The 144,179-nt window shown below is 31.7% G+C and overlaps 10 protein-coding genes and 2 pseudogenes across 11 annotated transcripts; 9 read left to right on the top strand and 3 right to left on the bottom strand.

Annotated features, from left to right (window-relative positions):
• Positions 1-2,253: 2,253 nt before the first annotated feature.
• LOC130812568 (peroxidase 57-like) lies at positions 2,254-4,306 on the bottom strand. Its single transcript, XM_057678080.1, has 4 exons — positions 4,017-4,306; positions 3,721-3,900; positions 2,873-3,038; positions 2,254-2,786 (listed from the first exon to the last, which is right to left on the bottom strand). Exons 1-4 carry the CDS (start codon positions 4,236-4,238, stop codon positions 2,374-2,376), a joined length of 981 nt encoding a protein of 326 aa, XP_057534063.1. The 5' UTR covers positions 4,239-4,306; the 3' UTR covers positions 2,254-2,373.
• Positions 4,307-7,390: 3,084 nt separating this feature from the next.
• Positions 7,391-9,825, bottom strand: LOC130812567 (peroxidase 57-like). Its single transcript, XM_057678079.1, has 4 exons — positions 9,592-9,825; positions 9,270-9,449; positions 8,712-8,877; positions 7,391-7,965 (listed from the first exon to the last, which is right to left on the bottom strand). Exons 1-4 carry the CDS (start codon positions 9,823-9,825, stop codon positions 7,556-7,558), a joined length of 990 nt encoding a protein of 329 aa, XP_057534062.1. The 3' UTR covers positions 7,391-7,555.
• Positions 9,826-26,377: 16,552 nt separating this feature from the next.
• LOC130812566 (peroxidase 57-like) lies at positions 26,378-27,954 on the top strand. The gene is made up of 4 exons (XM_057678078.1): positions 26,378-26,657; positions 26,756-26,935; positions 27,076-27,241; positions 27,339-27,954. The coding sequence occupies exons 1-4, from the start codon at positions 26,421-26,423 to the stop codon at positions 27,749-27,751; spliced, it is 996 nt and encodes a 331-aa protein (XP_057534061.1). The 5' UTR covers positions 26,378-26,420; the 3' UTR covers positions 27,752-27,954.
• Positions 27,955-31,587: 3,633 nt separating this feature from the next.
• LOC130813537 (peroxidase 57-like) lies at positions 31,588-32,848 on the top strand. Its single transcript, XM_057679374.1, has 4 exons — positions 31,588-31,824; positions 31,907-32,086; positions 32,173-32,338; positions 32,439-32,848. Exons 1-4 carry the CDS (start codon positions 31,588-31,590, stop codon positions 32,846-32,848), a joined length of 993 nt encoding a protein of 330 aa, XP_057535357.1.
• Positions 32,849-33,573: 725 nt separating this feature from the next.
• Positions 33,574-37,596, top strand: LOC130813535 (peroxidase 57-like; annotated as a pseudogene).
• A 2,251-nt stretch (positions 37,597-39,847) lies between these two features.
• On the top strand, positions 39,848-41,323 carry LOC130812565 (peroxidase 57-like). The gene is made up of 4 exons (XM_057678077.1): positions 39,848-40,123; positions 40,222-40,401; positions 40,542-40,707; positions 40,805-41,323. Exons 1-4 carry the CDS (start codon positions 39,887-39,889, stop codon positions 41,212-41,214), a joined length of 993 nt encoding a protein of 330 aa, XP_057534060.1. The 5' UTR covers positions 39,848-39,886; the 3' UTR covers positions 41,215-41,323.
• A 304-nt stretch (positions 41,324-41,627) lies between these two features.
• On the bottom strand, positions 41,628-63,947 carry LOC130812564 (lipoyl synthase, chloroplastic-like; annotated as a pseudogene).
• A 1,228-nt stretch (positions 63,948-65,175) lies between these two features.
• LOC130812563 (protein NETWORKED 4B-like) lies at positions 65,176-71,523 on the top strand. Of its 2 annotated transcripts, none has more exons than XM_057678075.1 (4): positions 65,176-65,484; positions 67,430-67,510; positions 68,164-68,272; positions 69,390-71,523. In XM_057678075.1, exons 2-4 carry the CDS (start codon positions 67,496-67,498, stop codon positions 71,018-71,020), a joined length of 1,755 nt encoding a protein of 584 aa, XP_057534058.1. In that variant the 5' UTR covers positions 65,176-65,484; positions 67,430-67,495; the 3' UTR covers positions 71,021-71,523. The 2 variants fall into 2 exon arrangements, with proteins under 2 accessions (XP_057534058.1, XP_057534057.1); XM_057678074.1 differs by having other exon boundaries at positions 67,418-67,510.
• Positions 71,524-73,939: 2,416 nt separating this feature from the next.
• LOC130812562 (trans-cinnamate 4-monooxygenase-like) lies at positions 73,940-82,581 on the top strand. Its single transcript, XM_057678073.1, has 3 exons — positions 73,940-74,833; positions 80,028-80,161; positions 80,903-82,581. The coding sequence occupies exons 1-3, from the start codon at positions 74,043-74,045 to the stop codon at positions 81,496-81,498; spliced, it is 1,521 nt and encodes a 506-aa protein (XP_057534056.1). The 5' UTR covers positions 73,940-74,042; the 3' UTR covers positions 81,499-82,581.
• A 17,409-nt stretch (positions 82,582-99,990) lies between these two features.
• Positions 99,991-106,216, top strand: LOC130812560 (trans-cinnamate 4-monooxygenase). Its single transcript, XM_057678072.1, has 3 exons — positions 99,991-101,034; positions 104,102-104,235; positions 105,460-106,216. Exons 1-3 carry the CDS (start codon positions 100,250-100,252, stop codon positions 106,053-106,055), a joined length of 1,515 nt encoding a protein of 504 aa, XP_057534055.1. The 5' UTR covers positions 99,991-100,249; the 3' UTR covers positions 106,056-106,216.
• Positions 106,217-113,803: 7,587 nt separating this feature from the next.
• Positions 113,804-127,947, top strand: LOC130812559 (B3 domain-containing transcription repressor VAL1-like). Its single transcript, XM_057678071.1, has 13 exons — positions 113,804-114,210; positions 114,410-114,555; positions 115,826-115,907; positions 115,999-116,100; positions 116,838-117,490; positions 117,728-117,824; positions 117,929-118,103; positions 119,003-119,079; positions 119,160-119,582; positions 119,852-119,901; positions 120,561-120,674; positions 120,768-120,835; positions 126,850-127,947. Exons 2-13 carry the CDS (start codon positions 114,443-114,445, stop codon positions 127,614-127,616), a joined length of 2,721 nt encoding a protein of 906 aa, XP_057534054.1. The 5' UTR covers positions 113,804-114,210; positions 114,410-114,442; the 3' UTR covers positions 127,617-127,947.
• Positions 127,948-131,278: 3,331 nt separating this feature from the next.
• LOC130812558 (transcription factor RF2b-like) lies at positions 131,279-135,194 on the top strand. Its single transcript, XM_057678070.1, has 4 exons — positions 131,279-132,034; positions 132,941-133,073; positions 133,436-133,520; positions 133,674-135,194. Exons 1-4 carry the CDS (start codon positions 131,487-131,489, stop codon positions 134,027-134,029), a joined length of 1,122 nt encoding a protein of 373 aa, XP_057534053.1. The 5' UTR covers positions 131,279-131,486; the 3' UTR covers positions 134,030-135,194.
• The last annotated feature ends 8,985 nt before the right edge of the window (positions 135,195-144,179 follow it).

Below are 144,179 nucleotides of genomic sequence, written 5' to 3'. Positions count from 1 at the left end.
TCATAGTATTATTAAAATTTTACCGCTTTTTTTCTATTATTAACAGGGAAACTTTTGATATATGACTGATATTTAGAAAAACAATAAACTCATTAAAATATATAATATTTTTTTTATTGATAACTATATTTGATGACCTATTGAAATACTATGTTTCCTTATATAAACAAAAAAAATGATATACATGTAAATTTTATTTTAACAAAAATTATTAATCATGATCATATAATGAATAAGCTAACTAATTTGGCTATTTTTTCAACTAAATCCTCCCACATATTTATCATAGTTGAAGACTTTTTAAATTTTATTTGTCTCAATTATCAACAATTACTATGAGTATATGTTTTAATATTGTATAATAAAATATTTATTCACTTTGATAATGATAATATCATAACATCAATCGATAATCAATAATTATCAATAAAATATACTAAAGAAGAACAACTTGAGACACGTGTCACACCATCACTAAAAATTTTATCCGCCTTTTTTTCTATTATTTCCATGGTAAGTTTTGATATTTGACTAATATTTAAGGAAATAATTAACTCATTAAAATATGTAATATTTATTGATTGACTATAACTATATGTGATGACCTATTGAAATACTATATTTCTTTATATAAACCAAAAAAAATACACATGTAAATCTTTATTTTAACTTTGATAATAAATTATCATCATATTATATAATAAATGAGCTAACTAATTTGGCTATTTTTTAAACTAAATCCTCCCACCTATCTATCATAGTTGAAGACTTTTTAAATTTTATTTGTCATAATTATCAATAATTACTGTAAGTGTATGTTTTAATATTGTGTATAATAAAATATGTATTCACTTTGATAATGATAATATAATAAATAATACAAACCTTTAATAGTTAAGTTTATGTTGTAAATGAATTAATTTTATAAAATAATATCATTATTCATATTAGTAAATATTTATAGTATTCGTGTTTTACACGGAAATCTATTGAATGTAAGGAAAAAACATTAGAAGAATCCTTACTTTTACTTCCTATAATCATATTTATGTGAATGCTATTGTATTTTAGGGAAAAGAAGATGATAGATGAAAAATATGAATGGAGGAAGAAGAACATGGATGAAAAAGGAAAATCCTTACTTTTATGTCTTACAATCCTGAGCTTGAGGTAGCCATTGTCAAGGCAAAGAAGATGGATGGTGGAAGAAAAAGATGAATGAAAATGGTGAACTACTATATTTTAAGGAAATAAGATAAGGGTAAAAAGAAAATTTTTCAATTTAACGTAAAACCAAATATTTTTTGGCATTAATGTTACGGTAGCTTAAATTCCAAAAGTACAATGTTATTTTATGAAATTTTTTTTAAGATTTACAACTAATGGTCTTTCCCAAAAGTTCGTTGCTATCATATATTATATAACTTAATTATTTTATTGATTAATAAATTTGATGGAGGAAAAGTAGGGATCATAAAGATTAAAAAATATTTAAAGAAAGCTAGTGAAAAAAAATAGGGACCACAACAAATAAGCAAATATTTTTATAAAGTTAATGAAAAATATGTGGATAGCATAATTAAGGAATATAAATATATATAAATTTATTAAAAGATATGTGAGGATCATAAGCATTATTAAAATGAAGATGGACAAGATTATTTTTGTCTAAAATTTGTAATATAAATAAAAATATTATTTATGATAACAAAAAATAGAATATTTTAAAATGACAAATAAAAACTGCTTTAAAGAATAAAGGAGGTAGTAATGAGTATAAAGACTATAGTGTTGAAAATATGTTAAAATTATAATTTTTATTATTAAGAATCACAAACTTTCTCCTTTCTTAAAACTATACCTCCTGATTATTCATGTACCTTTAATTATTCTAAATCTAATACTAAAAAGGTCTCGCTGAATAACAATCCTTAACACTTCCAGTCTCGCTAGAGTTTAAATTGCAAAACAACAAAAAGAGCACAAAACCCATTTCTCTTTCCGTTTGCGTGCATATAATAAACTAATGCATGTATTTCCATGCAGGACCCCCAAAAGAAAAAGATGCAAAACTATAGTACAAAGAAAAGTAGGAAAAATATATAAAATAAATGATAATTTTAAAAAAAACATATTTAAAAAGACACTCATAATCAATGTATGATTGAGATATTAATAATTGCAGAAATTTTTAATCTATTACTGTAATTTGTAAATTACCATATAAAAGACAAAACTAATATCAATAAATTAAACGAAATTAAAAAAAAATAAATTAAAATCATAAAATCTTCATTCAATGAAATTCATTCACACAAGAGTGGTTTGCCGGTATTACAAATTATATTTCTTTATTTAGACTACCTCAATTGTCTAATTAACAGAACCACAGGTTTTGCGGATCTCCCCATGGCAGCCTGTGAGAACTCCTATTCTAGCCATCTTGACCATGGCTGGGCCGAATAGGTCGAGAAAATGGGTAGGATTATAGGCTAAGCCTTTAACTAAACCTCTAGTTAGAGGACTTAACGCCATGTTTTGATCTATTTCTAATATGCCATTGTATGATAGAATTTGCTTATAGTAATCATTGTCAATTTTGAAATGACTGTTTGGTGTTTGGTCAAGGAATGTTTCATTGTCCGTTTGAGTATTTATTGGACACGTCTTTCGCAAGAGTTGGAGTAGGGATTGATTGATGGTTTGATCAGGTTTGCCGGTGTTGTGAAAGTTGTACAAACGTTTTTTGAATGAATGGCAGTGTGCAGTTCCAACAGTATGTCCACCTGTATAATTTTGAAAATTTAGCTAAAAACTTAAAAAAATTTAAAATTTTCCTTATTGGTTAATATTGCATGACTTAAGTGATTACCTAGAAGAACAACAAAATCATCCTTGTTGAGTCCTTTTTTAGCAAACAATTCAATGGCTTTAGGTATTGGCATTTCTGGTGGTGGAATATTTGCTTGTGCTTCACTTTTAAGTGATATACGTCCATCTCTTCTTCCTGTTTCTACATCATACCATTTTCCTCCTGCCTGAATGAATATCAAGCAAGATATTCATATCTATGATTATAAGTTTGTGATGAGATTAAAAAAAAGTGAGTGGGATCATTGCACAAAAGAAAAATATATAATGCAAAATAAATGACAAAAATTTAAATAAAATAAGTGCAATTTTATAGACAACTAAGGATCTATTGATGAAATGTCCACATATGATCCTACATCGGTAATTTAGTGAGATTTAATATGTGAACTTGGTGGACTACTCTTATCATTAGGTTGTATAAAGGAACATCATCAAATTTGTATGTAGTCAACTCTCTTCATATGCATACAGAATGCGTGCCATTACACACGAGCTAGTTGATATGCGTGGGCTTGTAGACACAATCTCATGACAATTTGTAATGGTATCAGAGCCATGTTTTTGGAGGCTCTCACATGTTCATAGAAAAATGCGCGGGTTTGGAAGTGAGAGAGAGTTTTGAGGAAATATCGATGTACAAGTGATCCCACATTAGAGATATAGAGATATTCACCAGCATATAAACTTGATGGGCTATTTCTTTTAGTACCATATGGTTTTGGGAAGGAACACCATCAAATTTGTGTAGTACTTAACTCTTCTTTATGTGGACTTGTTCACATGAACCCACTGATGGAGACTCGTTGTTATCTAAAATTTTAAAGCATATAATTAAATAACTCTTACCAAAGCAATCGAAGCTCTAGCACCTATAACAAGGACATCAGCACAAGAGACAACTCCTGGGCATTCTTTCTCAACTGCTATCTTGATGTCATTAACAGTTTTGATGCCACCAAGTCCTTGATTTATTGGTGCTTTTTGCTCGGCATTTTCTCCGTCAAGTAATATCGATGCATCACAACCCTTCAATATAATTGAAACACTAACGTTATTACTTCAAATAGTTATAATATCAATAATTTCAACAATATGAGTCTTAGAGATCAAATAATAAGATATACTAAAATGCATGTACGTACCCTAACAAAACAATCATGAAACGATAGACGAACAAGATCGGATACGGTGTCTGGATCACTTGCAATCTTTTGCTGAACTACATCATAAATAACTTTTTCAACATTTTTTTCTCCACACTTACCATGATAAAATCCTACCTTGAGTTGTCCATAACAATGGCCAACTTGGGAAAATAGAATGACCCCAATAACCAAGATTAAAAAAATCAAAACTCCTCTCATTTTCTCTCTAACTATATTCAAAATTTTACTACAGAACCTTAAATAGCTTAATAATGAGTTTGGCAATGTATGATGAAAATTAGTGAACAAACTTACCTTATTTATAGACAGGGCCATATGTAAACTTATCCAACATTTTAAACTGATAGAATTTAATTAACAAGTTATATCTCTAAAAATGCTAAAAAGTGTATTGGTTAAGTTGATTAAGAAATTGTTAAATGGCAGTCAAGGTTATTAGGATCGGGATTCTACCTAGGATCTTTAAGGGGGTAGTATCGAAATCGGTAGAATTGGATCGTAGGATCGTGTGATCCTACAAATATGCATTAATGTGCTTTGGATTACTGATTATTAATTATATTTGTTCACTTTCTAAGGTGTAAGTAAAAACTTATTTGACTCATCTATTAAGTTTTGAAAGCAAAAATACTTTTAACAATCATTTTTAAACTGCAAATCAAGAAATACATAAATTTTATAAAGGTATTGATATTATTATTATAAATATATATTCATACGTAACTGAAATATGTATTATATAAAAATATATTACGATTGAAACTACCCATGTAGGATCGGATCGTAGGATCGAAAAATCATGTTATGATCCTACCACCTAAATTCTTGAGCTTTGTAGGATCACACGATTCTACCAAATAAAGATTCTACCTACGATCCGAATCGTTCACCTATTTTTGAATCGTAAGATCATAGAATTGTAGATTAGAATCGAGATTCTAATAAGTATGATGACCACATTGTCTCAAATTAAAGCATTATTATCAGCATTTTTTAAACACAATACTTAACATATATTGACATTATTTGATTTTATTTTGTATCTGTATCTTTTTATAGATAAGTTTGGCCAATAAAATTTTTATAGATAAGTTTGGCCAATAAAATTTTGATAGTATGTTTGGTAGAATCTTTCTTAATGAGTGGTTAATATTAATCATTCTATTGCTAATTAAAAAGCTGTCGGCTATGACTTTTCTTAATGTACTTACCATGTTAATTATTATTATAAGACGTTACAGCCATCTTACAAAAATGCCAATTTGATTAACCCGAGTATGTTAGGCGCTTCGATGTACAAAAAAGTTGGTTTTGAATAAAGGAAATAAGATATGATCTTGTATTGTCTTTTTCTTGATGATTCAATTTGATAGATGATTGCTACATAACTACTATATGTTTCGTTATGAAATTTCTTTTCATTTAATTAATGATGTAAATATTAATTTGTACTTTATGAACACGAAATGTTAACTACACGATACGTTAATTATGAGTGGATAGAAAAAAAATAAATTTTTAATATGAAGGAAAATAATAAATTTTCGAATGAAAGGAAAAGGAAAAAAACTTAATAATACTAAAAAAATAATGTAAAGTAAGTTCGGAAAATTCAAAAGAAAAAATGAGTTATTTATGACAATACAAATTTTCGTCTTTGTTACTCAAATAAGTTATTTTTATGTCGGAACTACATTTCATTTATACCTTAAGACTGTGTTTTCGAACAAGTAATTTATTGCAAATTTTAGATTTCAATGAAGAACTAATTGAGAATGAAAACATGGTTCTTAAATTGTGAGTTGGAATTCAATTTTAGCGCATTTAGTGTTGGTTTAATTATTTAGGATGATGAAAGTCAAGATTAGTTTTGATTTGTCAAGTCTATTTTGTTAAGTTAGTCAAGATTAATTCAAGTTTTAGTTAGTTAATTAATATAAGTTCGATCATAATATCTTTTTGTTCAATCAACGTTTTTCTAAGTTATACAGAATCTTATATGGAGAAAAATAAATCAATGTTATAATTTAAATATCCGAATATTTACGAGAGATTTCAGGAAGTTCTTTAAAAGTTCAAAATCAGACTCACAAAAAATTATTCAGGAATTATTCACAAGTTTAAATTCAAATTGTGTCTACTGGGTGTAATGATCCGTTTGGAAAACTTGGTACCATTTTGACGTGTAAGATTTCATTTTTTTTTAAACTAAAATTACGAATTATAAATACATAATAATTCATTGATAAAATGTCATACGATATCTACAATAGAGTAACATTCGATCAAATACATAATAATTTTAATCAAAAAAATTCTATATAGAAAAAGTCACGACCATTATAAAGGAGATTTAACATTGAAGCATTGCCTCTATCATGTTGGTTTTTGATATGCCTCCTCTAAGAGAGTCTTTTGATCTTGTATGCCTTAAAATAGAATATGTTTAATACTATTGATAGTATTAGCATAATTAATGCTCGTAGTAACATTATATATATACCTTTTTACCATCGAATTGATATCAAAACTCTAAATTGAACTCTCACCATGAGAGATTTAAACCAAATAATTGGGTAGATCTTATCCAATAATTAGATATAATAACTTTATAATATAAAAATAATGAATTTTATTCATAACTAAAAACAAAAAAAATAAAAAAATAAAAAAAATGAGGGCTTATCAGTTACCATCAACCATAAAATTGTAGCTCCAAAGTTAACAATAAAGGTCAGAGTTTTTTTTTTAGAGAAAAAAGGCGAGAAAAGAAAGGGAACTAGGGTTTTTATTTTACATTTTTGAGTTACTTAACCAATCCTTTGAGGTTTAAACTTTGTTTGTGAATTGTTAGAGTATATAATATATCCTGGAGTTTCAATTATCAACTTAAGTTAGCTTTTGGTTGAGATGTTCCTTAACATGGTATCAGATCCCGCGTGACTAGAGGTCACGGGTTCAATTCTCAACCACCCCTCATTTAATGTGGAATATTCAACGTATGTGAGCATTCACACTTCTAGCCTAATGGGATCTCATGTGAGAGGGCATGTTAGAGTATATAGCATATTTTAAAGCCTCAACCATCAACTAAAACTTTTGTTTGATATAGTTCCTTGACACGAATGATGAAAAAAGTCAAAATGGAAACTATTTGTATATTGTGCTAGAACAAATTTATCCTTTTTGTAAATTTAAATAAATAGAGGAAATATAGTGTAAAAGTACTTAAATGTCAATTGATAGAGTATAACCAAATGATTAGTACTTGCAATTATTTCATTTCATATATGCATAGCTAGAAGCCTAGAAGGGCTCCTTAATTCGCTTGTAAGGTGCAATTCAAGCATGAAAGTTTTATTCATTTAAGGTGAAAAACACCTCATATGAGAACATGTTTAAGAACATGCCCAATATTACAATCATACAAATTATTATTTATTATTGTAATTACCGTAAATAAAATGAAAATTAATGCTTATTGATAGTATTTAATTAGCACTTTAAATATATGATCAATTAACAGAATTACAAGATTTTCTAATCTCCCCTTGGTTTCCAGTGAGAACCCCAATCCGAGACATCTTGACCATAGCCTTACCAAATTGGCTTTCAAATATAGGAAAATGAGCTAGCCCCTTAACTAAGAGTTTAGTCAAAGGACTTGAGGCCAAGTTTTGATCGATCTTCAATGTGCCATTGTTAGCTAGAATTTGCTTGTAGTAGGCATTATCGATCTTGAATTGGCTGTTTGGGGTTTGATCAAGGAATACTTCTCTGTCTGTTTGATCGTTAAGGGGACATGTGTTTCGCAAGAGTTCGAGTAAAGATGCACTTATGCTTGGGTCGGGTTGCTGTGTATTTTGGAAATTGTATAGACGATTTTTAAACGAACGACAATGTGCAGTTCCAACAGTATGTCCACCTTTTCAAATAAAATAAATAAATTAATGTTACAAATATGTTGTAATAGTATTTTCACAAATGGATTCAGAGAAAATAATTAACTTATAGTTAATAAATAATAAGACAATTAACAAGTATATTAAAGAAATAAGAAGATGAAATTTAAATAGAATGAATTCGTGTCGAAGCCACATGATATTGGCCCGGCCCCATGTCGGAAATGCAATTTTGTTTTTGTGATTTTGGCTTTGTCCCCTCTCTCTCTCTCTCTCTCTCTATATATATATATATATATATATATATATATATATATATATATATATATATATATAATCAAATAAGAAATATTTTAAAATATGAAGGATGAGAAGAATTTTTTATTGATTTTATTTTGTTATTATATGTACAAAAAAGGATGCTATGTTATAAAGTAAGAACATTCTAAAAATTTATATCATAGCTACTTTTCTGTGTAACATAGTTACTTTTATAATTATGTATTTTTGGTTTAATCGTGATCATAAATTTTTTATTTTAGGGAAATCAAGGGTGTAGAGTCTTTTACCTTTTTCATTTTCAACACCTTTTTTATTGGATTTCTCCCATATATATATATATATATATATATATATATATATATATATATATATATATATATATATATATATATATATATATATATATATATATATATATATATAAGAAATATATAAATTTATATATTTTGGCTTAATTTTTTTGTGTTTGGTTTTGATTGTCACAAACCTAAGAGAACAACCATATCACTGATGGTGAGGCCTTTTTGAGCAAATAAAATAATGGAAGCTGGAATGGATATATTTGGCGGAGGAAGGTTTGCATTTGCTTCAGTATCGATAGAAACACGTCCATCTCTTCTTCCCGTTTCTACGTCGTACCATTTTCCACCTGCCTGCATGCACCATAACAAAGCAAAGCCCTTTATGAGTCTACCATGATACATAATATATATACTATTAATTTTCTTATAATATATTAATGAAAAATGATGGAATTTAATTAATAAGTAAAGTTATAGATGTTCACTTTTGGACATGTATCACCAATTTTCTATTTTATTTTAAAAAAGCATTTAGTATGTATATTATTTTATTCCTTTGGATGCAATATAATCAAAGAGCTCTCACATACTTTGATATTTCAAATTAAAAAAAGATAAGAAGTATTAAAAAATTACTCCATATTAGTCAAAAATTGAATTATCGTTCTGATTAACAATAACAAAATTACTAAATTGTTAAAAAAGAGATCAAATAGTAATTCGATATAATTTCATTTATTTACCAGAAAAATGGAATCTCTAGCACCTATAACAAGGACATCGGCACAAGAGACTATTCCAGGGCAAACTTTTTCAACTGCATCCTTAATATCATTAAGGATATCAAGTCCTCCAATACCTTCATTCGCTGGTGCTTTTTGTTCGGTATTAGGTCCATCGAGAAATATAGATGCATCACATCCCTATTATATTGAATCAAATTAAATGGTTGCATATTTAATTCATTAATTAATCAATAGAACGAATTAGTCAAATTGATCATCAATATAGTTTATTTATAAGAATAGCAATCCACGTCTTTCATGCAGCAATACTAGTACGTACCCTAACAAAGCAGTCATGAAATGACAAACGAACAAGGTCAGACACAGTATCCGGTTCTTGGGCAAATTTTTGTTGAACAACATTGAAAATCAATTTTTCAATGTCAGTTGGCCCACACTTACCTTGGTAAAATCCTTGTTTAAGTTGTCCATAACAATGGCCAACTTGGGTTATCAATATTATTATGGAACTAACAAAAAGGATTGAAGAGCCAGGAAGCCAAGCTCCTTTCATTTTATATATATATATATATATGAATAACTTGCTATTATTATTTTTATACAAAATAAATCTTCTTTTTAAGTTTAGAAAGATATGATGAATACAAGTGATCACACATTTTGTTATTTATAGTGAAGCTAAAGCTAAGTTAGGACTTAGAAAGAATTACTCTTTTTAGGGAACTCATTGAATTAAAATCATTTATTTCGGATGACTTTTTGAACCCAAGTTGGCGAAATAGCATGTTGAATAAAAAGCATGCACTTCCACTATGTTCGGATGAGAATTTTGATGGAAAACGAAGAGAGATGAACGAAGAAAATCATAAGAAAAACTTTTCATATATTGTCCAAACAAAAAAAAGTGTATCATTTTAAATCTCACCCATTTCAATTCCGATCCTTCAACTTTAAAAAGTGCAAATCAATCAGTGCATGAAACTGTATGACTTAGTTGACCTAGCTAAAGGGCTGTATGTATTAAGTGGTAAAAATAACAATAATTTGCCGTTTAAATTTTTAAGATATGCATTAGGTAATTTTATATGGTAATGAAAGTTTGATCATATAAAAGTTTTTTTCTTCACAATTTTTCATTAACAAATTAATTAATACAACATGTTTAAATGGTAATACATGAAAATGAATTTTGTGAAGAAAAATTAAATTGCTAAAAAAATATAACCATAATCATTAAACTTATTAAGAGATATTTTAATTATTATTATTATATTATTACTTCTATTTAGTATCGATTATCATACGAGCCATAAAAATAGTAGCTTAACATTTGGTATATGGGTGGAGATTAACTATCGGTGATAATATTAGAAAATTTAGAATATTTAAGCAGTTAAATAATATAGAATAATCTAGTTACTTAAAAATATAAAGCAAAGAGTAAACTAAAAACGTTTTGAATGTCGGTGAATGTGCATTATACAAGTTTAAATGTGGGAAACATGTTCACTTGGAGTGGGGAGCCATAAACGAAACTCCTCCAAATATATATATATATATATATATATATATATATATATATATATATATATATATATATATATATATATATATATATATATATATATATATATATATATATATATATATATATATATATATATATATATATATATATATATATATATATATATATATATATATATATATATAAAGGATAAACATGGGCTTTCACCGAATACAATAGTTAGACAACAATATGAGTATTCTCACAAGACATGACTAAGACAACAATAGTATTAAATAGTAGAAATAATAATAAAAATTTAGTGTAAATTTGGTGTGAAAATCTTTTAACAAATTTATGGTTATGTTTTTAATACTTTAATCATTTTATTTTATTCACAAAAATCATTTCAATATATTATCGTTTGGAGAGATTGTGATAATGAAAAGTTATGAAAAAAAAATTTATTTATTGTTAACTTTTTTATTACCATGAGAATGACATGTTACATTTTATGAAAATTACAATTACAAATTATTTTTATTACCATCATTTAATACCAACAATTAAAGCGTTTGGTAAGTGTAATAATAGTTATGTGAAGCAAGTGTCAAGTAAAATATTGTTGTACAAATCTTGTTGTAAATCGATCATTAGTAATTTGTCTAATACAATTTGGCTCCATTACATATTTAATTTGTGTGCCAAAATTTCTATCATTAACCGTATCATGTCTTAATTTTACTAATCGCTCTCAAATATTTGAAGTGAGACTTTCCTAGTATGCGGTGATAAATACATATTTACTTAAAAAAATAAGAAGTGGATAAGATTTAAACTTGTGACCTTATCTTATATTGACTTTTTATATATTATATTAAAAAATCAAGTGAAGTAGTCATAGTTTATGCTGATAATTAAAAACTGAGGTATTTTATATGTTCTACTAGTTTAATAAGAGGTATTGTAAAAATAGTTAAAAATAAGGATTTGAAAATGACCTCTCAAATCTTAACATTCTCAAATTTTATATTAATGCTTTTATAATTGAAATCTATAACTTAATATGAAATACTTATTTTCAAACGCAATATTGATAACACCCTTATACTCAACTTGAGCACTTGATCAATATAAAGTTGCTTGCCGTTTAGAAAACCGAAAAAGAATATTGTGATCAATTAAATAGTTAGAAGCAAACTACTCAAATCAGTTGAAGGAAAATATTACTTCGTACTTAAAAAATATTGAACATCATTGCCCCGGCCTAGAGTGAAAGTGTGAAAGTCAATGGTTAAGCATTGTAAGTAATGCATGGTGATTTATATTTGCAAGCATGCAGTGTCCTCGTGCATAATTAATCATGGCTTGTTGTGTGATGCAAAATGAACTGAATTTAGTGACGGAATTCAATTAATTTATTAATTATTATGGTCAACGTAATACAAAAACAACGATATAAATAAACAATTCATGAATTCGTCATTTTAAACTTTTTCTGTTTTATAATAGTTGCTACATTTTAATAGTAATACTATTCATCTTCAATCTTGTTTCGGTAAATCCGACTCATGCACAAGAAATAATGTAATCATATAGTAGAATCTTGTTTTATTCTTCTTAAATCCTAATTTTTTAATATGAGAGTAATTTTCATGATTTTGTGTTTAGTCAAAATATAGATATTTAGTGTATAAATATACATTAAATTATGTGTAAAAAGAATTATGGCAAGTATTGGGTAACAGAGAAAGCAAAGTATTATCAAAACGCCATTATTGTCTCTATTTGATTTAGCGTAGCTCATTATGTTTTAAAAACATAATTACAACAATTTACTTAAAAACTATATTTTTATTTTTATTTTTTCGGATTGTAGAGTAGCTGAGAGAAATAATAAAGAATTAATTGAAATTTGATTTCGGAATTTTGTATGACAAAAATTATATTTGCTCCAATTTTAATAAAATATAATACTTTCTTTAAAGCTATATTTTAATTGAAGAAAATTGAAGGGAAAAAAGAAAAGAAAAGAAGGAAAGCAAAATAGAGGAACATTATATTCTTTCCTTCACTTGATTGATATATGTTGAGTCTTAGACATGATATTCAACCATCTCTCACTCATTACCAATATACCTAGTCTTAAATTAGTCTTTGACATTATAATTTTATTGATAATAAAAATTAAAATATAGATTATTTATTATATGGTTGTGATAACATTTATTTACTTCTATTTTCATAAAATTTGCTTTATTTTTTTTAATCTGCATCATGAATTTCGCTATTCTTATTTTTTGTTAGATTCATATTTTATGTTTAATTCTATTTTATAAGTAATTTTTTCATCCAATCAACACATTTTTCAGATTTCCTTATAAATTATATATATATATATATATATATATATATATATATATATATATATATATATATATATATATATATATATATATATATATATATATATTTTATTCTTTCCTTAATCCACACAAAATTTATATTTGGGTTAATTTTTTGTCACGGAAAGAGTAGAACATAAATCTTGAGATGAAAACAATCTTTTAAGAAATTAATGGTTATGAATAGACCTGGGAAAACGGTCGGTCGGTCGGGTTTTGGGTCGGATTAATTTCGGTCGGGTCATTTTCGGGTCGAGTCAGTTTCGGATCAAGTCAGTTTCAGGTCGGATCACTCTGGGTTTCGGGTCGGTTCAGATTGATCCAACGGGTTACCATAAAACATTAGAATATCCAATCGACTAATTCAACATTAAAAAAAATCATTAAAATGTCTAAAAAAATCATTAGAGAAATTACATGTACGATTTTCAAAAAATAGTTGGTATGTCAGGTTCATTTAAGTGCAAGAAAAATAGGGGAATTAATACTTATTTTGAAAGACTTGTAAGATACGCGCTTTATAAAAGTTATTTTGTTTATTATAATTGTAACGTAAGATAAAAATGACGTTAAAATTATCTTCACAATTTTCATGTTGGAAAGATATACAACTAACTAAGTACTTATTTCGTCTTATAAGATACGCATTTTATAATTTAGGGTAGCGACATTCGTTTTTTGAAAAGCTCATTCAAACGTGCGAAACGTTCGTATAAATTATATTGATTTGCTTACTGAAATGTAGAAGAATTAAAAGCTCATTTGACTGATTTAACAAGATACATGTATTCAATTAAGATGATTATAACGTCCAGTTTTTAAAGAAAAATAATTACGATGGCTAAAAAGACGTTAAATACGTGTTTTTTGATATCTATTGATGAGTTTTAGGGTTCAAGTGATATACTCAATATGTTGAGATACTTTGAAAACTAAAATTTTATTTGAAATGAATTCTAACATTGAAATTACTCTAAAAATTGATATTATATCTGTCAAAACGGGTCGGTTTCCGGTCGAGTCATTTTCGGTCGGGTAATTATCGGGTCGGTCATGTTTCGGATTAAGTCGCTTTCGGGTTTTGTCGGGTCCCGAGTTCATTTTCGGGTCGGATCAAATTTTCCCAGGTCTAGTTATGAAGCTCCAAAATGTACTATAAAGTCTGGAAACCAGCTTATAGCTAGTAGGTCAACCCATGTTCCATCAAAGCTAAGAATTTTCATCGTGATGTTATCTTTTACCCGTTCTCAAAGGGTGTTATTATTATTCATCGCCTACCCTTTTTATTTTATTGCTACCCCCTAACGAAATTATAAATTTGCCTTTAAACTTTAAAAAATTACGAATTTGTCACTGGACTTAAAACTTGTTTAACAAATGTAAATCGCACTTAATAACACTATTATCACTTAATAACATTATTATCACGACTCTATATATATTGAATTTTCAGAGGCGTCCTTGTAGGATATACGAATTCAAACACGGTACTATCTCTCTAAAAACTCTCTAAAAACACTACGTTAACTTAAACAAGCTAAAACTGTAGATCGAACAACAATGGCATACCAAAACGAGCATGATAAAGATTCGGTAAGTAATTAATCGATTCGAAATTTTTCAAAAAAAAAAAATTCCAGAAATTCCAGTCGCACAAAATGCACTACCAAACCTAGGTAGAGTCGCACAAAAAGTGCGACTGGACCTAGGCTGAGTCGCACAAAAAGTGCGATTGTACCTAGGTCCAGTCGCACTTTTTGTGCGACTGGTATTGAAATTTTTTTTTTTTAAAATTTTGAATTATAAAATTTCTTTTGTTTAATTAATTTATTTTTAAGTTATTGTTATTTAATAAATGTTGTAATAAATTATTTAATTTTAATATATTATTATGTTATTATAATGTTATTATAATAATTAGTGTTGAATTTAAATAATTCAAAAATTTTTTTTTAAAAAGTAATAATAATAATAATACCAGTCGCACAAAAAGTGCGACTGTACCTAGGTCGAGTCGCACAAAAAGTGGGACTGGACCTAGGTACAGTCGCACTTTTTGTGCGACTGGTTTTTATTTTTATTTATTTGGTTTTTTTTTTTTGAACTTCGAATTAAAAAATTTCTTTTGTTTAAATAATTAGTTTTGAATTTAAATAATTTATTTAAATGTTTAATTATTTTTTTGAAAAATTAATTCTTTTTATTTATTATAATTATTTTTTAAGTTATTATTATTTATTAAATATTATAGTAAATTATTTTATTTACTCATATATTTATATATTTTTTTGTGTATACTTAACTTATTTATTTATGTTATTTTAATTTATTATATTTATATATGTATTTTATTTACTAAAATTTTTTTATTTCATATTTTTGTGTTGATGTTGTTAATATATTGAAATTTGAATTATTAAACTAATTGATATTGTTAATATATTAAATAGTTTAATCTTTTAATTATTATGAATAAATTTATATTTGCAGAACTTTGAAAACTTAGGAGATAATGTAGATTATTCTGATAGATTTGTTACCGATTGAGAATTTGATTCTGTAGATGATTTACATGCTTGGGCTGATGCGATCGAACTAACAATTGGTTTTCAATTTACACGTGCTTCGTATAAACAAAAGGAAGGACGTTCTAGAGTGAGTTTGTACTTAAGATGTCACCGTTACGGTAATATAAGGGGTGATTTACATAACTTGGACAATGCTGCCCGACCTGGTTCCAAAAGTAGGGCTTGTGGGTGTAAATTTATGATTATAGGAAGTAGTTGTAAAACAGGGGAAAGACCTTAGACGGTAAGAGTGTTTCCTGGTGAAAAAGAAAGACATAACCACCCGTTCTTGATGTACAGAGATGATCAAGTAAGAGTAAATAGGATGACTGTCAATATTAGGTAGCACATACGAGATCTCAGTGCAACTGGCTTGTAACCAGCGTTTATAATGACTTCAATTAGAAGGAATTTTCCTGGTTTTTTTGCTAGTATGAATCAAATTTACAATGTAAGACATCAATAAGGAGAGAAGAGATGGATGGTAGGACTCCTCTTCAACACTGTCTATATATGGCCACAGAGCATAATTATGTAGTCTGGACAAACTTAGATAGTGAGGGGCAGTTGAGTAGATTATTGATTGCGAATCCAACATCTATGCAGATGATACGTTCGTGGCCCCATGTTGTGTTGATAGACACAACGTACAAAACGAATAAGCAAAAGTGGTCCCTTTGCGAAATCATTGGAATGACGCCAACCAATCACAACTTCTTGGTTGCATTCTGTTTGATGCAAGATGAGGCGGCTGTGTCTTATTCTTGAGTGTTGGAGAGGTTGAGGGATATTTACGGAAGAGGTTAGACACCTACCGTAATCGTAACGGATCGGAATGAGGGTTTGTCTGCAACTATTCGTGTTGTCTTTCCAGGTAAACAGGTTTTGATGATTAATTATTGTCGATCTTTATACTATATATATATATATATATATATATATATATATATATATATATATATATATATATATATATATATATATATATATATATATATATATATATATATATATATATATCAATTAATTTTAAATTTCTATTTAATGCAGATATACGACATTTATTATGCGTATGGCATATTGGCAACGACGTGGAGAACATGATCGACAAATTGTGCGGCGGCAAGAGAAATCAACAGGGGCAGATATTCAGGCAAACAAAATGGAACCCCTTGGTTAACAGTCTGACGATCCCTGAATTTGCCTTGGAACAATTGATGATAGAGCATAACCGGATGTTAAACTTGGGGAGTCACGTTTTTGACAAATGCGGTTGTGTCATTCAAAGAACCTACGGATTACCCTGCGCGTGTTACTGTTACTTGTCAATTAGGTCTAATGGTGCTTTGTACTTGGACGATATACATTCATTTTGGAAAACGTTAAAGTACTTAGAGGCAGAAGAACATGCCAACGAAGAAGTACGGCACGCAAACGCCGATGATAAAGAGTACTTTCAATCGTTGGTGGATGAAGTTTTAAAAGCCGACCCCTCAGTTGTACGACGCATGTCTCAAGTACTTACACCCTGATGATGCGGATATACCTGAGCCACAAGTAAGTCCATCGAGGAGGGGAAGACCTACGACAAGCAAAACCCTCAGGAGAAATAAAAGTGCGTTCGAATACAGTACATCATCCTCAAGGGTCGCGGATCCAGATCTTCTTCACGCGGGAGATCTAGTGGTAGATCTAGGAACCGATCAAACCAATCGTCAGTTGGAATTAACTTCAGTTTGAACTTATCTGGTACCCGTATTTCCTTTTCTATAATCATATATGTTTTAGATCAATTAAATGATATTAATATACTGTTATTAATATACTTCGAGCAAGGACCAGGTATGCATATTGAAAGTCCTTTTACAGACAAGTTTAATGTTTCATTTCATTTATAGGCTTTTAATGCGTACTTATTTCGATCTTCTGGTGCCCCATCTGTTGTCAAGAGCAGTGTATGCATATTTTTTTTATCTGTGTTTCTATGATCGTCTTTGGGGGCTGAATTCTGATGTTTGTTCAATGCAGATCAGAATTTTTGTTCAATGCATCATTGGTTCGAGTGTTTGGGGGCTGAATTCTGAAGTGTTGATGTTTGTTCAATGCTGCTGGTTCGAGCCTACAACTGCTGACAATCCAATTTGTGTGAAAACAGCTGTTGGTTTGAGTCTACAGCTGCTGATGATATTGCTGCTGCTGGTTCGAGTCTACGGCTGATGATATTGCTGCTATTGTCCCCCAATTAGTTCTTTTGATGCTGCTTGTCTTGATACACTTGGTCGTTTAATGCTGTTTGCCTATTGCTTTGTCTTGTTTATTTACTTGGCTAGTTTTTTGTCTTGTAGTCGATGTATAAGCCTTTTGAATGTATAGCTTCTTTTGCCGTTTACGGCTTTTTTGAGTTGGTTTCTTCGTTTACTTAGTATAAACCTTATTCTGGTAATAGAAAAATCTTTTTGCAAAATAATAATAATAATAATAATAATAATAATAATAATAATAATAATAATAATAATAATAATGTTAATTTCCCACCAAAATTAACAAAAAATGTTAATTATGCTTATTAGCAATGCTTATTTGTGTGTGAAAACAAGAGCACAACAATTGACTATGAAATCATTTAGCCTCGCTTATTTCAATAGGATAGTTTTTCAACACCTATAAGCGTGGCTAAAGGTACTACCAGCCACCCGTAAAAGCATGACAATGAGCAATTCTAGCCATGCTTATTAAGCGTGCCCAGAATTTACCCACACAAGCAGAGACCTTGCTTTTTTAAGTGTGGCTAAATCCATTAGCCTTACATATATGCATGCCTAAATGCATTTTTAAGCGTAGGTAGCTGCAACTTTTTTTGTAGTAATTATATTTAATTTTGAATTGTTTAGTCTAAATTTATATCATACTTTTTAAAATGCAAATTGAACCAAACAAATTACATTTCACCAATTCAAATTGAATCGATTTAACCGAAAATTCAATTTATACGGAATTTTCAATTTACAACGAAAATCTAAAGTGACTAAAATTCTGAAAATCAAAATAGGAGTATGTGATAACATAGAATTGTCAAATATCAACAAGCAAGCTATTAAGTTATAAACAAAAAAATTACGTAAACATTTGATTTATAAAGAATGTCATCGAATTTAAATTGATTTCTCATCAAAATATATAGAGCATGAATTAAATCATTATAACCAAACAAGAGCAAAAGTATGAAATCCCAAGATCAAAAATCAAACACATGCTCATGTATTAAGGCATCCGAAAATCTCAATAGCCAATCAATATCCAAGTTACTAACATCACATTTACTTACAACCCTAAGTCAAGGCGTCCCAACAATAGCAAAAGAGAGTGTAGAAGATGAGTGAAAACAGAGCAAGAACAAGAGACTCAACAAACATGTGTTTATGAGGCATATAATGATACCTCCCCTCAAAAAATGGTTACTTTCATCAACAAACTCAACAATACATTAATGACTAACCACACACACTTGAGAACAAGCTCTCAAGATAGTGATTTCATTCAACAATGGATATCACCCTTAATGTGATATTTCCTCTGGATTTTAATAGTTGCTACAGAAAAGCAACTACTGTCCATCGCCTGAATTTATTTGGTATATATTTCTCCACATATAATGTAAAACATAGTCAAGTGAAATCTTGTTTGATTCGCCTTAATGCATATTTTCATAATATTAACTTTTTGAATTTTTTATCATATGAAATAAAATATATTAAAGATTAAATTTGTGCATTTGATAGCGTGAAAAATAGTAGTGTAGTAACTATTAAAACTAGAGGAAATACAATGAAGAAGAAAGCTCTTATGGTAGTCTAAGCGTAGGTCTCTCTAGTGTATTAACCTCAGTCTCTTGATATTCTATACCTAATTTGAGGCCATATATATAGTCCCTTATGTTTAGAATAACCCTAGGATAAGTTAGGACTTAATCCTCAAGCATTCGGCCCACTAACAGAATCTGCATATAGCTATACTGACCTGACCGCTCGAGCAAGCGGGTAGTATGCTCAGACGAGCGCCTAGGTCAGACTCCTCACTGTGATTTGTTGCCTTGTGCTTCGTTCGATCATCCTTCCCCTTATGCCTTGTCTTGTTCAAGGCATATAACGCAAGACCCTTCTTGAGTGCTCCTTTGCCTTCATCAAGGCACCTCAAATGCACTCCCTTGGTCACTCCATCAAGTGATTCAAACCTTATCTCTTCTTCTTCCATTGCACTCCTAACATCACTCTCAAGTGTGCAAGATAGAGCATGATTAATTAAGTAATTCAAACTTTATTTCTTCATCTCCATAAAATTTGGGACTTGGCACAACAGAATTGCTTACTCGAACGAGCAACAAAAGTTCTCCAACGAGCTCCCAAAGCTCGAAAGAGCACTCTGTTGCTCTAACAAGCATAATTAGTATAGGCATTCATTTTGTATGTTTTAATAAGCAATTGAACACGTAACATAAAAGCTTATTGTCCCATTAAATTTGTAATATTTTTAAGATATATCCATTTCAACAAATTCTATACAACAATTGACCATACAAAATATACTAGCACAATTACTTTAAATATTAGCCATCATGCTTCATGCACCAATGACGGCTTCAAAATTTTCAAAAATGAAGATTAGGCCTAAATATACAACTGTCCATACTCATATCAGAAAAATACCCCAGTGTAGATTTTATATATTTACATCTTGACATAATTTTCGCGTTGACATAAGAAGACCAATTTCCTCGCGTTCTTGCCTATAAGAAATAATCATTAGAGTATATAATATATCTTATAATCTCTTCAAGGGTCTGACTAGGGATAGGTGTAGTTGAAGGCGTCATATTTATATTTTAGATTATTGATGTCCTCATAGGTTCTTGTCATCCCGCCCCTCCTATTCTTTTATTAGTCTTCTTGTCTGTTAGGGTTTAATTTTTCCCACTTGTATTTCTTTTATTCAATAGCATAAGTTTATATACCACTTGTTATAAACATATTTGGGCCTAACCTATACAAAAGCCCAAACATAAACATTCAATAATATACAAGGCCTAACACCCCCCTCAAGTTGGAGCATGCAAATCACAAATGCCCAACTTGCCAAGTAAATACGTAAACCGTTTCTTCCCCAAGGCCTTAGTAAACAAGTCCGCAAGTTGTTCCTTCGTGTGAACATGACGAGTATGAATAATGCCTTCTTGAATCGCGTCGCGCACATAATGACAATCAATTTCAATATGCTTCGTGCGTTCATGAAACACGGGATTCTGAGCGATATATAATGCCGATTGACTGTCACAAAAGAGACTCATAGCGTTAGGATGTGCCACGCCTAAAGCATTTAACAACGACTTTAGCCACTTCATTTCAGCGGTGATGGCCGCCATAGAACGATATTCGGCCTCTGCGGAAGAACGAGAGACAGTATGTTGTTTCTTGGTCTTCCATGAAATCGGCGAAGCACCAAGAAATACTAACCAACCTGTCAAGGAGCGTCTAGTCAGAGGACAGCTTGCCCAATCCGAATCACACCATCCTGTCAAATGCAAATCACAATCCGCACTCAACAATATACCTTGGCCTGGACATCCTTTTAAATACCGTACACAACGAAGAGCTGCTTCCCAATGTTGTCGTCGAGGATGCTGCATAAACTGAGCCAAAATATGTACCGTATATGCCAAATCGGGTCTAGTAAAGGACAAGTAAATCAATCTACCCACAAGCCGACGATATATCTCTGGATCCTGCAACAAATCGCCGTTTGCAGTAGCTAAAGAATGATTCTGTTCAATAGGAAACCCTGCTGGACAAGCCCCTAGTAAACCTGATTCTGCGATAATATCAAGAGTATATTTTCTCTGACACAAGAAAGTACCTTCATTGCTCCGGGCAACCTCGATCCCCAAAAAATATTTCAATAAACCCAGATCTTTCATATGAAAACAATCACTCAAATACTTCTTAAAATCAGAGATAGCAGTAGTTACATTCCCAGAAATTATCAAATCATCCACATAAACGAGAATGCTAAGTTGCAGAGAGCCGGTAGAAAGTGTAAAAAGAGAATAATCCGAATAGGACTGGATAAAACCATACCTCTTTAAAGCAGAGGCAAGCTTAGCAAACCAACAGCGCGGAGCTTGCCGTAAGCCATAAAGGGACTTACGCAAACGACATACAAGACTCGGATTCGAACTATGAAAGCCAGGAGGAGGTTTCATGTATACTTCTTCATCAAGATCGCCATGTAAAAAAGCATTATGAACATCCATATGATGAAGTTCCCAATTCTTGGCAGCAGCAACGGCAAGAAAAACTCGAACAGTCACCATCTTAGCTACAGGAACAAATGTCTCTGTGTAATCGAGACCCTCAATCTGATGATTCCCAAAAATCACAAGACGAGCCTTTAACCGTTCCACAGTGCCGTCAGAGTTGTGCTTGATTTTATAGACCCATTTACACCCCAAAGCTTTCTTCCCGGGGGGTAAATATTGCATTTCCCATGTGTGATTGTCTTCCAAAGCGGAGATTTCTTGTTGCATAGCCGTTTTCCAACCTTCGTGCTGCATCGCCTCCTTGAAATTACGGGGTTCCACCGCCGCATCAATAGCTGCAATAAAACTACGGTGTCCCATAGAAAAATTATTACAATTCACATAATGCGCTAAAGGATAAGGAGTACCTGAGGAGTTTGAAGTAGAGGATGAACTCGTAGATGGACTCTAGGTAGAAACTGTGTGTGCGACATAATCACGATGCCACCCTGGAGGACGTCGAGGACGGCTACCACGCTCAAGAGCCGGAAGAACCGTGCTATCATTATCCGGCAAGCTGTCAACAACCTCCACAGGAGATCCGTGGTCTGTAGCAGTGGACGCGTGGGGGCTGTGATCAGCTGGAATGGCCGCGGCTGGGCTGTGGTCTGCTGTACCAGCCACGGCATGGCTGTGGTCCTGGCTGCCGTGAGTAAGAGAGGTCATTCCTACCTCTAAAACATTGTCTAAATCTTCCAAGAAATCATTCACCCTAATATTATTCTCATGACCTTCTTCAATAACCGAATGAGACTTATTATCATTAGAATTAGTGGCAAAAGGAAATTCATTTTCATGAAACTCGACATCCCTAGACACAAAAATCTCACCCGATTCCAAATCATAGACTTTCCAACCTTTTTTAGCATGAGGATACCCAACAAACACACATTTTCGACTTCGTGATGCAAATTTATCCCCCTTAGATTTTTGATTATGCGCAAAACACAAACAACCAAATACACGCATCTCATCAAAAGTAGGTGGAGTCCCAAATAAAATTTCATAGGGTGTCTTATTATCCAATAATCTAGATGGTGTCCGATTAATCAAGTAAACCGCCCCAAGAACACACTCACCCCAAAACCCAATAGGTAGATTGCCCTAAAACCTTAATGCTCGACCAACATTCAAAATGTGTTGGTGTTTCCTCTCAACCCGCCCATTTTGTTGAGGAGTCCCAACACAAGAAGTTTGAAAGATAATGCCAATGTGATCGAAATAGGGAATCATGCGTTTAAACTCCGTGCCATTATCACTTCTCACATATTTAACAATTGCATCAAATTGGGTTTTAATCATAGCAAAAAATTTGCAAAAACAAGAATAAACTTCTGTTTTATCAGTCAATAAATAAACCCAGACAGCACGAGAGTAATCATCAACAAGAGTCAAAAAATAGTATGCACCACAAGTAGACGGTGTTTGATACGGACCCCATAAATCACAATGAATCAATTCAAAAATACGACTAGCTCTACTAGCACTATTTGGAAAAGACGCCCGACTTTGTTTTGCTTGAGGAAAAATTTCACAAGCTTTATTCAGAAATTTAGGACTAGTACTATCACTAATAGCAAGAACTAACTTGATTACTTTGTCCGATGGATGTCCCAGTCTCCGATGCCACAATTCGAACGTAGAGATCTCCGGGCTTCGAACCGCACACACTATAGGAACCCGCCGGAAAAAGTAGAGTCCATCTATCCGTTCACCTCCTCCAATCAGGCTCCCCGAAAGTTGGTCCTGTATAGCACATAAATAGTCAGTGAATCGTACATAACATTTCGAATCATCAATCATTTTCGACACCGAAATTAAATTGCAGTTTAATTGTGGAACAAATAAAACATTATCAAGAATGATTCTATCCGATAGTTGGACGCGACCCTCCTTTGTGGCGAAAGCCTGTGTACCATCGGGAAGACCCACAGGACAAGGTGAAATTGGTGTGACATCCATCAAACATAATTCAGATCCAGTTACATGGTGAGAAGCTCCCGTGTCAATTATTCAAGGCAAAGACAAAAACTCACCAAGTAGCTTGTCTTGTTGAGTTTTATTAAACAGATTTAATAGCATAGTAACATGTTCAGGTTGAAGATCATTAATTGATGAAAGCGGATGAGTGGCATCAATAGAAGCAGTAGAAGATGAAGCAGGAACAGGCCCACCCCCCACTGCGTGAGCACGAATCGAAGCAGATTTAGTAGAAGGATGGACAGCAGATTTAGGCGGCAGCAGGTTCCAATCAAAGGCAGCAGCAGCAGACTTAGGCGGAGCAGCAGGTTTCGAGGCAGTAGAAGCTTGAGGGCCATATTTGTCGAGCCACCACTCCGGGTAGCCATGTAAGAGAAAACAGCCAGCGTTATCGTGGCCACGCCGTTGACAGTGAGAGCAGAAAAGCTTCGACTTATCACGGCGTATGGTGGAGCTCTTGAAGCGATCCGAAGTAACAGCAAAGACATGAACATCATCACGATCAGTGTTGCCCTTGCTATGAGAGATACCACGAGAGCGTTCTTCCTGTAAAAACGCTTGGTATGCTCTGTCCAAAGTGACAGGGGGTTTTTGGGACAATAAATTAGTTCGAACAACAGAATAGCAGTCGTCATCAATACCGATCAAAAACTGGTGTAAAACCTCTTCGTCCTTGTCCGACTGATACTTCGCGGCAACCGAACAAGTACACTTGCCGCACTCGCAACCATGTAGCGGCTTGAGTCTAGCAAGATCATCATAGTAACTCATTAGTTGCGTATAATACTCGTGGACAGACATGGACTTCGATTGACGGCAATTAGTAATCGAAGCCCGAAGTTGTTGAAGACGAGGACCGCTAGCAACACAGTACCGCTTCTCCAAGAAATCCCACAATTTCTTTGCTTCCTCAAAATATGGAATAGCAGCAGATATTTTAGAATCAATTGATCGTAAAAGCCAAGACACAATCATAGAGTTAACGGTTTCCCAATCTAAAATTTTCTTCTCGTCCAATGGCATAACGATTGTTCTATCAACGAACCCAAATTTCCGTCGAGATTTTAGAGACAACATAATTGCCCTAGACCAAGCAATATAATTATCGCCCTTGAAAATCACGTGAGTGATAAGATTTCCGGGTTGATCGCCGGCACCGAGGTAGTAAGGAGATGAAGGATCAATCTTTGTTTCATCACCCATGAGTAATAGAATGAATTGTAAGTAATAAAAGAGTAGAAGGCGAGCACAAAAAAGGTAGAAAAGCAAAGCAGTAGAACAAGAATGGAAGAAGCAGTGCAGTATAGCAATGGAAGAAGGAGAAAAGAAAAAAAAAATCAGTTTTTAGGGTTTTTAGGGTTTGAAGGCTGTGATACCATGTTAGGGTTTAATTTTTCCCACTTGTATTTCTTTTATTCAATAGCATAAGTTTATATACCACTTGTTATAAACATATTTGGGCCTAACCTATACAAAAGCCCAAACATAAACATTCAATAATATACAAGGCCTAACATTGTCCCCTTTTATTCTGTAGATTGGTCTACTTATTTTCTTTTATAGGTTTTTTCTCCCATGTAGCTACATCTTTATATCTTTCTCGGTCGGGGGACTCCTTTGGCCGCGCTCTCCTCCATGAGTATGAATTTCCGCCATCCTTCCCTCCTCAGACCCTGTCCATAGTTTTTCTATGAACGGGATATAGTGGGTTGATTGATGATGATGATGAATATATCTTATAACCTCAACTATCAATTAAAATCTTAATCTAATGATTGACGTCCTAGAATATGTTATATACTTTAATATATACTTCCTCTATTTTCTTTTACTTGCACCCAAGGACACTTTCACACGCCCCAATGCATTAATTCAATCATTAATATCTTTAATTATGCACATTAAATAATTATAAAAAACCAAAATTAATAAAATTTTCATTGAGACGATTCTAACAAAATCTCAGATCTCAATAACTATGTTTTAATCTATAGATTAACGACAATGTGAAAATTAAATGACATTAATAAATAGTGTCAAATTATCCTTAGGTGCAACCAAAAACAAACTCTTCAAACCAAACCACCAAAAGTAAACTATATATGACAGCGTCAAAAAACAAACGAATTTGAGTTAGCTGAGAGCACGTCTTCAATTGGACATTTCAATCCTACTCCTCACTTCTCAACGTGAGCTCCAGTAAGCAAGTATATTCCAATCAAAAGAGCTTAATTCATGATTCAAAATCAGCTATAAATACCCAAACATATCATTAGTTTCTTCACACAACAAAAAAAACACACAACTATTAAATAATAACTTAGAATAACTAAGGTGGAAATGGCAAGGGGAAAGTCATCGACAGTAGGTCTAGCCCTTGGGCTCCTTTTGATGACCCTGGTCGGGGAGTGTTATGGTCAGTGTAGTGACAAGTTCAAGGTGGGTTACTACGAAGGAAAGTGTGGCAAATACGATGTTGAAGCCGTTGTTTTCCACGTTGTTAAGAAGTATTACCTTCAAGATCCGGACACTATTGCTGATCTTATCCGTTTGAATTTTCATGACTGCTTTGTTAGGGTAAGTCCTTATATTCATTATCATTATTAGTGTATGTAATGTCAAATTAAGTAAATGGGACATTTTGATAAATATTGTGTTGATTGCAACTTGAATAGGGATGCGATGCTTCAATTATGATCGAAGGTGAAGGAACAGAGAAGACTGCATCTCCAAATCTCAGCGTTGCTGGTTATGATATTGTTGAGGAGATTAAGGTTTATCTTGATCAATATTGCCCAGGAGTTGTCTCTTGTGCTGACATTATTGTCTTAGCGGCTAGAGCTGCTACATTTTTTGTACGTCTTAAAAATAAATAAATAAGTTTAGTACAATATGTTCTTCTCGTTAAGTCTCAAGGTTTTCTAAATGTCTTTTACAATTAGAAAATTTGGAAAATGATAGTTTTCTTTATATTACTTTTCAACTTAATTTATAGGGTGGAGCATATTGGTACAACGTAGAAACCGGAAGAAAAGACGGTAATGTTTCACTAGCAATTGATGCCGAACAAGGACTTCCTAGTCCAAGAATCCCAGTCAGTGCTGCTATCCAATTGTTTTCTGGTTATGGATTAGACACCCCCGATTTTGTTTACCTTTTAGGTAAATAACATACTATTCTCTAGATATATAACATTAACATGCATGCATAAACTTTGTCTAAACATGAAAACTTTGGTGTGTATTTATATTATTACAGGTTGTCACACTGTTGGAACTGCACATTGTGATAAATTCGAAGACCGTCTATACAACTTTCAAAACAGTGGAAAGCCAGACCCCGCCATGTCCCCAAAGTTGCTCTACTCTCTTCAAAAGAAGTGCCCTCGCGGTGCCAATTCTAACAACCAAGACTTCCTTGACCAAACTAAGGGAAGCGAATTCAAAATGGACAATGGTTTCTTCAAAAGAATTTTGGAAGGCGAAGGTCTTCTTCAAGTTGATCAAGAATTGGCTTATCATCCAGAGACTAGACCCATTGTTGTTAGGGCAGCTGAAGATGAGAAAGTATTCCTCGCTAAGATTGGTCCAGCTATGCGTAAAATGGGTTTGATTGGAGTTATAACCGAAGGAAAGAATAGAGTTGGAACATGCAAAAAGGTTAACTACTAAGATATGAGCATAACTCATCAAAAATAGCCAGAGTCAATTTGATTTAATACCTAAATTACTTTATTTTTACCTCGTTGTATTTTTTGAATTTTTCTTTTTTCTTTGCCATGTTCTTCCCTCGTTGGGAATTGACTATTGTATGTTAAAGGCTCTGGCAAGCTAACATGTTATTATTTCAAGTTGTGAGATTAATATATTACATATATGGTTTAATTAATATCTTTATTATCTCTTTACTTTTCGAATTATTTTGTGTTTCTGAAGTATTTGCTCCCTTTCTAATGTTTTCTCATTTAGAATATTCTATTTTGAAGAGATAAATTTGGCTAAAGTTTTTGAGATATACATAGAAAATAAAATATATTCAAGTGGGATTTCGTTAGATCGTCTTAAATATATACTTTTATTATATATTTTTTTTAATTTGTAAGATGTGTATTTAGAGATATTAAAACTTAAAATTTATTTTAAAAATTGGGTAAAAAGTAAACGAGAACATTATAAAAGAACTGAGGAAGTAAGATGCACCACCTTAGCTTAATAAGGATATTTTGAAATCTTAAATTAAAGCAAATTCATTTTTTTTTACTGAAGTTTACTATAAATATATGCCAAAATAAAAGGTGAATTTTCTAAAATGAATATTTAATTCAATGATAAAGACTAAAAGTCATGCAATCTATATAAAAATGATATTTCTAATCATGGATCATTGTTAATATAAGATTTGACACACTTAATCATACCTTTTAAATATAGCTTACTCGGATAGAAACTCGTACAATGCACGAATTTTTTAATATGTTAATATTTTATGAAATTTTAGATTGCAAACAATAATTCACCAAGTCTAACAATATAAATGATTGATTTTAATAATCAATTAATTGAATTTTATGTCATTTTAGTTTTAAATAACAATTGATGGAAAAAGGGGTTATTATGTACTTCAAGTAATTTCCTAAAGTGTTGTTTAATGTTATACACAGTGTAATTTTGCAGTATAATTTTCTAAATTGTGTAATTCCAATTATAACATTTATTCTGTAGTATAATTTCTACGCGGTGTAATTCCAGAATTTTATCAGACAATAAATAATGTTCTACACAGTACATTATATATTTCTCATTATAATTTTTTAAACAGTGCATTTATATACAACTGTGTAATTGGAATAATTGTAATTTATTGCATCAATTAATTTATGAGTTTTTCTGAAAATATAAATTTGTAAATATGATAAATGTAAAACATGCAAATCAGTAAAATTTCATTAATTCTAATCAATGAAAAAAAGACGAATGACATGCTTACAATTAAACTTTCTTTTTGTTATTAAAGAGTAAAATTAGTAGAATGTATAATTGATACAATTTTATTAGAGAGACTCTTGATCTAGTAAATTCATTCCTGTATAACTCAAAACGCCAATACACACCAACTCTTAATTAAATAGACAAGATACGGGCAAGAATACATTCTCTCCCTATAATTTAGAAAATTAATTTTTTTTTATATAGGGTACATTGAGAAAAAAAAAAAAAAAAGCTATGTAAGATTCGATCCTAAGAAAACCTTACCTAAAAAATACGATACTTACTACAACAAGATTTAATTTTCTATTTACAAAATTGTAATGCAATAGTTGTCATACTTCGTGAAAGATCTCTAATTTGCATGAACGTCATTTTTTATTGAATTGTAATACTCATCGATTCTAAGTAGTGGCGGATTTAATTATACTACATTATTTCATAAAGTCAATACAAGACTTTTACTAATTTGTAAAGTCTCTGGATGCAGCTATTTTTGTAAGAGATCATCTCATAAAGAGACGACTTTAAAATAAAAAGCTTATATTTGTTTTCTCTTTAATTAGTATTAATTGGGTTATTTAGCCAATATATCTAATACATTTTTCGGAGATATGCCTCTCACAATAATGATAACTCACCAACAGCAGTTAAAAAAAATTTAAAAAAAGTAGTATAAAAAAGGAGGAGTTGCATGAGTTAGTAGAGGCAAGAGCATACATTTGATGAAATTAGTATTCAATTATCCACCAAGTCTAGCTTCGAAAAGATGAGATGAGATATTGTAAATGTTATGTTATTGAAAAGATGAGATGAGGTGCATTCATGTGTGACTTTTGGGATGACATCCCATGAATGTGTTAATGTGGGTGTATTAAGTTAAGTTTTGATGATTGATGGTGATTAAGTATGGATTAATAAGGTAATGAAGTGTAAGAGTTATGGGACGTAATGAAGAAGTGGAAAGGTTGATTCAAGATGCTCTAAAATGTAAAGTCGAGCAACCTGTCAGAAGCTCTCTGAAGTGCCGCTCGACCAGGCTGCTCGACCGAGCGAGCCATATAGTAGGTCGAGCGGACAGACAGAATGCTCCAGAATGCAGCTGATGCTCGCTCGACCGAGCGAGCTCTCTGATCCGGTCGAGCGGATCCTCTGATGTGCATGGGATGCTGATTTTCGACCTTTCAAGTTCTTAAAATTATTTCATATTATTCATTACCCTATATTAATATTGTATTCAAGAGAGCTATTGATATTCTTGTATCTAGTACTATATATAGAGCTCTCATACTCACATCGTAATTAATCCACAAATACACCCCAAGCCAAACACTAGCCTATATCTCTTCTCTATTGTAATTCTCCATATTTGAGAGTTCTTTGAGCTCCTTTTGATTATATAAGAAATACTACACACCGGAGGACGTAGCCTTAGTTGGGTGAACCTCGTTAAATCTTTGTGTCATTTTATTGCATTATTTTCTCCTACAAACATCGATATCGTTGATAGCGTAATTTGTTTGTCACAAAACCTCATACACTCGATCTTGGTGATATTGGAGTTTGAAACACATTGTTCGAACTCTAATACATCGTCGTTTTCAGTCCCTTGAAAATTAGAGAAAAAACTCATGAAAAATAATGGTAAATACATGTGAAAGAAAACCAATAAAAAAATTTACCAAAATGCAAATTTGGGAAGAAAGTTCTTACTTTATCATGATTAAATATGACTTCTCAAATGAAACAAAGAGGGATATTTTCTAGGTAATTGTCTTTTAAGTTACGTATTATTCTTGTGTAATTTTTTTAAATTAGGTATTTATAATATAATTTATGGCATAAAAATAGAGGACATAGTGAAATTCTTTGTCGAAGAAACCCATTAAAATATGTAATTTTAAATAGTAGCTTAAGTTTTTAGGTTGTTGGCGGTTCAATTTAAGTTTGAGCAATTAGGAGTTGCGAAACAAAGAGAAAAGGTTAACAATTCACTCATAAAATATAATTATTTTTAAAAGGGCCATAATATAAATTACGCCAAAGGCCCCAAAATAATCAAGATCGACTCTGATTATTTTTTCTACCACATAAAAAAGTAAAAAACTCAGATTATCACGTGAAATTTTCTAAATAATAATTTCATTCATTTGTACATCGATATGTTCATTTAAGAATAAAAAAAGAAATCATTTAAAAAAATGACTCTTCAAAAAATGATCATTCATAGAGAATATGCAGCCAATTAGCCAACATATACCGAGTCCAGTAACGGTTATTATTGTTCTTAATAAGCAATGCAAGTTGATGCAAAAAGAAAATAAGACCAATTAGTGTATTACCAAAAAGTACTTCTACGCATCTAAGTCCACTCCTCTTTGAACGTGTGCACCACAAACATCAATACAACATTCAAAAGTCATCTTCACAAAGCTATAAATACCCCAAGAATTCATTAATCTCTTCACAGAACAAAAAATAACATTACAAATTAAATTAGCTAAAAGCCTAAAAGGAGCAAAATGGCAAGGGGAAAGTCATCGATCGTAGGTCTAGCCCTTGGGCTTCTTTTGATGACCCTGATCGGGGAGTGCTATGGTCAGTGTAGTGACAAATTTAAGGTGGGTTACTACGAAGGTAAATGTGGCAAATACGATGTTGAAGCCGTTGTTTTCCACGTTGTTAAGAAATATTACCTTCAAGATCCTGATACTGTTGCTGATCTTATTCGTTTGAATTTTCACGACTGCTTTGTTAGGGTAAGCTCTTACATCTTATACCTCATTAGTACATCAAATTAAGTCATACAAAATGGGATTCTAATGATTGCAACTTGAATAGGGATGTGATGCTTCAATTATGATCGAAGGTGAAGGGACAGAGAAGACTGCATCTCCAAATCTCAGCGTTGCTGGTTATGGTATTGTTGAGGAGATCAAGGTTTATCTTGATCAATATTGCCCAGGAGTTGTCTCTTGTGCTGACATTATTGTCTTAGCGGCTAGAGCTGCTACATTTTTGGTACGTGTTAAGAATAAATAAATAAGTTTAGCACAATGCTAATCTTGTAATTGTTTTCTTCATATAATTTTCAACTTAATTCATAGGGTGGAGCATATTGGTACAACGTAGAAACCGGAAGAAAAGACGGTAATGTTTCACTAGCAATTGATGCCGAACAAGGGCTCCCAAGTCCAAGAATTCCCGTCAGTACTGCTATCCAATTGTTTGCCAGTTATGGATTGGACACCCCTGATTTTGTTTATCTTTTAGGTAAATACTATTTCATTCTCTAGATGTATATATCATTAACATGCATGCATAATCCTTGTCAAAACATGAAAACTTTGGTACGTGTGTATTTATATAACAGGTTGCCACACTGTTGGAACTGCACATTGTGATAAATTCGAAGACCGTTTATATAACTTTCAAAACAGTGGAAAGCCAGACCCGGCCATGTCCCCCAAGTTGCTCTACTCTCTTCAAAAGAAGTGCCCTCGCGGTGCCAATTCTAACAACCAAGACTTCCTTGACCAAACTAAGGGAAGTGAATTCAAAATGGACAATAGTTTCTTCAAAAGAATTTTGGAAGGCGAAGGTCTTCTTCAAGTTGATCAGGAACTGGCTTATCATCCAGAGACAAGACCCATTGTTGTTAGGGCAGCTGAAGATGAGAAGGTATTCCTTGCTAAAATTGGTCCAGCTATGCGAAAAATGGGTTTAATTGGAGTTAAAACTGAAGGAAATAATAGAGTTGGAACATGCAAGAAGGCCTATTAAAAACATTTTTATTATTTTTAATGTGAATGATGCCAATTGGTCACTGTTATTTATTTCTTGTATTTTTTTTAAAATATGTTTGTCCTTGAGGTTTCCATGACGAGGTTTTTTTCCATAAAATGATTCAATGTAATTTTGAATTTTAATCAAAATGAAATTTCTATTTTGTTTTATATTCAATATCAGAAGAATTAACCTTTAAAGCAAAAATGATGTAAAGTTAAAGCCTTTAAAAAATAATGCAAATTTTGAACCTTAAAAAGCAGAAGCGAGAAAATTCTTACCTTTAGAATTAATTTTTCCTATAATGAATTATTAATCAAATTTACCAAATGTCCGTGGTCAAAAATCTACTCTAACAAATCACAGTTTAAAAAATAAATAATTAGTAGACATCACATGTAAACAATTAAGGGTGCAAGTTACGAAAAGCCCTTAACGGATTAAACTAAACCCCGGAGCATGGTTTAGCAGATTTTACCCTTGTAATGAAGATATTTGGCTATTACCAAAGTAACTCCAATCATGCACTATTTTTCAAGATGAGAGGTGAATCGATAACATGCCTCATGATCTACATAGATGACTAGATTATCACAGCTAATGATGACGAAGAGATACAGTTATTGAAGGAAAAAATTTTTAGTTAATTTGAGATGAAAGATTTTGAAAAATTGAAGTACTTTTTGGGAATCGAAGTACGTAGGTAAAGGGGGGATTTTTATATGCCAAAAGAAATATGTTTTAAACTTACTAGTAAAGACAGGGATGTTGGAGTGCGAACCAGTAGAAACATCAATAGTGGTAAACCAATTACCTACAAAATATTAAAGGAGGGAAGGCAGCCAATCGTGAGCAATACTTGAAGCTAGAAGAAAAACTAATCTACCTCACACATACTTGTTCGGACATTGTCTTTGCAGATGGGATTATAAGCAGATTTATGCATCAACCTCAAACACACCATATAGAAGCAACAACTAGAATCCTAAGGTACCCCAAAGGCACGCCTAGAAGGGGAACACTATTCCAAAAAACTAGACATCTAAGTTTACAAGCCTACACAAACGCGTAATTGGAAGGAGAGATGGAAGAAAGTCAACATCATGATACTTTACTTTTGTGGGAGAAAATCTAGTGACAAGGAGAAGCAAGAAACATAAGGTGGTTGCAATATCTAGTGTTGAACCCAAATTTTTAGCTATAACAAAGGAGATCACTGATGTACTATGGATCAGAAAGCTACTTACAGAACTTGAATTCCAACTTAACAGAAATTGTGAACTAAATTGTGATAACAAAGCAGCAATAACATATCAACAAAATTTGACTAGCACTTCATAAAAGAGAAAGTTAAAGCAAAGATAATCCATATTCCATTTGTTCGATTTAAAGAAAAACTTTTTGATTTCCTAACCAAAGCTGTAGGATCAAAACAATTTCAATATACTCTTCGCAAATTGGGCATTCAAGATCCCACTACCCAACTTGAGGGGGAGTGAAGAAAAAAATAATCAGAATACTATAATTATGTACATTACCATAAATTAGAACATTTAGGAGATAATTTAGGGATTGATATATTGTAAATATGGTAGTATTTTTCCTTTATATTCAGAGCATTATAAATAGAAATTAAATTGAATCAATACAAAAAAAAAAAAAAAAAACTAAAATCAAGATTTATTTAACTCTTCAGTTGGTTGCATATAATTGTGCTTGTAACTGTCATTGACTTTATCGACTTCAAAATATGTCTCACATTAGTTAAGACATGTTTAAAAAACAAAACTACATGTTCAGCTTATGTTGAACACAATTCCATATAGCTTAAGTTTAGTAGTTACATTTATATAATTAATTACTTCGATCGATTTCATGTTTATAATAGTGAATCCTAAGAGATTGTGCAGTATTTTATTCTTAGCTTAACTTCTCTCACAACCATAAGGTTTCTTTTAATAAATTTTGTTATTTTCTCCAATAGGTGAAAATTGAAGAGATTACTTAATATATATAATAGTTGTTCTAGTAGAACTTTTTATTACTCCTTCAATAGTAATTATATATATTTTTCTCTTTTTTAGGTGGATTTTGTTTTTACGCTGTCTTTTTGTATGTTATTTGTTATTTCTTTGAGTAAACATGCTTTCACTTTAATAAATTTTGTTATATATTAGTTTTAGTTAAAAAATTGAAAAAATGTATAAACGTGTTATTTTTTTCCTATTTTATCTGGGAATAGACTATGTGATGCTTTTTGTCTATTAAGGGTTACTCTTTGTTTTAAATATGCTTTTGTTACTAGTTTCTCTATTGTTGTTACGTTGTTGTTATTGAGAAAATTGTTTCACAAAGTGTTGATCCATTAGAATCTACTGCAAAAGGTTCTGATTCATTAATGATGGATCCCTGAATGGTTATATCCTTTTTTATTTTGATTTGATAACTAGTATTTTTTTTAAAAAAAATTTACAACTATGTGTTATTTTCTAATTTAAACAAGTTTCTTCTTCATTACCTGATGTTTAATTTAGATTCAAGTTCATTTCTGTTGATGGTACGCCTACCCTATTAACCATGACCGTTTTGGACATTTTTAAAGCCCTGATTGAATTCAAATAATCTATAAAAATTACTAATGAAGAAACAGGAGTGACATGTGTCAGTCTCTCAACGAAAGTTTTCTCGCTAATTGTTATATTGACACGGTAGGTGACATAGTAGTGAAAATCTTTTTTTAATATAACGTGCATAAGAAGATTTAGTAAGCAGTATTATTTCCAAAGTATTTAACTTGGTGAAAGAGACTAACTTAGCAAGGGGAAAGTCATCGACCGTAGGTCTAGCCCTTGGGCTTCTTTTGATGACCCTGATCGGGAAGTGCTATGGTCAGTGCAGTGACAAATTTAAGGTGGGTTACTACGAAGGTAAATGTGGAAAATACGATGTTGAAGTCGTTGTTTTCTACGTTGTTAAGAAGTATTACCTTCAAGATCCTGATATCGTTGCTAATCTCAACTGTTTGAATTTCCATGACTGCTTTGTTAGGGTAAGCTCTTATATTTTATACCTCATTAGTACATGAAATTAAGTCATACAAAATGGGAATTAATGATTGTAACCTGAATAGGGATGTGATGCTTCAATTATGATCGAAGGTGAAGGGACAGAGAAGACTGCATCTCCAAATCTCAGCTTTGCTGGTTATGGTATTGTTGAGGAGATCAAGGTTTATGTTGATCAATATTGCCCAGGAGTTGTCTCTTGTGCTGACATTATTGTCTTAGCGGCTAGAGCTGCTACATTTTTGGTACGTGTTAAGAATAAATAAATAAGTTTAGCACAATGCTCTTGTAATTGTTTTCTTCATATAATTTTCAACTTAATTCATAGGGTGGAACATATTGGTACAACGTAGAAACCGGAAGAAAAGACGGTAATGTTTCACTAGCAATTGATGCCGAAAAAGGGCTCCCAAGTCCAAGAATTCCCGTCAGTACTGCTATCCAATTGTTTGCCAGTTATGGATTGGACACCCCTGATTTTGTTTATCTTTTAGGTAAGTACTATTTCATTCTCTAGATGTATATATCATTAACATGCATGCATAATCCTTGTCAAAACATGAAAACTTTGATACATGTGTATTTATATAACAGGTTGCCACACTGTTGGAACTGCACATTTTGATAAATTCGAAGACCGTTTATATAACTTTCAAAACAGTGGAAAGCCAGACCCGGCCATGTCCCCCAAGTTGCTCTACTCTCTTCAAAAGAAATGCCCTCGCGGTGCCAATTCTAACAACCAAGACTTCCTTGACCAAACTAAGGGAAGCGATTCAAAATGGACAATGGTTTCTTCAAAAGAATTTTGGAAGGCGAAGGTCTTATTCAAGTTGATCAAGAATTGGCTTTTCATCCAGAGACTAGACCCATTGTTGTTAGGACAGCTGAAGATGAGAAGGTATTCCTCGCTAAAATTGGTCCTACTATGCGCAAAATGGGTTTCATTGGAGTTAAAACTGAAGGAAAGAATAGAGTTGGAACATGTAATAAGGCCTATTAAAAATATTTTTATTATTTTTTTTATTGTGAATGATGCCAATTGTTCACTGCTATTAATTTTACCTTTTTTTGTATTTTTCTTTTAAAATGTTTGTCCTTGAAGTTTAGAGGACAAGTTCATTATTATTTTTCTATAATGATTCAATGTAATTTTAATTTCAATCAAAATGAAATTTCTATTTTGTTCTATAACTTAATATCAAAAGAACTAACATTCAAAGAGAAAATGATATAAAGTTTAAACTTTTAAAAGATAATGCAAAAGTTAAAACTTTAAAAGTCAAAGCGACAAAATTTATACCTTTAGAATTAATTTTTACCATAACAAATGATAAAGCAAACTTAGCAAATGTCCATGGTCTAAATCTACTCTAACAAATCACAATTCAAAAGATAAATATTTAGCTGACATCACATGTAAACAATTAAGGGTGCAAGTTACAAAAGCCCTTTATGGCTTAAGAGCAATCCTCTCGAGCGTGGTTTGGCAGATTTACACTTGCAATGAAGATATTTAGCTACTATAAAAGTAACTCCGATCATACACTATTTCTCAAGCGAAGAGGCGAATTGATAACATGCCTTATTATCTATGTAGATGAGATGAAAGATCTCGAAAAACTGAAGTATTTTCTGGGAATCAAAGTACTTAGGTCAAAGGGGATATTTATACGCTAGAAGAAACATGTTTTAGACTTACTAGCAAAGACTGAGATGTTGGAATGCAAACCAGCAGAAACACTAATAGTGGTAAACCATGGCCTACAAACTTTTGAAGAAAGGGAGGCAGCCAACCATGAGAAATACCAAAAGCTAGTAGGGAAACTAATCTACCTCCCATATACTCGTCCGGACATTTCCTATTATATGGAGTGGGGATAGTGAGTAGATTTATGCATCAACATCAAACCCACCATATGGAAGTAATAACTAGAATCCTAATGTACCTCAAAGTCATGCCTGGAAGGGGAATAGTATTCTGAAAAAATGGACGCCAAAGCTTACTAGCCTACATGAATGCAGCAGGAGATAGAGGATGGAAGAAAGTCAACATCAGAATACTTTACTCTAGTGAGAGGAAATCTAGTAACATGGAGAATCAAGAAATAGAAGGTGGCTGCATTATCCGATGTTGAGGCCAAATTACGAGGTATAACGTAGGAAATCTCTGAAGTATTGTGGATCAGAAGGCTACTCACAGAACTTGAGTTCCATCAGAACAACAGTTCTGAACTAAACTGTGATAACAAAGCATCAATAAATATATCAGAGAACCTAGTGCAACATTATAGGACTAAACATGTTGAAGTTGATCGACATTTCATAAAGGAGAAACATGAAGCAAAGATAATCCATATTCCATTTGTTCAATCTAAATAACAACTTGCTGATATCATAACCAAAGCTGTAGGATCAAAACGATTTCAAAATATACTACGCAAGTTGAGTATTCGAGATCTTGCTACCCAACTTGAGGGTGAGTGAAGGAAAGAATAATCAGAATACTTCAATTATGTACATTCCATAAATCAAAACATTTAGGAGATAATTTAGGGATTGATATATTGTAAATATGGTAGTATATTTCCTTTATATTCAGAGCAATGTAAACAAAAATTAAATTGATTAAATACCAAAAAACACTAAAATTAAGAGTTGTCAATTGGTTGCTTTTAACTGTCGTTGAATTTATTAAATTATGTCTTCCACTAGGACATGTTCAAAGAACAAAACTATATGATCAACTTATGCTAAGCACACTTTCAAATAGCTTAAGTTTAGTATTTACATTTATTTAACTATTTACTTCATTCGATTTCATGTTTTTAATAATGATTCCTAAGAAATTTTGTAGTGTTTTTATTCATAGCTTAACTCCTCACGCAACCACAAGATTTCTTTCAATAATTTGGTTATTTTTTCTAGTAGGTGGAAATTGAAGAGACTACTCTAATAGTTGTTCGGGTAGAACTTGTTATTGCTCCTTCAATAATAATTATATATTTTGTCTCTTTTTTTAGCTGAATTTTGTTTTTATACAGTCTTTTTTGTATGTTATTTGTTTTTTCCTTAAGTAAACAGGCTTTCTCTTTTCTACGTTACCTAATGTTGATTTAGGTTCAAGTTCATTTCTATTGATGGCACCTACACTACTAACACATATAATCTTATATTTGTCCCTTCTACATGTGTTAAAAAATTACAAGAAATATGTTACTTTTGTTGTCAGATTATATTTTGCATCTAAAGAGCAACGAAACACATGATCGACAAAACTTTTATGTATGTATCACACTTAATTATATATAAAATAAGAGATTTTCTAACCTCATACATAAAAAATTAATTCTCTCTTTATCCTTGTCTATAGAGATTTTCTATATTCTAATCCCGAATCAATAAACCAAAAAACTTAATTAATATAAATTAAAAAGTTATACTGAAGACAAAGTATTAGTTAAGGCCAAAACCATTTTTAAAACCATAATATAATGCAAAGAATATGGAAAATGTCCCAACCAAATTTGTGGACTACTACATTGTAAATTAATTAGTAATCATATATAATCTACACTATGGTAAAGTAAAAGCATAGATTTCGATTTTATATTTCCAAAAGACCTTTCAATCTAATACTTCCATTCATTTATTCATTGATAAATGTTGATTTAAAGAGAAAAAAGAAAAAAGAAAAATGACTCTTCAAAGATTGATCATTCATAAAGATTAAGCAGCCAATAAACCAATACATACCAAGTTATTGTTCTTGATCAGCAATGCAAGTTGATCCAATATGAAAATAAAACCAATTAGTGGTTTACCAGAATTCATTTGAACGTGTGCGCCATGACTAACATACAAAAGTCAACCGAGTTAGCTATAAATACCCCAAGTATTCATTAGTCTCTTCACAAAACAAAAAAATACATTACTAATTATATTAGCTAAAAGCCTAAAAGGAGCAAAAATGGCAAGGGGAAAGTCATCGACAATAGGTCTAGCCCTTGGGCTCCTTTTGATGACCCTGGTCGGGGAGTGTTATGGTCAGTGTAGTGACAAGTTCAAGGTGGGTTACTACGAAGGAAAGTGTGGCAAATACGATGTTGAAGCCGTTGTTTTCCACGTTGTTAAGAAGTATTACCTTCAAGATCCGGACACTGTTGCTGATCTTATCCGTTTGAATTTTCATGACTGCTTTGTTAGGGTAAGTCCTTATATTCATTATCATTATTAGTGTATGTAATGTCAAATTAAGTAAATGGGACATTTTGATAAATATTGTGTTGATTGCAACTTGAATAGGGATGCGATGCTTCAATTATGATCGAAGGTGAAGGAACAGAGAAGACTGCATCTCCAAATCTCAGCGTTGCAGGTTATGATATTGTTGAGGAGATTAAGGTTTATCTTGATCAATATTGCCCAGGAGTTGTCTCTTGTGCTGACATTATTGTCTTAGCGGCTAGAGCTGCTACATTTTTGGTACGTCTTAAAAATAAATAAATAAGTTTAGCACAATATGTTCTTCTCGTTAAGTCTCAAGGTTTTCTAAATGTCTTTTACAATTAGAAAATTTGAAAAATGATAGTTTTCTTTATATTACTTTTCAACTTAATTTATAGGGTGGAGCATATTGGTACAACGTAGAAACCGGAAGAAAAGACGGTAATGTTTCATTAGCAATTGATGCCGAACAAGGACTTCCTAGTCCAAGAATCCCAGTCAGTGCTGCTATCCAATTGTTTTCTAGTTATGGATTAGACACCCCCGATTTTGTTTACCTTTTAGGTAAATAACATACTATTCTCTAGATATATAACATTAACATGCATGCATAAACTTTGTCTAAACATGAAAACTTTGGTGTGTATTTATATTATTACAGGTTGTCACACTGTTGGAACTGCACATTGTGACAAATTCGAAGACCGTCTATACAACTTTCAAAACAGTGGAAAGCCAGACCCCGCCATGTCCCCAAAGTTGCTCTACTCTCTTCAAAAGAAGTGCCCTCGCGGTGCCAATTCTAACAACCAAGACTTCCTCGACCAAACTAAGGGAAGCGAATTCAAAATGGACAATGGTTTCTTCAAAAGAATTTTAGAAGGCGAAGGTCTTCTTCAAGTTGATCAAGAATTGGCTTATCATCCAGAGACTAGACCCATTGTTGTTAGGGCAGCTGAAGATGAGAAAGTATTCCTCGCTAAGATTGGTCCAGCTATGCGTAAAATGGGTTTGATTGGAGTTATAACCGAAGGAAAGAATAGAGTTGGAACATGCAAGAAGGGCTACTAAGCACGTCATTATTATTTTTAATCTGAATGATGCCAATTGCTCACTTTTATTAAATTTTTTTTCTTGTGTTTTTATTTTTGAAAATTGTTTTTCCTTAAAGTTTCTATAACGAGTTTATTTTTGTTTTTTTATAATGATTCAATGTAATTTTAATTTCAATCAAAATGAAATTTCTATTGTGTTCTATAAATCAAAAATACAAAGAATTGACATTAATAGCTAAAGTTGAAAATTTTAAAAGATAAAGCAAAGATTAAATCTTAAAAGCGGAAGCGAAAAAGTTCATACCTTTAGAATCAATTTTTCCAATAACAAAAAATGCCCATGGTCGAACTTCTACTCTAAAAAGTCACATTTTAAAAAATGATAAGTAGTAGACACTCGATTATTCTAGTGTTTTAGAGTTTAGGCATTTCAATGTGGACTTTATTTTTCATTTGAATTCTAGGTAACAAATTTTCACAAAAAATAACCATATAAATCTCTACTTTATCTCTACTCTTTTTTCTTTTTTAATTCATACTTTATTAACTTTTACATCTATCTTTAAGGATTACAATGATCTAACTAATACAAAGATATTAACTTCTTAGTTTTTGTGAAAAGCACTTTTGTAGCAACCAAAACAAAACTGGAATAAGTATTGCAAGACTATAGTGTTGTATCACTATTCAGTATGACTACTTTAAATAAATATTATTCTCCCCTATTTTAATTAATTGTTGTATTTGACTTTTGTATATTTGTTGATGTATTATTTCAATTCTAATATCTGTAATTATACTTGGTTAACAATTATATAAAATTAATATTAATAAAATTTATAGTGAGATGAATCAAACAAAATTCTACCTGACAATATATTAACCTGAAGTAGATTAATAATAAAATACAAACTAAAAGTAATCGATGCTAAACAAATAAATGAGGCTTTTGAACGAGATATGGGTTAGTATAATTTTTCTGCTCCGAGAGTCTAGTGCTGTAAAAGACATTTATGTCAAAATTTGACTGTTTATGGGTTGATTCCACTTTTTATACTTCATGTGAGCTATATAAGTTCGAGCTCGAATTGGCTCTACCTGATTCTTTCACCATACTCTGCACAAAGAGCTCTCCAGCTCGGTATGATGAACGCACCTAAAACATCGAAAAGGAAGTCGAGATTAACATACTGCACTTATAATACCCATATAACAAGACCCCAAAAAACTAAAGTACTAAGCAAATAATAAAAAAAAATGGTTTCAAAAGCTCAAAAAACTAGCTTAAACACTGCAATTTTTAAATTAACAGCCCACTAAAACAAGGACATCACTCGAATGAAGCAGGGTAATGTGCTTACGAGAGGCCCACTAGCAACGTAACGGAAACCTATAGCTTCTCCACAGAAAGCAAACTTTTCAGGCGTGACGTAATCTTTCACTGTGAGATACAGTGGTGTCGGTTGCAAGAGTAAAACCAACATAAGTTCTAGATTGAAAGGAAAAACAGATGATATGGCATGAATGTCTAGGATGAACAAAATGCGATGCCTTTACATGAACCCCCGCCCTCTTTCTCCTCTCCCAAAGCAGAAAAAGAAAGTAAAAGACTGGATATCGAACAAGGGGGTTTGAAATTATAGTTGATTTGAAACACAAATCCAATTAAATAATGGAAAAAGTATAGGCATTTCACCTGTAGATACTGTCCAAGTGTCAGAATATCAACATCAATGGCCCGAAGATCAGTCATGGCTTCTTTTAATTCTTCATCAGTTTCCCCAAGTCCTAACATGATAGATGTTTTAGTAGTCATTCCTTCCTTGCTAGTTTTTGCATGCTTCAGTACGGACAAGCTCTGTTCATACCTGTGTCAATGACGAATCACTACATCAACAAATTTATACAAGTATCTTGGACAAAGAAACTTAAAATACCAATTCCAACATAAAATATATCAGCCAATATTTCTCGAGTGTGTTTAGACAAATAAAAGAATAAAGAGAAGGGAAGGGTAGGATATGTGAGGGAAGAGTAATGCCTTCCAAATCTCACCATAGTTGGAGAAAATTGTGTCAGAATAATATATAAAAGAATTCATCACTCCATTTCACTCCCAAGCAATTTGCTTCCTCATTTGTTATCCAAATGAAGGAAAATAAGCCCTCCAGTTCCCCTCCCTTCCTACCTCTCCATTTCCTATAATCCAAACAAGTGTAATGATTGAGGATGGGGATCAGTAGAAAATAACATAAGACTGCAGAAAAATAGATACAAAAGAAGAAGAGAGAATAGAGGTTGAATGCTTGTCTATATTGTAAGCAGTGTGCCCAGCCTCAACTCTTAGAGTAGTTAATAACCAACTTAGTCCCCTTTCTTCCTTCTGTTGTAGGTGAGACATAAGGCTGGCTTGACTGCTACTTGGGTTGGGCCTCCATCATTATTTGAATTTATTACAATAAGCTTCACTAGTACTGTGACGGTATCTTGAAAACAAAGTCCTTTTAACGGCCTGTTTGGTAGGTGGTAATAAACGAGTAATGGGAATGAAAAACTAGTGTAATTTTGGTTGAAAAAACTCTTGGCTACCTTGATGGTAATGCTTGTACAACTTCAATTATCTCATTTTCTTTATAAAATTCATTCCAATGCATTACCATTGGGAGAGATGGTATTAGGTGGTAATGGAAATTTGTAAACAAAAAAACTCTTTTGTGATCAAAGTTTCATTACCATGGGAATGACATGAAACTTTTGATTGAATTTTACACTATAAATCATTCCCATTACCACCATTTAATACCACTAACCAAACGGGCCATTAGAGTATATAGTCAAAAAGGTTGCCAAGAGGAATAGTGAAATCACAAGAAAAAAGTAGTAGTCAGGGAGCTTAAGGTCTTTTTTTCAAGGTACTTGTTTCATCTAACTTAGATCTCTTTATCTTGGACATGAATGTTTGTTGTTATCCCACACAAACTCCACACAACTAAAACCTCTCTAACCGCTTGTTTTCTTTTGACCATCATATAAAGATCTTTCTCTCCTCTGGAGTTCAACTTATTGTTTGCCTCTTCGTAAATTTTAATTTTCGTCTAGAGCTTATTTTATCTTGGTTTTCGTTTTCAAGTAATTTGTAGGGCTGTAAAAACGGGTTAAAAGGTCGGAAACAGGTCGGTCAAAAACAGGTTCGGTAAAAAACGGTCGGTCAAAAGCAGGTCGTATAAGTCTTTCGGTACCGGTCGGTATCGGTCGGTTTATTCGGTATCCGGTCGAATCCGGTTTTTTTCCTTGGCGGGTGTCGGTCGGTATGGGTCCGGTATTTATCGGTCCGGTCATTACCGGAAACAGGTCACATTCGGTCGGTCAAAAACGGTTTTTTGCAGGTCGTAATCGGTATACAGATCATAACCGGGCGGTCAAAATCGGTAATCGGTCGGTCACAATCGATATGCGGGTCAGAATCGGTCGGTCACAATCGGTCGGTTTTGGTCGGTATCGGTTCAGTTCAATTTAGTTGAACCGGGATTCAGTTCAGTTTTGGTTGGTATCGGTTCGGTTCAATTCAGTTAAACCGATATTCCGGTTAATTTGGTTGATATCGGTTCAGTTCAATTCATTTAAACCATGATTTAATTCAGTTCAATTATGTTCCAATTATTCTGTTCCAATTTGGTAAAAAATCGCATCGTGTTGCCTCATAATGTCATTGATCATGCGTTTATCCATGATGGGAATGATATATAGAAGGTGGAACCTCACATCAAGTTTTATAGATGTCGTTAGGTTATGAGTTTTATGACATCAAATTCAACTAATCAACTCCGTCTAAGTTAATTAATAGATCATAACATGTTAATTGATCGACTTGACCCTTGTTAGCCCATGGGTGTGTTATTTTAAGCTAATGTGATCAATCTATCTAATCAATCTAGCTGCCAGCGATCTAAGTTAATTGATTGGTTTTTCATTCTATTTCGTCCTATCTAAGTCAATCATGACAAGTTAACATGTAAATCCATCTACGTTGATATGTTTGATTTTAAATGAGGTTTTCGAAAACTAATCAACTCGATTTAAGTTAATAAATTTATTTGATCATAAGTCTAATTTTTCAACTTGATAAATCGATTATAATTAATTAATATATTTGATCATATCATGTTAATTATTTCTATTTGATAAATCAACTCGTGAATTATTCTAACGAGTATCTTTTTGGGTGTAATTTATAGACTTTTCAATTTCAATATAGAATTATATAAATACCAATAACATTATAACATTGTTTTTTTTTGGCAAATAAAATAATAGTTACATAATTAGAAGTATATATATATATTTTAGAAATAAGAAAGAAAGAGGTTTATTTATTAAAATTAAGAAGTTTATTTAGAAACCATTAAATCAATGAATTACTCATATTTTAAAAAAAAATTTAGTTGTAAAAAAAAAAAAAACACATAAGATTATCCCATTGGTGCACAACCTCAATACATGGATTGTCAACTTGGCAAAAGGCATGATAAATCATAACCCTTCATTTTGAAATCAATTAATCTAAACCATTGATTAAACATACTCTAATATATTTAAAAAAAAAAAAAAAAAAAAAAAAAACTAATATGAACCGTTAGATCAAGGGATCTAATCTAAACCGTTGATAAGCCCAAAACATGCTAACCCTAATTCAATCCCATACCCAGACCCCAGTACCACGCGCCGTTCATTACTTCATTTTCATCTTCCGTTCTTTCTTTCTCTTTCGTTTCATTTTCTTGTTCCAGCTCCTCGCAGGCTCGCCTCCATTCTCTCCCTAGCGCTTTCTTCTTCAAATCTGTTCATCTTCACCCTAGAGTTTTAGGTATTTCTACTCCTCAAGTTTAGTTCATTGATTTTCGTTTAATATCTATCAAATCTGTTCATCTTTGTTTTTTGTGTTTAAAATCTTTGTTCGATTTGATTTTGTGTTCTTCCATTTTCGATTTGATTTGATTTAGTCTTCTTCCATTTTTTTTTTGTTCGATTTGATTTTGTATTTAATTTTCTGGGTTCAATGTGTTCGTTTAGGGTTAGATTTAGGGTTTTTTGTATTTAATTCAGTCGAGACTCCAGGTACTCCATTTCTTTGGTTTTCTTTAATTTTTCTTTAATTTGGTAGTGATTTCAATGTATTTTGTGGTTTTATTGTGTTGATTGTTGAAGAAAATATCAATATCTTGAAGGAATGATCAATTTCTGTTTTCAATTCTTGAAGAAAATATCAATATCTTTGTGGGTACTGGAGTATTGCTGTATTGGTTTTGATTATTGTTCGGTATCGGTATTAGAGGCTATGAATATCAATATCGGGAGACCTATTGAGCAATTGACCTGTAATTTACAGAAGAATGAAAAAATACCCAAACTTAATTTGGTTTAAGCTAAACTACCTAACCTAAGCTCAGAAGTCAGAAGAAGCTCAGCATCTGGGTATTTCTGGTGTTAATAATTTTTGTTATTCAGATTAGATCAAATTAAATTTAATTATTTATTTTTATTATTGTTGGTGTTAATAATTTTTGTTATAACTTAATTACTACCTTGTGCATATTGTCTATAATTATTTATATTTGGTCATTTGGTGAGCTAGGTTGTATTAAAATAAATTTTTAGTTGGTTGATTTTCGAGTCATATTACTTTTGGGTTTGATATAAAATTTTATTTGTTGAATACCTAATATTTCATAATCGGATTAAATTAGCAAGTAGTTTTTATATCTATTATACTAACAAAATTTAGAGGAAATCCTATTTTTATTTCTTTTCTAATATGGCTTCACTGAACTTCATAATAAATGTTACTAGTATTAAATGAAGATTATAATGCAGTTGTTACTTGTTATATAATTGTTACTAGTATTTATATTGGACGGATCAGGCTGTAGTAAAATAAATTATTGTTTTTTCAGTCATGTCACTTTTCCGGTTGGATACCCAATCATATTTGTTGAATACCTAATATTTTAAAATTGAATTTGCTCAATATATAATTAAAATCAAATTAACCGTAATCTAGATTTCAACCTAAATCCCTAAATTTGTCTTTCTAATATAAAAATCTAACTATAAAAGGAATCGAAAGACCTTTAAAAACTCATTTTGAAACAAATTTAAAAGGTGTTAAGACATTCTGTATTTTATGGTTATTATAACTCTTATCGGGTTCTTGGAAGACCTGTTGTTTTTGGAAAACAGAAGGATTTAGATATTATAAATCTTTGTTTCATTTTTTTGGTAGAAATCAGGTGATAAGAGTTAAAATTTGCTGTAATTTGCACAGTTTTGTGTTCTTTGCTGCCTTGACTATTTGTGCTTGAATATAGGGTTTATTTTTGTTTGAAAATAACCCATGGTGTTATTTTTTTTTTTTTTAAGGTATGGCTGACCCTGCTGTGGCTGTCCCCGAACAAAGAAGAGTTGTTAAACATAAAAAAATTACGTCACCGGTTTGGGATCAGTACCATGTATCGTACCCCAATGACGTACGGACGGTAAAGTGTAAATACTGCGATTATGAGGCGGCAGCACCAGGTAGTGCAGGTACAACTAATTATAAACGTCATACTGAGGGCTGTAAAGGTTATAAAGAGTTCATAAAAAATAACCCAAACGCTAATGTTGTGTATGATCATGATACTTACGTGCTTAAGTTTGCTGATTCGATATTATATCATGGATATTGTTTGAGTATGGTAGAGCATATTAAAACTAGAGAATTGCATCGTTGGTTAAATCCTAATGTCAAAGATGTGTCTAGATATACGATAACTAAATGCGTAATGGGTGAACATGAAAAGTACAAAAAACTAGTATTTGACAATATGCAATCTTGTAAGAGTCGTATATGCTTAACTTGTGATGGATGGACAGCATGTACTTCGCGTTCATATTTTGCCCTTACTGCCCATTTCATCGATGATGATTATAAATTGCATTCCCTTTTGTTAAATTTTCGCCGTTTTCCCCCACCCCACGATGGTGAATCTATATTCATGTTTGTGAAAGGTTTGTTGAATGACTGGAATATAGGTAGAAAAGTTTTTTCAATCACACTTGATAATGCTTCCTCTAATAATAGGATGGTTGAAAAACTGAAACGTGATTTGCACTCCTCTTCTCCTCTCCCTTTAGATGGCAAGTATTTTCATATAAGGTGTTGTGCTCATATTTTGAACCTTATTGTTAAAAAGGGTTTGAAACTTGTTGATAATTCCGTGACTAAGTTACGTGCGGTTGTTATATATGTTGATTCTTCTGATTTTCGACTTACAAATTTTGAGAAAGCTAAAATTGATAAAGGTTTGCAATCAAAGGGTAAATTAGTTTTGGATGTTTCCACTAGATGGAACTCTACTTATGACATGATTCATAGGGCTCTTGAGGTAAAGGATGCTATTGATTTATATCTTGTTCGTGAAAGGGATATTGATGTTGATATTATTTCTGAGAATGAGTGGGATACACTTCAAGATATTTGTGATTTTCTTGAGCCATTCTATGAGATTACCAAGCTTTTTTCTGGTTCAAAATATCCCACTGCAAATTTGTACCTTTCTTGCATAATATGTATTGAAAAGATTTTGACTGATTCCCACCAAGATCCTAGTGATGCTGTGAGAAAGATGGCTGCTCCTATGTGGGAAATGTTTGATAAATATTGGTCCGATCATTCTATGGTTCTGTCTTTTGCCTTTTTACTTGATCCACGTTTTAAGATGACTTTCCTTAGTGATTATTATTCTATGCTGTATGTACCTACTGCGGTTGAACAAAAGGTAAATGATGTGCTTGCTGCGTTTGTTGCTTTATATGAATGTTATATGAATACCACTCAATCTGCTCCTGTTGCACCCTCTCTGTCAAACCTTGGTCCTCCTCGTCCGTTCCAAATGCGCAAGTTACGTCATGATTTTCCTCGTATTTCTGCATCTAGGACGGCGAGAGGTGATGTGGACTCTTATTTGGCCATGTCTCTTGTTGTTGATTATGATGGTTTTGATGTTCTTGAATATTGGAAGGGACAGTCTACCTCTTATCCAACACTCGCACTAATGGCTAGAGATATTCTAGCCATTCCAATTACTTCTGTTGCATCTGAATCTGCTTTTAGTGTTGGTGGTCGGATCCTTAACAAATTGAGATCTTCTTTGTTACCAAAAAATGTTGAAATTTTGGTGACAACGCGAAATTGGCTATTTGGGTTTGAACCCGAGGAAAATGCGAAGGAGATATTAAGTGTTATTGAGGAAAATAACACTGATCATGATGATAATGCTTCAGGTAAGTGTAGTGCTCTATGAAGATTTTTTTCTTGTAATTGGGTTTTTTACCAAATTATCATATCTGAGCGCCCAATTTATATTTTATAATTAATTTATATTTTTTTTATTTTATTTATTATAACTTTCTGTCGTTTTTCCATCTCATGCTCTTAATCATAATACTCAGTATCTGAAAGTTGTTACTTTTATATGATCTTAAGGTACACTAAGTTTGGTGGAGCAGTTCCTTACAGATTATTGAAAGGCGGTGTCGCATTGAGGACTAGGAGCAGGAGATCTAAGGTGGTGATGGAAGAGGAGGAAGAAGAGGAGGAAGGAGATCTAAAGTTATTTTGTATTTTGTTTAAGTGATGATTGATGTTTAGTATCTGAAAAAAATGTAATGGATCTATTTTAAATTTCGTCTAAACTATTAAATGAAATGAAAGTGGTTTATCAATTTCATAGGTTAATATTTTGTATTGGTTTATATTGTTATATGTTGATTTTAATACAGTATTAATTAGTCAGGAAATTAACCTGAACTTGGTAATTATATTGGTTGCAAAGTATGAACTATGTTTATGCAATTTTGCAATTTCTGAGTTTTGTAAAATTTATGCTTAATTTTTTAGAAAAGAAAAAGGCTTTACTAAATTACTGAGTTAATATATATTAACTTATAATTTATATATTTATTTTATAAAAATTTATATTTAATTTAATTTTTATCATATAGAAATAATATAATTAAGTTTAATTTAATTATTTTATATAAAATTTTATTATATTTTGACAACTTAGAAGAATTATGTAGATAAGTTCGGTCCAAAACAGGTTCGGTACAAAACAGGTTCCAGGTTCGGTACAATACAGGTTCGGTACAATATAGATTCAGTCAAAAACGGTCGGTTAAAAACGGGTATTAAGCGGGTCGAAAACAGGTTTCGGTCTGAAAACAGGTTCGGTATCGGTCGGTCACGGTATGATAAAAACAGGTCGAAAACGGTTTTCGATTTAAAACAGGTTCGGTACCGGTCGGTTTCGGTATGTGTAAAACAGGTCGGAAACGGTTTCGGTCACCATTCGGGTTCGGTAGCGGTCGGTATCTGGTCACTTGTATTCGGTCAAAAACGGGTTCGGTATCAGTCGGTAACAAGTCGGTAAAACAGGTTTCTGACCACATTTACAGCCCTAGTAATTTGTAATGTTATCCTCATTCTTCTCTAGGGTCACAATACCAAGAGGCAAAACCTGTCTTTCCCAAGCCACTGGTTTCTCAAATTTTCACAGTCCTCAACGGGTACATGATTAGAAAAGACAAGCTTAGATTCCGATAGGACTTGTCCAAAACAGGAGATCTAGAACCGCTTCCCCCTATATAGTCTCAAGAGGGGCATTGGTCACATGTAATAGACTTAACTCCAAATTTTAAAAACATATACTAATTACAGAACTCTAGCAATCGTGATGCATGTCAATAGGGAGGCTTAATAACACACATTCAAGTAAGATTAGTAAGCCTGCAACCTTATATATTGACTTCACATGTCATGCAAAAGCAATCCACTATTCACTAAGCATCTGGATTAGAGTGGTTTAAGTCCACTGTCACATGATTCACTAATCTCCTTACGTATCACAAATCAAAAAAAGCGAATTATGGTTGGTTTTGGGCTACTTTAGGGTCATTTTCAGCAAATTACAAATTCAAATAGCGAATTAGCTGGCGAATTATGTTACACTAGTCTACACGGTAATAAAACAAATGTATTTTGTAAAGGCAGTCTCAGAAACTTGATGCTGACAACAATAGAACACAAACTTACCCTGCCCGTGGATCTCTAACTAGTCGCAGAAGCTGCTTATCAGTTTCAACATTGTGAACAAAATCATCTAATCCCGAGTGCACCAATCTATCTACAGCCTTCTAGTCTCCCCTAAAATCAGATGTTAAACGTTCAACCAAAATTTCAGGCTTGAGTTTCTGCAACATCATATGTTTGCTTGTCAAGCCTCTTTTCTCTCTTGGTAAATAACAGTCAGAATAAAAACTGACAGAAGTAGCAAGTCTAAAAAGTTCATATACCTTCAGTGCGTTGACTGTTGGCGCAAAATGCCGGCTTCCACCATCAGGCAAGTCATCCCGATCAACACTTGTTAGAACAATGTAATCAACACTGCAAAGTATATGGCCAAAAAAATATCAGTTAACGAATCAAGACATGAACTATTGAAAATAAAAACTGTTTTGGTCTTCAAACTGAATCCATTTTTCCCCAAAATACAAACCTATTCCTTTTTCCAGTATATTAAGCCATGAAAAGGTTCAAAAAAGATCCAGATTTAAGATCTCTATCCTTGATCAGCTGATCTAATGTAGAGAGGCAATGGTCAACCAACATGTTATTATCTTTCAAAATAATTCACCAACACAAGTTTAACAACAGATTAACAATTACAAACATATTGTAAAAATAACATCATCATCAAGTAGCATGGCGATCAAAATTTTAGTGCGCTATTCCGCAAAGAGTTCCTCGCTTAATCTATGGTACTTAAAGAAAAACAATTAGTTACTTGTAACCTCTTAAAGAAAAAGGCTCCAGAAAAACCAACTATGCACCTTTTTAGGGTTTTGTATTTGCATATAATAAAGATAAGAAATTTGATAAGAATCATTAAATCTTAAATTTATTTAACATTCGATACGTGTTTACAAATTCTTGTCAATTGCATGAGGCTACATCATACATCCTCCATTGAATTAACAAGCTCCTAATCAACAGAATAAGCTACTTAAACAGGTGCCTACTTACACAGGTGACAGTACCCGCACAGTTACCTTACGCCAGACTGTCCATAATCTTTTTCCTTTCCAAAATAGTTTCTATATCTTTTTATTTGCAATACTATGTTTGTGTCAAGTGTGTGTCTACTAAGGTCACAAGCTACATTTCATATTCACCAATAACCACCTTGTAAAGTATTGATTAATTTTCAAAAATCTCTTTTTGACTCTACACCCAAGTGTATCTTGTTCCCCTTTGCATGCCAGTTGCGAAGAACCAATCTAAAGTGAGGTCCCATGTGATCGCTATGTTTCACATGCATCTTAGCGCTTATGCCAGATAAGCCTTAAGCACACTTGGACAATCAACATTTCACATGCATATTTTTTTGTACATAATGTATCTCGTACCCTATTGGTTCCAAGTCAATCTACGTTTCACATGCATATTTTTTGTACATGATGTATCTCGTACCCTATTGGTTCCAAGTCAATCTACATTTCACATGCATGTTTTTTGTACAATATGTATCTCATACCCTATTGGTTCCAAGTCAATCTTGGTTGCGTTCTTTATTCCTATTTCCGTTCCCTGTTCCAAATCGAATGTCAGTTCAGGTAACAATGGTTTCAGCTCCTATTAAGCGGCACAAATTTGATCTCCTGTTCACTAAAAGAAAGAGAAATCCATAAGCTCCAAAACGTTTCTTACTATATGATTACTCTAGCTTAGTAAGAAGTTTCCTATCCAACTATGTGGAAGTAGGGATTCCTAACTTTCAACATATTAGTTTCAATATGGACGTGGGAATGCCTAGTTTCAACATATTTGTTTCAAGGTAGTTGTGTTCCACACATTAAGCTATAAAGGCTGATTATAACACCATGTTCTAATAAGCAAAATCGATCAACTAGAGCGAAAAGTTCACTGTAAAGTGTTCTAGGACAAACAGGAGAGCTCACCCGACAGACTAGTCTATTAGGTGAGAAAGACCATTTGCTAATAAACCCCACACAAATTGCATTTTACAACCTATGTGGGACAAGTCCCATACCTTACAATGGACCATAACATGAAGTAGTTAAAGAAATGGCACGTATAATCGAATATCAGGAGCAACAATCCCCTTTCCTTCATCTTCTACATGTTATATTATTTTATTTTCTTCATCTCTCCCGTCAAATCCACCTCTACATACCTTCACTTCAATAGTTTGACTTTTATTTCTACCTTTAATATTTACCCAAACACAAGCATGCCCAAGGAAAGTTAGAGCAAAAAGAGTTGTGCAAGAAAAGTTGATTATAAAGAGGATACCCCCAACTAGCGACAGCCTGGCTGTGTTTTCTGGTTCCATAGGATCAGGTGGCAGTGGATTTCTGCTAGTTTTAACAGCATAAAATCTGCAACCACGAGTACATGTATCACCAAGAACCATAATTGTGGCAGTTGCAATTCCATCTTCCCCACCATTCCAACACTGCCATATTAATTCCAGGAACAAAGCACAAATTACTTATACTTGCACTGCTATCCACTCTACTTAACATGAAAATAAATAGAGATACATACCTCTCCAATGTTAGGACATAGGGCTTCTTCACAAACTGTATGGAGATTCAAGCGCGATAGAGAATCCTTCACTTCCTCAAACTTGTTCCCTTGGAGAGCTTTTTGCCTCAACCATTTGGGTTTCTTCAAATGTGGGTCCCTTCCAGTGTGTGGTCCCATCACCCCTATCTTTGCTTGCCCAACTGATTCCAATAATGGTGATGAATTCGCCATTTCACACCTTACAATGGGAAGTCGGTTGAAGCGATTTTTCGTGGGATGGAAATCTTGTATTTGCATTGACATTGGAGGTTTCATCACAGTTTGACTCATTTTGTTAATGAAGATAGTGAATCTCGACCAGGTTAATGGCCGAGTTGGGGCGGGTCAAATAATTCTATCTCCAATTGATGATCAATCACGGACTGAAACACAGATAAATTGATAAATCAAAGTGTCAATTGATCAACAAATAAACCTACAGATATAGGGATGAAGAGCTTCCAAAGCATTAAATCAGTTGCATCCATTAGAACACCAAAATCAGCCAAAATCAATCAAAATCCCTTCAGTGTGTATTGCACAAAGGGGAGAAAACAGTAAACCGAAAACCTGATTGTTCAATTACACAAAAACGAGTAGATAAAACCCCAAATTTATTAATTATGTCAAATTGTGCAAGGATATTTCTAAAACTAGAAGAACAAATACGATATTGAATATTTATTATAGCGGAAAAATCAGCAGCGGATCTAGGATTTAGAGTCCCTTGGGGCACCTATAAATAGACGAAATAGCTAGTGTGAATAGCATATAGCATCTTTATGAAACAGTCTCTCAAACCAGGAAAAAGATTTAATAGCAAGTAATTTCCCCGCAAAATAGAGCATAGTAAGCTGGATGGGGTAGTCAACCACTCACTTGAGCTTATATTGTTAATCGAAAAAGTCAATCATCGCGTTTTGTTATTCAGCCAACCTGAATCTGGACTTCACCTAAAACATAACATTTATAATGAATTAAGCAACAAACTCAAATCTATCCACCCAAACCAAGACTTGCGACTTTAGATTTGTAGTCTAGCTTCACAGTAATTCACGTGAGATTCTAACGAAATATCTAAAAACATAATCTGCAACTCCCACTTCTAATTTCTAAAGAATTCATGTTCTTATGAGAATCCGTGTACTTGGTGTGCTATTTAGTTCACATAGCCTGAATGAACATCAGGTTCTGGGACACAGTGATTTCGCAATTCTAACTTCATTTTGATGGCATTGTTATCAGATACCAAAAACACTTATATGCAATAAGAATCAAGATTAAGACTAAAGATTAGAACAACAAGATTAAGACTAAGATTAAAAATTGAAACATAAAGATTAAGATTAAGATTAAAAATAAAAATACCTAAAAAAAATCAAAATTTTGAACATAAAAATTAAGATTAGAATTTTAAAAAAATTTAAAAATTCCCCGGGCACGTGCCCCGGGGGGCCATACATAGATGACACTAATTCTAATCCTCCTCTTGCTTCAGAGCTACTTGTCCTTTGCAAGAGACTCCATCTCTTGCTTCATAGCTACTAGCCACTTGCTTGAGTCACTTGAGGCCATAGCCTCCTTGTAAGAATTTGAATCATTCACTCTCCACCTCACTAGCAATAATTAGTGCATAGGCCACATAGTCACACTCCTCTATATAACTTCTTTGAGGTAATTCTCCTCTTTTCTCTTTAAGCGGGCAAAGCGATTTCTTTTTCATGTCGAGCATCATCATCAGTTTCATCAATACTGGAGGCTCTACCTCCTCTTGGGTGTCATCGGATGTACCTACAGTGTTAGTAAGAGTGTTCTCCACAATAGGAGTAACCAATGCATTCTCATCAAAAATTACATCCCTAGAAGTAATGATCTTTCTAGATTTCTCACACAACACCTAGTATCCCATTACACCCAAACCATAGCCCATGAAAATGCATTTCCTAACTCTAGGTTCAAGCTTTCCCTCACTCACATGAATATGAGTCGGACAACCAAATACTCTGAGATTAGAATAATGAACCGGCGAATTATACCATACCTCCTGTAGGGACTTGAAGTTCAATGCGGCGTGTGGAGAATGGTTCACTAAGTAGCATGTCGTAGAAACGGCTTCGGCCCAAAACCTCTTGCTCAATTTAGCTTGTGCGATCATACTTCTAGTCCTTTCCAACGTCTTGTTCATCCTTTCGGCTACACCATTTTGTTGAGGCCTTCAAACACATGTTCTATGCTTCACTATACCCTCATTGGTACTATATCAATTGATGTATCAAAATTTAAAACCCTAACCCTAATTTTACATACATACAATCTTTTTCATTACAGTAATACAATATCGACTTTGTCACGATTTAAAAATTCAAATAATATTACAACAAAATCAAACTGCAATCTAAAAGAAATTGTTACACTGAGAATTTAACCCGAAATCCTAACCCTAAACCGATAGAAGTAACCTGAAAACAACTTTAAGCATGTAAAAGCAGATCCACGAAGCAGGAATTTGAATGGTGTAAGAAGGTAGAGAGAATCGGTGAGAAGATTGATAGCAAGACGGAACAAAGCATCTTGATTTTCAGAGAAAAAGGGGGAAGAATGATATGACACCCATTATTTCATAGCAAAATAAAAAGACAATAAAATTACTGGGCAGTCTACAAAAGAGACAAGTCGTAGTCCTAGCATTATCAAATGCATGCACATCACATAATAGGACAGTCTTTCTTATTACTTTCATATGCCCTGCAAAAACAATTCATACACCATTGGTAGCTTTGACCTGAATGAGCCCAAACAATCGTATAAAATAAAAAATATAGATGGAAGAGGCGATACCATATCAGCTCAAACCAAAGAATATAATTACAAGAAAGCCACCATTAGAGAAGACCGTCTCACCACTGAATAACTTCTCTTACAATGAAATTAAATCTCGAACAATACTAAGAAACAAACAAAATCAGAAATATAAAGAGTTTAGATTTGTCGAGTCCAAGGTCTGGCTCACCATTGAATTAGGTTGTTCCTATAAGGAGGATTTAGCTGCTACTCATAAACATTGTGCTGAAACTTTTTACCAAAATACACTAAAAGCAACAAAAACTCAATTAAATGCATACCCATGTCAAAGTCATAGATAAAAATTCAAGAAAACATAAGATTAAGCTCAAATTTTAGCAAACACCACAAAAAATGGAACTAATAAATGAGATGATGCCAAATAAAAATTACTTATTGAAAAATTTTGAATCTAATTGTCATCAAGAAATGCAATGAAATTTGTAAGAACACAAAAAAGCCTAATTAAGAAAACACCACTCTAAAATCCATTAAAAGGGACAAATTTCAAAAGCTAACAAAAGTGACAAAAACTCAAGAATTCAAGCACTCCACTCATAATGCACTAAGTGACGAAATCAAAAAGATGAAAATTATCAAATAAATGCACACCAATGTTAAATTCATAGGTAAATAGCCAAAAAAAACTAAAACTAAGCACAAATTAGCTAACACCACCCATAAAAGGAATCGAAAAATGATATAAGCCTATAATAAAAATCAAATCTTTGATAAATTAGCAAGAAAACAGAATAGTATCTATATCTAATTGCAAAATTTTGTTTTACATTACAGTGTTCGAATTCCTCACATCAAAACGCAATCAAGAATAAAATTAAGCAAGAAAATCAACCATAAAACTGAATAATAAATAACCAAAGAAAGACTGAAACGCACTTTAAGGTTAGCAGTAGAAAAAACAATGTAATTCAGAAGTTTTCCCTTATATTAACCAATTCAACAACAATTAAACAAAAGAATGGCATACCTCTCAAGTCTCAAGTGTCTCTTCTTTTTCTAGTAATTTCGATTTCCATTGCATTCAGAAATAAAAGTATAGTTACAAATCGTAAAGCAACTATGCTAATTGATGAAAATAATGAAGTATGATAGAGAAAATTTGAAGAAACCCAAAAATTTAATATAACCTAGAATCAATTAAATAAAGAATTGCATACCTCTTAAGTTTCTCTTCGTTTTCTTGTAATTTCAGTTTGCTGCATTCAAATTTCGGGAAAGAGGAAACTTAGGGTTAGCAAAATTGAACAGAATTCAATTGCAAAAAAAAAAACAAAAAAAACTACAAATCGTAAAGCAACAAAAATGAAGAAGTATGATAACAGAAAATCTTAAGAAACTCAAACTTTACATAAAGCCTAGAATCAATTAGACAAAAGAATTGCATACCTCTCAACTGTCTCTTCTTTTTCTTGTAATTTCGATTCTTGCTGCATTCACGAATTCAAGAAAAAGGAACATTAGGGTTAGCAAAATTGAACAGAATTCAATTGTACAAAAGAGAACAAAAAATAATGAAAGTAAATGCTAGAGATAACCTTAGGCGTTTATGAACAGGTGCAATTGAAAGGAGATAAGAACAAGAATCAGGAAGAAATCTCCATTCATCAATTGTAAAACTGAGATAGAAATGAGATTGAACAACAAGATTCAGGAAGAAATGAGGGTTTGACAGCAAAACTGAACAAAATTCAATTGTAGAAAAGAGAACAAAAAATTAAGTAAATGACACAGAGAACCTTAGGCGGTTATGAACAAGTGCAATCGAAAGGAGATTGAAGAACAAGATTCAAAAGATATGACCATTTTCAATAGTAGAATTGAGGAAGACATGAGATACATTGAAGAACAAGATTCAGGAAGAAATAAGCGCAAAAAAATGGTAGATTGAAACTGGAAGGAAGAAAATGAACAGATGCAACGTGGAACAGTCTGATTTCCCTCCAATTACACATGGTAGAAGGCGAGAAAAAGAAAAAACAACTATATTAGATGTAAAAATGAATAGTGGAAAAAATCCAATTAGACAAGCTAGATGCTTATTCCCAATTTGACAAGATAGACGCCTATTCCCAATTTGACAAGCTAGACGGCTAATCACCTAAAAAGAATTTTAAAAAACTCCAAAAAAACAAAGCATAATGAATTGCTACTCAAAAATTAACAAAGAGTCGAGCACTTACCCCCTTTGATAAACTTGAACAATGAACAATGCATTACTTAGGCCAATTACCCATGGATAAACAGATATATGTTGTTATATAAGGAGATAGCATCAAAATCTACAGACAATTCTTCAAGAAAAATTGTAATTATGAGCCTGGAATCAAGCAAGACAAACTTGGACAAACGTATTGTTCTATACTTGAATTTCTCAGAGTAATTTGAGGGAAAAGGCTGCGAAATTCAGAGGAAAAGGATGAAAAAAATATAGATCGAGGGTTTCGAAAATTCACAAAGAATTGAAGGTGGTTGTTGCAATTGTTCAAAGGAAGAAGAAGGCCATGAACCTAGTGTTGGTTTTCAGTTTCTTTTTTTTTTTTTTTGTGAAATGGAGGCAACAAATTTTTTATTTTTTCTTAGTTTTTCGGTTTCCAAATTATAAGTAGGAAGAATTAAAAAAAATTTATAATCAAATAAGAAATAAAAAGAAGGAAAATAAATTAATAAAATTAAAAGAGATATTTTATAATATCCGCCATATACTTAGACCTAATCTGTTTCCTCGTTATCTTAGCCCAAAATAAATTATCCGAATCAATCCAAAATAATTCTCATTCTAATATTAATTTCAAATTCTCCAATTCTAAAAATATTAATTTCTCAAATGTTACATTCTAACCAACTTGAAATGAACTTCGTCCTCGAAGTTTTAACGAATTCCAATATCATGACTAAATAAATTCCCACGTATACCATCCAAGTATGCGCAACATAAGAAACTATTTTAACCAACTAACCTTAAGACTTTTTTCAAGACCTAGCATCCTAAGAAATCTCACAATTCTACCCAACTTAGAATAAAGTTTGTCCCCAAACTTACTTCTCAAAGACTAAGGAGATGTAAATAGCTATAAAAACGATGAGCATACTGATACGTGAGCAAGCAACCAACGATAGTCGCGCTTCATTGAATCCTTTGCCTCCCATGTGGCTTCCTCGGTAAATTAGTCCATAACGCCTTCACGAGTGCTACACTACCTCGATGAATGTCGCGCGTTTTCCTATTTAGGATATGAACAAGTATCTCCTCGTGCTGCAACGTGTCATCAAGTATTAGTTTCTTGGTTGAGAACGTGTGAGTCGCCTCTAATGTAATGTCTCAGCATAGATACGTGAAACACATCATGCACTCGCTCGATATGAGTTGGTTAGCAAGATGATGAGATACTTTACCTATGCGGCATGCGCTGAAGGATCTCGAACAATCATAACAAACCTTATATAAAGAAATGCCAAACCCAATATTTGGAAATAACATACTTCTCAATGCTAAACAACAAAGCGTCAACCTCAAAACTATTCCTGATTAATTATAGATTACAATAACCCAAAATCCTTGATACGGCTATCTAATCATACTTCAAAATAAAAACTAACTAACCTTACAAGAAAACTCAACATCATTAGGATCTCAAGAAATTTTTCTATAACTAAATTGATAAAATTGTTTATAGAAATTCATATCTCACCCTTACATGTATCATGTTCAACTTGGTAATCAATCAAATTCATATATAATCACCTTAAGTCAAACTGAATCCAAAACACATCTTGATATAACCTCAAAATAATCGAACATCTTTAAAACCTCTAATACCAGTTGTCTCTTTCATCCCTGATAGTTATATAACAATCTATCTCATATTTATCTGATATCATCCTCCTGCTATCGATAGAAAATCATCAATTCATAAGTAAGTTAACCTATGTTGAATTCACTATAAAACCTTTTAGAACCTTAATCATAAATTTCATAATTATAAGGTAACTTAATTCATATTGTTATCATTACCAACACAATACCACTCTCCTCATACATTAAGTAACTGTATAATCATACTTAATCTACCCATGCATTCTACTTCAAACTTTCGAGACACAACCCTTAGAATTATTATTTTCACTTATTCTTAGATGATTCATTTTCCACCAAGTCTAAATACGAATATTACACATAACTTTCGCTTAACATCATCTCCAATACTATTAAATTTCCAATATACTTACCTAAATTATGTATAAGATGTCAAAATATTACCAACTCACTTCCTTAAACACATAGCCTTGAATCATTATAACCCAAAATTGTAAATGTAAAATCTTATCTTTGCCAAATATAAACCATAACACATAATACTTAACAATCCTCAAGTTTACTAGTGACATCCCATCCTTAAGTTATATTTACCCTTCTAACTTGCAAAAGAAACATTATACATTCTTAATGATAATCACACGATTTTCTAATAACTCTACTAAATCTATAAGCTCCAATATCCAAACAGACTACAATGTATGACAAGATCCATCAACACTAAAAAGTTCATCGTTTACGCCAAAATATGAACATTATATGCAACTCGATCACTAGGCTTTGTAATCATCATATGCTCTTATCTTAGGCTTTTCTATCACAATGACTTGCAATACTTTGAATTCACTAACTCTCCTACTATGTCACAAACAATCTTAGAGTTCAACTCACTTACAACAAACAATATCTATACTACACATCCATATGACCTTGCTTTCGTGCACCTAACTATAATCGTAATCTTGGATCGACAAATAAAAGTTGATGGTAAACAGCTAGCAACAGGAAAGGTGATACAAATCATAATCTTAGAACATACTATTTAAACTACTAAAACGATAATCAACAAGGAACTATGATGAACATAAAGACATAGGCATCATCAGAAAACACTTCCAACACTGCATCGACGAACTGAATCTACTTACCGCCATGATCAAACGTTAAAGCATTCTCCCTTTTACTCCGTAATCCTCACACCTTACATCCTACATGTCCAAAGAAAGCCTTCATAACTTAACACCTAAGTCCAAGCATAACCTATTGTTTAATCGTATCATGATCTCATATCCTAGAGGTTTATGTTCTCAAATCACTTTTCCTTATTCCCAAGATTGTATGCCCGCTAGGTGAACTAACCCTAAGGATTAGTCACAGTCGCAAGTTGGCTCTGATACCAACTGTAACAATCCAAGTTATCGTTGACTGAGTAAACAGGGTCATCTCGGGGTTTATTTACCAAGAAACTTAATTCTCAATTCCAAAACTTGTGCAAATGGGTCACCAGTTCTGTTACATAACTGTATCAGCTAATTCTCAATCCAAACATCTAACTAAAACACAAAGTAATCATAAAAGTCACCATAAAAGTTCAACATAACCAATACAATCTAGTCCAATATACATTTACCAAAACCTAATACAAAGCTACAACTTCTCATGTACTAATCTCAATTTAACATCCATGTAACTCTAATCATCACCACTAACCCATCGTTCCTAATCGATTCCGATCTGTAGACAGTCTAAAAGATGGAAACAACAGGGGGTCAGGTTAAACTAAATGAGAAGTAACAATCCAAAACAACAAACACAGTAATTCAAATCATAAATTTAAAAGCAACATCAGTTTCCTAGATCTATATGCGCACAGGGAGTCTAATTGAGAGGAACATCCATAGCTCTAAGGCTATATCACTCTCGGGTGAGGCTAGTCAATATTTGAATGACAATTCACCTCAAAATAGGGAGTAAGAGAGATTTTCCCTCTACTCCGTCAATGACGACCAGCTCGTGAGCCTGATCCATTGACCAAATCAATATCAGCATAATCATTCATAACAAATCTGTCTCAACATTATAAAATTCACAGCCTTAATAAAACAATTTTCAAAATTGTAGTCTGGCCAGACCCTTTAAGGGACTTCTATTACTCACCGAAAAGACGCTTCAAAGAGTCAAGACATGTTCACCAAAACCAGCTAGGAGGACTCCTCGACGTAGTCGTATCCTGAAGCATGACACTAACAACGTCACCAGGGTGCGTACGATGCAACTATACCAACATATAACTTATTACATCTCCTCCTACGACATTAGCTTAACCAAAAGTCTACTCTAGCATTTCTAATCATTAAAGAATTAACCACGTTCTACCTCAAACCCCTAATATGTCATCAAAATATCATAAATGCGACCTAAACTTGTTTACATTCTTTTAAAGACTACTCAACTCATAATTCTATTTATATTTTTAACTACACAAAGTAAGCTTTTTAACTCATACTTTACAATGCTTCTAAAAACTCCATAATTTATTCAAGACTATCAATTGCCCAATAATTCATTATTTTCATATGCTTGTCAACCAAGTCCATAACTAACATTACTCACCCTATCTCCAAAGCTTACACAATACCATTATTTCAATATTTATTTAACTAAACACCATCGTTCTTATTCTAATTTACAATCTACGATTCACAAGTATCTAGTAATTCCTCCAAAATTGTTAGATTATATAAAATAATCTTTACACTTATTCTCCAACAACATCCACAATCTTCACATTTATTTAATCTAATATAATCATGATAAGATTCATCTAATAAGATACAAATGGGCATACATATGATAATTTTTGAAGGTCACTAATCAATCTTTAGGTTGTAATGATTTATGATGAGAAGAAAAAAAAATGACTAAATAATAGTATGATTCAAGAACCAGGGAATGTATAATTATAATATTTCAAGAATTAATTGAAGAGATAATCATCAACATTATACCTTACATTCCAATGGGGAGAATGAAGGCTGAACCGCAGCTTCTCGGGAAAGAACGAGGTTGTTGTGCTTTGTTAATTTTCGAAAATGAACAAGAGAACAGAAGGTTTCGCTGCTGCTGCCTCTTCGACAGATTCAAGGAACATAGAAAGGTTGATGGCTGCTGCTCCTCTTCGACGGGTTCAAGAGACAGAGGTAAGTTGATTTTTCGAAGCAATTGGAGGAAGAGAAGGTTGTGCCGGCTGAACAAAGGAAAAAAAAAATTTGTTGTTAAAAAGTAGGCGTGAATTGAATAGCGCTTATAGGAATTAGAAGATGATGAATAGTTCCATTTGAAAGGATTAATCCTGATTTAGGTTTTTGGAAGTAGGAATAAATGATAAAATATAATTCTCTTACATAATAAATGGGGAAAAGAAGGAAGGAACTACTACATTAATAAAAAAACTATAAAAAAAAAAAAAAAAAACTTATATATAATTAGCCACATATTTATGCCCAAATGTCTCTTCGCTATCTTAGCACACAATTATTTATTTTACTTAATCCAAAATAATTTTCGTTCTAATATTTATTTTAAGCTCCATTATTAATTTCTCAAATGTTACATTCTCAATATAAACATCTTACTAAAATACAAAGTAATCATAAAAGTCACTATAAAAGTCCAACATAACCAATACAATCTAGTCCAATATACATTTATCAAAACCTAATACAAAGCTAAAACTTGTCACGTACTCATCTTAGTTTAACTCTCATGTAACTCTAAACATCAACACAGTAATTCAAAACATAGGTTTAAAAGCAACATCAGTTTTCTAGATTTATATGCGCACATGGATATTTTATATATTCTAACACGCCCCCTCACACGAGAGTAATGGGCTAAAAGTGTGGATGTGTATAGGCGCTGAATATTCCACTTTAAATGAGGGGTGGTTGAGATTCGAACCCCTGACCTCTTGTCACGTTGGCTTCCGATACCATGTCAAGGAACCATTTCAACCAAAAACTCAAGCTGATAGTTGAAGCCCCAAGATATATTATATACTCTAACACAAAATACAAAAACTAAGTAAACATATAGTGGGCTTCAAGAAAAAGCTAATGGTGGAAACATGAAAAAAAAAATTACAAAATCGTAAAAAGGGTCAAATGAAAGTATTTAACCCAAATTTTTCAATTATTTGTTCGGTTCAGGTTCGGGTTACAGGTTATAACTTTTAGGCTATAACCAATCGATTTTTAAACCAATTTCGGGTCACATTAAAAATTGATAAGTCTAGTTGTTAAATAAGCATCTAGTTATAAGGACCGAGTACATATATTAGCATGTAATAAGCTTTTAAAAATAATATCAAATAAATTAATAATTTAAGACAAAGTCTCATATTGATTAATATGATTACTAATTACTAATATATAATAATTATTGAATAATTATACATATAGTTTCCTAAACTAGGCTTTCAAAGCCAAAAATATACCACCTCTACTAAAAATTCCATTTGATGTATAGCATAATTCAAATTTCCCTATACAAAACTAGACAAAAAAAAACCTTCCCCTACTAATAAAAAATAAAGAGTAAACAAAAAATAGTGGAAAAAAACAGAAAAGAACACGAGAAAAGTTAGCCAAATAAAAAAGATTTGTCTTTTTTTATATTTCTTTTTGATGTAGTGAAGACAGATACACTACAAAAGAAAACCTGAATAAGTTCAAAAAATCCTCCTCTTTCTTTCTATCTCTACTTTCTCTCTCTAGAGTTTAGAAGAGTTGATTGAGGAGGTCATCTTCTTCAACTTTCAATCTTTTGTTTCTCCTTCATTTCTATCTAAATTAGAAATGTTGATTTATCTTCTACAATTATGAAGCTTTGGAACTGATTTTCATTATAATTATAATTATCAGGTACTAACTTTTTTTATGTTTATATTTATATTTATATGTATATATATACATTAGGAGTATCTGTTTTTTGTTGTTATGTTTTTTAATAATCATTTTACTGTTATTGTTATTTTTATAATTTGTATAATTAGTTTTTTGTTTCTTTCTTTTTGTTGGGTTTTTAAATATTCAACCGACAAAAGACTAAATTTTTATTTTTTTCGGGTTCAATTTTGTAATTTGATGATTACCCACTACATTTAAGGGATTATTTTATCCAATTTGATGGTTAGATTAAGTGAAATTTGTCAATTTCTGATTTTTATTCCATTTAATATTAAATTTCTTTGATAATTATATAAACCACAAAACAGAATTAGTTTTCATTTTCATATCTACATTGCATTGCCCAAGTTCTTGTCTTTTTTGGGTGATCACAAGATTTTTCTTTTTTGCTTTATTTTAAAGGAATATTATTGTGATGGGGAGATGATGAGAAAGATGACCCATAAGCCCATAAACATAATGTGGGTGGTTGTCATTGACAGATTCTAGAAAAGAAATTAATTGAGTTGACCAAGCGCACGTTCTTTTTTTGATCGAGTATGATTACACAATTAAAAAAGATTTATTTTACATTGTAGAGTTTAAGCATTCCCTTAAAAAATTCAAAATTCTCAAATGATATGACTATTTTTATTGGGTTGACTCAATATATATATATGATAACACTTATAATATTAAAATGAAATTAATTACAGAATTGAGCTTATTATATGGGCTCGTCTCACGGTGAAACAGTATCTTACAAGACTAACTGGTGTTTGTTTAATTGTTGTAAGATTGAGTAACATGATAAAATTTTGGACTAACATGGTTCATAATTATACATTGATGAGGAACTAAGAAGCATGTACTTAATTTATCACAAAAGAATTAATTTTAAAAGGAGAGGAAAAAGGCAGGAAGATTACATGATGAGGGATTTTTAATGATAATCTACTTATGTTAATGTTACAAACACAATGAAGGCTTATCTTTGATTGCATGGGTTGAAATGGTTGGCTATATTGTTGAAGGAGGCAAATGTTCATTTCTAGATGCTCCTTGATGTTTTTGTAAGAAGCTTGAGATAATACTTGGTTTGATTTTTATTAGTCACTACATTTCTTATTTTCACACTATCCAATGCACTATTTTGACCCTTCAAATCTTTAGTTGTGGATGCACCAACTGCCTTCAAAGTTTTGAAACTAGAAAGATCATGAAAATGAGAAACACTAGATGATAGGTAATGAGCTAATGTTGGATGCACTTATGAATTCTATTGAATTATGTGTGTACATCAGACATTTACGACTTATGGGATGATACAAGACCGATTTGAGTGAGAAACTTTTCCTCGACATTGTGTTGTATACTCGTATCAATTGATTGTACACTTTTCTTTTGTTAAGAGTATACTTTTATGTCTCCATGAGTTTGATGTTTGCTCTCAAGGGGTTTGACACGATTATTAAGGGGTAGACAGGTAGTTTAGTTGATGGGAGATTAAGAAAAAAATTTCAACTTATATGGATGAGAATTAAAGAAGTGATTGGTCATTATTTCCTTAAAGAAATGTCTCGTGAACTAAGTGGGATCCACAAAAATAGAAAATGCAACAAACTCAAGGACCAAAGGAGTCAAGTAGGCTATCACAAGTTCGAATATCAACAATTGCTAATAAAAGGGAGGAGCTCAGATTGTAAAAAAACATGTATTTGATTTAGTCCATTTATATAATTGAGATGTTGTCCATGAAAGAATAATGGATAAATAGTAGTGTGTTCATGAATGTTTTGCAATTAAGCTTAGTTGTGAGTTTTGTTAATCCAAGCTCTATGCTTATTGCTTACCTGTATTTTTCTCTGTCTGACTGTTTAAAATTGTGGAAATGCTTATTTTCTAATAGAACTGTTTGCAGAAGAAGCCCCCACTTGGCACATTTTCCTTCTCTGGTTTGGTTCTTTAGGATATCGAGTTGAATGTCATGGCGTCTTCCTCAGTAAGTGAAAGACTCTTTCTCTCTTTTACTTTTTAGATTTTTCGAGTTTGGATTTTGTTGCACTTTCAATATCTCTTACCTTCCTGTGAAAATCTTACCTTCCCATGGGATTTTTTTGTGTTAAGTGTATACTTTCAGCTGTACACCGCTGTGTCAAACCGTCAACCGTTCTTTTTCATATTCGGTTCTAGAATAGTGCCGAGATATACCCCATTCCTATTTCTTGTTGCGTACCAAAAGGTCTTGATCAGCCATTGCACCATCTTACATTGGTTGGTTTTACCGTCCAAAGGATTGACTAAAGACTTCCAGACTATTGTTACATGATTCACTAATCTACTCGTAAATCACGATTGGAAAAAAGTGAATTACGATCAGTTTTGGCTATTGGGTTAGGCCACTTGAAGTGTTTGCGAATTCAAAAGGTGATTTAACACCAACATACTGCTAATGCGTATGAGACTAGGAAGTTTCAAAACATAATCAGCTTTTCTTTCATGGTCACACCATTGGCAATACAATATCTCACTAAGTCATAACAATATAAGATTTAGATTAGATTATTACTTGTGGGAAAATATTTCATTTTAAAATACCCAAGCTCTCTTGTAACTTGCAGTTAAGCCGTGATATTGATGTGCTATTGATTATAGGTTAACTCAAAGAGTCCTTTCAGAGGATCAGAATCAAGAAAATCGGGTTCGTGGTGGTGGGACAGCCATATTGGGAGGAATACGAAATGGCTTGCTGAAAATTTAGAGGGTGAGTATTTAACGCACTTGGCTTTCACATTTTATTTGGTCACCTATTCTTTCATTTTGTTAGCAATCTGTTGATATAGCACTGCACAATAAATATAGCCATTCTGACATTGTCAAGAATCTAGTTTAGTTGGTTCAAAAACATCTTTACATGAAGAGACAAAATATACGCCTCTCGATACTATGATGACATTTTTAGTGTCACAGAGAGGGCTAGCTAACCGACCCCAAGCATAGTGCAAAAAACAAGGCCGCATTGAATTGCATTGCCCGTGTCATAAAGGTTTTAAAAATAATCGACTGATATTTTCCGCGTTGTATAGGTGTAAAAAACCCGTGTTCTAGTCCGTTTCAAGGAATATCTCATGCTTTCAGCCGATATTTGGCACTTCGATAACTGCGTCACTCCCGTTACTGCGAACGCAAACGTTACCACATTTTTGCAATATGATCCTAGGACTGATGTGATCTAGGATGAGTACCACAAAGGGCTTAGTTTGCAGCCTTAGCAGCCCCGATAGCTTTTAGTAATATGAGTTTTTACACGCCATTTGAGCACACATTTCATGTTTAGCGGTGATTAGGTCTATCCAAATTATCTTCTACAATACAATATTGTCTTGGGAAACATGTTGATGTTAAATTAACAACGAGCTAAACTGGCAACTGTTTTGAATGCTCCAACAACTTCAATAGCATGCTTCTAGTGTTAGATAATTGCCTACATCTGAATGTGTTCGCCTTGTCTTATTGTATCGTCAATTATGTAGTGTATAGCCAAACAAAATGCTAATGATTTAGCTTCTTATTTTAGTTTATGCGAAAGATTGCATTCACAATTCTGTACTCATAGTGTAAAAATGTGATAACGTTCGCAATTATGGTAACGAAATAGTGATCCGGTTATCATAACGCCTAAAAATCGGTCGAATCACCTTGATACGGCCCAAAATGCAGTTTTTTACACCTTTACAACACAGAAAATATCTGTTCATATATTTTAAAAACCTTGACAATGCGGTCGATGCGATGCGATGCAGCCTTGTTTTTACACTATGTCTGTACTTGACGAGAACCGGCCATTTTAATCAGAATGTTGACAAGATCCTTTTCTGCAGAGATGGATCAACATTACAAACTTATGCTAAAGTTGATTGAAGGAGATGGAGACTCATTAGCCAAGAAGGCCGACATGTATTATCAAAAGAGGCCCGAATTACTATCTCATGTAGAGGAGTTCTACCGGATGTACAAATCGCTGGCTGAGCGTTACGAACATCTGACTGGTGAAGTGAGGAAGAACATTCCGCCGGACCTACAATCGCAGGGGTCCATTGGATCAGACGCAAGTGTTGACGTGATTTCCATTTGGTCCCCTCAAGAGTCAAAGATTAGTCATCGTAAATCTGGCCCTCGAGCTGCTGGCTTTGACTTCTTTCTCGGCCCTAAGAAAAGTAATATTGATCGGACAGTAAAAGATGAAACACTTTCAATATCGGATTCTGAGACGGAATATTCAGAATCGGACGTGTCCTCTCTATACAGTTATCCGGGAATATCGGTAAACACAGGTGAAGAAGAACTGCATTCAAAGCCCATGGAATCAGAAACCGAGAGTTGTGATGTGGAGAAGTCGCCGCTGCAGCAGCAAGAAAATCGTAATGGGTCACTAAGGAAAATTAGTAGCGGTACTTTCGACTATATGCATCCAAAAATTATAGATTATGAAGAAGAATTGAGACTGGCAAAAGAAAAGATTCAGTCGTCTGAAGACGAGATTGCTAACTTGAAAATCGAGCTTCAAAAGTTTAGATCCTTCGATCCTGCCAGTTATTCGTTGCTCGAGGGTCCTGATGTTGGAAGTAGTGTAGCCGTGGAGCTTCAGGAAACAGACAGTAAAACAGATGTAGATATTTCTCGACCAGAAGAAAAGACCCGAGTTCTTTCTGAAGAGTTGAGAATCGCAAAGTGGAGGCTTGTGGTTTTAGATAACGAGGTGACACGATTAAGAAAAGAAAACAACGAATCCTCTGAAAATATAAAGAAAATGAAGGATCTGCTTAAAATAGCTCAGAAGGATGCTGCGACTTGGAAAGCGAAGATTGAGTCTGAGAAACGACAGTCAGCCAAGTTGCAGGAGAGGATTGCGAGGTACAAAGTCAGTTTAACAGACCGTGAAAATGAGGTTCGGGATTTGAAAGACGTGATTTCTGACGCTAATCGCAAGTATCAGCTTCATGCTGAAATATCTAGGTTGAACGACGAAAAAAATCGTTTGGAGGAGAAACTCAGGGAATCGGAAGTGAACTATCATTTGCTCGAAACGCAGCATGAGGTTTTGGAAAGAAAATTAAACGAAGAAATCGAGCAACTTAAGGCAGAAATCGCTGACAAGACACATAGGGTGGAAACATTGGAAACCGACCTTGATGCATACAAACTAAAATACGAGAACTTATCAAACGAGAGAGACAAGCTCGAGACTGAATTAACTGCGAGAAATGATCGGATTGCTGAAACGGAAAAACGTCTGCAACGGTTGGTTGCGGAAAAAGAAGGGACACGTAGAGAGGTCGAGGAACTGCGAGAAGAGATTGAGAAACAAAAAGTCGTCATTCTTGAAGCTGCTGAAGGAAAACGGGAAGCAATTAGACAGCTATGTTTCTCCCTCGAGCACTATAGGAACGGTTACCAGCAACTCCGACAAGCCTTCACCGAGCACACCCAGCTTCATGTTTACGCATCCTAATAAACTTCGACAGGCCTGATTCGTGTACATACGTCTTCTAGTTCCTTTTGTTGTTCGACATAACATGATCAGCGTTTCCTACAAGCATATTGCTAGACTCTTATCTCCGCGTGCTTAGAATTAGCTTGACAGAACTCAGTATGGTCTGCTCGGTGGTAGTATTCGGCAGCTTAATACATGAAAGATCGGTGCATCGTTTTCGTTTATGTTTGATGGTGGAGGTGATATAGAGGTCCAAACCCATGATGTTGGGTCATGCAGAACTGGTCTCCCTTACTGTGGAAGATCTACAGTGTGTTTTGTGATTGAGTGATTTTATTTAACCAACTTTTCAGCAGAATAACCTTATTGATTGATACACTTTGAACACTTGTAAAGTTTTTACATCCATTATTTGGTTTGCTCATTTGTAAGTTATGGAGGTTTTTTGTGTGATTTTGATTTACTTACATTGTAAAATTCATTTATGAATATTGACATAATCATAATATAAATTATTGACATAATCTGAAATAAATTGATTTTCCTCGCGTCGAGTAATTCATCTTCATTACTTATACTTATTATGCAAGGATGAATTAGGATACTATATAAGTGGAACGAACACTTATTGCTAATAACTTGGTTACAACTAGGGATGGGCATTTAAGGGTATGGGTCGGATCTGGACCCTATCCGGATTCAGACCCTAATTTTAGGTTAGCAGCTAGGACAGCAACAATTGGAGTTGAGGAAATATAAGAAATAAAAAGGGTCCAAGGGTCGGGTTCGGATCTATCCGAATCCGGAACCTTATAATATTTTTTGGATTCGGACCCGAACACTTAGGGTCCAAAAAAAATAGACCCTTACCCTTAAAAAAGGGTAGGGTCCAATAGGATCCGGGTAGGGTCTTAGACCCTTGCCCATCCCTAGTTAAGCTAAGATGAAAATATAACTTTATAAGTTTTTTTGTTGCCTTTTAACTTGTTACCCTATTTTTCTTCTAATAAACAATCAATAATCAATATCTAATTCTATCAAACATTCATCTAATAGTTAGTTTATTCAGTTATTCAAAAATCAATCAAAACAACAAAAACTTTTAATAGGTGAAACAAGTTTACAAAAACTAACAACCGACAAACATTTATTAAACAACTTCATAATCTCACTTATCCCAAAGTCCAGGCAAAAAAGAGTGTTGCTAAAAAAATATTTCATTTTTCGAAAAAATTAAATTGCGTGCATAAAATACAAAAAAATGCATGGCTGAAATTTAATCAAATGGTGGACTCTACCAAATAAAAAATGTGGCACTATCAATAAATCAACCATTTGAATAGAATTCACTTCCGTGATGACGTATTTTCCTTTTCCTTATTTATGCTAACATTTTGACACTTAATTTTGAATGAAAAATAAAATTTCAAACTCCTTTTTTATTTTGTTCCATCAAGCGATTTTCACATTAGATATAATGGACTATTCGTTTCTTAATGGAGAGGATATTAATTATTTTTCTATCTAGACCCTTAGAATTAAAGAAAAAGAATATCAAAATTCAAGTATATGATAAAATATCTCGATTAATTAAATTTACTACCCTACTAATTAATATATAAGTTTTTAAATGGAAGTGAGATTTTTAAAAGAGAGATATTATAGTAGAAGTCTTTAGCTTTTTTTTTTTTTATCAGTTTATAGAGTTTGAACCAACTCCTAATATTTAAATTTCTATTAAGTGGCTATACTCATATTAAATACTATATATGTATTTGAGGTAATATTAAAACTATAAATAAAATAAGTATAAAAATAGAGTTTGAAGCTCCTCTAATAATAGGGGTACTCGTCCATCAATTAGAGGATATCATATTTTGGACACATCCCTCACACGAGAGCCCATTAGGCTGGAAGTGGGGATGCAGCATAGGTCTCCTTATACCTGGCGCTGAATATTTGATTGAAATTCGAACCTGTGACCTCTTGTCACGTTGGCTTTTGATACCATGTCAAGAAACGAACTCAACCAAAAGTTTAAGCTGATGGTTGAGGCCTCAAAATATGTTATATACACTAACGGTATATTTTGAAAGTTTATTAATAAGTACCCCTTTACTAAGCTCTTACTGATTCCTTTCCAAAGAAAAAAAAAGGCTCTTGCTGATTAAATGTTTAAAAAGTAAAAAATTGAATATGAATATTTAAAAGCAATTGAAATGGTTATAGTAACCCAAACCTAATATATGAAGACTAGAAAAATTGAATGTTTATCTTTAAAACTTCATTTCTTTGAATTTCAATGTCAGAGATTTTGTAGATAAAAGATTAAAAGATATTATATACAGAAAAAAAGGATAATGAGTCTAGAATCTTGAAAAGTTCAACATATACAGCAACACCGGCCGTCAAGATTGAATATACACTATATTGTTATTTGATAATATGACTATATTGTTATTTGTTTATTTTTTATTCTGAGGCTCTCTAACTCATATTTCATTAATCTAAAGTTGATAATACATATTTTTGGTTTTTTTTTTTCAAACGTTCCAATTATTTTTTGAGTATTATTTATTAACTACTCTTAATTTAAAATTTATTCTTAATCTATAAATTAAAACATAGTCGAATGAAATCTTGTTTGATTCATCTCAACGTAAGGTATATTAATATCTATTTTTTATAATTTTTAATTATGTACAATTTAAAATATTAAAGATTGAATTAGTTTATTGGCAAACGTGCAAAAAGCAAATAAAATATTTAAAAAGAAACGTATTAAGTCCATTGTGACAAATTCAAAAGACGAGGTAGATTAAGAAAATAAAACGTAAAATTTTATATAAAAAGTGATATTTGTTCCAATAGATATAAGTATATAACCAGCAAAAAGTCAAATCCAAGAAAGGCCAATATTTTCAAACACATCTTTCGAAACTTCCTAAGTATTATAAAAAAAAACACATTGCCTTATCAAGCTAGTTAAAGTACTACATTAATTCACTCTTGTTTCCTCTCCCCTAAATTCCATCCATTAATGAACATGGATCTCCTCTTCCTACAAAAACTTCTATATTCAATCCTCTTCACCATCATACTCTCAATCACAATCTCAAAGCTCAAAGGCCGCAAATTCAAACTCCCACCGGGTCCAATCCCCGTACCCATATTCGGTAACTGGTTACAAGTCGGCGATGACTTAAACCACCGAAACTTATCCGACCTCGCCAAAAAATTCGGCGATGTCTTCCTCTTAAAAATGGGTCAAAGAAACCTAGTTGTAGTCTCTTCCCCAGACCTAGCTAAAGATGTTCTCCATACCCATGGAGTAGAATTCGGGTCCCGGACCCGAAACATTGTATTCGACATCTTCACGGGTAAAGGCAAAGATTTAGTGTACACCGTATACGGTGAACACTGGCGTAAAATGAGACGGATTATGACCGTCCCATTTTTCACCGGTAAAGTTGTGCAACAATACAGACATGGTTGGGAAGCGGAAGCGGCGGCGGTTGTAGAAGATGTGAAGAAGAATCCAGAAGCTTCGACGGTTGGGATTGTTATAAGAAAACGGTTACAGTTAATGATGTATAATAATACGTATAGGATTATGTTTGATCGGAGATTTGAGAGTGAAGATGATCCTCTGTTTAATAAACTTAAGGCGTTGAATGGTGAAAGAAGTAGATTATCTCAGAGTTTTGAGTATAATTATGGGGATTTTATACCGATTTTGAGACCGTTTCTTAGAGGGTATTTGAAGTTGGTTAAGGAAGTTAGTGATCGAAGGTTGCAGGCTTTCAGGGTTAATTTTGTTGATGAACGCAAGTATGTTTAATTCTCTTCTCTTAATTATCTTTTAATTTCTCATTTATTTTTAAAATTTTTTTTGGATTAATGAGTTTTTATATAATTCCGTATTCATTACCTTTAATTTGCAATTAGTTTTTTGATCCATAAATTAAAATATAGTTAATTGAAATTTTATTTGCTTCGTCTTAATATAAAAGTTATTAATATCAAAGTTTTATAATTTTTTATTATATACTAAGATGTTAAGATGTTAAGGGTTAAATTAATACATAAAACTGTGTGAAAAATCAAATAGAAGTATTTTAGAACAGAAAAAGTAAGAAAATTGTGACTTGGTAATTGTGTTTTGTATTTTGCGACATACTCCTAACAAATTAAAATAAAAGCATTTAAATGTAATATGTTTAATTTAAAGAGATGGAGGGAGTCGACAGCACCATTGAAAATAAGTACTGATTTTGTTTGATGATTAATATACCCGTTAAATTGATAACACAAAAAAAATGCAGAAATACCAAAAAATAAAATAAATTTGAAATTTCAATTTAAATAGAGCTGAGATTTTAGGCCAATTACTGAATGAAGTATCATTTTTTAACGATATAGGAAATTGAAAAATGAAGTACATTAGATATATAATAATAGTATTATGTATTAATTTCTTAGGTAATTGTATAATTTTAATATGTTAAGAGTTGCAAATTGTAAAATTTGTTCTATTTGTATTGAGCTCAATTAGTAACAGACATGAAGCCAGCAAGTAATACTGAGTAGTGTTTAGTACCTTACTGAGTCTTTTTATGGGTCAAAAACAACTAGTATTTTAAGAGACCGTTTCTTTGAGAAATATATTTCAAGTTCAACCCATTAAAGATTAATACCTATTTTTTGTATTCTTAATGCCTACTTACAGTATCCTTAATGCTTACATATCGTATTTTTAGTGTCTACTTTTAATATCTTAAATGTCTACTTACATCATTCTTAATGTCTACTTATAATATATTAAAAATAAATAATGGGTCGGCCAAATTAAAGATGGTCTTTCAAAAAGACTAGCTCTCACAAGAATTTGTGATTATAGAATTAGTATATGGGGTGTTTAGCAAATGGCAAATAGCTTGTAGCTGATAGCTGGTTATAGTGGCAAAATAAAAATCAGTTGATTTTATTAATTGGTTTGACCAGCTGATTTTGAACCTGCAGCAATGAGCACTTGAGCAGCTTATTCAAAACAACTTATTTATAATAATAAACTGTTTTAACCAGCTAATTTACCAAATATTAGTATTGACTATTTGACTATTTTATCTCTAATTATCCAATAAACTATTTTGTCAAAACACCTGTATAATTAAGGGTAACATCATAAATTAGCTAGGTAACGTACGAAACCAACTTTCTTGCGTTACTCCCTTCTATTGACGAATATAGATTTTCCACTTTTGATTTATATTGATTTATTGTACTATTTTATCATATTTGCAATATTTTATTTTTTATGTTATTTAATATGTTATTTTAATTATTTATATAAAAATTTAAAATTAAAAAAATTAATTAATATTATTTAAATACATAATTAAACAATTTAAACAAAATTTTATTTAATTATATTTTTTCTTACTTATTAATCATAATATATAAAATAAATTTAAATAATAAATGGTGTTAATAGTCATAATAACACAATTATTTCATACCAGAAGAAGAATATGTATACATACATTTATTTTATAGTAATATCATTACTAGTAACAATTTTGTTTTCTATTTAGTACTTCCATGACATGAGTTAAAAAAATCATTATTATTATTAGAAAAAGCATCATTAGAGACAAAAGGTTTATCATTAAATAAAAGTTATATATGGTTTGGAGGTAAATGAAATGAGGAACTTAAACGGATATATTTTTTTAAAATAATAATTTTGGTGAAAAAGAATTTGTAAGAATGAAATACGAAGAGATTTAGTTTTTGGAAAAGTCTCTTCAAAAATGCAAAGATTTGGAAGAAAAATATTTCCTCTTATTCATCTTATGTGTATAATTTTTTTATTGGATCAAGTCACTCTAAATGAGTAAATATCTCATTTTTATTTTAGGTATGTAAACTTTATCAATTTATTCTTAATAAATTTTTTTCATATCTTTACACTTACTAGTTACTAACATCATAGTACTATATCAAAATTTAGGAATACAAATATTTTTCTTTTACATGTCTTCTCATTTAACTACCTAAAAATAATGAAAAGAAAAAATAAATTTTTTCTTTCTCTCAATTTCCTTATAAACAAACAAAAGATATTTTCCTCATTATCCCATCCTAAACAAATTGAGAAATTTTTCTCATTATTTTTTTCCAAAACATAAAAATAATTTTCCACATGCACCTACATCATCTATGATGTCAGACATAAATGCAACAGTAAATAATTGTAGCGTCCCGACAGATCAAGAATACATTGTGTGAGAATTGGCTTCTTGAAGTGTAATATAAAACCATAAACTCTTGCCATTTCTAAGATATTTTTTGATCAATGGGCAGACTTAGTAAATGATTGTGATAGAGTGTTGTTGACTGAACTTATTAGTTAATTTCATCATTCAAAATTATTGATTGACAGAAGTACAAAGTCGTTTATGATGCAGTCGTTATATAATAATACTAAATTAATACCATTAAGAATTTATTTATAATACATTAATACGACTAATATTACACTAATATTACTAATAATAAACCAATACTACACTATACTACTAATAATGTATAAATAACATACTAATACCATACTAATACGACTAATAATACACTCATACGGTCATACGACTAATAATATATTAATTAACAGTAATAAAAGTAATACAAAATTAATATGACTAATAATATAGTAATACAAAATTAATACAATTAATATTTTACTAATTATATACTAATGCGATTAATAGGATTAATAAACTAATACTATACTAATATATGACTAATATTTTACTAATAATATATCAATACTATACTAATACGATTAATATTTTACTACTACAAAACTAATACAATTAATATTATACTAATTATATTTTAATATGACTATGTTATACTCAAACAACTAATAAGATATTAATACGACTAATAATGTGCTAATTTCACACTAATAGCTAATGTTATGCTAATTCGAGTAATATAATACTCCTATATTAATTATACTACTAATAAAACAAATATTAGTTCTAATATGAATAATAACATACTCATACCAGTAACTATATACTAATATTACAAATATAAACTAACACATTAATTATATATTGTGCTAATAATACACAAATATGAGTATGCGACTAATATATTGTACTAATTCGACTAATGTACCAATAATATACTAATACAACTATTAATACACTCATACGATTGATAATATACTAAAATACTAATACGAGTAATACAAAAATAAACGTCTAATAATATACTAATGTTATACTAATACGATTAATAATGCACAAATAATATACTTAAGCAATTAATAATATACTAATAATACACTAATACGATCAATACTACACTAAGAAGACTAATAATAAATTAATACTACATTGATACAACTAATATTATACTAATTCAACTAATAAAGTACTAAAAGTATACTAATATGATTAAAAATATACTCATACGACTAATGAGACACTAATACGACTAATATCTTACAAACACAACACTAATACGACTAATAACATAGTAATACTACGCTAATAAGACTAATATTATTATACTAATATGACCAATAATATGCTAATACGACTAATATTATACTAATACAACTAATAATATACTCATACAACTAATGATACATTAGTACGACTAATATCTTACTAATACAACACTAATACTACTAATAGCATACTAATACTACCCTAATAAGACTAATATACTATACTAATATGACCAATAATACGCTAATATGACTATAATAATACGACTAAAAATTTACTAATATGATACTAATATGATTAATATTATAATAATGTGACCAATAATACGACCAAGCATATACTTTTTTGGTTGTTTGACCAACCAAAAAGTCAATAGCCATAAATTCAAAAACCAACCAAAAAACAAATAGTCAAAACACCCTGATAACGGAGTGTCAGGGTTTTATTATTATTATTATTTAATTTTCAATTAATTTTGTTTTCTTATGCAAGTTTGTATTATTTAAAATATTTCAAATAATAAACTTGAATATGGTCGTACTATACTTTTATTTATGTGAGACTTTGTTCATAACTTTTGCTAAAAGTACAAATGTTATGCAAACTAAAGAAAGGAAGAAAAGGGCTAAAATGCTTGATTTATGAAAAAGTGGAAGAAATGTCTAAATGAAATATAAAAAATAAGTGAAATGTGCGGATGAGAATGAGAGAAAAAGTATAGGTCATGGCCAAAATGGAAATGTAGCCAAGGTTATTAGGATCAGGTAACTACTTAGAATCAATCACGGGGATGGGATCGAACGATAAGATTGGATCGTCGGCTAATACGTTTTTCCAAATAAACTTAATATGTTGATTATGCTATGTGCTTAATCCAGTATGCCATCCTCAATGTTGCTTCATTACATATATTAATCCCTGTCAAACCTTCGACTCTAATGCCAATTGTTGAGCCCACCACTCGTTGATATTTTATGCCTTGTTAATAGAAATCATCATAATTATCTATGACCATATATAAGGAAGATTGGATTAATGACTTTTAATGTCTTTTACAGAAGTAAAATGTTAAAATTTTCATAATTAAGATAATTTTTTATGTTGTATAATAGATTTTATGTAATGTTTTTTTACACTCAGAAATTATGAACTTGTTTTTATTATTTGAGGTTAAATATATGCTTATTAATGGCGTGCAACTAATAATTTTAGGTTGCGTTTGGAAACATGCATTTAATTTCAAATTATAGATTTCAATTATGAATTCATAATGAAGAATTTGAAAATGACAAGATATGAGAAGTCATCTTCAAATTCTTATTGTTTAACCACTTTTATAATCATAGTAAATTTGACTCAAATTCAAATTTAAATATTTTTCATTTGTCAAACACTAAATTTGAATCAAATTCATATTTTCAAATGAAATTATTATTTCCAAACATATAGCATAAAATCATTTGCGAAACAACTCTCATAATTATTGTTGAAACGTGTAGGAAATTAGCAAGTACAAAGGCAACAAACAAAAATGAGGTTGCATGCGCCATTGATCATCTCTTGGAAGCAAAAGAAAAGGGTGAAATTAGTGAGGAAAATATTCTCTACATTGTTGAGAACATTAACGTCGCTGGTAAGTCATTCCGAATCAATTCTCTTTATTATCCTAACCGAAGGTTTGGTTATCAAAATTAATTCATATTAGGGATGGTAAAATGAACAGATAGATACGATATGCCCTTCCTATATAGCTATATCCATATCTATTTAAAAATTTTATACCCACCATTCATGACAAGTAAAATTTTCATATCTACGTCTGTCCACTTGGGTATGCGTTCAAACCCATTCTCACCCACTATGGTTAATTGGGTTATACCTAAAATGGGTATGTTCACCTTATTCCCCCATCATATTCACTCTAATCTGCATCTATACTCCATAAATCTTTACAATTTTTAATTTTATATCTAATTTTGTTTAAACCATATAATATAATAAAATAAAGTTACTATTCTTAATTTTTTTCCCTAGGTTTTAATAAAAATATATAAAATTGATAAATAAATCAGTACATTGTAGATATAGGGCGAGTGACTATGGGGCAGGACGAGGTTGGGCGGCTGGGTATGGTGTAGATAAGATCTCATACCCATCATCTATCCACTATCTATGGTGGGCAGGATTTTTCATATCCATATATACCCAACCACTATCCACGTAATTCATACCCATACTCGCTCTAACTGGGGGGGAATGTTGTGCCAACCTATATAATTTGGGTTACTTTGCTGTATCTTTTAATTATATGAAATAACCAAATTTGCTATTAAGTATGACTATATTGGCTTATATGATACTTCATTATGGGCAGGAATTGAGACAATAGTGTGGACACTTGAGTGGGCAATTGCAGAATTAGTAAACCACCCACAAATTCAAACAAAATTAAGGGAAGAATTAGACACAATTTTAGGTAAGGAGCACCAAATCACAGAACCAGACACAACCAAATTGCCATACTTACAAGCTGTGATCAAGGAAACCTTAAGGCTACGTATGGTCACTCCCCTTCTCGTCCCCCACATGAACTTACACCATGCCAAGCTCGATAACTATGATATCCCTGCGAAGAGCAAGATTTTGGTTAACTCATGGTGGCTCGCAAATAACCCTGCTCAGTGGAAGAACCCGGATGAGTTCAGACCCGAAAGATTCTTAGAGGAAGAGTCTATAGTTGAAGCAAATGGAAACGACTTTAAGTACATTCCTTTTGGTGTTGGTCGTAGGAGTTGTCCGGGTATTGTCCTTGCACTTCCTATCCTTGGGATTACTATCGGTCGTTTGGTTCAAAATTTCGAGTTATTACCACCTCCTGGATGCTCGAAAATCGACACTACTGAAAAGGGTGGACAATTTAGTTTGTTCATTCTTAAGCACTCTACTGTCGTACTCAAGCCAAGGAACTAATCTATTAGCTACTCATGTTTTCCATGCTAGATTTCTGGACCCTGTCCATCTGCTAGATATGATGGTATGGCATGGTATGATATGGTTTTTAATGGTAGATTTCCGGACCCTGTTCTAAGCGGGATCTACTGGGTATGTATGATGTTGTGGTATGGTATGATACCTTTTTTAATGATGGATTTGTTTTTTTACTACTATTGTGTAGTTTTTTTGTATTACACTTGACAATAATATTGATCTTTTAGATTGGGTTACTATTCATTGTTAATCTCTCGTTTTTCTGTTAATTACTCAAGCCAGGTATGGTATACTAGTTTTTTTACTGTCGTACTCAACCCATTTTAGTTGTGCAAGCATTGTTAATCTCTCGTTTTAGATATTCATTCTTTCAAGTCACAATTCGTTTCAGATTTCTTGGCATTGCATTACTTTTTCTGTTAATTATGGGTTAAAAAAGGTCAAATTCGGATTAAAAGTTGATTATTTTCACACCTCTAGTTAATAGATAGTTTAAAATATTATGTATAAACATAATGGCGGTAGCTTCTCTGTTTGCAATTGCCAATCGCCAGACATGTTGGCTGCTCCCGTGTTTCCTGCTGGTTTCTGGTGATCGGCGGTGCTTCTTGCAGGTCTGCGGTGACCGTGGTGGGTACTGGGTTGGTTGTTGGCGTTGGTAAACATTAGGAGAGTAGGAATAGGAGTAGCAGACAGGGCGTAAGGCGTGGTACTTGGTAAATTGTAATGTCTTTTCAAATTCTCATTCCCAATTCTTATTGCCAATAATTGATTAATGCTTTCCTTTTTTTTTTCAAGAATCTCGTTTCTCATATTTAATACTTGACTTTTTATTTTTACCCATTTATTGTGAGACAAGGTCTGTTTGAAAGACTATTTATACTTGGGTCGACCGATAAATAAAAATCTAGAGTAAAAGTATGCATTAAGCTTTATTGTGTTGGGCATGAGAGACGGTCTCTCAGGAGACCAGTTCTGTTATTTTGAAGATTAGGACTTTAGAGGGTTTTCTAACCTTTAAAAGTGGGCCTTGGGTACAAGCCCAACTCGCCCGCTCATAGGGTCGGGCCTGGGTGAATAGGGAAAGAATAAAACACATAAAAGTATATAAAGGTTAGACGATTGGGTTGCTCGGTCGAGCACCCTATCACTTGTTTGAGTAACCTCGTCTTCCGACACTCTTTGACTAGAGTCTAATGCTTCACTAAACTACCCAAGACTTAGGTGAACTAAGCCGCTAATCTCAACATTAAAGTTTTTATTTAATAATAGATCGGATCGAATTCAATATCCAAATTTTGTGGATTCGAGTCAGAGTCAGGGTCTGGGTCCAGGTCCAGGTCCAAAAACATAAATGGACGCAAATCTTCTCTTTGAACTTATTTAAGATCTAAACACGCTAGACTTGTCTTAGACCCATTAGATCCGCTCTAGACCCGATCAATTACGCAACTCATAATCAATTCTAAATTTATCCTAAATCTATTTATATATATATATATATATATATATATATATATATATATATATATATATATATATATATATATATATATATATATATATATATATATATATATATATATATATATATATATATATATATATATATATATATATATATATATATATATATATATATATATATATATATAAAACCTAATTCTTTAATATTAATAAATACTTTGAAATATAAAAGGTTAAGTATGAATTGTTAAACCAAGATTTTGGACCTTAGACTCATCAGAACCGATGAGACTAAGTTTTTGTCCAAAATTTTCTTTATTAAAAATTAATAAGTTTGGATTAGAATTTAAGTGGACTCAACCCTCATCCGACCCATAACAATCTCTAATTTATACAGATAATCATTTTATTAAATGAACTTAAATTTAAATTTAAGTTTTTACAAAATGGAATCTAATAAAATTTAACAACATTAACTCTTTGCAATCTCTCCTCATATGATGGTTATGGTTGAAGTATGGAATATGGATTGCATGAGAATGACATTGGCAATGGTATAATATAAGCTAACCAATGAACCAAAGTTGGCGGTAAATGTAGGAAAAATATAATCCTATCACACACTTTTGATTCTTTGACTATTTTTTTCCCAAAATCCCAATCAAAGCTCCATGAACTATTGGTGGTAGTAGAATAGTAGGTAAAGGATAACTTACAAAAAGAAAACTTCAGTTTATTTCGAGATGTATATCCAAAAAATTTATTATTGTCTCTATTCCCCTGGATTAACACCACTTGCATTCTAGTGATGATTAGTAGATTGGAAACTCTATTGGAGAATAAAATAAAAAATAAGTAAATGATAAAAATAAATAGTTAGGATGGAGAATATAAATAAATTTATGAATGAAATTAAAAGTAAAACTGTAAAACCATAACCAAAAAAGAAAACTATTCAAAATTAGTTGGACCAACTAAAATGAAAAGTGATGTAAACTAAGAGGGAAAAATAGCAATATAAAAAATACCACCCTTCTTTGTTTTACCGTCTTCTTATTAATTGTCACCTTTTTTATTGTGTCACCACATTATTTCATAAAATTTTTAGTTCTGCCCCTCCCTACAAAGGATGCTTTGATTTTTTTCAATTCATCAAAATCAATGTTTGTTCAATGTAAACACAACCCATATGATTTTACACAGATATTCTACACATTCTGTCAATTAATTTTCGATAAATTTCGTAAAAACAAAAAATCTCACAAAATATGCCACTATACCTAGGTAGAGTCACACAAAATATGTGACTAAACCTAGCTACAATCCCACAAAAATGTGTGATTTTGTCTTTTTTTCATAAAAAAAGTTTATTTAAAGTTCTTTGTAAATGTTTGGTGGCATATCAATTTTTTCATGTTATGATGTTATTAAATGCTTTTAGGAACAATGATTTTATATATTAATTAAAAAATTACATAACTTTAAAGTGGTAAAATAATTAATTCATTGATCTTGTAAAAATTAATGTGACTAGAACAAAAGCATTTACTTATTTTATTTATCTCTGTGTGAATTACCTTCACACAATGTCTACATATTTGTATACATACATGGATAATCCAATAGAACTTTTCTTGTAGACTTTCTTTGTCAATCAACTAACGGGCTGTTTGGTTGGGTGTAATAATCAAAAGGAAAGGGAATGGACAGACTCAATTCTCTTTATTGTTGTTTGTTTGCCACTTTTTATCATTTCCTTTCCCCTTTTTTATTTTTGTGTTTACCCAAAAGTATTCCACTCATTTCCCATCCTCCTCAAGACTTTTTCATTCCCATTCCCTACTTTATTACCCATCACTTAAAATTTGAACTTTGATTTATGGGTATTGTTATAATTCGCCACTTTTTTCATTTTATCGCCATCCTCTAATTAAATTACGAATTTGCCCTTGGACTTTAAAAAATTACGAATTTGCCATTGGACTTAATAACACTATTATCAACTAAATTAATAAAAAAATAATTAATAAAAAATTAAAAATTAATTAACAACTAAATTTTAATTAATATATCATTATTATATTAAAAAATAATTAAACATTCAAATAAATTATTTAAATTCAAAACTAATTATTATTATAACATTATCATAATATAATATTATATTAAAATAAAATAATTTATTACAACATTTATTTAAATAACAACAACTTAAAAAATAAATTAATTAAACAAAAAAATTTCATAATTCGAAATTAAAAAATTTTTTTTTAAAAATATCAGTTGCACAAAAAGTGCGACTCGACCTAGGTACAGTCGCACTTTTTGTTCGAGTGGTAATTTTTTTCTTTTTTTTAAAAATTGTTATTAATTTTATTTATATTATTATTGCTATTATTATTATTATTATTATTGTTGTTGTTGTTGTTGTTGTTGTTGTTGTTGTTGTTATTATTATTATTATTATTATTATTATTATTTGTAATCAATGGAGCTAGAAAGATATTATTTAGAGTTATGTTTTTTTTTTCTTCATATTACAGGAAAAGATGATACAGGTTAATGATATTTTTTTAAAAATAAGTTTTTCAAGTTTGTCATATAATAATTAATTATTTTTGGAAAAAATATAAAAGAATTTTAAAACTCATAATTTGATTTCTTAACTTGAACCAAACAGTCACAAAGGGAATCAATTAGCATTTCATTCATTTCCTGAACACAGCCAAACGACTAGGCTAAATTAGGGAAATTCATTCCTTTCTCCTTCATTCCCTTTCCTCATTCCATTTCAATTGCCTTGTGCGAACCAAACGACCCCTAATTCTCTTTTTAAAGGGGAATCAAATTTTGTTTCCATTAGAGTAGTTGAATATTTATCACTTTTTTCATGTAAGGTCATATATTTAATTTTCACCAGAATTTTATTTTTTTTAGACTTTTTCTTGTTAGTTAACTGATTCTTCTTTTAAAGGGGAATCAGATTTCGTTTTAATTGGAGTAGGTATTGCTTTTTCCAGGTAAAGTCATTGGTTTAATTTTCACCTAATAATCCTATTTCCTCAGCGTATCATGTAATAAGAAAAAGAGTATTAAGTCCGGACTTGCTTAGGCCATGGTTCGTGTAATTTGATAAAAAAATTCCATCAACATTAAATTGTGTTAATATAACACTAAAAACGACAATCAAGTTGCGTCTAATAAACTTGTGAAAATTAGTGTTCAGCTTACTGTAGCAACCTGACTTACCGTTGATTAAGTAAACAGGGTAATCACGGGGTTTATTTTCTCAAGAAACTTAAATCTAAATTACAAAACTTGTGCAAAGGGGTCACCAGTTCTATGACATAGCTATATCAGCTAATTCTCAATCCCAAACATCTAACTAAAACACAAAGTAATTATAAAAGTCACTATAAAAGTCCAACATAACCAATACAACCTAGTCCAATATACATTTACCAAAGGCTAATACAAAACTACAAATTCTCATGTGCTCAGCTCAATATAACATCCATGGAACTCTAATCATCACCTCTAACCCATCGTTCCCGACTGATTCTAATCTGTAAACAATCTAAAAGTTGGAAATAGCAGGGGTCACGTTAAACTGAGTGAGAAGTAACAATCCAAAACAACAAAACACAATAATTCAAAATATAGGCTTAAAAGCAACATCAGTTTCCTAGATCTATGTGCGCACAGAGAGTCTAGTTGAGAGGAACATCCATAGCTCTAAGGCTATGTCACTCTCGGGTGAGGCTAGTCAATATTTGAATGACAATTCACCTCAAAACAAGGGAGTAAAGAGACAATGCTCCTCTACTCCATCAATGACCAGCTCGTGAGCCCGATCCATTGACCATATAACAATATCAATATAATCAATCAATCAATATAATCAATCAGCTTTATAAAAACCATTTCAAACAATTGTCTGGACAGACCCTTTTAAGGGACTACTACTACTCACCAAAAGGGGCTTCAAGGAGCTAAGTTTGGTTCTCCGGAATCGCTAGAAAGGTTCCTTGATGATATCGTCTTCTGAAGCATAACAAATCACAACATCACGAAGGAGCGTTCGATAGTACGTTCTAGATCTATATATAACTTATTGCACCTCCTCCTAAAACCGTAGTTTAACTCAGATTCTAATCTATCACTCAAACTTGTAACATCATAAAGTTGCTTTTAATTACACCAAGAAATCTAGAGTTACTTAAGACACAAAACATACCATATCAAGATTTTATTCTAACGTCCCTACATTCAATAGCATGACATTTGGATGTTCCAAAGAATCTAGCGTGAACCTACACTTATATCATATTCATGATCTTGTATTTCTTCTTCCTAAAATATTATTCTTCTAATGTTTCTAATTATCATGATAATATATCTTATACCAACTCCACTTAATTCTTCCTTGGCCATCAAATTAACAAATATAAACAATTAAACCCATCACCAATATTCGAAAAGGCTAATATCACATCCAAGAACATTAAACTAACCAAAAATAAGTCATTCGAAAAATCTACTACTAAAAGTATAATTCACACTTAAATTCTCATCATCACATTGACCCATATTTATCAATAATAAATATTTCTTATCCAATCTTAAATTCCTATATCCATTAATCAAATATAATTTCACAAGATCCATCTAATCCAATATGAACAAGCATACCCACACTAATTCTTGGAATCACATACCACTTTCATGAGGCTACAAGATCTTAATGAGCAATAATAATAGGTAAGTAATGAAATAAATGAAAATCACAAGAATCTGCTTTACATTCATAGTGCCTTAGCCAAGAAAGAGTATAATGGAAGAAACAAAAACCAAAGAAACGGAAAGAGATGAATTTTAATGTTTTCTGTAGAAATCAGGAGCAACAAGAGGTAAGGTTGTTTTGATTTTGATGCAAAATCAATAGACACAAGGTTGGTGTTTGCTTCCTTTGTTTGCGGAAGAATTCAGAGGCACAAGAAAAGAGGATTTCACCATTGATACTGCTTGAAAATCATATCAATTGAAGGCTATGGCTTGGTTCTTGAAAGGAAAAAAAACAAAAGGGATAAGGAGGAGAAGGAATCAAAACAATAAAACACAAAAATTAAGAAGATTTGAACTTTAATTCACACCAACACGCGACAAGGAGAAGAAGAGTATCAATGGCTAGTGTGCCTTCTCGAAATCCCTGAGATTTCCGATCATAGGGGAGATTGCTCAAAACATCAGAGGTAGGAGATGAAATTCATCAAGAGAAGGAAGTAGTCAGCTGCTTTGGGTTTTGAAACTCAGAGTGTTGTGCGACAACGGAAGCAAGTTCATCGAACAATAATGAAACAATAAGAAAATTCAATGCAAAATAAGAAATTGACAAGAGAGATTTAACGTGGTTCACTATCAATGTGATAGCTACATCCACCGGCACCAAGATCAAATAATTTCACTATGATTGCAAAGAATTACAAGATGAATCTCAATCAAACTCACAAATTAATGGCTCTCTTGTGATCTCTCTCAATTTTGTGAATCATCATATATTAATCCTAAAATGGTATATACAAATGACCAATAAAAGGAAGTTATTACATAATAAACATAAAGTAACCGTCCCAAAAGACACCTCCCGTGAAAAGAAACCGCCATTTCGCAAGCCGTGTACAACTACACGAGCCGCGAAATGGAGACAAAACGCACTCCGCGCCCCGCGGATTGAGACAACAGCTTCTCCGCGCCCCGCAGACCTCCTCTTTGACCCATACTCATCTTCTTCAATGGTGCTTGTTAGTTTGAGTCACCATTAACAACACAGAGATTGAAACAGATAAGGGCTTGAATAAACTAAGAGAGATAAGGGAGGGTTTGGGTATTTTAATCAAAATAAAAGGGAAAAAAAAAGAGAGAAGAAATTAAATTGAAAATATATTTATATTATGTATATTTAAGGTCATTCTCGTACTAATAATTCTCTTAAATTCTCTCATCTTAAATTATTAATTTCTCAAATGTTTTACTTAATCTATACTAATATTCTAGAGGATACCTACGAGATTGGTTCCTTTAAAATTAATGTTAATGGTATACTTATATGTTGTCAGCGGCTAATTATCAATGTCAACAGGATTAAGTTAGTTGACAAGATCATTATTCTCGTTGTTATTAATGTTGATCACGTTGTTAGGACAGAGGTTAAGGAGTATTGCTTAGTGTTATACAGATATACTTCAAATCGTGGCAGCATATTGTTCCAATTCTTAATTTCTTGTTGCTAATTGTTATACTATTTCTACTCTTCTTTGTAATTCTTTATTGCATCTGCAACATTTATAATTTTTTAGTTTTGAGTCATAATAGACTAATAAAATGACTTATTAAATTATATGTATTTTTATTTTTTTGAGTTAAGTTGCACATGATATTTGCTCAAGGTCGGTTCTAGTATCCTGGGTAAACTATTTTATGTTGAAGTATTATAATATTACAATTTTTTATGCCTCGAATATTAAATGGTACTATTTAGGTCTGATTCCAAGCAAAACTTTTTAAATGATTTGTTTGTAAACTATTTTATTTTGAAGTAATATAATGCTACAATACTTTATTCCTTGAAATATTTTTCTTAAAATAGAAAATTTTGTATCTTTTAATATAATGAAGGGTCTCATTTTAAAAGGCATCGAAAAAATACATAGGGACTCCAAAATCTTTGCTCCGTCCCTGGGTTTGCTACCAAAGGTCAAGCAGAAACAATTTCGTTGTACTGTTAGTTTTATTATTAATTACAAAGGTATGAATGTGTATCCGATCTTCTAAATCTCATTTCAGGTGAGAGCTATTTAATGACATTATTCTAATGAGATGTTTTAAGGGGAAGAATGATGGGATGTAATTGATATTAAAAGCGGTGGATATTTAGGTTATGAAATTAAGCATGTTCCGATCCAACTTGGTGTTTTATATATAATTTGTGTAGTTGTTTGCTTTAAGTCAACAATCAATTTATATATAAATAATAGTGTCTGTATTATTAGCAATTTACGTAGTTATATAAATTAACAAAACTAGCTTTTTAATTAATACTTCATTATTAAAAGTATATATGATTATCTTTTTGATATATATTTTTAATTCTCACCGAAAGTTGACAATTCCACATCTTGGATAGAAGAGATTTGAACTTATAATTGTTTGGCACGTTGATTATATATATATATATATATATATATATATATATATATATATATATATATATATATATATATATATATATATATATATATATATATATATATATATATATATATATATATATATATATATATTGTCAATGAATTATTAATAAACAGTTCGTGATGTGTATGAGATTGTTTTACTATGAGATAAACTTATATAATCTGTAAATTTTTACTTTATTAATCATTTAAAAATATATGTAATCATTTAAATATACTAAATATACATATATCAGCGTAATAAAAATAATTTCACCACACAACCATTTTATTAAAAAATTTGTGATAAATAAATTATTAAAGCCTCAAAGTAAACCATTAGAACTACGCTGTCCATCAAGCCTTCGCGGCCAATATTCAAACATAAGATAAACTTGAGTACCAAGTACGAGAAATACCAACTGCATTAACAATATGCAATATGGCGATTAAGTTAACCTAATAACATTATACTCACCTCATTTTCATATCTTCTTTTTAAATAGAATTTTCAAATTTTAGTGTTAAACTTTAATTACGATTTTTCATCCATCTATATGAAAAAACATATTTATGTGAAATCTTGATAGATTCGTTTAAATATACACTTTCTAAATATTAACTTTTTAGAATTTTTAAAAACTCACAATTAAAATTATTTAACTTTTAAGCTTACATTGGAATCTGTAAATTGGTAAATGAGAAGAACAAATCAAAACTGAGGGAGTAATTAACTAATCTGCCACTTCATCCTACACAAGGTAGAGTCCGAGTGGGAGATTTTTCTTTTTCCTGAAAGACGCAGACAAATCATACTTGTTCCCCCAAGGAGAGAGTAAAGAGAGATGCGCGTAGTCAAAAAACCCCCCATACTGATACCTACACCCAGTAGGAGCCGAACCCCAAATTTTCTGTTGTATTCATAGTAACATTTAATTTTAGATTTAAAGTCATTTATCAAACATATTGTTTAGTAATTTAACTAAAAAATATATTAAATTTCAAAAGTACGCCAAAAGTTTAACTATAAATCATTTATCCAAGTACTCTTCAAATCATTTTCTAAAACTGGGGTTACATATTACTATACAAGTACTTGTATTATATTACAAATTCTATTACTATTCATCATGATGTACATCTTGATAATTTAAATTCTGTGCATGTCTTTTTTATTCTCAAAAGTAACAAAAAGAATGTAATAATAATAATAATAATAATAATAATAATAATAATAATAATAATCTGTGTTCGCTATTATTGTATATAAACACATTGCATTGGCCTCGGAAGAGGGATTTTATGGGGAAAAAGCCAGAAATGAGTGCAAACATATGCCTTGAATTACACCAATATAAACTCAATACAAAAGCTCACGAAACCATACATTCAATTATTTAAACGGTTTCTAAATATATTTTCTCCCATCGAATTATTTTGATTCTTAAGTATATGTAAATATCTTGACCATTTGATTTGATTTTCACACACGGATTATTTTGATTCGATTTCAGTTAATCCTGTCAATTTTGAGCAACTCTATCGCTTGTTGATTTTTAGCTAATTCAATTAGTTGTTTGATCGGTACAATATTGACGATTTTACTCGTTGCTATTTGGATAATTTTTCATGATTTAAAAGATTTTTTGTTTTGAAAAAGATGGGCTTATTTATTAATCACTAAATTCTGAATTAATAACACGAGTCATACAAAATGAATAACCATCAACCAAACCTTTATCACAAGAACTACTAAACCATTTTGCAAGACAATGAGCTATTTTATTAGCCTCTTAAAACATTTTAAAAAAACGAATTATCAAAAATTCAAAAGAATTAGCTAAAGTCCCTAAAAAAAATTAGCTAAAGTCCCTAAAAAAAATTAGCTAAAGCTAACCTATTGTCCCCCACAACTTGAGTGTGGAAATAATAAGTCGCAGATTTAAGATGATTATGTCATTTGTTATTTGTCATTTGTCATTTGTTGATTGGATGAAAAATATCTATATTGTTTTATGCAATTAAGGAAATAATTAATTATTATATTAATTAAATATTTATACAATTTAATTGTATCCGTTTATAATACTAAAACTCACAGTAAAAATGAAAAGAAATAAACTAATAGTTAAAATCAATCAATCACAATATGTCAACTACCATAAGTATGACAAATTCTTTTATATATACCAATATTAAATTCCTTTTTCAATTACAATTCGGCATATAAGAAAAAAATTAATAATTTTTATAATTAATCTGCATTTTTAACGAAAAAAATGTGTATTATTACAATTAATTAATCAAATAAAAAAATTAAAGAGTTTAATTGTTTCAATTACAACATTTTATATGTAAGTAAGGATCAATTAGTTTAGATACTTTATGTAACCGTCTTGAATTATGAAGGCAAACACTAATTGGAATTTAGTATTAATCAAGCGAAAGCTTAATTTTGCCCACACAATTAAGGGGTTACTTAAAGGTGAAACCAATGCAATATAACAGAAGTCTTAACTGTCCATAATTTAGAAAAATTACAACCAAATCGAAATAAGTCCAAAATTCAAATTACATCCTTATAATAGTCCAATTCTAAACAACTAAATTAATAGTCTCTCAAATACAATAAAGAGATCTTAACAAAAGGGGAGTCATACTCCAACTCGGGTTCATCTTCCGCTCTTATATCCATTCTCCGTCGAGGCGCTATAGGGGTTTACTCTAAAAACAAAACCATTGGAAAAACATACAAAGCATAGTATCAGCAAAAAGGCTGAGTATAAACACACTAGTGTCCGTCAAACTAGTTATTAAAACCTTTTTTATTTGAGTAAATTCATTTTGAAATATGCTTTTTCATTTGATAAATCATATTATCATTCAAACCCAGTCTCAATGGTTCGATAGTCATTTCAAATTCTCATTTTTCATCACAAATCATAAGATCTCAATGGATTTAAATCAATTTCAAACTCATATCATAAGTTTGCATGGGTACTTTGTGAGTCATCCTGTGACTCGTTTGGTAGTCGGTCTACCGTCCGAGATATGTCCGGCAAGTGTAATACAGTGGTATTGTGAACAATACGCGCTCAGCATTGGTGAGTCGTTTAATCATGTACACAACATTTGCTGTAGCATATGTACCAGCTATTTAGGCTAAAAATTTTTTGTATATAATATATTTCTTGTAATTTCAATAGCATTTGAAAGTCAAAAATATCAACATTTTCCATATGATAAACATCTTTTATTTGCAACATAGCAAAACATACTTTATTTGCGACTTAGCAAAATCAAATCATAACATTTCCCACATGGGTAAAACATGCTTAGCATAATCATATCATCAAATATAAATTTTATATTATATTGGGGCATCATTGGTATGTATGGAAATGCATTGTAACAAAAAGTGATTAAAATTCAATACGATTTTTCAAGGAAACCACTAAAATAATTCATTTCAATCTTTCTTAAAGTAAATATAACTTAAAAGAGTTTTGAAATTCATTCAAAACAACTAGAATATAATTCATAAGTCTATAAAATCATTATCACAGAAGATTTCATAAAATACTATTTTCTTATATACGAAATAGTTTTGCTGGTAATAAAATCGATAATTGATTTATAAAATACATATTAATTCTCCAACAAGGCCCAAATTAATCAAGTCATTATAATACCTTATTTAAAATGAATTTAGGGTTGTCCCATTAAATTTTAATTGGCTATGCGAATTTATAACGATCTTACGATTATTTTCAACAATTTAGGTATTTACCGTTATTTAAATGATGTCTTAAATCCGTAAAATTTATAAACCATCTAAGTTAAACTTATTTTATACTATGAGGTAGCAGGTTATTAATATAATTATAAATTTTGATATAGGTCTATTTTTACCCAAATTTAATTAACAATATTACACCTTTTAATAAATAAATATTTTTTATTAATTTGATATATTAGTAAATAATTAATAATCAGCTTAATAAAATTAGACCAAAGTTTTAGAAGTCATATAGCACTTTTATTAGCCCATTTAAACTTGTAAAAGTTATGTATGATATTTATTATTTTGTATAGGCATTTTATCGATAAATAAAATAAAATCGATTTAAAATTTTTTAAGTCCGAATAAAATAATATAAAATTCTATGATGTTTCAGAAACTATTTAAGGGATATAAAATTTTAAATAACTATTACAAATCACTTGAGGTATTTTTAATAATTAATTTTGTTATTTTACCGATAAAAAATTAGAATTTATTTAAGTCCATATATGGTCACGAAAATCCATATAAATTTTTGTACATGTATCTACTATTTATATACGTGTCTCATAAAATTTTCATGTCCAAAAGATGTTATTTAGTATTTATTTTATATTTTACCGTTTTCTAACTTACCGATTATTAATGAGCGAGTAGAAATTATTAAGGTCCTTAAACGTCAACAAAATCTTCCAAAAATTTTATCAATTTTACTTACTTTCCATATGAGTATGTGATAAAATTTTCAAGTCAATATACCTTTATTTGGTAATTATTTTATATTTTATTATTTTACAATTTACTGATAAACAATTTAACGATTACTCAAAAAACATAAAAAATTCCAAAATAAATATATTCTGGCCAAATCTTGTTGGACACATTATAATATATTTTTATTAATTATTTTTATTGATGAAAAGTTTATCTAGTACCATGTTTTATAATAAGAGTATTTAACACCTTAAAATCCATTAAAATATCAATTTAATGAATAATTTCAACAAAAAAAAAATATCCAAGAGATTTTCTTAACATATAGTTACTGGAAATTACTTTTAAAATAAATTTCAAATATTTTCAAAGTTCATATAATCATTTCAATCACAATAAATTTCACAAAGTAGTGTTAAACATGCCTTTAAACATACAACAATTCATAAAATCAACATGCATGATGCCCACAATAATAATATATGTAATAAATTATTCCATACTCAAAATTATCATTTTGACATTATTTTTCAAGATTTAAGAACTTATCTTTGGAAATTGTATTTATACACATACTTTTCCAACTTGTTCTTAAATCCTTTAAAAATCACCCTATGTGACATACTTCGACTCCAAGCCTATATAATTATTCCGTATGCTCCTACGCGCTCTTAGAAGTGGTTCCAACTTCGGGTCTTTACCTTTCAAGTCTCAACTCCAACTCTTCAACTAAACATATTGCATTCATCTAAAAATCAATAATAATTTTAGATTTCTAACATGCACTTAACTTTTCTTAGTTGGAGTTGTTAAAGTAATTCTTGTGATGATTTTAACATATTTGGAGTATACTTATTATGTTGAGCAACATACTTAATCAAGTTCCATAATTTTATTTAAATCCTTAAAGTAAGAAAATTTATAAGTTTGTGGAAATACATTTTCTTAGTTTCCAACTTTAATAGGTTTATACAAGTGATGACTTTTCCTCTTTTTAGTCATAAAATATATCTTTATAACATACTTGATTTATGAGAAAGATTTCACACAAAAATCCGTTTTATATGTACTTGTTCTAGTATAAGTTGTAACAACAAAGTTCGTAAACTTGAATTTATAATCCCTTGTAAGAATGCTCCAAAGTGATATGGATAGAGTATAATAAAATGAATAATGTTTTTATGAAGTTTTTATGTTCATAAACTTCATACAAATAGTCTTTTGTAAGTGTTTTTGTTGGAGGTAATTAGAAATGACCTTGTATGTGTTTATATGAATATCTTGAGGAGTATATGATGATTTTATTAATCTGAACAACAACTATTATGCTTCAGTGAGATTTTGAGGTAGAAAACATATAGGACTTGTAGAGGTATTTGAGGAAAGTTGTTTGAATGAGTTTGTGAGTGTATTAAGTGACAATTTATGAGTGAAATGAAAATGATGGAAGGGATGATTTGCTACAGAAAAAATTATATTTTTTGGCCCTTGTATTTGGTCTTTGCATGCATGTAATGATGTCTAACATTGACTAGGACAAGAGGGGGTCTTGGGTAGAACATTTAGCTTGTGTGTGTAAGTGAATAAAGAGCATGCAATGGAGGAAAATAGGGTAGTTATAGTTGGTTGGTTTTAGTTGTTGGGAGGTGATCTTTGTCCGCAATTTGATCTATTATAGTGTAGGAAAGGTTTATCTAAGATAGTTTAAGGTTTGGGTAAAAATTGTTGTACATGTAACTAGTTATGTAACATGTACTTCATGTTTAAAAATCACTTGTATATGTGTATGAAATATTTAATTTACTCCCGTCATGGTTAAATAATATGCTCGGGTAATAGTTAAAATTTTCTCGAACTGTTATGGGTAATTGCTCAACTTTAAGTTTTACGTTACTTGTTACGATTCATAACCACGTTACGAATTAACAAGTTTCTAATCATCGTAGAAATTTTTCAAATTATTACTATCACTAATTAAATTATAATTAGTAACGAACATATATATATATATATATATATATATATATATATATATGTATATATATATATATATATGTATATATATATATATATGTGTATATATATATATATATGTGTATATATATATATATGTGTATATATATATATATATATATATATATATATATATATATATATATATATATATATATATATATATATATATATATATATATATATATATATATATATATATAAGGATACTATGTTATAAATTAAGAACATTTTAAAAATTATTTCATAGTTATCGTTCTGTGTATTATAGTTACTTTTACAATTATGTGTTTTTGGCTCAATCGTGACCATAGTTTTTTATTTTCGTAGAATCAAGGGTGTAGAGTCCTTCTTACCCTTCTCATTTTCAACCCCTTCTCAATGGATCCCTTCCCTATATATATATATATATATATATATATATATATATATATATATATATTTATATATATATATATATATATATATATATATATATATATATATATATATATATATATATATATATATATATATATATATATATATATATATAAGAAAATTAGGCGCTAAAAACGACTAATGAAATCTCATAATAATGCGATTGTTTCACATTGGTAAGTTTACTGTTATCCAAAGTAATTATTTTATTAAAATATATAGTATATATATACTTATCTTAAACAAAATAGTATATTTTTCTTGCATCATTCTTTAAAAATTTAATTTATATATATCTTCATACTAAACTCCATGCATTGCACGAGCTTCTAAACTAGTATTTTGTATAAAAATATAATGTGCAAAATTTTTTTTATATTTGATATTTTGTTTGTTTCATTATATAAAAAGATTTTAAATAAATATTTAATTAATTTTATATTTTACGTTATTTACCATGAATATATCAAAAGTATAGTATTTAATTGACAATTTTTCTAATTTAGTTTATTGATTGAAAAACTAAGAAATTCGTGCATTTGCAGAAACATATACTCGCTAGTTATTAATAGTTCTATTATTTGATAGCAGAAAACACATCATGCTATTCTATGAAAGTTCTATTTTTTGATATTTTAGCCATTTTGTATAATTTTCTTATTTGAAATTGAATTTCATCAACTTTTTTAATTTTATCCACACATTTAATTTTGTTTTAATTAATCTACAAAATTCAATTTTTCATTTCATTTAAAATCCTAGAAGTATATTATTAGGTATGATAAAAAATATTACAACTACTTGTACGTACACTTCCTAAAATTCACATCATTCCTATTATAGGTAACATTTATTTATTCAAGTATTTAATTAAAATTACTAAAACGTCCTTTTAATCTAAACCTAATCTAGTCAAACCTACATGGGCCATGATTTGTGACCCTATTACTCATTATGTTAAATTATTAAAACTAACCCTCCTACTATTCCTAAGACCTCTTAGTAAATCATTTTTTACCCTAAACTTACATTTATTACTGTTACTCTACCAAATTTTACACTCAACCCTTACCTTATTCAGTTCATCAAATACCGACTGATAATTTCCTATGATTCATCTTACAAACTGTTAATTCTGTTTTTATTTAGTTATCATTTGTTCATTGATTTTTGTTTCTGGTTTAACTTGAGTATCGGAAGGATTTTTCAGGAAACTAACCCGGGTAAGATTAACATTGTATTGGGGGAATTAAAATGGCTTCTCAAACAGACAGTTGTCCCCAATAACTCTTCATATTCAGCCATTTTAAATATCTTTTGCATTTTCAAGTTTTATCACCGAAACAATTTGTATTTCATGTAATTTAAGATACACTATAAAAGGTATTTTTGTTACTTTTATTGAAGATTGCGTACCTGTATTTTTTAATTTTCTGTACAATTGAATTAAAAACAATATCTTGTAATAAAAAACATTTATACATCAATTCCATTGATATAATAATTGTGTTTAAAGAACTAATGGAGAAAAGGAGAACCTTTTTAAAGCCCACCAACCCGCACATCTACCCCCTTCCGCAATTCCATTGTTTCGTTAGGCAGCCACGTCAATGCATTCATACCCATTCCCATCACCTACACTCCCCCTAATAACTCCGTTACTATTAACGGTGTTAACTTTCCTAGGTCAATTCACTAACAAATTTAACTCAACCACGGTTCTTAGTCTTCTTACTTTCCCGATTCCCCCTTTCACCCACCCCACTTTCCCGTCTCCCCTCACCTAACTAATATTTTTTTTCCTTTTTTAAAATCTACAAGTACAAGATAGATTTAGGTGAGACTCTAGCTTTATCGACTAAAGTTTTAATAGTTTATTATGAGTTATTTGATTAAAAACGCCATATATATTGAATTGTATAATATATTGCTTCTTTGTTTCTTTTATATGTCTCATTTGTTTTTTTATTACTATTTATTAATCACTTTTAGTTTATATTTTATTTTTAATTCATATATTAATATATAAAGGGTGTTTGGTAAATGATTGATAGTTAGTAGTTGATGACTGATTTTTTTAACTGATTTGACCAGCTAATTTAAAACCCGCTATTATAAGCAACTTGTTCAAAACCAGCTTATTCGTATCAATAAGCTATTTCAACCAGCTAATTCATCAAACACTAGCATTGTCTGGTTCAACCATCAAACTCTCTATTTATATCAAAATAAGCTAAAATTGCTAAATAAGCTAATTTGTCAAACACCCCCATAGTCAAATGATATCTTGTTTGATTCGTCTCAACATAAGATTCTATTATATTTAGTTTTTATAATTTTAAATCATACAAAATTATCGCTATTAAGTATTAAATTAATATATTGACAAACGTACTAGAAGCAAATGGGACATTTAAAATGAAACAGAGAAAGTACATAAAAAAAATAACCAAATTAATTCGGCACACATATTGATGGGTAATTGATCTTTTTTATGCTATTATCAGGAATTTTTAGTTAAACAATTTAGAATTCATGTATATTAATTATTCTTACATTTTTGTTCATCAATGATCAATAAAAAAAATTTCAACTATAATATCATTCTGAATTTTTGGTAAATTAAATACGAAAAAATTCAACGGTTAATTTGTGTAAAAGTTTAAATTTCTAAAACTAAATTCTAAAACATAAAATAATAAAATTTATAGAGAAAAATAAAATTTTGAAAACCATAAAAAGTTAAAAAGAAAAACAATTTCTTTTTATTGATTTTACTCCCATAAGTTGGGGAAACAATATGGCCAACTAGTTCACATTACCTTTTTTTTCATTCATTAAAATCAAACTATACTAGAGATGCAAACACCAATGCCAAACTACAATAACACATTAAACTCTAATTTCATTTTTCTTCAACTTAAATAAAAATTGTTAAAAACAAGAAATTTTATTTTATACAAACTTGCTCTTTTCAATCCATTAATTGGCTACTCATCCCTGTCCCCACCACTCTTAACTATTCTCTATAAAACCCATCACATTCCTCAAACCAATTTCAACGTCAGACACTAAATTCACCCCTCTGTTTTTCCGATCCATTAAAATGGATCTCCTCCTCCTCCAAAAAGCCTTATACGCAATCTTCTTCGCCATTATCATAGCAGTCACAATTTCTAAGCTCAAAGGTCGCAAGTTCAAACTCCCACCGGGTCCAATCCCCGTACCCATATTCGGTAACTGGTTACAAGTCGGCGATGATTTAAACCACAGAAACCTAACCGATCTAGCCAAAAAATTCGGCGACATTTTCCTTTTACGTATGGGACAGAGAAACCTTGTGGTCGTCTCTTCCCCCGACCTCGCTAAAGATGTTCTTCATACACAAGGTGTCGAATTCGGATCTCGGACCCGAAACGTCGTATTCGATATCTTTACCGGAAAAGGTCAAGATATGGTGTTCACCGTATACGGCGAACACTGGCGGAAAATGCGACGGATCATGACCGTTCCATTTTTCACCAACAAAGTGGTGCAACAAAACAGATTGGGTTGGGAAGCTGAAGCTGCGGCGGTTGTAGAAGATGTTAAGAAGAATCCGTTTGCTGCGACGGATGGAATTGTTTTGAGAAGACGATTACAGTTAATGATGTATAATAATATGTACAGGATTATGTTTAATCGGAGATTTGAGAGTGAAGATGATCCTCTGTTTAATAAGCTTAAGGCCTTGAATGGCGAAAGGAGTAGATTGGCTCAGAGTTTTGAGTATAATTATGGTGATTTTATCCCTGTTTTGAGACCGTTTCTTAGAGGTTATTTGAAATTGTGCAAAGAAGTTAAAGATAGGAGGTTGCAGCTCTTTAAGGAGTACTTTGTTGACGAACGCAAGTAAGTTTTCTTTGTCTCGCTTTTTAATGACTTTTGATAATACTATTTATGGTTCGAAAATTACGTATCATAAGCTAAAATTAAAATACTAATTATTAATTATTTAATTTGATTGACACATAAGTAAGTTTTAATTAAAATATAGAAAAATAAATTTTTTAATTTATTTTAATGCGTATTTTTGTGTCTTGTAATACACGTTTAAAAGTTTAATCAATATTATTGTACTCAATGTATCTTGTTTATACGAAATTATGATTAAGGACCGAAGACGATAACCTATTAAAATGGACTCTATAAGTTATTAAATTTTTTATATTTTGTGTTTAGGAGATTAAAATAAATATATAAGTACTAGTATGAATATGAATGAAAATTAAGTTGGAAAGTGTGGGACGGCAAAGTAGAATTTGTAGGATGCTCAATTGGATATTTTTATTATTAGAAAGAAAATGATTATGGTTGTTTATTTAAGAAAAAGAAAAATGTAAAGGGCTCCCTAGCTTTATCGTTGGATAACAACATAACATGTCATTGTCTCATTGTCTCATTGTCATAGGAGATTGAATATACTGGTTTCGTCTAATTTTGTTTTTTCACGCAAATCAATAAACTGATATTATTATATTTCTAATTATGTATAATAAAAAATTATAAAAATTTTAATATTACTAATCTTTATAATGAAACGAATCAAACGAAATCTCACTTGATTAGTTTTAACTTATAGATTAAAAATTAATCACAAATTAAGAGTGATAAAACAATAGTGTTATTTTGCTTAATGTTACAACTAATATGAAACGAATAAAGTAAGTAATTTTATCTTTATTATATATCTATGGTTAGTGATAATTACAAAGAGATTAGTTTCAATTGATTTTTATACTAAATATCATCTATAATTCTATAGTTTTATACTTCTATAAAAAATGATATTTGAATGAATGTTTAGAATAAGTATTATTGTATTAATAAAGTCGGCCAGAAAAAAAAAAGATTGAAATGGGGTTAGGATCTTAATTGGATATTAGTATCAAGTTAAGTGTATGATTGTAAATCAGAAATGAAGGAAGTGACATTTTTGACCTTGTTCGGGAAAATATTGCTCTTAAGTAGAGGTTTTGATAGTTTCTCTATGTTTTAACTAACTTCTTTTGGGTTCAACCAAACGATTATGTTTACTAACTAAAATTGAATTTAATCAATCAAAATTAATACTTAATTAAAAATTTAGTTGTTTTCATATTAGAGATTTACGGCCGATCTCTTGAGAGATTATCTCTTTGAGAGACATTTCTCAGGCCCAACTCATTAAACCTTAATGTCCACTTACTGTATCTTTAATGCTTACTTACAGTATACTTAATGCTCATTGATTACTTAAAATGCCTACTTATAATATTCTTAAGGCCTATCAAAAAATTTAGCCTACTAGCCTACTTATCATTTTTTAATGTCTATTTACAATATCTTTAATGCCTACGTAGAATATACTTAATGTCCACCGATAAATACTTACAAGTTACAATATTCTTAATGCCTATCGAAAAACTTATTCTATATTTTCTTTTTTGGGCCAACCCAATTAAAGATCATAAGAATTTGTGAATAAATATTTATAAAAATAAAAAAAAGAATTTTGATAGGATATTATAGGTGTTACTTTTTTTTTTTAAAAAGGTCATTCTAAGTTCTTATTTCTAATCATAAATGATTTCAATTGAAATGAGATGGAGATAGTATTAACAGTAAGAAAGTACTCAAAATTTCAACGTTTTATATATTATACTTCATATATTTCGATTTCGGTGATTTGATATAATAAAAAAATCATATGTTCATATACTATTGCTAATTGTATAAATAAGATAGTTAAGATCACATTTCTGTCATGTGCATTGTCCACCTTATTATGACCAAAGATTCTTTATATAGTGGACATTGTTAACTCACATGAACATCTTGGGTACGGTCATGTTATAGTTAGACTCAAAATCGTGTCTATGTATTTTATTGGATATTGGATATTTACACGTTATTTTGGTATTTTATTGGATATTTGAGACTTAAATTGGTTGCGTACTTTTTTCCTGTCCTCTTCCTTGAGAGATATGGGTAGGTTTGTCAGATACCTTCATTTCCAAATCCTGATTTTATATAGTATATTGGGTTGATGATTATAATTATGATATGACAATTTATCTTTTGATTTTTTAGTTTTAATTTACAATTTTTTTAATATTTTGTTTATCTCAATATTCACTTTCATTGATAATTTTTTTATATTTTGTAATTTATAAATTAAAACATTATCAAATAATTTTTAAAATTTATATTTTTTATATTTCTCAGCCTATTTTACAATTAAAAAATTTTATATAGACAAGTGGTGAAGTGGGACACTAGGTGAGTAGGATGATAGGGAGGACGTGCACAATAAGTGATATATTTATCATTCCGTGTTAGGTAGGCTAGGTAGCCCGTCTAACTTGTATAAAAATATGTTTTGGTGTTATGAATAATGATGACAAATAACTTAAGCCACTTCTTTTATAAGTAGTGATCTCGGTCTTTTGGAGTAAGTTTGGTTGAAAAGGTTGATATCGTGGAATAGTATTGGAAATTTTGTGTATTACTCATTTGTGCTCTTTAAGTTTATTGTCTTTTTCCATACATTTTAAATAGAAAAAAATATCTCTTTTAGTTTTATTTTGATGGTTAGTTTAATTAGAATAAATGTTGAAAGATTAATGGAGAGAAAAATTTATACATAAAGCTTTATAATTATATAAACTTTAGAATATATTTATGTAAAATGTTGTTAGATTTATCTTGATATATGTATAAATAAAATGTATAGAAAAATAAGACTTGAATTGTACTAATATACTATTGAAAAAACAAATATAACAAACAAAATAAAATGGAAAAATTTTTATTTTTTAGTAATAAAAGTATATTGGCTATTTTTTTGTTCTATTTATTTGGTTCTGGAAATAGATTAAGTAGGAGATTTAATATTCGGTGGATGAAAGCTTAATGGGGATAGTGTTGACACGTGCAGGAAGCTAGCTAGTACAAAGGGAGCAAGCAACAATGAGCTTAAATGCGCCATTGATCATATCTTGGAGGCTCAAGATAAGGGTGAAATTAATGAGGATAATGTTCTTTACATTGTTGAGAACATTAACGTCGCTGGTATGTCCTTTAGGATCATTTTTCTTTATTACCATCTTATTTTTCACTTAATTAAATTTTATTAATAAAAGGCGAAATAGAAATAATATTAATCTCTAATATTGTACATATAAATAAGTTACTTAAGAAAATTCGTAAAAATTATATTTTTTGTGTCATTGAAAATTTTATTTTTCTTATAATTTAGAGTAAATGTCTTATTTAGTAATAGCTTTAGTATCAAAATAAGAAAGGGACTACAATAAAAATATGTTCAAATCTATTTTTATAAATTATGAAAAAGTAAAATAAGACAAAGATAAAACCACCATAAAAAGATGTTTACATGTACAAATTAAATAGAAGACTACAATAAAAAGGAGTCCATAAATATTAAAAATTTATTACTAAAAATAAAAATAAAACAATTAGAATGAAATAACCTTAAATAGATGATTAATATTAAAAAGGAGTATTTTAATAATGGGATATAGAAGTATTAGGTTATTTGGGGTCCACAAATATGTTGGTCAAGTTTCATGGGTTGACATATTCAACCAGGTAATAAAAGATTAAGTTTGGTGGTGAATGGGTGGCTCACCACACTCTTACTACTTCTCATCGCGGGGATGAATTATGATACGAATTGCTCACCCTTTTTTTTTTGTTAAATGCTACTTTCATTTTCATTTTTAATTCCTTCTTTTGGCCAATTGGTTATAAAACATAACTTGTAAATTTGTTTTAAGTTTATAATACTCCAACTTGTGAGTTGTGAGTGTTTCATTTGTGGTTTTTTTATAATATAATATAATAATATAAATTGTGATTGAGCATGAAGTTGGATTTGTCTTGCGTGTAAAGGAGGCCACCAATTTTGAATTATCAACTCCACTTTCAAAAGACGTTATTATAAAATAATAATCCGTCAGTCATGAGATGATATCGTAGCTTACGGTTTTCTCATTCACCCTTGTAACAGAGATTTGATTTTCACTACCTACATTCTTTCCTCCTTATTTAGAGGAACTTCTCCAACCTTCGAAATAAAATAGAGTACATAATTTACTTTTTTTGGCGTACTTTCTTCATTGTGTAATGATAGATTGTTTCGCTAATCTAAACCTACACCGATGAAATTTTTTGTACATGTTACAAAGACTAATTACAATAATAATGCATTGAATGTTGTTATTAAAGCTACTATATAGAAGTATTAATCGAAATGAATTTGATTTTATGCAGCAATTGAGACAACATTATGGTCAATCGAGTGGGGTATTGCAGAATTAGTGAACCATCCAGAAATCCAAAGAAAAGTCAGAGAAGAAATGGACACAGTTCTAGGAAAAGGACACCAAATTACTGAACCAGACACTATCAAATTGCCATACCTACAAGCAGTCATCAAGGAAACTCTAAGGTTACGAATGGCCATACCTCTTCTTGTCCCCCACATGAATTTACATGATGCCAAGCTCGGAGGTTATGACATTCCTGCCGAGAGCAAGATCCTAGTGAACGCGTGGTGGTTAGCTAACAACCCTGCCAACTGGAAGAACCCCCAAGAGTTCAGGCCCGAGAGGTTCTTGGAGGAGGAGTCTAAGGTCGAAACCAATGGAAATGATTTCCGATACCTTCCCTTTGGGGCGGGGCGAAGGAGTTGCCCTGGTATCATCCTTGCACTTCCTATTCTCGGCATTACCATTGGTCGTTTGGTTCAAAACTTCGAGCTCTTGCCACCTCCTGGACAGTCTAAGATTGACACCACTGAGAAGGGTGGGCAATTCAGCCTGCACATTCTAAAGCACTCCACCATCGTACTTAAGCCCAGGAACTAAGTAACATAATCTTTTTGCTCTGCTCTGATCTGATCTTTATACCTTCTCGTGTTTTCTAAGGAAATCTTGTTTCTTTACTACTACTATCAATATTGTTATTTAATTATTTTGGTTACGAACAATGTACTTCACCTGAGTTTTTAAGCATAAAGTTACAACGATTTGTTTTTGGTCTTATTTTTTTTACTTTCTAGCCTTACTCTCTTAAGAGATCAAAACTACTTTAAGGTGGTAGGATGATGGATGATAGTGGTCGTGGTCTGATTGATTTGATCAATTTGTTTGAAGAGGAAGATTCAATCATTCATTGATAAAATGGTTTAGTTTAGTCTTGACTGAATTTTGGCCGTCAAGTTCTTATTTCCAAGAAACACTTAATTATAGAACCTTTGTACACAAGAGGGGTGGTGAATTATATTTTCTGTTATGTAAAAATCTACTTAAATTTTACTTATAAAACTTCACCATATGATATGCATAAGAAGAGTTAGGAGGAAATTAAGTAACAATAAGATAATGAGTAGAAAGAACACAATTTACAAATAAATACTTCTACGAAATATGTGATTGCTCAATTCTGACATATAACAACTATAACTAGGGATGGGGTCCAATTATGAGATCTTGCGGAGATCTTGCGGATTCGGGTTCAGTTTCAGGTCCAAGGCCTTTAGATCCAAACCCGACCCAAATCCTCTCTGTACCTATTTACGACCCAGATCCGATACACTCGTCTTAGACCCGTCAGACTTGTTTAAAACTCGATTTATTATACAATCTAAAATTGATTTTAAGATTTATTCTAAATCCATTTCTATATTTATTTGGACTCAATTTAGACTTACATGCAATTCATATATCCATTTTAGTACTAATAAAACATTTGAAATATTATAAGTTTAAGTATAAATAATTAAATTAAGTCTTACTTAAAATTTGTCTAGAACCTAAACCTATTAGACTCAACAAGTTTGAATGTGGGTCTAAAATTTTCACACCTAACGGACCGGATCTAATATAATTGCGGCCACTCAACTTGATAAGTGTAATTATTTGCACTTATTTGTGTTATTTTCACGTTTCTTATACGATGTTTTAGTGAGTTTTATGTAGTGTTGATAGTGTTATTTGATATTTTTGTCTCATATGTTTAATATTGTATTTTATGTAATTTTGAGGCAAAAATCGGAGTTTTATTAGGTTCCGAGGGTGAAGGCCCAAAATGGCCTAAGACCCCTAAAAGAAGTGAAGAGATCGAGCCATACAAGCCCCAAGGGAAAGAAACGAGTCGTAGCTAAGGAGCATTAAAAATCCACGACTCATTGCAGAGCAAATGGAGTCCAAAACAAAAGCAACGAGTCGTCCCCATTCAGCCACGACTCATCGCATATCCACTGAAGTCATCAGAGCATTCTAGAGCCAAAGCAACGAGTCGTCCCACGTATGCCACGACTCGTCGCATACTTACTAATCTATGCATATCAATCCAGAGGCTAAGCAACGAGTCGTCTCCAACTTGCCATGACTCGTCGCACATTCACTGAACTCACATACCTCAGGCAGAACAAAAGCGACGACTCGTCGATCCTGATGTCACGAGTCGTCGCCATCACGTCAGTTGCCTTTTTTGTGCGTTTTGACGTTTATTTTATGGAGCCACTATAAATAGTGGTAGTTATTTTTTTTTTATCATGAAGTCAGTTTTTAATTTTTAATTTTTCAGAATTTTTCTTTTTGTTCTTCTCCATCGAGAGCTCTTTGCTGTTAAACTCCGTTGTTACGTTAATTTTCCTTGCAATTTACATTTACGTTCTTCTCAATTAGTAAGTTTTCTTTGTTTATTGCTTTATTATTTATCTTTGTGCATTGAAATCGTTCATCATTTTCATGTTTAGTGTTTCAATTAAGTCTTCATTCATCATGAATTGCATTTTCATTACCATGTCTAGTGAGTAGTTTTCCTCTTTAGGGTTAGGGTATAGTAAAAACCCTAATTCGAAGCATGCGATGATATTTTATCAATTAATTGTGTGAAATTTGGGTCTATGATTAAACCTATGTTTAATGAATCTTAGTTTAAGTATCTTTATTAACCTTTTTCAATAAAACGAAAGTTTGAGATTAGGATTAATTTAGGATTAAGATTAGGATTAATTTAGGATTGAGATATATTTAAGTTAAATTCCTACTAGTTTAGCCAATAAAACGGAAGTTTGAGGATTAACACTAGTAAGGTGTTAAACCAATATTGATCAATAGAGCGGAAGCTTGAGGTGAATTAGATCACGTTTAATTATGCTAATGACTCAAATTCATACAATTATGAGAGTAATTGACTCCCATGTTAGAATTAGGTGATTTCCGACGCCTTAGATTTATCATATTATTATTATCTTCGTATTAATCATTGTCTTAGCTTTAATTATTGGTTTTATTTGCATTGTAATGTTAGTTTCTCAACCCAACTACTTGTTGATCCGTGTCTTGTAGTCATAAGGCAAATAAATTGATTAACTCATCTCCTTATATTCAACCCATTATTACACGTCAATCGTGTGCTTACGGTAATTAAAATTTGCAATATCACAACTCAAAATGAATCCTCCTAATCCTAACTATATATTGGGCTATTCCAATTTACTTGGAGGAGCCCATTTATATTTATTTGGGCTAGTAAATTTAGACTAGTTTTTCTATATGTATAATTTTAACAGCTGGTCTTGGACGAGACGGTCTCATAATGAAACTGTTAGTTTGGGCCGGCCCAATTCGTGTGTGTAACAATCTGAACTTTTTTTTTCATTTTTTTGAAATTTTCAATTTTGATCTTAAAGGTATCAATTTTGACCTTAAAAGTATCAATTTTCAAAATTGATACCTTTAAGGTCAATATTGATAAATGCCCAAAAAAATTAAAATGTTGTTACATGCGCTAATTAGACCTGCCCAAATTAAAGATTTCATAATGAGACGTCTCCTCTAAATTTTTATGCAATTTTAATGTGTTAAGTGAAGCATTACTTTGGAAAAGAAAAGTGAGATTGCACAAGCAATTTCTACAGACTGTTAAAATTTGATATTCAACCCAAACCGAATGGAAAGTTAGTGGGTTATTATCTAGAAATTTTAACCTTTAATCCCGTAACTAAGCAAAATCGAAAATCATCAAAAAAAACTGGTTCAAACCTTGCCGCAACTTAAATCTAATCGTTTTAACCCATTTGTTAAGATTTATCAATTTTTACACTTTCACTTCATCATTTTATAACTACCTATATTTTCTAAGCTATTTTTAATTGTTTTTATGTATTTTTTAATGTAGCCTTAAAATCAGTGTATTGACCTTTTTATTTTTTTATTATGTATTTTTTAATGTAGCCTTAATTATGTATTTTTTTATTTTATATTATTTTTTTGAAAAAACTCAATGATGAAATAAAAAATTTTAAAATGCTTGACCCAAATACCCGACTTGAACTCCAAAAAAAGCCTTTATTGCATGAGCAGCATGAACAACGACTTAGGCGCCGTTATTTTAAGGGCGCAAAAAAATTAATATATTCAATTTTTAATTAAATATTGAAAAATATTATATTTTTAGCTGCTGGCTAGTAAGGATTGTTTGATTTATTTGATTATTATTCAATTTAGATAATTAAATAATCCTATTATTCTTATAAAAAAAGTAGTGCTGTTATTATTTTTTGTATTTTCATCTTTAATTAAATTAGTTGAACAAATCAATACTTTATTTGATAATAAAATAGTAATTTATTACTGTCACTTTAAAAATGGGCGTACACGTTTGTACTCAAAAAGCTCATATTTAATTTTCGCTCAGCGCCCTTAAAAATTCGGAGACGACCTTCACTCTAAACAATCCGATTCGAAACTAACCTGATCATAAATTGACTCGATTGAAAGTCACTCAACCCAAAACTCATTTGATCGACCATTTTGACTTTGCTCTACTTTTCCTTAAGGGCATGATTGGATCGAGAGTAATATTTGATGGAGTAAAAAATCAAACTAATGAAATGAAGGTACGTAAGGATGCATATGAACTAATTGACATAGTTGAGAAAGCGGTACAACGAGAGTAAACTAAAAAAATAATGAAAAAGAAAGATGTTTTTCCTCATATGGAGGAAAGTATTTTCCCACCTTGCCCTAGAGTAAATCTAACTCCAAAATAAGGGAACTTAATACTATTTTATTCCTTTCTGATCATTACTTTGCAATCAATTCTTCTACAGCTCCAAAATCAAATTCCATTAGTTTTCTATCTAACTAGCTTTGTTTTTCTATTTTGACTTTTATTTTCCCTTAATTATTTACCCTAATCCAAGCATGCGCTAATTGTTATTTTATCGCTGGCTAATGGTTTACGGGTATTTTGGTGTTTCCTCCAATGTTGTCCAGGGAAGCCTTTGGCCACATCAATTAATTTAATTGATAATTAGTGGGAGGGTTTGATATCACTTATTACCCTTTCCTTATCAGATTTGCACATAATAATCATGCGTGCTTTACTATTCAACATTATTTACTTTATTGTGTTTGTTTGTGGGTTTATTATCTTGCATGCTTCATTGCATGGGTTTGTTTGTGGGTTTATTATCTTGTATGCTTCATTGCATGGGTTTGTTTTGTTCATCTAACAACACAAAGAGAAAAAGTAAATTGTGTTGTAGTGCTACTTTTTTATATATGATAGGAAGAAAGCCTAATTAATGCATCATTGATGAGAAATTTGGCAAGGTTAAAATTTCATGATGATAATAGCATGGTAGTGCATTCGAATAAATTTCAATGTTTGGTTAATCAAGATGCCTTTAAATGATAATTTTATTAATAATTGCTACTTTGCTCATTACTTGAGAGGGTGGGTTCACTATTTGTGTCATTGAACAATTATGCTTTTTATGGTAAGTTGAGATTGGATATTGTTAAAGCTAGTTTGTTGAATGAGAAGACCAAGAAAAAGGAGATAGGTTCCTCCAATGTTTTGGTTATATAAAACTTGTGTTGAGTTTTTAATTAAATGGTAAACAATATAAGGTTGTTTTTATTCTTGGCTCCTTTTAGGAGAAAGTATCCTCTTAATTTTGTCCACACTAATGTATTTTCTATGTTTGTTAAATCTCATAGTAATGCTCCTTATTTGTTTCTTTTATAGATAATCATTCTAAAAAAAAAGTGTCAGTTACTAATTTGAAAAGTAAGGATAAGTACTTTCTGCTTTCAAGGAGTTTCAGGATAAAGTTGAGCGAGAAACAGATTAGAAGGTCAATGTTCTAAGAAATGATAACGGTGGTGAGTACAAGATCTTTTGAAAGCTACAACAAGAGTTAAGGTATTAAGATTAAGAAATGATAATTAAAGAAAGAGTTCAATGTATGTTCTCTCATGCAAAGTTGCCTAACCCTTTTTGAGCAGAGGCATTGGGTAAACTTGTGTATTTAATCGATCTTTCATCTTAAATCCTGATTGTGATGTTCCTCGAAAGTATAGACAGAGAAAGATGTCTTGTACAAGTACTTGAGGGTCATTAGGTGTCTTGTCTTAATTCATGTTTTCAGAGATGAGAGATCCAAGCTAGATATAAAGACAAAGTACTACATATTTTTGGGGTACTTTAAAGATGCTATTCACTACTATGAGATCCAATTGACCAAAAAGTTGTCTAAAGCAGAGTTGTGTTCTTTGAAGATCAAACTATTGAAGATATTGAAAAGGCAAAGCTACAGACATGCTCTCCTACTCCAATCACTTTTGATCCAATTTTGTCTTGTCTTTTTGGTTGGTCAAATAACCAAAAAGTATGTTGGGTAAATAGTATTTGAGCAAGTTGAAAACCTGACTTTTATGTCAAAATAAAAAGGCTAATATTTAATTAAACGAGTTAAATCAATTCATATACCAAATTTGCTTAGTTTAGATAAATAAATCTGAAATCCATCAAAAACACCAAAATATCAAACCCAACATAAAATTCCAATAGTCAACATATAATAGCATAAAAAGTCAAAAGTCCACACAAATAAAACTAAATAATAATGAGGGGAAACATGAATAAAACATGGATAACATGTGTATAAGCTAGATGTTACGAGAATCTTTGGTAAAAGTTATATATCGGTTGTTTATTAAAAAAGGATGAAACAAAAAATCAAAAATCAATGTAATTTGATTTTGACATAAACATTAGTAGCTTTTTAGCTTACTTAAAAGTCGATTGATTATTTGATAAACCAAAATGACAAAAGACAAAGGACAAAAACTACTAAAGTGGTGCCATTTTACTCATACTAGTAGCTCACAAATAGGGCTGATTTTGAGATTTGAGAGGTCTGAGGCGAAATATTAATTATGAGTCTCTAATTATTAAATATACTATTATAGGCCCATAACTATTAAATATTAAAACAACAATAATCTAATTTTTAGATGGGTGAGAGCACAGGCCCTCTACCCCTTTATAGGGCCGGCTCTGCTCACAAAATAGTAAGGTGGTTATTCATAACAAAATAATTTAATTCTACCATAATACAATACTTTCTGATTTTCAATTAACAAACTAAATCTTTTTTTTAAAATAAATTTTCTTAATCCCACAAAAGCATTTTGTAATATATTGCCATTAAAAGACATGCATAATGCAACTTAATTACATTGTACAATTAGTTTGAATATTTATGAAATGTAGGAAACATGCTACACAAGCATATCACAACATTATTTTAGTTGACCAGTTCAAAGTATTGTAAACACAGCACTAATCTGTTTGGCTTTTAGGCACCAAATATAGCCACAATCACCCCTTCTGCACTTGCCCACTTTTTTGTCTACACTTTAAAACCTAAACTAATTACTTCTCTTTTTCCTTTTTTTATACAGGTTTTTTCAAAAGTTCAAACTGCATATGTTCTTTTAGTTATGTTTCTTACTCACTTAAATTGTAGGGGTATTAATCTTCAAAATAAATAAATAAAAATAAAAAATTGTAGGGGTATTAACAAAGTCTTTCTATTTCTTCAAAAAAAAAAAAAAAATCTTTCTATTTTTCAAGAATTAAATTTTATCTCAATTCAATTCGAATCTTATTGATACCTTCTATATTCTTAGCATACACGGTATGATAGAATATTAATAAGAAAACTTGTCTTGAATCATCTCATATATTGCCTGTCTGATTAAATAATCTCTATTATTGATTATTTCGAAATAATCCAACCTTTAAATACTTTTTACTGATAGTACTCCTTTTCACTTTTTAATCAGCTGTTATAGGTACCTACTAACCGCTACACTCACTACTTCTTCCTCCATATGCTTCTTCGTTGGTCTATCTTTACTATTCTTTAGCGGTAGGTACCTACAATAGCCGGTTAAAATATGACAAGTAGGTGTTGTCGGTAAAAAGTCCAAATGTTGGATTAATTAATAATAATCAATAATAGGGGTTATTTTCCCGCATATTAGCGTTAGGTAAAATTATTCAAGATAATTTTTCTTATTAATAATACATAAATTCTAATAAATAATAAATAAATAAAACTAAAAAGACAAAATAATACTCATAAAATATAAAATATATGATAATTAATTTAGGTAGATGAGATAGACATTGCGGTGGAAGTGTGTCGTGCATGCAATTTTGGGTTTGAAGTCTTTGTTTCTTCTCTGTAAATTACGGGTTTTTAAAATTAATATTTTTATAATACTAAAATTGATTTTTTCCATTATTATTGATAATAATCATATTTATTACCATAATTATCTCTTTTAATAATTATCGTTACATCATATAGTAGTTATAATTATAATTATTCCCATATTTTTTGATTGCAATTTGCATGCACACCACGCTTTCTCTCTCATCTTGTTCTTCTCCCCTTACCCTCCTCCGTTTCTCTTTGCTGTTACTCATTCTCATTTTTCATTTCATTGATTTTTATTTTTCTCTCTCTAAAATTCATCTTAAAACTGTATTAGATCTTTCTTTCAAGTTTACTTCTTCAATTTAACAACCAGATTTACTTTAATCTCAATCAAATTATAGAGTTTGATTTTTGGGATTAAACTGTGATTATTGCTCAACTTTGACTCTACTTGAATGGCACAGTGAAGAGCGTAAACTCCGATTTAGACGGTAAAATAGATTAATTTCTTCATTTCTGTTAAATTTAACGTTGAAATGGTCGACTATTTAGTAAATTTAGTGTATTTATTTTAGTGGTTTTAATTTAATTTTTTGTGGGTTTGTTCTGCTTTTTTTGCATGAGATTAATTGGTGTGAAGTCTAAATTTTTGAACTGTTTTAATCTAAAGTTCCAATCTTTATATTGCAGATTAATTATTCTGGTGTTTGAATTTGTGGGTAAATGGGGTCCAAAATTTGCATGAACTCTTCTTGTGGGGCAAAGACGGCAGTTCAATGGAAGAAAGCCTGGGAACTAAAATCTGGTGAAATTGCCGATCTATGTTTCCGCTGCGGGTATAAACTCTTAATCTAATTTTATCTTTGATTCTTGACTGAAATTTTACCCTTTTTGAATTGATCTTGTGTACTATTAGAAGTTATGAATCAAGATTTTGGGTTTTAAATTGTGTTTTAATTGTCAATAGTTTGTATCTTTATTGTCAAATTATCTATCAAAAAATTTTGGGTTTTGCTGGTTTTTTGTGTTCTGCATTATGTGAATTTGGGTTTTTGTTCTTGTGATTAAGAATGTATAGTCAACTGTAGTTGGTGAAAGAAATTGGATTGTGTTGGTTGGTGATTTTAGGTTTTATGAAGTATATGTATTTTTTAGTAGTAATATTAGAAATGAGAGGAATTTGTAGGAGTGGAATGATTAAATAGGCTTGATTTTGCTCCAATTGTAAGTTATTGAACTTTTTGGGTAAGGATTGTAGAAGGTGAGGAGAGAAAGAAGAAGATTAGCATTTGGTGCTGTAGTCAGAAGTTCATTTTTCTTTTTTTTTTCCAGAGTAAAAAAGTATTTTTCCTCTACAAACCAAACACTTTGAATGATTAAATAGGGCTTCACTGTACTTAATTTGTATGTTATTGAGTTTTTTGGGGAAGTGATGTTGGAGGGGAGGAGAGAAAGAGGAAGATAAGGCATGCTGTACTATAATCTGAAGTTCTTTATTTATTGGTAATATTTTTTTTTTCTTATCATTATACAAGCCAAACAGAAAATAATTTGATGACTTTTTTCTTTGAGAAGGTATATCTCTCAATTAGTTCGTGCCTTGCTTTGTTGTACTACATTTATAAACAATTGCAAAATTTCATCAAGAAATTGGATGTTTATTATGGTTTTTGCAAATTCAGCATTTGTATATCGTTTAAGTATGATTAGTATCAATATTACTTTTTATTTGTGTAAACTTTTCGTTCATATCTTCTACCATTGTTGTTTGAAGGCAATAATAGTTCATTGAATATTTACTCTTTGAGATATACGTGACTTTGCTACCAAAGATTTTCCATCCACACACGGTCTTTTGTTGCAATTTCTTTAGTTTCAAGTAATTTAATTACTCTTCTACTTTTGATTATTGTTATCATTTTTTCCTGAAGTATTGGTTGGTAAACTTAAATTGTATCAATAGGTCCTTTGTAGACTGTTATGTATCTTAGATATTAAGGATAAACCTTGACTTGTTTTAAAGAAATGAGGTGCATAACAAGATATGCAATTTTTAAGTTTTGGTCTTGATCCCAGTATTTTGACAGTTAATATGTGTTTTGGTAGATCTGCCTATGAGAATCAGGTCTATTGTGATACGTTTCATGCAGAGGAAACTGGTTGGAGAGAATGTAGTTTGTGCAACAAGGTATTTTCTTTTTATCTGAATGCCGTTAATTTTCCTTAGGTTTTTTTTGCTGTATATTATTGGTTTGACATCCGTGCGTTTCTCGCTACAGCGACTCCATTGTGGTTGCAGTGCTTCAGCACGACTGATTGAGATTCAGGACTTTGGTGGTATATGGTGTGTTAGCTGTGCAAAGAGTGCTGGTTGTCATTCGGTAAGATCACTTGGGTTCTGCCTATATATTTAGTCATGTACTTTGCATTAGAAAATGTTTTTGTACTTATATAAGTATAAATAAAAAGTAATAAGTAACAATGATCCAGATACTGCTTTAGCATGACTGAGCACTGCCAGGGCCGTCCGTAAGATTTGTGAGGCTCAGGGCGAAACATTAATTATGTGCCCCTAACTACTAAATGCATTATTATGAGTCTCTAACTATTTACTATTAAAACATCATTTTTCTAATATTTTTGGATTGGCCCGGGGCACAGGCCCCTCTTGCCCCCTTATAGGGCTTGCTCTGCCACTTGTCAGCATCTCAGTGATGCACATACCATGAAGTGAATTCGAAAAAGAAGATATCTAATATTTCTAGCATATTTTATTTTGAATGGAGCTATGTCATTATTATTTGAATTTTCGGTAATTTTGGTGCCTCATTTGGGTGTAATTCGGATTATTCTCTTCACTTTTAATTATAATGTAGAACTTTAATTTAACTCCTTATTTCTCTGTACTACATATCTGTTGTGAAGTAGTACGTCAGGACTTGTATGCTAATTCATTTTTTAATCTGAAACAACCTTCTTCATTTTGTGGGTGTTATGGCTGCATACATTTGATCCTTCCTTACCGTACCCATAACATGTATGTTGTTGGTGTTATGCAATCATCTGATCTATAGGACCTTTTGTTTGGGTATATAATTTGTTATACGTTTTAATGCAGACCAAGAGAAATGGAATCTGTAGTGAACCTCAAACTTCAGTGAAGTACAGTAATGCTAATGATCTGCAGAACACACTGCTTAGTAATAAGCAGGAAACTAATGTTATTAGTAACGGGAATCTTTTGAGTTTGAGCAACATCAATGTTCCAAGATATTTGCCCCAATCTCCCCCTGATCTCGTAAATGGATCTTTTGAACAAATCAAATCCGAGAACCCGAATTCTTCTGTTGGAGTTGGTGGCTTAGGTTTTTCTAATTTATCTCGTGCAATTAATGGACCAGCTCTTTATGCTCAACAAAATGTAGATATGGTGAAGACAGGGGTCAAGGATGTGAAAGAACTACAGATGCCATCGCTGGGTATAAGCTTGCGCTTACCTTCAGATACCCCAAATTTTGGCCTCACCTTTTCGAATGGAGTTGAGGAAGGAGAAAATGGCAGACCTAGCCTCTTTCAACCGGGACAAAGGCCTCGACAAATTTTGCCTAAGACTCCTAAAAATAACCTAGCAAAAGCTCCGGATGTGAATAAAAGCTCCTTCTCTCCTATGCGTGTGGGAAGACCTCCTACTGAAGGGCGGATGAAACATCAATTGCTTCCCCGTTATTGGCCACGAATTACGGATGAAGAGCTGCAGAAGCTATCTGGAGAGTATCCATCATAATTTTGTTCTTCAATGTTGGTGTTTAAATTTATTTTTCAATGCATTTGCTTGCATGATTCTATCATTCTATGGGTTACATTTTTCATTCCCCTTATTTCTTTGTCTTTTATCTTTTTCCTCATATACTCCCACATGTTTTTAATATGTTTCTCTTGAGTGTATGTTCCTTCTTTTGGCTCAATATCCGTGTATATATTGCCTACCTTTACTGTATTATTCTTTAGCTTGAATTCCAAAATAGAACCGCTTTTTGAGAAGATTCTGAGTGCTAGTGACGCCAGTCGAATTGGTCGTTTGGTTCTTCCCAAAGCTTGTGCTGAAGTAAGTTTTCCATTGTTTACTGCATTTTATGTTTGTTCAGATTTGTTAAATGGTTATAGTTTGAGTGGATTTTTTCTTAGTTCAAGAGTTATTTCTTTATGCAGGCATATTTTCCTACTATTAATCAGTCAGAAGGTCTTCCCTTGAAAATTCGGGACATAAAGGGGAATGAGTGGACCTTTCAGTTTAGATTTTGGCCTAACAATAATAGTAGGATGTATGTCTTGGAAGGTGTAACTCCTTGCATACAGTCTATGCAATTACAAGCCGGCGACACTGGTAAGGGATTTAGCTTAACTGTGGCTTGATCTCTTTATTTGCCGATATTTTATATGCTAATGGGAACTATATGTTTTTACTCCTAGTGTAAAGTGATATAGATAAGTATAGCCAACTATAATTTGCTGAAATTCCTCTTAATATTGGAAGCCTTTTCGGTGGCACAGTAGTTTTCATGTAAACCACCTTAGTCTCTTGATTTTTTTCTATTAGATCCAAAGGGCTGTATCTTATGTTGTGTTTTTGATATTAAGATTCTTTTGCTAAAAATGTACCCGTCAAAATACATTTCAACGTTAATCCTTAAATTGATTCCCAAGGAACAATAAATAGAGGAGTGTCTATCCAGTGTTTGTCCACAAAAACTCTTCTTCCATCTATTTGTGTAAGGCAAAAGCTAAGGCGCATTCATTAACAAGAATAATAATATTTTAAAAGAGTAAATTAGGAAACAAAATAAAAGATAAAAATAATATAATATTTTTGACGTGTGATTTGGTCATAAATTTCAATTTTTATGTTATGTTAGGTAATATAGTTAATGCTTATATATTTCAAAATTTTAAACATATTCTAGTTTACCATTGAAAATGATTATATCCTAATTAACGAACATCCCGTGGATGTTCGTTAGCAAGGTCCTTCGTGTAATACTATCCAGATCTTAGTTTTGAAAAGTGCGCTCCCAGATAAGCACTAGAAAAATTGTTTTTCCTAGTGTGGGTGCAGTGAGTCATGGAATATGGCTAATGGCTGTTATGGCATTCTCGCAAATCCTGTTGTGAATTGTCTCTCATCTTAGATGATATTTACAAGTTTTGATGATTTCTTTTGCTTAGTCACATTTAGCTGAATCACCATATTGCTAGGATTAAGGCTTTGGCATTGTTATCATGCAGTTACATTTAGCCGAATAGAACCTGGAGGCAAACTTGTCATCGGGTTTCGTAAAGCATCAAACACCCTTGAAGCACAGGTTATTTGGTTTTGATTGCCTTCATTTTCTTTCCGTCTTGTTTAGTCATGCTTTTAGCTAATATCTTCGTAAAATACCAGGATCCCCAAACATCAACAGCAAACCCTAATGGCACTACATCGGGAGAAAACTCTTATCCTGATGCGGCTGAAATCCTCTCCGGTAGAAGTGATCATTGTGATCTACTACCGATGGGAAGTGCCGGTGATAATCAACCAAGTGTTTTTGAACAGTCAAATGTGGTCAATGGGAATACTTCTTGGGGTAAGAGTGAGAAGCTGAAGGGAAAGGTGAACGAGGATGTGTTGGAGCAACCTAAGATGTCTTCCAACAAGAAGAGAATGAGAAACTTAAGTTCCAAAAGCAAGAGGCTACTCATGCACAATGACGATGCTGTGGATCTTAAAGTTTCATGGGAAGAAACACAGGACTTGCTTCGTCCACCACCTAGTGTTGAACCGACTATTGTCATGATTGAGGATTTTGAATTTGAAGAATATAGTGTAAGTACATTGAATAATTTTAACTGTCGGAAAGTATTTGTTTGTTTCATTGTTATACTCTTAGTACATAAAAATGCTCTTTAAATTTTCTGCTTGACTTTGTGATTGAAGACTGACTCGAGGAAGAATTTCCACTACGTATACATATACCTATATTTGTACATTGCTTACACTTGTTGTACTAGATATGCAGGGTTACATGTTTTTTTCTTCTTTTTCCCTTCTGCCGAAGGTGCATAATTGTAATTGTCATTGTTAATTTTGTTTAGGAGCCTCCTGTTATTGGAAAGAGGACATTCTTTTCAACTCGACCTTCTGGGTAAGTATTTTCTGTTAATTTTTGGCATTTTTTTAAAAAAATTATTTCTTTTGGTCCTTGAGCACGATGGCATCCTTAAGGCAGAGATATTGAACGTCGTAAGCCGATTAGTTATGAAAATTAAGGTTAATTAGAGTACCTTCAATGTTAGTAAAGGGTCTCTGGTTTAATTAGGGTGATTGAAACACAACCTTGCCCCTCCTGTAACCTGCAACAGAGGTCTTTTCCGTTACCTGTAATCTAATAGAAAAAATCTGTTTCTTATTTCACAATGATTGAGAAGTGCAGTCAATTTAAGGAGGCATTTAAACAATCATGAGTTCATGACCTTGATCATTAACTGTGAACATCGAGTTAACAATATATGCTATGTCATGGAACTTCCATTATGAGTAAATTCTACATTCGTAATGGCTAATGCATGATGATATTGCTAAGTTCCCAAGATGCTTGCATGCCGTCTTTCTTATATTTTAGTATTCATCGTTATCTTATTTGCTGCCTAAGCTGTAGAAATCTTTGTATTTAGTTTCTTATCTACTTTGCTGCTGAATGACATGAATTTTCTTAGTGCAAGGTTTTTGATAATTTTCATACTTCATAGTTGTTGAAAGATGTAATCAAGATGCAATAAAACGTCTAAAATAATAATTTTTCAGGGGACAGGATCAATGGGCCCAGTGTGATGATTGTTCAAAGTGGAGGAAGCTTCCTGTAACTGTTCTTCTGCCACCAAAATGGACATGTTCTGAGAATAAGTGGGATTCAAGCAGGTTTATGACATCTAATTTACTTTCATTGGTGGATTTGACAGAAATGAGGAGAGATCATGTAAACTGCTATATGTTGTTTTTGTTTGATTCTAGGTCTTCGTGTTCTTCAGCTGAGGAGATGATTCCAAAAGATCTTGATAATTCCATCAGAGGAAGCAAAGGTGTGTCATGTGTTATTGAACTTTAAAGTATTGCACCTTTTTTCTATTCATTTCTCACTTCTTTGAGCAATGGGGAAGGTGGAAATGCAGTACTATGGGAAAGATTTAAAAGATACTCCTCTGACCCCTGAGTTTGCTACTCGGAGAGTTTGCACACAAACAAATGAAACGAGAGATTGGCTATTTTTAATGGGGTTTGTAGATATGGGTCATGTACTTTAATGGAGTATTTATGGGTTCTAACTTCTAATCTAAGAGTGAGAAATAAATTATTGGTTTTAGTGGGGTATTGTAGGTAGGATCACCTTCAAAAGAGGTAATATAGCAAATCATTTGGGACGGACTAATGTAGAAAAATCGGGCGGCGTAAGTAGTATATCCTAAGGAATCCTCTGGGGAATTTAAAGTAAAACAATTCTATGCACACTGTTGCATTACCTAAGTTGTCCATTGATATGTTTCTCTGTTTCTTTAAGGTCTCTAAGATACCTTCTAATATCCTACTACTTTATTAACAGTTTGACTAGGGTGCTTTTCAACAACCTTGACTAGCAAATATGTTTTCAATGCTATCCAAAAGTTGTTAAATCGGGAATTCTATTTAGAATCGTTTACAGAGGTAGAATCGAATCGGTAGAATCGTACGATTCTACAAATAAACTTAAATATATTAAAATATATAGTATCTTATCATTATTATCCATTTTTAAAGTCCGAATTTATGAATTAAAGTTTCGTTGACTTTATTTTTAAGAATGTAAAGAAAACTTTTTAATAATTAGTTTAAATATATTGCTACCTATTTATCTATTGCTCTCTATTAATATTGAGAAAATGCCCTCTATTTGTTTATCTCCATCTGTATTGTTATTCTATATCTATATTCATATATTTGTCCATCTCTGATAAAAATTTGTTAGCCGACTTCAATCTTTTGAGATTAAGGCTTTGGCGTTGTTGTTATAAAAATTTTGTTTAAATTGATCAATATAATGCGTGTCGAGTATTTCTAACAGCGTATGTGGAATTCTATGTTGGTGGATTTATACTTGAAATTTAGCAATATTGTGGTTAATTCAACTAGTTAAGTTTTGTGACCTGTGTCTTTTTGTTTTGTTTTTGGAATGACTTAATGAATGTCACTCACATTCATCATTTTACCTTAAGTACGTGTGTCGATCGACACCCAAACATGGGTAGAACACTTGGACTCTTCATTTAGACCAAAAAATATGAAATCTACATTATTTAACCGAGTGACACTTGGACACGTACTCGTGTGGGACAAATTCTTGACCCAAGTGACATCGAATCAGTGATAACTTGTATCAAATGTGTATGAAATGGAATTAATGTGGAGAATTAGCACTGTAGAAAGGTTTAACAATGTCAGCTTGATATTTCATATAGTGCTCTCAGTATCTTTGAGAAAATCATCTAGGATCTAACCTAGGCTTAAATTTGACGTATGAGGGAAGATGAAAGGTTTTGTTTGTTTTACAAAAAAATTGGGATTAAGGCTTTGACATCGTTGTGTTAGTGAAAAGTACATTGAGTTTAGGTGGGTTATCTTAGAATAAGAGCATGGAAGATGGTTAAACACAAGGGTTGTAGTGGGTAAACCAAGCAAAGAAATCGTGTTACGACATTCTGTTATGTCAGAGACTAATGTATTGCTTTTATTTTTTTTGCAACATTTAGTATGGATTGGGAATTGGAAAGGTACGACTCAGGAGGTCATTCTTGAATTGTGTGGTGTGAGATACCACCTAGGGATTAGTCAAATCTCTTGAGAATCTGAATGCCAAAAACCTTCACGCTCACCCAACTATCATCAAAAACTCATTCTCTTATGTCATGTATCTTCTCCATATTTTTCCTAACATTCTTATTTTCTGTCGTCTTAATTCACGTCCTAACATCTTAACAGTCATTTGGGGTGCTTGTGATAGTGGCCTTCTCACTGGAATCAGGAAGGAGAGAGTGATGAAAGTGTCATGGCAGTAACAGAAGATGGGAAGGAGATAGTAAAAAGTTCATCAATTCACTAATCTTCATTCCGTAGCCAACTGTGGCAGAAGATTTTTTTTAGGATTATCATGATTTTGTTGGAGAAAATGTGTTAGTGCTGAATTCGTATGTCGACCAAAATGATATAGTCCCTAATTGGTATGTCTTGTTCATTTAGTAGCTTTGGCTTTTCAGTTTAATCTCTTGAGCTTGTCTCCTGATCTCTTCTTTTTTCGTTTCTCCTCCCTTGTTTCTACTTCTCTTCTTGGATGATCCCCTTCCTTGAATTGGTGGATAGCTCTTTTTTCCCCTTTCTTTTTGTTTTAGGCCCCGCTTGGATTTGGAGTAATTGGGGTAAAAATTACCAGTAATTACTCTAGAATATGCCTGGATTAGGGTGAATTTTCTCACATGAACTTTTTCCCCTCGGAAACAATAGCCTTGGTCTCCCCTAGGGTAAAATTACCTTGTAAATATTCCCTACTTTGGTCTTGTCTTAGTTGGAGTATGTACTATTTTCCTAGGAGTAATCTAGGTTTGATTCTCGCTAGCCTTTTCACTTCCCTCAACCTACCTGTAACCAAAAATTACCAATTTTGATTCAAACATAGGCTCTCTCTCCTATACCATCCATTCTATAAGAGTAGAAAACTTTATTTCATAAAAAAAAGATTCCTTTCTCTTTCCTTTGAATTTTTCAACCTCCCTATCATAATGTACAAATGCGGTAACGGTTGTGATTGTGATTGTTGTAATGGAACGGTGATGCGGTAACGAGAGTGATGTGCTTATCGTAATGCTTAAATATCTGTCAAATTATAAAATATTCCTTGAAACGGCCTAAAATATGTTTTTGTACACCTTTACAACGCGGAAAATATCGGTCCGTTTGTTTTGAAAACATTTATAACGCGGATGATGCAATGTGTTGCGGCCTTGTTTTTACACTATGCAGTCCCTATCTCTCCTTCCAGTCTCTATTTCTTAAGTTTCCAATAATCTATCAATTCATCACTCAATTAATGAGATGGTTTTTTATATGTATGTCCTTTCAATATGAATTAAAATTTAGTTAAAAATTAAATTTCATGTTGATTGTAATTATTTTGATTGATTGTAGTTATTTGATTTTGAATTTGTTTTTTCATTAACAATTTGTTTTAAATGTTCAATATTTGTTTTCCATTATAAAATTTATTACTGTCTTTTTTATTTCATTTTTTGAGATTATTTCACAAGTATTTTAAATTTTATGACTTGATTAGAGTGAAGCATGAGAGTGGAAAGAATTCATCAGAAAGAATTAGGGTTAGTTATTACTCTCTCCGTTCTTTTTTGATCTTCCACTTTGAGTTTTTCACACATATTAAGGAAAATAGAATCTTTGGGTTGTAGTGGGTATTATTTTAATTAAATAGTAGTGTGAAGTAATGATTGTATTGAAAGTATGAGGTTGTAGTGGGTATTATTTTAATTAAATGGTAGTGTGAAGTAATGATTGTATTGAAAGTATGAGAGAGAAAATAATTATAAATAAAAAAAAAGAGGTACATTAAAAGAAAATGGGGGTTTTAAGGGGTAAAAGTGGGATAAAAACTTTCTAAATATAGAAAGTATTCTAAAATGGAAGAACTTTTGAAACTACCCGTTATAGTAATGTGGAAGATTAAAAAAGAACGAAGGGAGTACCTTGATATTAAACGGAAGCAATAATTTATTTATCCCCTTAAACAATACCCCAATCATGTTTTCCTTTGAAAAATTTCCCCCTAAATTAGTAATTTTAATCCAAGTGAGCCCTTATTGTTAAAGCTCCTTTTTTTTTCTTTTGACAAGTATTCTTGGTATATTTTGACATTAGACCAAAGGGGTGCATCCGCCTTGGATAATGGTCAGGGAAAGCAAAAATGCCATACCCTAAAGTGATTACTAATTAATTTACAGCCATAACACTTTAACCTGTTGAAGAAGGATAACGTTGAGCACTTCTTTAGACTTAAATGTAATCCATTTTAAGTTTGACAAATCATAGATAACCATACAATGCCTATCGTCATCATTTGAACCCTTTCTCTTTTTTTAGAACCATGCCACAAAATTTCTTTGACCATTTGGGAAGGACCCGTTCATCCCAAATGAACTAAGTGCCAATGAGACCATAGTGTTAAAACAAAGCCACATTGCGTTGTATCGATCACATATTCACATTGTAAAGGTTTTCAAAACAAATAAAACGATATGTTTGTCGATGTAAAGGTGTAAAATTTAGGCTGACCCATTTGATCTAGGGCTATAAATTTTTTTTCTCATCACAAAAATTTTTTCCAAAAAAAATCCATGTATACAATTAATTCTTATTGTTGAAAACAAGATGCTATAAGTAGTTTAAACCATATGATTTACCCTATGATCATTGATTAGAGCCCTCAATTAAATTAGGAAAAATAATATTAGAAACCGCTATTTAAGAACTAACAATAATGCAAAATCAATCAACAATAAAGCAACACAAACCAATTAACGTGGTTCATCCAATGTGGGCTACGTCAACGCCTAGCCTAGATGTTCTATTGATGTAAATAAAACTTTTCTTGAAGCCTTAAAGATGGTTTACATACACTAATTAAGGTGAATTTGGGTTATTTATAGCTCATAAAGCAAATCACATGCATATAATCAAGCCACAAAAAGGAAGGAAACAATAAACTCAACAAACTTTAGCTGCTTTCTAGTACCTAAAGCCGAGTCTGCTTTTATGTGGCCATCTAAAAAAGTCGACTCGACTTTTTTTCAATCTCAAAGCCAAAACTAATTTTTCTGTCTTCTTTTAATCCACCTGTTAGGACCCTCTTTGTTCCAAACATTTCCTTGTAATGTGTCTTGATGCCAAACCATGAGCCTTGTGGACTCAAGGCACTCGAAACTTTAACTATCTCCGCCTTATCTTGAGTGCACTAGCTATATCCCACAAAACACCGTACTAACAAAAACATAACACCAAACTACAAAAAAAAAAAAACAAAATTATCATCAAGAGCTAGCATGATATACAACTCACGTGTATATCAAAAGTGTAAATCTCATAGTCTAGTTGTGAAACTCACGATCTCCTTTATTATGCAAATCACATACTATCACCTTAAAGACTTCACCTTCGCCCCAACATACTTGTAACACACTTTTACTAATAGGAGAATGCCCAATAAAGTCCACAACAAGGCCAAATTTGGTAGTAGGCAAAGTTTTAGTCATCATATTCAAGGGGTTGTCTTCCATAGCAATCTTTACCAGTGTCGGCCTCTTTGATTCAATATCATCCTGGATGAAGTTGTGTTTAATGTCGATGAGTTTTGGTTCGCCTATGATAAATATTCTAATTTTTAGCCATACTTACTGCACTTTAACTATGACTATCACAATGCACTCAAACCTAACCTAACCTAGGAAATAACTCTCCTGTGAGACCTTTTAACCACTTTGCTTCCTTGAAAGACTCCGCTTAGGACAATATTTTTTGGTTATGAGTACGACCCACTAATTGTCGGTCGGGTTTTGTTTTGATTTTGGGTGAAATCCAAAATTGACAGATTTAGTGACCGCCTATCACTTGGCTATTGAGCTATTCATTTTGGGTGAACCTGATTTTGCTTCTTGGGACATTCCTACACTTTGTGCTCCTTATGCTTTTCATAACACTCTTGCGTACATTTTCCAGATTCAGTGATCTGGGGTAGTAAATCTGAATGTGTTATTGCTCGGTCAAACATTGATGAATACCACTACCATTAAGAGCACATGACCAAATCAGCTTTTGTTGGTATTACTTGAAAGAGAGGAGTGGGACTATTGCCTTCCTGGATTCCGATAATGAGGAAAAAAAATGAAGGCGTTTCGCATGCTTAGCAATGAAAGAGTGTATTTCAGATAAGACTCTAGATTAGTAAGTAGGCATGCTTTTCCATTCATGTGAGTGTTTAGTATGTGATACTTTGTTCTCTTTTCAGATTCCAAAAAACAAAAGGTTGCGGAAAACCCAGGACAAAGATGTGAGCCTTCTGGACTAGATGCTCTGGCTACAGCTGCCACCCTTGGGGACCATGAAGAACCATCAGCTGGAGCCACTACCAGACATCCTAGACACCGTCCAGGATGTACTTGCATTGTGTGCATTCAACCTCCGAGCGGAAAAGGCAAGCACAAGCCTTCTTGTGTTTGCAATGTGTGCTTAACTGTGAAACGCCGTTTCAAAACACTAATGATGCGCAAGAAGAAGCGCCAATGTGAACGAGAAGCTGAAATGGCACAACGAAAAAGTAATGAGAACCAAATTGAAGAACCCCAACTGACGAAAAAATCACCCACAAATGAAGTGATTTCAGATAAAGATCATGTTGAGAATGAAGTCCATCAGGAAAAAGCTCTCCCAGACGGTGAGACCAGCGGCAAAAGTCACATAGATTTAAATAGCCACCCTGTCCGCGAGGAAGATGCAGCAATTGAAACTCAACCGAGTATGGGCATCATGGCGCTTGCTCGAGCGCCCACTTCTCCGTTAGATGTATACATCAAGTCAAATGGGCTAGCAAACCTTCTTGGCAAGCAGCCGATGGATACTGATTCTAGCATGCTGCAAAAATCAACAGATTATATTGACCGATCAATAACTAACGAGGAACGTCATACACCAGTGAGCAAGGAACAGGAGCTATGCAAGGCCGATGGTGAGGATTCTGAAAAAGCCCCCACTTTAGATAAGCAGCTGCAGCCCTGACTCGAGATTTGTTATATAAACTCTTCCCATTTGATTTTCCTAAAGTAAGGTACACATGTAATTTTTATTGTTTCGTGTCTAAACTGCATCGTTGAGCATTTACAAGCACAACTGTTGGCCTGTTTGTGTGTGGAAGATAGTCGACATTCGTTTGTCGAAGGGGGTCATACAGCCAGTTTTATGAGCCAATTTTGACCTCTATGTTCTGTGTTACAAACTTGTGCAGTAGTAGTATTATATAGTATATTGATGCAGAATATACCTCAAATGTTCAACTGTAATATAACTCATAAATTGAGATTCAGCAGGAAATAATTTTATCCATTATGCATTTATGCTGTTGTGCTATTGCATTTTCTTTTGCTATGTACAAGTATCATATTATTTTATTGGTTTCCTAAAAAAGGCGCTATTGTGAAAAAAAATTATCAAATTTTTTTTTCAAAAAATAGAAAAATTATATTAATAATCTTATCTTTTACTCATTCGACATAAATAATCTCACCTTTAAATTTAATAATCCAATTTTTTTTATCAATTTGCTCCCAACATATCCGACCTATGAACCTGTTATAACAGGTAACCATGATTTAGAAAAGAAAAAAGAAAAACCTCATTTCCCATTCCCTCCCCTTCCAACACCTCAACCCAACCATCTCCACCACCAATGGTCACCCCCTTTTCCTCCCCTAATGCCGACGACCTACTTTGCCTCTCCCCTTTTTCCTCCCCTAATGTCGACGACCTACTTTGCCTCTCCCCTTTTTCCTCCCCTAATGTCGACGACCTACTTTGCCCCTCCCCCACACCGCAGGACTCCTTTCCCCTATCACCAAGTTTCCAAATCCACTAGTTCATCATCATCATCAATGGCTTCATCCATTTTCTTGAGCCACCTCAATTTTCTTCATCATTAACATTGACTTCTTAATCACCATTTCTTCATCATCACTAGTTTTTTCTGAACATTATAAAAAAGTCATTGATGATGAAAAAGAATGGTGGGTTTAGGAAATTGATAGGGATGGGAAAAGGGCTTGCGGTATGGGTGGAGGTGTTGTGGGTGGTCGTCGGTGCTAGGGAGAAGAAAGGGGTGACAAGTGTTGATGGAGGTGGCTTGGTGTTTGGCAAAAGGAGAGGGGGCCGAGAAATTAATTTTTCCTTTTTTTTTCTTTCTTTTTCTTTTTTTCTTTTTTTCTTTTTTTTTAAAAAATTTTGGTAACTTGTTCTAACGTGTTTTTAGGTAAAAAGTATGTTGGGAGGAAATTAGTAGGATTATTAGTATCAATTTTTCTAAAAAAATATTACTAAAACAATATTGGTAACCTTGTTTTTATTATTGAAATGTTACATGTACATGCACTTAATTTGTAGTTTACCAAGTTCATTTAGTGATTTGTTGAAATAATAATATTACATGTTTTGAAAACTCGTTGGTTTCAATCATAAAATCCCCAAAGTTTTAACGACGAGAAACATCAAATCGAGCCATAGACAAACTAGTCGATTTGGTGCTTGCCTAAGCTCTCCCCTAACAGTCTTGGCGCTTGTCGAGCACTTGTCCATAGAACACGTCTCATTACTTGACTCGCCCAAGGATAATTATTCCAAGCACTTGCTCATAGTACCCCTTGTCAATTCATCATTATGATGGATCATTTTAACCATTGCTTGCCCATATAAGCCCTCCTCAACGCAAATCATTATTTGCACCCTCCATCTTCTAACGAACAAACATGTTAAATTTTGGTTGCAAGACCATCACCAATGGTGATCATTTCGATCACAAAAACAAAAAAGTTAATTATTGTTAAAAAGAACATGCACACCACCTATGAACTACAAACACATGGGATGATATTTTTTTGGTGAAAAACTATTGACTAATGAGTTTGCTTAATTGATCTTCTAGACTTAATGTTAATTGGATATGTTTATTTCATCTGTAAAGTACCAGATTTCCAGGAGATTGAGATTAAGAGATTGAGAATTTTGAAATTGGTTGAACTTGAACTTGAGTCTTTAAAGTCGCACAACGCATTTCAAAAAAAGTCACACAATGGTCCTCGCCTCCTTGGCCCCTTCTTATAGAGTATACCAAGTACTTGGTTCCACGACTAAACATTTCCACAAGATTGTTTTGACCTGTTTTCAATTCCACATTATAATTTTAAAATTTAATAAAGGAAAAAAAGTCAACGACCAGTTAGGTTGACCCGAACCGTTCGAAACCGACATTACCCCACTCAAAACTAATCTGATTTAAAATTAATCCAATTGAAAATAATCCGACTCAAAACCCGTTCGGCTGAGTGTTTTGACTCGTCTAAACTCAGCTATTCAAGTAATATATTTGTGTTGTTTAAATAATGACTTTTTATTGTGAATCTTAGTGTAATAACAAAAAAATCTTTTCTTTTATCAATTATCTAACATGACAAGTGGAAATAATTAATATTTTATATAATTATTTTAACTTTTAAAAAAAATAAAATAATAAATATGATAAAGTATCTTATATTTTTTCAAAGCAAGTATAATATTAAAAAATTTGTCTTGTATGAGACCGTCTCATAGTGAGACGATTTTCAAAACAAGAATTTCATAACCTAAATGTTTTTATTATTGGGCTACTTAATCCAAATATAAAATATGTCACAGTGAGACAATCTCATACAAAAATTTGTGAATATTAAATTATATCAAAAAATAACTAAATTTCTTTCATTTATACAAGTATACAACCCTTTATCATTCTCCAAAAATTTATTTATTTAGTTGATAATTTATAAGTTGGTTGAAAAGCAGTCTTTTAAACCATAATGTTATAAATTGAAGGCGTTTTAATATGTTTTTAGCTTTTTCATGCATTTTGACAAAAAAAAAAGTCAACTAATTTTACCTAATATTTTCATTCACACTTGACTTAACAGCTGATATAAAAATTTAATTCTATATATACTTTCTCCGTTCCATATTACTTGCTACATTACAAGATAATACATTATTCATTCATCACCCTTAATTTGTGATTAGTTTTTAATCTATAAGTTAAAACATATTGAATTAAATCCTGTTTGATTCGTATTAATGCAAAGATTATTAATATCAAATTTTTTAGTTTTTTTATCATGCATAATTAAAAATATTTAGGATTGAATTAGCGCATTAAACTACGTAAAAAGTCAAAAGTGCAAGAGTATTTTAGAACAGAACAGTATACTTCCTTCGTTCCAATTTACTTGCAACATTTATTTTTTAACGCAATCCAATGCACTAATTTAATCCTTAATTTCTCTAATTATGTATAATAAAAAATTATAAAAATTTGATATTAATAATCTTTGCAATGAGACAAATGAAACGAGATTTCACTTGACAATGTTTTAACTTATAGATTAAAAACTAATTACAAATTAAGATTGATAAATAAATAGTGCTATATATTCTAATATTGCAGTTAGTATGGTATGGAATAAGTATAGTATAAAATAGTCAAAGAAATCAATTAAATCAAATTACATGGAACAAGTAACATAAAATTGTGAAAAAACCCTAATTGAAGGTGAGTTGAATTTGAACAATGATTTTAGATCCACAAATATAGTAGTAGTGGTAGTAGTAGTAGTCTACTACTACTCATACTATATACAGAATATTAATCACAATTATGACACTTATTTTTTTCAACGTTTCGAACAACAAACAAACAACTAACCATCAAAAGCATTCAAATCAACTCTTACTCTTCTTCTTTCATGACTCTTACTCATCAATATCATCTCAATCTCACTCCTCCATTAAAATCTCTGTGTATCTCCTTCTTTCTCTCTCCTTCTCTCTTCTCCCTTTCTCTCTGCTCCTCTTCCCATGGATATCAAATCAGATCCATCTACCTCTTCTCCCAATCCTCACCTCATTAATGACAATCCTTCCAAACCTCCTAACAATGGAACCATCCCCAATTCTACTCTCTTTTCTAACCCTAATCCTAACACTAATACCTTCAGAGGTTTTCATCATCGACGTGCTCATTCCGAAGTTAGTTTCCGAATACCCGACGATATGGATCTTTCCTCCGATCCTTTTACTGGATCCTCCACTGAAGAGATCGGATCCGAGGATGACCTCTTTAACACCTACATTGACGTTGATAAACTTGGTGCTTCCGGATCGGGACCTCATGTTGGGTTAGGACTGTCCGTCGACATTAATAATGCTTCCAACAATAACAATGATAATAGTAATAATAATGCAGCTGGGAGACCTCGTCATCGGCATAGTAATTCTGTGGATGCGACGACCTCGTCTGGTAGTGGTAATGCCAATGTTTTTGGTGAGATTATGGATGCTAAGAAAGCTATGCCTCCTGATAAACTTGCTGAGCTTTGGACTATTGACCCTAAGCGTGCTAAAAGGTTTTCAATTTTTTTCAAGTCACTTTTCTTTAATCATCTAACTTGTAAATGCTAGATTATTATGATTATGTCACTTTCTTTTTGAATTTTACCGCAATGATTTAGATGGAATTTTATCCATTTCTATACAATTAAAGAAATTAGATGATTTCCCTGATGGTGACTAACTTTATAGATCTTATTGATTGATTTATTATAAGATTGTGGGGCTTTTTTTAAAATAGTTTGATCTTTATAGTACGCTTGTTTCTGAATGATTGGTTCTAATGATGCTGCATTGTCTTGAACTATAATTTCTTGATCCTAAGGTTGATATGATATCATGTTGAATTGTGTATGTTGTTTTTTCGTTGTTGTAACTTCAGTTGATGTTCATGCTTGCTAAAATTGTGCTGAATTGTACTTAGTTCTTTATTGGAATTCATGAAAGTTGAAGGGTTTAACTTCGTACGTCCTATTCTCAGATAAAATTAGATGTGATTATTAAAATATCAGATCTGTAATAGTTGGTGTTGATCAGCAAACGTTAGCTTTGACTTTTAGCCAATGTTAATTAAATTTTGATCAGCTGAAGTTAGATTGAATGTAGAAATGTAAGTTGAAGGAGAATTGTCTTGTATGAAGTATTGTTCTTGTCTGCATTTCCGATCCTTGTGCTAATATTTGAGCTAGTTTAATCATTAGCTGTTAGAGTACAATAGCAGCATCGTTTACATCTATGACTACCTGACCTAAACCTTATATACAAGGCACTGATTAAAGCACGAAAAGTACAAGTACCCAATTTAACAGCTCTTTCTGAGAGCGTTGTTGGCTATTGCGACCTTCTTTGTTATTGCTGTTGAAATGTGGTTTTATTGTTAACAAGATTAAACTTTCATGTGCGTCTCTGTTTACTTGCTGCAGAATTTTAGCTAACCGTCAGTCTGCTGCACGCTCGAAAGAGAGGAAAGCTCGATATATGTTGGAGTTGGAGCGGAAAGTCCAGACTCTTCAAACTGAAGCAACAACTCTTTCTGCTCAGCTTACCCTGTATCAGGTAGTTTATTGATGATCTCACCACATACATATCATATGGTCATAGATGGAGTGTCTTTTTGCTTTCATATGCTTTATAAACTTAATTACTAGGTGGTAGTATCATAGAGATTTAGGGGACTTTTTGGAATCTCATTTCTACCCTTCCCAGATCTATGTTCTACACTTGCTGCCTTGCTGGTGTTGGAATATAACCACATGTGATCCCACATCAAAAAATTATAGAGGTTGACTAATATGTATACTTGATGGGCTTAGGATGAAACCTCATTGGGTTTGTATGTAGTCTCTTGTGCGAGTCTTGTTGTGTACAAGCCCGTTAATATCTGCTGGCGCTTACTTTCATATGATTTTGTTGTTTAGAGGGACACAACTGGTCTGGCAACTGAAAACACAGAACTCAAGCTTCGGTTGCAAGCTATGGAACAACAAGCACAGTTGCGAGATGGTGAGTCTCATGCTTTTTGTTTGAGAAGTAGGTTTAGACTTTAGACAGCTTATTTAGTTATGAATTTGTGGGCAACATCGAATTTCCATGAATGAAACACCATAATAGTATTGACATAAACTCTATGCTTGTCTGGCTTTCTGTTTCTCTCAGCGCTCAATGAAGCATTGAAGCAAGAAGTGGAAAGGCTTAGAGTTGCCACAGGCGAAATGATGAGCCCTTCAGAATCATTTAACTTAGGAATGCATGGCATGCAGTACAATCCCTCTGCCTTTTACTCCATACCTCAGCAACATGTTCCTCAAGGTCAACAGAATATGCAATTGCCATCGTATCATCAGTCTCAGGGCAATTTGCACCATAAGCCCAATTCTCAAAACCCCTCAGAGTTTATGCCAAATGATCATTTGGGAAGATTACAGGGCCTTGATCTTGGCAGCAGAGGATCACATCTCGTGAAATCTGAAGGTGCTACAATGTCTGCCAGTGAAAGTAGCTCAACACTTTGACGCGCGCTCAAAGTTGATGACTAGCTGACTCCTTCAGAAAGTTTGGTTTGTAGATTGTTTATAGACTGACATCATTCAATTAGATTAAGGTACTAATTCTTTGTACCATTTTTTCATTCGATCTGTATCCTAATTCTCTGGAATCAAATCTATTTAATTTGATCTCTAGGGGATCACTGTAGGCTGTTGAGTTGTTTTATCTTCTCCATTCTTTCTTCTAATGTGGGATGTTGTTGCATGTTCGACTGAAAGGTCATTCGTCATGCTAGAAAAGGTTTCTGTATCTTTTTCTCTTGTAACTTTTTTGTACTCAAAAATTGAATCATTATCCTTAATACACTTTTTGTTGTAGTATTATTACACTTTCAACAGTGTTTGTAAACCAGAAACCGAAAGATGGATATTCTTGCTGCTAGGACCCAATGCTTTGTTTGTGTCAAGTATCCTCTCCGGTGACCCCACTAATGTTTTAGATCCAGTTATATGTGAATGTGATGAATCAATATAAGAGGGGTGGAAAAGTCTTTTAATGAAATTTCAAGAAAAGAAATATTATTAACAAATGGCAATAAGCTTATTAGGCTTGTTAGCTATAAATATAAGATGTAATAATTGGTTAGAGCATGAAATGAATTCTTCCTCTCAAACCCATCTTTTCTTACTCTCTGATTATTAACATGCAATTTTTTCTTCCTTTTAACTCTTACTCTCTCTCAGCCCTAATTTCCATCTTTCTCATATTAGCGATTAGTGGGTTTATTACAACTGGTATCGGGGCATTGCTCGAGCTATGGGAAATCCTACCAACCAATAAAGAATCGATACTTACAGCAAGAACTGAACCTGCTTAAGGACCTACTGCCTTCATAAATACACGCTGAAATTTCCGTCCTTGAAAAAAGGATGAACAAAAATTAGGAGGTGTTGAAGGAAGCGCTTGTTGCCATGAAAAAATGAGGGACAAGCTAAGCTTCAAAAAACATTGAAGAATCTGATATTCAGTGAAACCAAAAACACAAACATACCAAACCCTTCAAATTCGACCCACTAAACCAACCCAACCCAGAAACTTACACAAAACCTCGTTATTCTTCCGCATACCCAGTAACGAATCTGGGATTACACCCAAGCCATAAAATGTTAACTCAATACTCAAATGTGTCCCACAATGAAAACCAACATTCATCCCTATAACATACCCCTAGTATAACATACTCAATTTCATAATCTCAATTATCCAATTAATTATCCTTAATGTCTAATTAAAATTTTTTAATTATCCAATTATCAAAATCAAACCGCCAAAATCCCTAAAACCTTATTATCATTTTCAAATAGCCCAAAAAGTTTAGTTATTATTTATATTACGAAAATTGTCACATTATAAAATTGTTTTACGATTTAATTAACGTCTATGTTTTAAACTCGTTTTTCAACACAATTTGCGTAACGATTATTTTAATAACTTTACATCTTTTATTTTCGTCAAAAATCTATTTTATACTTCTAAGAAATTATTTATTATTTTATGTTACCAAAAATTTCCTTTTATTTATTTATTTTACGATTTCGTCAAAACGTTGCTTTTAAGTTCTTTTTCTTAACCAAACTTTGTTAAATTATATTTTTCAACTTTATAACTTTGATTTATATGTTTTGACATAAATTATATTTGTAAATATTATCATCCACTGTAAAGTGTATTTTTAACTAATTTTGAGTACAAACTAAGCTAAATTTCAATATCTGACCTTAAGCAAACCTACCCATTATTTTGATGTACATCTATTAGGACCAAAATAGGATAAAATTAAGCCAAAAATCAGCACCCAACAACCTACAACCAACCCCCTCTTCCCCTAAAAAAAACACCATGATTTCACTATTTTTTCACTTACACAAGCTATCTAAAAGCCCTTACACCTAACCTGATCTACCTAGACTTGCATGCACCTCAGAAGGTGTTCTCTTCAACTTATTTTTTTGACTTATTAATTATTCTTATTGGAATCAGATCAGATCATACCAGATCAGATCAGATCAGAACTATTCAGATCAGATCAGAAAGTTTCAGATCAGATCAGAAAGTTTCAGATCAGACCAGACCAGATCAGACCAGACTAGACCAGATCAGATCAGATCAAACCATACCATTATTATTATTATTATTATTATTATTATTATTATTATTATTATTATTATTATTATTATTATAATCATAATCATAATAATAATAATAATAGTAAAAATAAATAATAATAATAATAATCATAATAATAATAATAATAATAATAGTAAAAATAAATAATAATAATAATAATAATAATAATAATAATAATAATAATAATAATAATAATAATAATAATAATAATAATAATAATAATAAATATAATAATAATAATAATAATAATAATAATAATAATAATAATAATAATAATACCTTAACTACTATTAATCTATTATTAATAACAAACTCAATGAAACCAAATCAAATCAGATCAGACCAGATCAGATCAGACCAGACCAAACCAGATCAAATCAGACCAGACCAGACCAAATCAGATCCTAGGTTGCACTAAAACGGACACGGACACGGACACGGACACGGGTACGGGAAAACGCCAACTTAAAAATGGCGGACACGGGGACACGTAAATGGTAATATAATAAATATATCAAATTAAAGATAATTTTACAATCTTTCATTTGATATTTGTAAATAAACACTTTAAAAATATAAAACTCACATAAAATTCAAATAAGTACCAAATAAACAACAGGAGTATTTAAAAATAGTCATACAAACCAAATCAAAAAAAACCAAATAAATAGGTAAATATAAGTTTGATCATCACATATCATCCATATGACATCCATCATCATCCTCCGCTACAAAAGTAGTTTCCAATTCGGGCTCATCAAGAGAAAGATCCGCCATGCCAAGGCAAATAGAATCTTCTAGATTTCCAAAGTCATCTCCTCCAACATCCCACAACCTTGTTCTTCCCTTGTTATAAGCCTCACCTCTCCTTGAAAGCAAACGAAGATTGTTATGAATGTACACCAAATCTTGAGCACGTTTTGGTGCAAGTTTGTTTCTAGTATATGAATGAATGAATTTATATGTGCTTCAATTCCTCTCACAACAAGAGGAAGATGATGGTTGTCCTAACAACTTGAATGCTAATGCTTGAAGCATCGGAACTTGTGAGCCATAAGTTGCCCATCAATGCTTTGGAGCCATCATGTACATATCATTCAAGCACTCTGGTTCGGTAAATACACCACCATCTCTTGCCGAGAAAATAGCATACTCCATATTAACCTTTCTTCTATCTTCCAAGTCTTGAAACAATCTTCTGAAGCAATTAAATCTTTGTGTGTAAATTTCATTGTCAACATGTGAAGCAACTCTACTGGGGACCTCTTTAAGCCACACGTCACTATAATACCTTTTAAATACATAAAAAAGAAGAAAATTTAGTTAATACATAATCTAATGCTTTAAACATTTAAACATACAATATGATCTCCTTTACCTTGGATTCAAAGAATGTGCCAAACAATGAAGTGGAGTGTTGCTTTTCTTCCAACGGCTAAGAATTATTGTTTCGACCACACTAAAGAAAGAAGAATACTCATGCCTTTGTTTATGCTCATGGTTATATATGATCTCCTTCACCTTTAAAATCATTGAATCCCATTTTTCATATACTAGATGAAGGGATGCTTTGTCGGTATCACATGCTCTTATCATTTCATAAATGGGACGAGTAAAATCAAGGATGTAATCAACGTTGTCCCACCAATCGTCATTTAGAATCTTTTCCCTCACAAGTGTAGCTTGTGCACGATGATCATCACGATATGTGGACCAAGCCTCACTAACAACCATGGATTGAAGAGTTGGTTTAAGAAGTTTCATCCTCTTTATCATGACAACTACCAAAGCGAAGCGAGTATCACCGACAGAAAGAATCTTTAATGGAGAGAACTTATTAAATATAGCTAACCTCATTGAATGGTTCATTATGTAGCTTTTGACAAATAAAGCATCTCCATGAACTTCAGTTATCCAATGACACTCATCATAAACCTTCTTATTGTTTGAAACATTTTTAGCATTACAAATGTTTTTAAGAGCAAGGTTAAGAGTGTGAACAATGCATGGTGTCCAAAATATGTGTGGATATCTACCCTCTATAAGTTCTCCAGCGGCCTTGCAATTGCTTGCATTATTTAACAAACTAGCAATAAAGTCTTTATCCTTTACCTCTCCTGAGCAATCAACGACCTTTAAGAATAGAGGACCAACTTCACAAGCTACCATGAGATTAATTAAAGGTCTCCTTTGTGGATCACCCCACCCATCACTCACTATACTTACTCCTTTTTCCCTCCAAGTAGCCTTTGTTGGTTCTAAAAGCCTTTCAACATTTTCTTTCTCTCTCTCTAACAAAGTGGTTCTCATTTTATTGTAACCAGGAGGCTTGTAACCAGGAATATTATTTGTGGCAGCATAGTTGTATGAACTAACATAGTAAGGGTTTCGACAAAGGTTAAAAGGCAATCCTCTAGTAAAAAACATCCTTGCTATCTCAGCATCTAAGTTGTTTCGAGCTTGTATATCAAAAGCTTTGGTGATTGGGTTGTCAGATTTTCTTTTCTTGGCATGTGAAGTTGGTGAAAGAGAAGCTTCGGAAGACAAAGAATGACTAGGAAGTGGTGGTCTGTTTGGTTGTCTACATTCTTTATATTGCTCAACTTGTCTTTCTAAGTTTCTCATTTGCATTCTATCCTCATTTGTTACATTAGGACATTGACTAATTCCACCTTTTGCAACTCCCATCAAATGTGCTCTAACTCTAGTATATGAACCACTCTTTATTTGTTGCAAAAGTTGCATTGCCAAGTATAATTACCCCCACCACCACTTTTTTTTTCTCCTTTAACAACATATTTCCACAAAGGATAATAACAGAAATCACCCTCTTCATTTGTAGCATCACCACTTACATTGCACGAATTAGAGCCACTAGCCCCACTACTAGACATGATTGAACTCTTCAAATTCAAACAACCACAATTAAAGATTTGAAAATCAAGATTAACAAATAACACATTAACAATTTAACATTAAAAAAATAAATTCAATCATTTTTGAATTGAAATCAAATATTTAATACAGTCCTAAATTCCATCACATTACAACCTCAACAAAGTACAAGCTCAACAAACCGTTTTCTTAAGCCAGCAAACCGTTTTGTTTCAACTGTATCACAGATTTACAATCCAATAGCCAATACAGTACATTTTCTTTATTTACAATCCAATAATTTCTTAATTGAACTCTTAATTTACAATCCAATAATTTCTTAAGTGAACTCTTAATTTACAATCCAATAATTTACAGCCAGCAAACCCCAATCAAAAAGAACAAACAATCAAGATTTAAAATAAATGTTAAAACAACAACTCAACAAGATTAAAAATTTAAGAATAACACTAAGATTAAAGATTAAAACAAGATTAATATTAGGATTTAGGATAAAGAGTGAAAATACCTGAAACAAAATCAAAAATATCAATTTTTAGGGATTATTCGAACAACCCTACAGCAGCCAAAATCAAAAAGCACCGAGCAGCAGCCAGCACTACAGCAGCCGTCGAGTGTTTGTCAGTAATGGAGGAGCAGCTGTCGGTGGCGGTGGCGTGGTGGAAGAGCAGCCGTAGATTTTTAGGGTTAGAGGAGTGAGATGAGAGCAAGAGAGAGAATTGAAATTTGAGAGGGAAATGGATTTGCAGGCTGCAGCGTGAGTAGTGAGAGGGAAAGGGAATACATTCACTGAGACAGTGAGAGAGTGAGTAACTGAATAGTTTATTTTCAACTTTTTCAATTTTTTTTTTTTAAATAACACACGTGTCCCTTGTCGTGTCCCTTGCCGTGTCCGTCGCGTGTCCTTGCCGTGTCCGCGTGTCCGGAAAAATATTAAAATATTGGACACTTCATTTGGCGTGTCGAACACGGATTTTCGCGTGTCCGTCGCGTGTCCGTGTCCGACACGTGTCGGACACGCGACACGTCAGCTGAATGTCGTGTCCGTGTTTCGCAGATCAGATTAGATTAGAAAGATTCAGATCAGATTAGACTGAATCAGACCAGATCAGATCAGACCTTAGTAAATTCAGATCAGATCCAATCAGATCAGACGAAGAGAACATGTCCTCAATTAGTCTATTTTTAGGCATGATGAACCCCCCAAATCAGCCCCTATCAGCTGATTATATCCCCCTCCCCATGCCCCTTTGATTTTTGCTCATCTTTCCTCCTTAATTCACACTTAAACACATTCCTAATTTATCTTATTTTTCCTTATGTTCTTAGTTGAAGATCCCTTGAAGAATAAGTTTAACCTCATCCACTTTCAAGTCAAGTTCATCAAAATTTTCTCTCTTAAGATAAGATTTGTCCATTTTAAAAAAAAGGATGAATTTTTACCCATCGCCTTACTAATTTGAGTTCTGTTTAAATAGGTTGAGTAGTATTTTTTTCAAGCTTGGATTATTATTTTTCAAGAACTATTTTGGCACATTATCATTCTTGGAGCTTCTTGAATATATTATTTTGGGAGCATTTTCTTATTTTATTCTCAATTTTGGTCTTAGTACCACTTGATAGCTAAAATGTTACACACTTCTTAAACTTTCTTACTATGTGACATTTATATTATATTTACTTGAGTATATGTGAAAAATATGATAATATGTTAGATTAATTTAATTTTATCTTGCATGTTCACTAAAAGTGAGAATAACATTCTTTTGTGTGTTAAAAGTAAAAATAAAGCGTTTATTAGAAGTTTAAGTATATGCATGTTATAAATTGAAAATTTATAATATTCTTATATATATTAATGTTAAAAATGTTATTTATATGTTTATATTATAAATTTTCAAGTATTGTGATTATTACCTGAAATTGATATTAAATTAAAATCACAAAAGAAATATATATATATATATATATATATATATATATATATATATATATATATATATATATATATATATATATAAATCTGAAAATTTTTCATTTATATGATATTATTGATGGATATATATTTTATTATGTGTATTTTACTTTAATGTTCATGCATGTAAATTTTATGAATTTCTATTATGTAAAAATGCGTAAATACGGTGTTTTATGATGTTTTTGTGAAGCTCTTGTTGTGAATAAATTATGTGTGGGCTTAGAAACTTTAGAAGTATATTTTATATGAACTTAAAAGTAGATAAAAGTTATAAAATCATTTAGGTTCATATTCATAAAATTATTTCATTAAAATGGTCATTTATGGAATTTTAAGTAATAAAATATATTCTAATATATTAAAGGGGTTAAATATATTATTAATGGATAAATTAGTTAATAAAATCATATGAATATGTCTCTTACATGTTTGAACCAGAATATAAACTTTTGATATTTTTCTATGAATTTTTACTAAGTGTTTGGCTACTTACCGAGAAAACGCAAAAATGTTAAAGTATGAAATAAAAACTAAATGGAATATTTTAGACTTGAAATTTTTATGAGACTCTTACATGGACAGTAGGTTTGGAATTTTATCATTGGATAAGTTTATACGACCATCTATTGACCCTTGTGAATTTTAAATAAAACGGTAAATCTAAAACCGATAAAATATAAAATAAATAGTAAATGGATTATTTTGGACTTGAAATTTTTATGAGACTCTCTCATATACAGTAGGATTATATGAGAACCCTTGGATAAATTTTCATGGACATTTAAGGACATTAATAATTTTATGTCGGTTTATTGGTAAATTGGTCAAACAATTTAGTTAAAATACATTGGCTCGTTTTTCTTGAACTATCTGGTCCAATGCTAGCTTCAATAGCTTGTGGACCTCTAATATATTTTTAGAACATTTTTATTGGTTATTATAGATTTTTAACCAATTTACATGTTTAATCGATGGAAATTCCTTATTAAATATTACGAAAATTTTTCCTTAAGTTTTATAAGTTTATATAGTCTTGTACATAACTTATATAGCCCCTAGAACCTTGTCATAATTTGTGAAATTTTATTTATTTATAATCTCTTAACTATAAAATTAGCAAATATGTTGACTTTTCTTTAAGAGGATGTTGACTTGGAGTTTGCCTAAACTAGGGTTGACTTATAGCAATATAAAATAAATAACATACAGTCTTGTTTGAAATTATGTATACTTGGATGAATGGCTCTGATAATAAGGAAATGTCGAACTACCGACCGGCTTGTAATCCGGCGCCCGTGTTTTCCTGTACGGAGAAATGCAGGGTTAGACAAGGGGTCCGAGAGAGTCACATCCTTTACAAGCTCGAGCATAAAAATTGGTGGAGTGACGGCACCCATCACAGTATAACAGTTAGAGTGTGGAATATGTTCCTCCTTTAGCCAACCCTTACATATATCAGATAGTCATTATTATATGTGTTGTGCAAAATATTCAAGAACTGAAAATGAGAAACGAGAACCGAGGAACTAATCAAGACTTGAAATGTACTTTTGCATATCTCGTGAATATATTATTATTGTCATAGTATTATATTGTTATAGAGTTTGTACTCGGTGTTAGGCGCTAATTGCGATTCAAAGGGCTGTCATCCGTATTGTGGATGGTAGTATTTTGCAGGAAGGTTTTAGCTTCAGGTTTCGATCTAGGCCGCAGCATTTACTATATATCGAGAACATAGCTACTTTTTGTACCTTTCATCATGACTTGATGATGAAGTATCTCTTTTTATTTTGAACAAATAATATTTTCTTATCAGATGTAATATTTTACTATTTTATTTTAACCAAATTTTAGTTTGTATGATTTGAAGTTTTTAACAGTTCGTCATTTGAGACTTCCGCAACATTATTGTATTAGAAATTATTACTATTATTAATTGTTAATCTTGTATCGAGAATGCCGCTACTGTTACACCTAACCTCAACTCACCCTTCATAACAACCGATGAAAATGGAAATCAGTAACCTCGACAAGCACATTACCAGTTCAATAACCCCGCCCTAACACCCACTCACCAAAACGGTGCACCCCAAAACTCGTCCAGTTATTCACCCAAAAAAATGGTAACCTCGACAATCACTATTTTCTATTGAATACGGGGTAGGTTATCAAAAGCGGATAAGTAGAGAAGGGAGGCAACATAAATCAACCCATAACCTTATCTGAAGAAAGTAAGACATGCTCCTTCATAGACAAAACCCAATTCTCAATTCATCCCTATAAGGCCCAAACAGTATTGGATTGGTCTGTGTCGTCAATCTCACATTTTTCTCAGCATTTCTGGCAAAAGAGGCTACAGGAAGTGTAACACCCTGGCCCCTCGGACCGCTGGTGACTACTCATGGAGACTGTAGACTGGCTTCACAGACCAACACAAGTCTTTCCAGCGCACTTTAGCCTCACTCGTTCGCACCTGAGAAAACTTCCCAAGAGGTTACCCATCCTAAGATTGCTCCACACCAAGCACGCTTAATTGTGGAGTTCTTAACAAATGGGCTCCCATGAAAAGAAAATGTACCTTGTTGATATGAGTAGTCTATCAATCCTTTTTCATGCTAAATCTGGGGTATCACACTTTTGTAACACTCCGGCCCCTTGGACCGCCGGTGACTACTCATGCAGACTGTAGACTGGCCCCACAAACCAACACAAGTCTTTCCAGCGCACTTTGGTTTCACTCGTGCGCACCCGAGAAAACTTCCCAGTAGGTTACCCAATCTAAGATTGCTCCCCCACTAAGCACGCATAACTGTGGAGTTCTTAGCAAATGGGCTCTCTAGAAAAGAAGATGCACCTTATTGATATGAGTAGTCTATCAATCATTTTTCAAGCTAAATTTGGGGTATTACACTCACCCCCACTTAGGAATACAACGTCCTCATTGGACCGTAATTTCAAGATCTTTTTCCCCCGCTAGATGCACTAAATACACAATCAGCCACGGTTGCAGCGTTGCTCTGATACCATTTGTACCCCTAATTTTCAATAATTTTAAAATATTATTTATAAAAAGACGTAAACATTATTATTTAGTAGCGAAAAGTAAATATGAGGTG

The sequence above is a fragment of the Amaranthus tricolor genome, chromosome 5, assembly GCF_026212465.1.
Source record: "Amaranthus tricolor cultivar Red isolate AtriRed21 chromosome 5, ASM2621246v1, whole genome shotgun sequence".
Classification (NCBI taxonomy): Eukaryota; Viridiplantae; Streptophyta; class Magnoliopsida; order Caryophyllales; family Amaranthaceae; genus Amaranthus; species Amaranthus tricolor.
Note: the sequence above shows the minus strand (reverse complement) of the source record. Positions and strands in the feature narration are given on the sequence as shown.

Bases quoted from the DNA above. Each gene is read 5' to 3' on its own strand.
- LOC130812566 (XM_057678078.1), top strand. From the start codon at position 26,421: ATGGCAAGGGGAAAGTCATCGACAGTAGGTCTAGCCCTTGGGCTCCTT. The intron at 26,658-26,755 runs GTAAGTCCTTAT...CAACTTGAATAG, and splicing joins TTCATGACTGCTTTGTTAGG to GGATGCGATGCTTCAATTAT. The intron at 27,242-27,338 runs GTAAATAACATA...ATATTATTACAG, and splicing joins CGATTTTGTTTACCTTTTAG to GTTGTCACACTGTTGGAACT.
- LOC130813537 (XM_057679374.1), top strand. From the start codon at position 31,588: ATGGCAAGGGGAAAGTCATCGATCGTAGGTCTAGCCCTTGGGCTTCTT. The intron at 31,825-31,906 runs GTAAGCTCTTAC...CAACTTGAATAG, and splicing joins TTCACGACTGCTTTGTTAGG to GGATGTGATGCTTCAATTAT. The intron at 32,087-32,172 runs GTACGTGTTAAG...CTTAATTCATAG, and splicing joins CTAGAGCTGCTACATTTTTG to GGTGGAGCATATTGGTACAA.
- LOC130812560 (XM_057678072.1), top strand. From the start codon at position 100,250: ATGGATCTCCTCCTCCTCCAAAAAGCCTTATACGCAATCTTCTTCGCC. The intron at 101,035-104,101 runs GTAAGTTTTCTT...TGACACGTGCAG, and splicing joins TACTTTGTTGACGAACGCAA to GAAGCTAGCTAGTACAAAGG. The intron at 104,236-105,459 runs GTATGTCCTTTA...GATTTTATGCAG, and splicing joins TGAGAACATTAACGTCGCTG to CAATTGAGACAACATTATGG.
- LOC130812568 (XM_057678080.1), bottom strand. From the start codon at position 4,238: ATGAGAGGAGTTTTGATTTTTTTAATCTTGGTTATTGGGGTCATTCTA. The intron at 3,039-3,720 runs GTAAGAGTTATT...ATATTCATTCAG, and splicing joins CTAGAGCTTCGATTGCTTTG to GCAGGAGGAAAATGGTATGA. The intron at 2,787-2,872 runs GTAATCACTTAA...AAAATTATACAG, and splicing joins TGATTTTGTTGTTCTTCTAG to GTGGACATACTGTTGGAACT.
- LOC130812558 (XM_057678070.1), top strand. From the start codon at position 131,487: ATGGATATCAAATCAGATCCATCTACCTCTTCTCCCAATCCTCACCTC. The intron at 132,035-132,940 runs GTTTTCAATTTT...TACTTGCTGCAG, and splicing joins GACCCTAAGCGTGCTAAAAG to AATTTTAGCTAACCGTCAGT. The intron at 133,074-133,435 runs GTAGTTTATTGA...TTTGTTGTTTAG, and splicing joins CTCAGCTTACCCTGTATCAG to AGGGACACAACTGGTCTGGC.
- LOC130812563 (XM_057678075.1), top strand. The intron at 68,273-69,389 runs GTGAGTATTTAA...CCTTTTCTGCAG, and splicing joins GCTTGCTGAAAATTTAGAGG to AGATGGATCAACATTACAAA.
- LOC130812565 (XM_057678077.1), top strand. From the start codon at position 39,887: ATGGCAAGGGGAAAGTCATCGACAATAGGTCTAGCCCTTGGGCTCCTT. The intron at 40,124-40,221 runs GTAAGTCCTTAT...CAACTTGAATAG, and splicing joins TTCATGACTGCTTTGTTAGG to GGATGCGATGCTTCAATTAT. The intron at 40,708-40,804 runs GTAAATAACATA...ATATTATTACAG, and splicing joins CGATTTTGTTTACCTTTTAG to GTTGTCACACTGTTGGAACT.
- LOC130812567 (XM_057678079.1), bottom strand. From the start codon at position 9,825: ATGAAAGGAGCTTGGCTTCCTGGCTCTTCAATCCTTTTTGTTAGTTCC. The intron at 8,878-9,269 runs GTAAATAAATGA...TGGTGCATGCAG, and splicing joins CTAGAGATTCCATTTTTCTG to GCAGGTGGAAAATGGTACGA. The intron at 7,966-8,711 runs GTTTGTGACAAT...TTATTTGAAAAG, and splicing joins TGATATGGTTGTTCTCTTAG to GTGGACATACTGTTGGAACT.
- LOC130812562 (XM_057678073.1), top strand. From the start codon at position 74,043: ATGAACATGGATCTCCTCTTCCTACAAAAACTTCTATATTCAATCCTC. The intron at 74,834-80,027 runs GTATGTTTAATT...TGAAACGTGTAG, and splicing joins AATTTTGTTGATGAACGCAA to GAAATTAGCAAGTACAAAGG. The intron at 80,162-80,902 runs GTAAGTCATTCC...CATTATGGGCAG, and splicing joins TGAGAACATTAACGTCGCTG to GAATTGAGACAATAGTGTGG.
- LOC130812559 (XM_057678071.1), top strand. From the start codon at position 114,443: ATGGGGTCCAAAATTTGCATGAACTCTTCTTGTGGGGCAAAGACGGCA. The intron at 117,825-117,928 runs GTAAGTTTTCCA...TTCTTTATGCAG, and splicing joins TTCCCAAAGCTTGTGCTGAA to GCATATTTTCCTACTATTAA. The intron at 119,080-119,159 runs GTTATTTGGTTT...GTAAAATACCAG, and splicing joins CAAACACCCTTGAAGCACAG to GATCCCCAAACATCAACAGC.